General features: G+C 45.4%; 6 protein-coding genes across 13 annotated transcripts; 2 read left to right on the top strand and 4 right to left on the bottom strand.

Moving 5' to 3' along the window:
• Positions 1-2,410: 2,410 nt before the first annotated feature.
• Positions 2,411-10,774, bottom strand: LOC142852444 (pyrethroid hydrolase Ces2e-like). Its single transcript, XM_075977256.1, has 12 exons — positions 10,625-10,774; positions 9,838-10,042; positions 8,416-8,557; positions 7,628-7,761; positions 7,290-7,548; positions 6,375-6,473; positions 5,825-5,965; positions 5,623-5,703; positions 5,020-5,164; positions 4,011-4,148; positions 3,327-3,399; positions 2,411-2,811 (listed from the first exon to the last, which is right to left on the bottom strand). Exons 1-12 carry the CDS (start codon positions 10,698-10,700, stop codon positions 2,625-2,627), a joined length of 1,680 nt encoding a protein of 559 aa, XP_075833371.1. The 5' UTR covers positions 10,701-10,774; the 3' UTR covers positions 2,411-2,624.
• Positions 10,775-21,864: 11,090 nt separating this feature from the next.
• On the bottom strand, positions 21,865-29,254 carry LOC142852443 (acylcarnitine hydrolase-like). The gene is made up of 13 exons (XM_075977254.1): positions 29,079-29,254; positions 28,269-28,479; positions 27,784-27,925; positions 27,003-27,136; positions 26,664-26,922; positions 25,788-25,886; positions 25,434-25,574; positions 25,225-25,305; positions 24,098-24,242; positions 23,600-23,737; positions 23,153-23,225; positions 22,505-22,709; positions 21,865-22,264 (listed from the first exon to the last, which is right to left on the bottom strand). Exons 1-12 carry the CDS (start codon positions 29,152-29,154, stop codon positions 22,523-22,525), a joined length of 1,686 nt encoding a protein of 561 aa, XP_075833369.1. The 5' UTR covers positions 29,155-29,254; the 3' UTR covers positions 21,865-22,264; positions 22,505-22,522.
• A 7,583-nt stretch (positions 29,255-36,837) lies between these two features.
• LOC142852441 (acylcarnitine hydrolase-like) lies at positions 36,838-44,770 on the bottom strand. The gene is made up of 12 exons (XM_075977252.1): positions 44,639-44,770; positions 43,817-44,027; positions 42,563-42,704; positions 41,782-41,915; positions 41,443-41,701; positions 40,630-40,728; positions 40,277-40,417; positions 40,076-40,156; positions 39,694-39,838; positions 39,204-39,341; positions 38,775-38,847; positions 36,838-38,345 (listed from the first exon to the last, which is right to left on the bottom strand). The coding sequence occupies exons 1-12, from the start codon at positions 44,712-44,714 to the stop codon at positions 38,159-38,161; spliced, it is 1,686 nt and encodes a 561-aa protein (XP_075833367.1). The 5' UTR covers positions 44,715-44,770; the 3' UTR covers positions 36,838-38,158.
• A 13,307-nt stretch (positions 44,771-58,077) lies between these two features.
• Terf2ip (TERF2 interacting protein) lies at positions 58,078-64,110 on the bottom strand. The gene is made up of 3 exons (XM_075977263.1): positions 63,450-64,110; positions 61,789-61,895; positions 58,078-59,363 (listed from the first exon to the last, which is right to left on the bottom strand). Exons 1-3 carry the CDS (start codon positions 64,108-64,110, stop codon positions 58,968-58,970), a joined length of 1,164 nt encoding a protein of 387 aa, XP_075833378.1. The 3' UTR covers positions 58,078-58,967.
• A 110-nt stretch (positions 64,111-64,220) lies between these two features.
• Positions 64,221-85,536, top strand: Kars1 (lysyl-tRNA synthetase 1). 3 transcript variants are annotated; one of them, XM_075977260.1, is made up of 15 exons: positions 64,236-64,370; positions 67,450-67,629; positions 69,669-69,825; positions 71,381-71,546; positions 74,772-74,865; positions 75,179-75,365; positions 75,448-75,573; positions 78,152-78,271; positions 80,088-80,250; positions 80,352-80,525; positions 80,640-80,725; positions 81,149-81,234; positions 82,084-82,210; positions 83,801-83,944; positions 85,043-85,536. In XM_075977260.1, exons 2-15 carry the CDS (start codon positions 67,484-67,486, stop codon positions 85,136-85,138), a joined length of 1,872 nt encoding a protein of 623 aa, XP_075833375.1. In that variant the 5' UTR covers positions 64,236-64,370; positions 67,450-67,483; the 3' UTR covers positions 85,139-85,536. The 3 variants fall into 3 exon arrangements, with proteins under 3 accessions (XP_075833376.1, XP_075833375.1, XP_075833377.1); XM_075977261.1 differs by lacking the exon at positions 67,450-67,629 and having other exon boundaries at positions 64,221-64,370; XM_075977262.1 differs by lacking the exon at positions 67,450-67,629 and having other exon boundaries at positions 64,269-64,478.
• A 1,192-nt stretch (positions 85,537-86,728) lies between these two features.
• Positions 86,729-119,489, top strand: Adat1 (adenosine deaminase tRNA specific 1). Of its 6 annotated transcripts, none has more exons than XM_075977265.1 (10): positions 86,729-86,930; positions 89,204-89,404; positions 89,662-89,730; positions 91,356-91,410; positions 92,176-92,306; positions 96,454-97,057; positions 100,623-100,768; positions 102,248-102,347; positions 110,502-110,588; positions 113,115-113,627. In XM_075977265.1, exons 2-10 carry the CDS (start codon positions 89,236-89,238, stop codon positions 113,248-113,250), a joined length of 1,497 nt encoding a protein of 498 aa, XP_075833380.1. In that variant the 5' UTR covers positions 86,729-86,930; positions 89,204-89,235; the 3' UTR covers positions 113,251-113,627. The 6 variants fall into 6 exon arrangements, with proteins under 6 accessions (XP_075833380.1, XP_075833381.1, XP_075833384.1 ...); XM_075977266.1 differs by lacking the exon at positions 113,115-113,627 and adding an exon at positions 119,273-119,489 and having other exon boundaries at positions 86,747-86,930; XM_075977269.1 differs by lacking the exons at positions 102,248-102,347; positions 113,115-113,627 and adding an exon at positions 119,273-119,485 and having other exon boundaries at positions 86,747-86,930.
• The last annotated feature ends 8,946 nt before the right edge of the window (positions 119,490-128,435 follow it).

Raw genomic sequence — 128,435 nt, forward strand, 5'->3', positions numbered from 1 at the left:
TATCTCCCTATTCTAAAAAAACAAACAAACAAAAAAAAAAGAAACCAAATACTGACAAGTTCAACAGAGCCACTATATACGGGCTGCCCATGCATGCTTCAGCTTTGCCAGGGCATAAATTTCGTTTTTTCCCCAGAGGCTTGGAGGTGCATATGTCCTGATGTAAGAAGTTCCCACCAGTGTCTGCTCTGTATGTGGTAGTGCCATCTGGACTGTTTGTCCTTTCTTTTCAACATAGACTTATGTAGACAAAATAAGAAAATGTTACCTGCCTGTCAGTCATGGGGAGATGAGCAGTGACCAGCATCTACAAGCGACTCCTGTCTGAGTGGGCTCTGGCATTGTAGAGGAGGCTCCATGTGATGAAGAACCAGCCCATGTATGTTGATGAGGTCAGCACAGATAATGGAAGGTCTGAAGGGGATTTCCTTGATCAGGGAGGGGTATCCACTCATACATGTAATGTCATGCAAAGTTGGTCTAGTATACTCTTGTCCTGCCTAGCAGCTCCTCCTCAGTGAGGTCACCTGCAGACAGAAGGAGGACAAAGGTCTGGTCCTTCCCACATCATGCAGCTGCCAGCTCATGCTCCACACTTAGCATCCCTGTTTAGCCTGACCCTGGGACCTGGATGTGTTCACCCCCACCTACCAGGATCCCTTCCCCATCCTGCCCTTACTAGGCCCAGCCTCATGGAAGGTTTCCTGAGCTCATTCTTGCCAGTGTGCTTTCCTTCCTTCTGTCATAGAGCAATTGTCTAAGAAAATTATTCCTTTCAAATATCTTATTTGGAATAGTGACATACCCTGTTACTTCAGGCCTCAAGACAGAAGGACTGCCTTGGGTTTTAGGCTGTCCTAGGCTGTGTGTGAACTATAGAACCTCTGGCTGCAAGAGGCTCTCTAAGAGCCTCAGCTTCCATAACTGGGCAGTGAGCCCAGTAACCCCTCACATGCTCATGAAAAGAAGACTCATATCTGCTGCCTAGAAGAAGACTCCAAACCAAAGGTGATATCCCCTCAAGGCTGGTCTTCACACGATGTGGTCTAATGCCTCTGATGAGCTTGGCATGGAAGTAGACAGGGGCGTGGACCTGGTACTGAGGACACAAGATACCTTGGCCTGAAGTTGTCAGGAATCACAGTGGTTGGAGTATTAAGGGTCTTGGGGAGAGCACAGACTTCAAGGCTGGTGCAAGAGCTTGGGTTCAATCTTGACTCTGGCTTTTGCACCTGAGTAGTTTGAGTGGTCACAGAGTATCACTACCTCACTTTCCTCATTTTTAACTAGAAAAGATGTCACTCTTTTGCACTAGACATAGGATTAACTTAGATGAGAGAGTCCTCAGGGTCCTGATAAAACATTAGACAGGGTACCCAGGACTCACCAGGGTTAGTTCTACTCAGGCAGCTGCCACCATACTGTTGTTTCCCACCTCATCTTCTCTAGGGTCCATGGGGGAGGGAATCTGGAGTGCCTGGAATTAGCTATGAGATGTGAGGATAGGAGTTTCTTTATTGTCCCGATGTCCAGGAACATAGCTCATGCTCCTTTTGAGTGGTGGCTGTGCAAGCGTGTGACCAACAAGGAGACATCCTCAGAGCCACATGGCAGCATGGATGTATTACTTTCGTGATCATCCAGAGTTCTGTAGCAGCTACACACACACACACAGGAAAGAAATGTCCCCTTGGTTCTTTCCCCTAATCTGCAGGTCCAGTGCTGCTCAGACCTCCTTACACTGGATGGCTTTTTGGTAAGAACATCTCTAGTCCTCTGTGCACTGCACAATTCATTGTGTGGGCTTTGGTGGGGGCACTGGGAGACACACAGTTCCTGCATTCTTGTCTACCAGCTTTTTAAACTCCTCCCTCCATGGTACCTTCCCACAAGGTCAGCCTCTAGTCTGAGAAACTGGGCCCACCTAGTCTGTTGGCCAAGCACCTCTCTCCTGCATAAACCTTAGGTGTATATGAACGTATCAAGTCCAGCTTCTCACAAAAGTGGACAATAGAGAGATTTCCTCTACTGGGATAATCTGTCCAGAGTTTTCCGTACCTGCTGTGCTCAGTAACTGATGTCAGAGAGGTCTAGGAGCTGAGCTCTGGCAGCCCGTGTGGCTCAGATTCCTTTGTAGACCCTGTATTTCTCAGTCCACAGAACTTTACATATATTTCTGTATGTATATTACCAAGTTGACAATTGTTTCTGTTTTTGAGATACGGGTTTTACTATGTTGTCCAAGTCAGTGTGGAACTCCCAGACTGATTGAATAGTCCTGTCTCAGTTTCTGAGTAGCTGGAGCCACAGATACGTATCACAACACCTGCTGACGGTTAGTGATCTATTTGGAACAGCATCCGGAATTTGTGAAGACTGTGGGACTTCGGGGGTCACATCCATATTCCACATTGTTACAAGAACTTTTATTGAGTGAATCTACCAGAAGAACAGCAGTGTCTTGTCAAGGAGTGACGTGCAGAGGTCTTGTCATACGGATTGGTAAAAGGGGTGGCTGTTTATGTTAGGAATGATTATGTGAGTGCTAGGGTCAAAAGGCTGTCCAAACCTTAGAGAGAGCCCACATGTCTATGAAGCCCACACGCCTTTCTTCACACAGAGTACTACAACTCTTTGTGCCTCTCCTGAGCCCCCTTTAGCTCCTGGATCTTCTGGGGCAGAGTCTGGGTCCAGAATTGCAGCCTTCTGGCCTTCAGGGCTCGGCCCACAGCAGGCCGGATGTCCAGCTGCAGATACTGCTCATCATCATCCATCATGGGCCAGTAGGGGAGACCCTCGCTGTTGGGGTTCCTGTGGATATGCCAGCCAGGGGGAAGGGTGAGGGTGACCCAAAGTCTGGTTCCCTGATTTGGGTCAGGGCAGTGGAACAATTAGGTCAGTGGTGAAGGGGCTGGTGGGACAGGGACTGATGGGACACACACAGATGTACACACACACATTGGTGCACACAGAGGTACACACACACAAGCACACACACAGATACACACAGGTAGGTACACACACACACACTTGTAGGGATACAAGTGCCACACTCTGGTTTCTGCTTCAGATGGGAGACAAGTACTTGACCAGTTTTATGTCTTCGAGAGGTAAGATCAAAAGAACAGTCCCATAGCACTATGGTTCATGAGCCAGGTCACTGTGAGATGACCAGTAACTGACACCCACAAAGTGTCTGTGTAAGTGGGTAGAGAAGACTCTATCATGTGATGAAATATCTATGCATAATAAGAAGGCCTTCATCCAAAGAGGAGCCCTAGAAAGGGTCCCACACCCGGAAGGTTGAGAGAGAGGTGTGTTCTCACCCATGTCTTGCAAAGTTGGCCCAGTACTTCATCATCCTCCTGTTCAGTAGCTCTTCCTCCTCAGTGAGGTCAACTGGAGTCATGAGGAAGACAAAGGTCCAAGTTAGGCCACCCCATAGAACTGCCAACTCATGCTTCAGACTCACGATTCCAACTGTTGTCTGACCCCAAACTATTGGTTTTGCTACCTCCCTTCTTCACTATTTACAGTATCCACCATCCATGGAAGCCTCTAATTGAATTCTTTTTTTTTTAAAGATTTATTTATTATGTATACAATTTTCTTCCTCCACACGCCAGAGGAGGGCGCCAGATCTCTTTACAGATGGTTTGGAGCCACCATGTGGTTGCTGGGAATTGAACTCAGGATCTCTGGAAGAGCAGACAGTGCTCTTAACCACTGAGCCATCTCTCCAGCCCCTCTAATTGAATTCTTGACTCGATGTGCTGTCTTCCCCATTATAGGCTAGACTGGGATGGGTCCAGATTCTAAACCCTATCTATCTACCTATCTATCTGTCTGTCTGTCTGTCATCTATCTATCTATCTATACATCTATATCTATATATCTATATCTAAATCTATATCTGTATACAGGTTTCTTCAAATGGACTGAGAGTTCAGGAGTCCCCCAGAGAGCCATCTGAGACCTCATTCAACTCATGGAAAATAAGGAAGACTCACTTTTCACACCCCAGAAGAAGGACCCAAAGACAAAAAGAACCTCATCACCATGGTCAGCCTTTACATGGGGTGGTTTGATATCCTTGAAGAAGCTGGGCCGATGTTGGAACTCATAGAAGTAGACAGGAGCGTGGGAACCTGCGTGAGAGGACCTGGGGTGATGTTCATGGCAGCACTTTGCCTAGAACTGTTCTCACACACATTTGGTGACAAGACAGCTTGGTTTTAAGTTATCTGGAGTTACAACAGTTGAGTGGGGAGCTCCAGCATTGAGCATTGGTTGTGGCTGTGGAAATCCCCCTGTTAAATAATGACTCTGCCCTCCACAGCTGAGTAGGTTGGTCAAGTCACAGAGTATCACTCAGTCACTTCCTCCTCTGTACCTGGATAAGATGTCATTCTCTCACACTCAACATAAGGATTTACTCAATAAAGACTCTCAGTTTTGAACCAACCAACAGGGAGCCTCATGGGTCTAAGCTAGGTCCTTTGCATATATGTCATAGTGGCATAGTTTAGTGTTTTTGTGGAACTCCTAACAGAGGGATTGGGGACTGTCTGTGACTCTGCTGCCTGCTTTTGGGACCCTTTTCCTCCTACTGGGTTGCCTCATGCAGCCTTAATATGAGGGGATGTACCGATTCTTTTTTTTTTTTTTTTTTTGGATTTTTCGAGACAGGGTTTCTCCGTAGCTTTTTGAGGTACCTATTCTTATTGCAACTTGAAATGTTATGTTTGGCTGATATCCTTGGGAGGCCAGACCTTTTCTGAAGGGAAACAGAAGAGGAGTGGATGGGGAGGCAGGAGGGACAGAGAGACTGGGAGGAGAAGAGCGAGTGGAAACTGTGGTTGGGATGTAATATATGAGAGAATAAATTAATAAAAAGGACTCTTGGTTGTCTGGAACCAGAGCTCTTATTCAGACACAGGCCAAGCCTGGACCCCAGAGAGCTAACCTGGGAACCACTGTCTGAGCTTCTTCCCTTGATCTTGTCATAGATGTACTCACGCTGAAAATGTGCTACTTGGAGTGCAGGGACCACAAATGTGACGTCTCCCATCATCTCTGCATACTGTATTTGGAGGGTCTGTGGGTCCTCCGTGTCCCCCATGTACTCTTCCATTATCAGTTCACTACACTCGGGAGGCAGCATCTGTACCACAGGAATCAAGAAGAATGCGGGGACACAGGCACTAAGATGTGTAGGCAGTAGGCTCAGTGGGGAAATGCAAAAGAGGTGTGGTATGGGGAAAGCTTGGAGTGACCTCAGATAGACAGGTACACACACAGGTACACACAGACATGCACACACATGTACACACACAGATGCACACACACACAGAGTTACACAAACAGGAACACATAAAAACATGCACACACAGGTACACACAAATACACAGGTACACACAGACATGCATACACACAGGTACACACAGACAGGTACACACACGTACACACACAGATGGACACACATAGGCATACACAGAGGAACACACACAGGTAGGTCACGCGTGCATGTGCACACACACATACACACTTATTTCTGGAGATGCTCCTTATGAAAGTTAGTCAGGGGTCCTTGCAATGGTGGCAGTGGCCCGAGAGTCTCACCATCTGTGGTGTTGTGCTCTTCAGAACAGCAGGCAGGGTTTGTCTGGTTATTCCCTTCATCTTCTGAGCAGAGCCCATGAACTGGGGTATGGAGAATGGTTTTAAGTATGCCATGACATGGATATGGATCAACGAATCTCTGAGTTCCCACTGCCCACCATATGAGTCCCCAAGCATCCAGGAGGTTAGAACTGAGCCTCACCATAGGGAGAAGCCAACCATACTCATCATTGTTGACACCAATGATGCTGGGGACAGGGTGAAAATCAGCAGAGGCCAAGAGCTCCTCAGGGTGCTTGGGGAAGAACTCTCCATCCACCACTGCGGGGATGACCTTGAAGACCTGAGGGGCATTAAAATCAATGCTGAAGGTCAATGAAATACATATGCTGATGACCACTGAGTAACCTCCACGCCTTCTCCACTTGCTGATTTGTCTCGGGATGGTTATTCTCCACCCCTCTCCACTTGCTGATTTGTCTCGGATGGTTATTCTCCACCCCACTCCACTTGCTGATTTGTCTCGGGATGGTTATTCTCCACCCCTCTCCACTTGCTGATTTGTCTCGGGATGGTTATTCTCCACCTCTCCATCTCACCCCTGAGGAGACCTTGCACTTGGAACAGCCGATGCTGGTATTGATTTTGCCCAGGACTCAAAGGATACTAAGCCATGGAGCTTAGGTAATTTGCTCATACTAATGAGGACTACCTGTAACACACCTTGCAACCTGCCATCTTCCCAGCCGCACCTTGTTAATAGCCAGAATCTCTGCTTCACTCTTGCCCCGTAGGCAGCGCACTAGCGTCTCTGTGTCCACAGCTGCGCAATCAGATAGATTGGCCACAATCTGGAAAGGGAGGAGGATGAGGCTGCCTGGATGCCTTGTCTTCCAGGCAGAGGAGTTTTCCCAGGCCCGGGAGGGTGCCATTGGCTCTAAATATTATACCATGCGGTGTAATGTGTGTGGACTGGAATCAGAACAAAATTGTTCCCATTTTCCTCTTGGTCAGCAGTGGCAGTTCTCCCTCCCTCCCTTTTCCCTTCCTCTCTCCCTCCCTCCCTTCCTCCTCCCTCCCTCTCTCCCTCCCTTCCTCCTCCCTCTCTCCCTCCCTCTCTCCCTCCCTCCCTTCCTCCTCCCTCCCTCCCTCCCTCCCCTCTCCTTCCCTTCTTCCTCTTCCCACCTTTCATCTAGTTTGAGAAATACTCTCTAGTTCTGCTGCAGCCTACACCGGTCTAGCTAGTCTGTAACCTTCCAGGGATTAACCTGTCCCTGTTTCCCATCTCACTATAGGAACACCTGGATTAGAGACAAGAAAAACCACGCCCAGATATATGTGTGTTCTGGGGGTTGACTTGAAATCCTCATACTTGCATAGAAAGCTCTCCTACCTCTTGTACCATCCTCCAAGCCCACACATACTTGCTTTTGCCAATAATGGAAGCTTCTAGGTACAGCTTTGGTGAACATACAACATACACACCTTGTATAAAGAACTATGGGGGTGGGGTAGGGGTGAGGGATCTAAACATTGAGCCTTTCAGAAGGTACTGAAGGGAAGTTACTTCCCGTGGTCCTCATTTTTCCTGCTGATGGCAGCAGCAGAGTCCTAGAGAGTGAGCGCTAAGACAGCAGGCCAGGGCTGGAGGAATAGAGTGCACTCACTCCATAAACCACCTCAGAGGAGCTGGAGATGAGGCCAGGCAACACGGCTACTCCACTCTCCATGATGGCTCTGTGGAAGAGTCCTTTGGACATGGGGGACACAACAAGTGAAGACACACTTGCACCACCTGCTGACTCGCCAAAGATGGTGACAAGGTCAGGGTTGCCTCCAAAGTGGGCAATGTTCTGCTGGACCCAGCGCAGGGCAGCCACTTGGTCCAGGTAGCCCCAGTTGCCTCTGGCGTGCTGGTCTCCAGTGCTGAGAAGTGGAAGGACATGGATCAAAGGTCTGTCCAGGTTCTTCTCAGCTACCATTGCCCAGCCCAGCCCATGCTTACCTGAAGAAGCCCAGGACACCCAGGCGGTACTGGATAGTGACCACCACCACATCTTCTGTGGCTGCCAGTATGGACCCATCATACATGGAGGCCATTCCTACAACCAGAGCACCACCATGGATCCACACCATCACCTGGAGAAGTCAAGAGAGATGTCGGGAGGCTTCTTTCAGGCACAAGTTCAAGAGGGACTGCCTGCCAGATTATTGTCTTCTTTCTATCTGTGCAGCTAAACACACACAGGACTCCTCAGCATCTAAGACCCAGGCCACAGGTGAGGAACACAGTCTCATCAGCGTATTTCCAAGCCCCACTGTTACACCAAGAATCTCAGTTTGGATTAATGGATTTAAGTCCAGAGTGATGTCACTATCACTCCCAGACTCCTCAAAAATGTGGAGAAGGGTGTCTCTGTAACAGTTTTCCTGATTATGAATCAAAAGCATCACCAAATCTCATTGGCACAACCAATATCCCAAAGTTGGAATTTGGCTTATCTCAATGCTCATCCTTGGATTCCTGCCTGGGCTCTAAGGCTCAAGTTTGTTGAGAATGTCCTGAGTGAGTCCATGGAGCACAACCCCTGACCTCTCAGAGTTCCAGTGCTCAGTGTCCTATATCCAGGGGTTAGCTGCCCACCATGACTGAGAAGGCTCTCGTGGACACATTAGGAAAAGACTTCTCATTAGGGTTTACACTGCAGTGGAACTCAGTTGATTTTATGCCTTCTAATCCTCCTGAGAGAGAAATCTCCACCTCCACCCAGTTGACCGCGGCCAAACTCTCACAGGCAGGTTAGAGCCCTCACGGGCATGCGCTGGTGTATAGACGTTGAGATATAGGCAGTCCTCGGACATAGAGATGGGAGGCATGAGGTGTTTTCTCATCTTCAGACCCTCTGAATTCATCATATCCTCATTTTGTGGACACCTGGTGACAGTGACAGACAGTTATTACAAGACATGTCTGGTAGTCAAAACCTGGTTTTTGTATGGATTTTCTTTCAGACAAATTTGGCCACTTTCCTTCAAGATGTTTCCCTAAAGCATGAATATGCTCTAAAGTCCTTTCCTATCAAGGTAAAGGCTACAGGCTCAGTGAAAGCTAGGACAGAACCAGGTTTCAAGAGACGCCTGCACTTGGGTGAGGACGTATATGTTATTCTTTCTGAGCCTAGGATCTAGAGAACTCCAGGGGGCTCAATGAGAATAGCTTCCTGCACACAGTGAGTCACCACTTCTCTTTGTACTCCGTAATTCCTGTTGAGGTGGTTAGTTTTGATTCCTCACTCGAAGAAACAGAGCATCACCCGTGGGATTTAGACTCAATGAAGGATTGTCTAGATCAGGAAAGCCTATGGGGATTTTCTTGGTTCTGTGAGTAGAGGTAAGACTGTTCCCAACCCTGAGTGGTGCCATTCCCTAGGAAGGATCAGAGAAGGCAACCGACCACTAACAGGTATGGATGCGTTCTTTGATCTCTGGTGTTAAAGAGGTGATGTTCCAGTCCTTTAAGTTCCCCTTGCAATGGATGGTCATGTGGAACTGTGACCCATAAGAAACTGTTTCTGCCTACAGTTGACTTTACCAGGTATGTTACCCCAGCAACAAGAAACAGAGTGAAGATACCCGGATAATGTGGTGCTCTGCCTACACAGCTCCTATGGAGTCAGTGGACAGCAATGTCCCAAAGAGTAGTGGGGTGGTTTGCATTTCCATGTAGTTTCCAGAGGAAGCTTTTAGACATTTCTTTGAACAATGTCACTTGGCTCTATGGATTGTCTCAGTGCTGAAGATGAAGTGGCTAAGGACACATCCCTGATGCCCTCCTGAGAGACTTACTTACAGTACTTGGCACTAGACCCTGGGCTTTGGCTGGTTAATGTGCTTATATTGGCCCTTGTCCCTAGATCTCTTCCATGGTGGCAGAGATCACTTGGCACAATCTGAATCTGGGAACCTTTTTTTTTTTAATCTCTCACTGCAAAACTGAGAGACAACTCCCTACAGGAACCGGACTATGACCCAGAAGATTGGCAAAGTTGCTTTGTTAGAAGCGTTAGTCTTGTATCTGAAAATGCATGACAGAGTACATATCCCAGACAGAAAACTTCTGTGGGGTTGGGATGAAGGAAACCCCTCATTCTGGCCCAGAGCTCAGAGCACATCCTCACCCCAGAGGCTGAAAGTCATCTGAACCCCAGAACTTACATGGCTGGATAGGAGGTCCCATCTCTCACACCACTCCACGGTTCAGGAGCTTCAGGGGGTGCAAAACGCAGTGGTCCTACAGGTGGCTTGGCAAAGGGGATTCCCAGGAAGCTGTGGACACCAACTTCGGTGTTTTTCGCCTTGACGAGGCTTCCCCTAACCTGGCCAGTGTGTGTGTTCCTGATGGGGCTGGCTGAGTCCTGGCCTGGGAGAGATGCCATCAGGGTTAGTGCTACTCAGGCAGCTGCCACCATACTGTTGTTTCCCCCTTCATCTTCTCTAGGGTCCATGGGGGAGGGAATCTGGGGTGCCTGGGATTATCTGTGAGATGTGGGGATAGGAGTTTCTTTATCATCCCGATGTCCAGGAAATTAGCTCATGCTCCTTTTGAGTGGTGGCTGTGCAAGCGTGTGACCAACAAGGAGACATCCTCAGAGCCACACAGCAGCATGGATGTATTACTTTCATGATCATCCAGAGTTCTGTAGCAGCTACACACACGCACAGAGGAAGGAAATGTCCCCTTGGTTCTTTCCCCTAATCTGCAGGTCCAGTGCCGCTCAGACCTCCTTATCCTGGATAGCTTTTGTGGTAAGGACATCTCTAGCCTCTGGGTGCTGCAGGGCTCATTGTGTGGGTTTTGGTGGGGGCACAGGGAGGTCCATAATTCCCACCCTTTTATCTGCCATCCCTTGTTGGTTCCTTCCTTCCTGTAAGACAAGCTGCCCACTCTGCAGATCTGGGCGTCCCTGACCCTGGTCCTCAGTACTCACTGAAGGAGTCTCACCTTGTACATGCAGGAAGAGAAGCAGGAGCCCACAGGTCACAGCCTTCAACCAGCCAGGAAATCTTTCCAGTTTCATGGTCGGCTCCTAGTCTGAGTCCGTGTTGCTGTGTGTCACGGACAGAAAAGAGAATATGTAGGACTTGCGCAGGCAGGACGTTGGACCTAAAATGAAGTAGGCAGAAACTCAGCAGGGTGGGGCAAAGTCCTTATTGTCAAAGAGGTGAAGGCCGGCGGCAGGCCAAGCAATCTTTGTTCTTGCTCCTTGGCCTCCTAGAAAGAGATATCATGGCATCTAAAGCAATTCTGTGATACCAGGAGTCCTGTATGCAAACTTAAATGAACTCAAACCGTGACGGCTGTCCTTGTTCTCAGGGCTCAGATGTCAGGGGACAAAAAAAGGAGAAGCCGGGGGCGGGGGGGGGCTCATCTGAGTAGGTAAATCCTGAAGATACCCCAGATGGAGAGGAATCAGAATGTGACCATCCCAGTGATCCTAGGATCCACGGACCCTCTGCACAGGTTGTGGCTGCTTCACCGAGGCACTGCAACTCTGGCACTGGTCAGTCAGATCCCCATTCACTCCGCCTCCGTAATCTGTTTCCTCTTTAAGCAAACTCCTGCTGAAATCGACTTCCTAGTTCTTTACCTACGTGAGAAACACTTTCAATTTTTTCCTGTTTCTTTATTGTGTATGTGTTTACGTGTGTGTGTGTGTGTGTGTGTGTGTGTGTGAGAGAGAGAGAGAGAGAGAGAGAGAGAGAGAGAGAGAGAGAGAGAGAGAATGCAATGACATACCTGTGAAAAACTTCTGCCAGTGAGATCTTTCCTCTCACTATGTAGGTATGGGGATCCAGCTCATGTCCTCTGGCCTTCTAGAAGGTTCCTCTATCCATTAAGTCCCCAGTTCCTGGCCTGTACTTAACAAACACTTAATGGGTCCCTGCTCATCCCAACACTAGGGACAACCTGGGCTCTCCGAGTGTACAATCAAGCTGAAGATACAAGTCTGTATCAGGAGTTTAATAATCACGAAGAATCCCAGCAGGACACATGGAAGAGTACAGGATTAGGATCCCACAAAGCCCAGCTGATGTCTTGGAGGAAGTGATAAAGGATCAATGTCAGCCTGCAGGGCCATCTGAGAATTTACCTTCTGTCTGTCTTTCCAGACATGATAATCTATGGATCCAGGGCTTAACTCTGCTGAACTTCCTCCTTGGTGCTTGTCTGTTTCTCTGAGCAGGACTGCCATGCCTTTCCCTATCCAAGCTTGCTACACTGTTTTAATGTAGCAACTCCAATGCAACTCTGTCCAGTCTGTGGTCGCAGCCTTTACTGGCTGCTGCTCTCCCTGCCCTCAGTTGCTTGACTAAACATGATTGGTTGTTTGGCTGAGAGGCCTTCAGGGTCAAGGAATCAGCTTCTTCACCTGCCCTGGGCTTTCTGCTGTTTCTTCTTGATATAAGATTTTCCAAGCTTAGCTGGTGTGCTGGTTTGAATGAGAATGGCCCCTAGAGACTCATATGTTTGAATGTTTGGTTTCCAGTTGGAAGACTGTTTAGAAAAGGGAGGTGTGTCCCTGGAGGTGGGGTTTGAGGTTTCAGAAGCCCACACTAGGTCCAGGCTAACTGTCTGCCTCCTGCTGGTGGATCAGGGTACAAACTTTCAGCCACTACTCCAACGCTGTGCCTGCGGCCTGCTGCCTGCTGCCTGCTATCCACCAGGAAGGTGGCCCTGGACTCATCCTCTGAAACTGTAAGGAAGCCCCCAGTGAAATGCTTTCTGTTACAGTTGTCATGGTCATGGTGTCTCTCCACAGCAATAGAGCAGTGACTGACAGCTGGGGTAGGGTGGAGCCCGCGTGCTTTGTTACTCTCTGCACCTTCATCCAGACCCCGTGTTGGTAATTGCCAAGGCCACAGCAGGTGTGTGGAATGAAGATACTCAGGTGCACTTCATGGAAGAAGCGGGGAGTGAGCCCAGGAGCAAGTGGGAGGGGAAGGATGGGGCTCAAACTCCATTAAAGCTCCTGCAATGAGACACCCACCCCTTCACACCATTCTGTAACATAAGGCTGAGGAGCCATAAGGACAAGTGGTCACAAAGATATGGGGTCACTGACGCCCTCCTACATGTCTGGAGGAGATGCAAAATAATAGTCATAGAAGACAGGCTGGCACTTTAATTGAAAGTAAAACACACAGGGCGGTGTTGGTTACACGCCTTTAATCCCAGCACTCAAGGGGCAGAGGCAGGCAGATCTCTGTGAGTTTGAGGCCAGCCTGGTCTACAAGAACTAGTTCCAGGACAGGTTCCAAAGCTACAGAGAAACCCTGCCTGAGAAAACCATCACCACCAACAACAACAACAAACAAACAAACAAAAAAACCAAACAAAAAACCAAAACAATAAAAGCAAAAACAAAACAAAAAAGTCAAACACACCTGTGTTATATGACTCAGCATTTCTGCTCTTAGATCCTCAGCCAAATGGGAACAAAATATTGATATCAAAAGCCTATGTTTGATATATTTATAAGAGCTTGTCTAAAAGTAATCAAAATTGGGCCATTCAGGTGCGCCTGAACTGGGTAGTGGGTAAGATGTGTTGCCTGCATATGTGGAATGACACTGTTAACCAAGGGACAACACCCTTGACTTGTACCTCCCAGAAGAATCAATCACAAATGATTTCTTTTTCATGATAGGATGGCCAGGGACCTAGAGCGTTAAAATTCTATGGAGTTTTCAAACTGTTCGGCCACAAAGAAGCCAAGGGGTTTCAGGGAGCAGAGACCAGGCAAGGATTAACATAAAGGATCATGAGACAAATTTTTCCAGTGAAAGAATTATTTTCATCCTTCAAGTGTGGATTGTTGCTTACCTCTTATGCAAACTGGTAAAAGGTAAATTTGTTTGTATAAAAATCATTTGATGATAAAGCTTTCCAATGGTAAGAGGGTTACATAGGGTCTAAAACCTGGTAAGAGGGTTACATAGTGTCTAAAAACGCCTTGGCAAAGTGTTTTGTGCTTCAGCAGAAGTGCACACTTCACAGAGATGTGTATACAGCAGGAACTCGGTAATGCCCTCAGGTGTCTGGAAGACCAGGCACAGCTCCTCTGCCCAACTGTAGAGGCCAGGCAAATAGTATTCTCATGGCTCTCCTGCCTCCTGGTGGTCAGAGAGGACATTGTACGAATCATCACTTGGATGATGATGTTTGATTGGTTTAAAACAACAAATGAAGGAAGAACTGGTATCAGTTTTTCCAGGTCAGGGAGTAGTTGCATACCACTGTAATGTCAAGACCTTAGACAAAAGGACTGTGTTTTGGACATGCTGGGTTATGAGGGAATTTTAGGACAATCAGTCCAACATACTGAAACCCTTTTTCAAAATAAAAATATTTTCAAAATACACAACATAAGGCATTTCCATCTGCCCCTATGGTTGTTACTGTGCTCATTTGGGAGTCCATCTGCCCACATCCAGACATGTTGGACAGCAACAGTACAAGAATTATGCAGGGAACATTCCTTTAATCCCAGTGACACAACCTTTAATTCCTGACCTAGAGAGGAATATAAAACAGGAGGAGACAGCCTTCAGTCTCAGTCTCATTCTGATAGTCTTGGAGGCAGGATGGACATTTTGGACTGAGGTAGAGGTAAGAGCCAGTGGCTGGCTGTTTTGCTTTTCTGATCCTCAGGTTGAACCCCACTTTCTGTCTCTGAGTTTTTATTAATCTTGCTTCGCCCTTCATGATAAAAGTCCTGAGGAACACACCCCAAAATAATAAAGGCAGTTTACATCAAGTCGATAGCCAAGGTCAACTTAAATGAAGTGAAAAATCAAAGCTGTTCCTCTAACATCAGGAACAAGGCAAGGTTGTCTCCTTGCGTATTTAATATAGTACTTGAATTCTAAGCTAGAGCAATAAGACAACTTAAGGAAATCAAGGAGATATAAATTGGAAAGGAAGGAGCCTAAGAACTTATCGATGTTGATGATATGATAGTATACATAAGTGACCTGAAAAATCCCGCCAGGAAACTCCTACAGCTGATAAACACTTTCAGCAAAGTAACAAAATATAAAATTAACTCACAAAAATCAGTCGCTCTCCTATATACAAAGGACAAATGGACTGAGAAAGAAATCAAGGAAATATCTTTCTCAATAGTCTCAAATAATATAAAATATTTTGAGGCAACTCTAATCAAGCAAGTGAAAGACTTGTATGATTAAAAACCTCAAGTCACTGGAGAAAGAAACTGAAGAATATATCAGAAGATAGAAAGACCATGGTTTAATAGGATTAACTTAATAAACATAATCATTCTGTGAAAAGAAGTCTGTAGATTCAGTGCAACTTCCACCACAACTCCAAGGCAATTCTTCACAGAACTGAAAAGGGCAATTTCCAACCAGATATAGAAACACACAAACACACACACAAAATCCTCAAGCTAGCCATGGGGCTGACCTGGACCCTCTGCATGTGTGTGGCTATGTGGCTTGGTCTTCTAGTGGAACTCCTGGCAGAGGGAGTAGGGGCTGCCTTTGACTCTGTTGCCTGCTCTTAGGACCCTTGCCACCTGCTGGGTTGTCTCATCCAGCCTTAATTAGGAGAGGAGGTGCCTACTCTTGCTGCAACTTGATATCCCATGGCTAACTGATATACGAGAAAGGTCTGCACTTTTCTGAAGGGAAGGGAGAGAGAGTGGATGGGGAAGGGGGAGAAGTTAGGAGGAGGGACTGGGAGGAAAAAGAGAGGGAAGGATCTTGTGATCATGCTGGGAAAAAATAATTAATTGGCTGATTAATTAAAAAACTGAAGATAGCTAAAGCAATCCTGAACAATAAAAGAGAAGCTGGAGGTATCACCATTGCTGATTTCAAGTAGCACTGCAGAGCCATAGTAATAAATAAGCATGGTATTGGCACAAAATAGACATGTTGATCAATAGAATTGAATTGAAGACCTAGACATAAACTCATATACCTATGGACACCTGATTTCTGACAAAGGGGGCAGAAGTGCACACTGGAAAAACACAGAATCTTCAACAAACAGTGCTGGTCAAACTGGCTGGCTGTATGTAGAGGAATGCGAATAGGTCCATGATTATCATTCTGAATAAAATATAATTCCCAGTGAATCAAAGAACTCAACCTAAAATCAGATGCATTGAAGCTGATAGAAGAAAAAGTGGCAAATAGCTTTGAACTCATTAGCACAGGGAAAAAAAAACTTTTTTTTTTGAGAGAACCCCATCAGCACAAGCACTAAGATCAACAATTAATAAATAGGACCTCCTGAAACTGAAAGGCTTCTGTAAGGCAAGGGACACCATCAATCATACAAAGTGGCAGCCTAGAGAATGGGACAAAATTTTGACCAACTTCACATCTGATGGGGGGCTAATATTCGAAATATTTAAATAACTCAAGAAACTAGATATCAAGAAAACAAATAACCCAATTAAAAATGGGGTACAGATCTAAACAGATAATTCTCAATAGAACTCAGATGGCTGAGAAGCACTTAATGAAAGTTAACATCCTTAGGCATCAGGGAAATGCAAATCAAAACTGCTTTGACATTTCATCTTACCCCTGTGAGAATGACCGAGATCAACAAAACAAGCCACAGCTCATGCTGGCGAGGATGTGAAGTAAGAGGAACACTCATCCATTGCTGGTGGGAGTGCAAACTTGTACAACCACTATGACAATCAGTGTAGCAGATCCTCGGGAAGACGGCAATAGATCTATCTCAAGATCCAGCTAGGCCGGGCGGTGGTGGCGCACGCCTTTAATCCCAGCACTCGGGAGGCAGAGGCAGGCGGATCTCTGTGAGTTCGAGACCAGCCTGGTCTACAGAGCTAGTTCCAGGACAGGCTCCAAAGCCGCAGAGAAACCCTGTCTCGAAAAACCAAAAAAAAAAAAAAAAAAAAAAAAAAAGATCTAGCTATACCACTCCTGGGCATTTGCCCAAAGGATGCTTCATCCTACCACAGACACACTTGCTCAACCATCTTCATCGCTGCTCTCCAGTCATAATAGTCAGAAATTGGAAACAACCCAGACGTCCCTCAACAGATAAATGGATAAAGAAACTGTGGTACAGTTACATAATAGAGTATTACTCAATTGTTCAAAGATATGACACCCTGAAATTTGCAGACAAATGAATGAAACTAGAAAAAAATTATCCCGAGTGTGGTATCCTAGATCCAGGAAGGCAAATATTGTATGTATTTGCTTATATGTGAACATTAGCTGTTAGGTCAATGATAACCAAGCTACAATCTGTGGATCCACAGAGGGTAGGTATAGAGCAAGGGACTAGAGAGAGCAGAGTGATCTCATTAGAAAAGGGAAATGTAGTAGATAATTATGGAAGGATGCAGGGCTGGAATGGAAGGTTCAAGTGGTGGGAATGATTGGAGGGGGGTTGAGGGAGGGAATATGGGGAGAGACAGCTAAAACTAAGGGGAATTTGAGGGAGAGTATGGCAATCTAATACATTAGATACTCCCTAATATGTACTTCATATATATATTTATACACACAATCTCAAATATATTTCATATGTATATGAACATGATCTAAACAAAATTGTCAAAATATGGGGGAGAAAAAGCCCAGGCTGGCCTTTTTTTTCCCATTAAATGAAGCTTCCAATACCAGAACTGGGTTACATCTAATTGAATTATTTGGCCAAAAAAGTCCGTAGGAATCCCCAAAGAATCCAGGTCATTGCCAATACTATAGGGTACTCTCCCCAACCAAGCAAGGCCCACTGCTGAAGACAACACCTACACAGCTCATTGAGCTTGGAGAAGTCCAGCTGGTGCTTCCATAGAGCCTTCACAACTACACTCTAGTGTCTTTGGTACAAGAAGGTACTCTGCATGCATCCAAAAAGGAAATGTAGGCATCAAGCCAGCCACAAACCCTTTGATCAACAATGAGGTGGGGCAACGAGAACAGGAGAATTCTGGGAAGAGGGAAGCCAAGTCTGCAGTTGTGATCCAGATGCAGAGGGAGCAAGATGTGACTGCCTCGCCAAAAAAAGTACCAAGCCATGTTGCTAACATAGACAAGAATAATGGGCTAATATAAGATGTAAGAATTAGTTAATAAGAAAAGCCTGAGCTACAGGGCCAACAAGTTTCTAATAATGTAGAACTCTGTGTGTTTATTTAGGACTAAATGGCTGTAGGACCAGGTGGGACAGAAACCTCTGTCAATACTCTACTATTGAACTACATTTCTAGAACCTTGGGGTGGTATTTACTCTTTGTTAACTTCATGTATGAACACAATGTATTCAGATCTTGAACTCCATTAGTTGTGCCATCTGCCCAGTTGAAGACACAAGGTTCTGTCTTTCTCATAGAGTTAGCCCTCACCACATGGGACATAGGCTGGCATGTTCACTTTGAGCTTCATGGTCTCCAAAACAATGAATGCACTTCTATTGCTTATAAACCATGCATGCTATGGTACATACATGTTCACATATGTATATAACATATATACTATTGAGTTGTTATGTGTGTGTGTGTATATATATCCTTAGCTCCGGAGATGACCAAACCCTCTTACTTTAGTCTTCCAAGGAACTGAGCCACAGACATCTATCCCAGGAATGAATTAGTTAGCAGCTTGAACTGATGAAGACAGCAGGGCTGAGGCTCATCAGAAGTCTTCTAAGTCATTTGTAGATATAGGAAAGTTGGTGGTTGATAAGAGATGGACATGGAAATTTGACATCCAACCAGTCAATGTAGACCATGTAGACATTTACCCCAAAGCTTCTAAAGAGGGGACAGAGGATTGGATCCAGGGTCTTACATGTGTCAGACAAGTGCTCTGCCTCTGAGCTGTGGTCCCAAACCTTGGGATTTTTAAAGTTTTTGGCAATTTCATACATGAATACAATGTGTCAAATCATCCTTGCCTCCATCACTCCTAAGATGCCCCTGATCCCGCAACCACATTTTCCTTTCAGTATTTCTTCTTATTCTTCCTCTTCCTCCTCCTCCTCCTTCTTCTTTTCACTAAATCAAATCAGATTTTTAAAATCTTTTTTTGTACTAGGCAGAGCTTCTCTGTGTAGACCTGGCTGTCCTGGAACTCATGCTATAGACCAGGCTGACCTCAACTCAGAGATCCACTTACGCCTGCTTCTCCAGTACTGAGACTAAAGGTGTGTGCCATTTTTGTAGTTGTTATGTGGAGACAGACTACAGTTAAACTTTCCAGCCTAGCCTGGAGTTTTTTTCTATAGTTCAGGAAGGTCTTAACTTGTGTACCCTGGCATCAGTCTTTTGAGTAGCTAGGATTGAAAGCCTATATCATCTGATCTGACTTCATTTTATTTTTTATAGTGCTGAGCATCACACCCATGGCCTTGTACATAGGGAAAGCCTTCTACCCCTGCTGCATCTCTAGTCTTAGAACTTCTTTAATTGTTTAACACATGTGTCTCATGACTTAGCAATTCTGCTCTAGGTTGTAAATCCAAAAACTGAATACATGTGATCACAGGAAATCACATGTGAGAATCAGCGTTATTAAAACCCAAATAAAGTAAGGGAGGCCCATGTCTATAGTTCAGCCATTCAGGAAGCCAACCAGTGTAATCATGAGTTCAGGGCCCACCTGGGCTACAAAGAGACCTTGTCTCAAAAAAGAAGAGCAAATTAGCAAGTGAAACGGTTGTGCATAGATTGGGTGAGTGGATAGAGTGTCGTGTGCACGCTTGGATGATATTCCACAATGAAAGGAAATGAAAGCATTATTCGAAGGGACATAGCCAGTTACAAATATTTATACTGGATTGGAGACAAGCCCCAACATAGCAACATAAAATAGTGCCATGTTTACTTTGAAACAGGGTCAAAGGTGGTGAACGAGAGCAGAGGGGCCTGAGGAAAGTCCTTTGGGAAGTAGCGGGGCGTGCTCTAGATCTGACGTGGTGGCAGTTGTACTTGAGAATTTTCTCAGACTTTCTAAACCATAGAAAGAGGCTCCAAATCAACCCAAGCAGACACAGGAAGTTACCACAAGGCAAGATTTAATGCAGGGCAACAAAAAGAAGAGGGGGAAGAAGGGAGGAGGCTGATAGATCAGGGCCGCAGGACAGACTCAGGGGCTGAACTGCTATCCTGAATGGCAGATGAAGCAAGTATTTAGGCACAAAACTCACAAACATTTGTTGCTAACTTACAGTTACAGTTTTCACCAATCAGGACTTAGGGATTAGGGGCTTCCTCGAATGTTCCATCATTGTCAACTGACATACAATGTAAGCCTTTTGGTTCAACCAATCAGATTCATTTGTTCCTTCTGTTGTTAGAAACAGCCGTAATGCTTCTAGAGAACTGAAAATGCATAACAACTATTTCTATGGTTTAAGGAAGAGCTAGGTCAGCTATTGGAAGATTCCCAGTTCCCCCAGGGCTTGGGAACCTGAACTTTGTTTGCTAGGCGCTCAGGAAACACTGCTTGGTAGCTCCTTATTGGCTAGGCACAGACAGGACCTTTGACATCTCCAGGCAAACTCCAGGTTGGCTCTTTTTGGCCTGGAAGACCTTAACTTCCTACATATCCACCCTTATTATTCATTACATAGGGCGCTCAGTGGGAGCCAGAGTTCTTTGCTCAGTCCTGTTGGCCCTGCCTCAGGAGGGTTAACAAGACCAACCCACCAATTAATGCATATGTGAGCATCCAGCAGGGAAACAATAGCCTTTTTTATATTAGGCCAAACTTTTTCAAAAAATGAAGAGTCAAAGGCCATAACCTCTGCCCTTAATAAATCAGTTTGTTGGGGGGCAATGAGAGCAAGAAAGGGGAGTATATATGTTACCCATCCTGGGTTATTCCCTCCTTGATGGAAGCAGGATGATCCATGGTTGGGCACACATCTCTTACCAGGACCCATATTGGCATTGTGGTAGACTGAGGAAAAACACAAGCACACTCCCTCCCACAGGCTAGAGGAGAGTGGCTGCCATTGGAGGGAGATAGAATCTCTCATTCTCACCAGGGGAAGGGATATGCTCCTTAGCAGAGATGCCCAGTGCTTGTAAGCTGGGCTGAACCCCTTGTCATCATAACTGAGAGAGTTCATACGGAAAAGGGTCTCTGTTAAGGCCAGATGAGGATCTCGCCTAGCCGCTGTTGAGATGGTCCTGGCCAACAACTCCTTAACAGCTCTGATTGCAGACTATGCCAGTGGTATAGGAAATCTTCCAAGAGCCCAGAAAGTCATTGAATTGTTGACAAGAATAGGCAGGAGTATATTTGCAGACATATAGATATATTAAAAATGTAGTAATAGTCTACGGAATATATGTCTAATCTACCTATCATCTATCTACCTACCTAGCCATCTATCTTCTATGGATTGATCATCTGCCTATCAATATTTATCTAACTATCTATTATCTATTTTACCTATCAGCCTATCAATATATACTTAAGTTGCTTAGCCAAAGAAAGGTACTAAGGAGTCAAAAATAAGTCAGGGAAAAAACAGAATTGTGGGGAGATAGCAGGGTTTTAACAACAATAGTTGAGTTTTGACAACAATAGTCCCTAGACTTTTGGTTTTCTTCTGTCCCACACCAGGTGGCTCTTCTGATACTAGACAGAAACTCTGAATTTTTCTTCTAACAACATGCTTGGATTTTGAGAAGGAGAGAGCCGCATTCCAACTCCAACGCTAGCCTTGATTTTTAATTGAGTCAGAACTACAACTTCCCAAGAATTAAAGAGATGCAGAGGTTTAGGTAGTGAGATCTAATATGTGACAGGTACCAGCGCTAAGTTCCCTGAGTTTCTATTGGAATCTGAAAAGGTCAGCATGCCCTGAGGGACGGGAGTGGAGGCAGGGACTGTGGGGCTGTATCTTTATTGGAAGTGTGGGGAGCCCTGCTAAGATCTTGTTTTTTAGCAAGCAATTGTTTTTGTTTTTTTTTTTTTTTTAGCAAGCAATTGTTAATTAGTTTGATATTGTATCCAAAATAATAGTATCTGATAAACCATTCAGCCCAGGGATGTCCAGGAGATGAGTCAGTCTGTCCAGCTAATCCCTAACAGTGGTTTCCTAAGGAAGAAGATGGACAATGCTCCAACTAAAGGCATGCCTCCAATGTAGGACTCCAGGATCACACACATTGTCCCATGAACTTGAACACAGACACAGGGAGTCAGGTAGAAGGCTCACCGCAGACTCATTTATTTAACAACAGGGAACAATGTAACACCTTCCCAGCACTCAGGCATTCTGATCCACTGACAGTTGACATCTCATACTCATCTCTCATTGGCTAGGCACGGTCAGGACATCTGACAGCGCCTGTTGCTAGGCACTCAGGAAACACCACTTAATAGCTCCTTATGGGCTAGGCACAGACAGGACCTTAGGCAACTCCAGGCCCACTCCAGATTGGCTCCTTTTGGCCTGGTAGGCCTTAACTTCCTTAACACATATAATATGGGTTCTCCTAAGAATCCATATCAACATTTCCCAACGTTTCTGCTTCACTTAAAGACTGGTTTGGTCTTAGAGAAGAGGACAGTGAGGATGAGAGGAAGATCAGAAGGGGCCTCGTCCCTGTGGAGTGTGAAAAAAAATGGTTGCTTTGGGGCTCACACATCCACATTGTTATGGAGCATTCATTGAGTGGGCCCAACCAAAGATGACCCAACTGGATAGAGTCGCATGCAAAAGATTCATGATAAATGTAGAAGAACAGACAAGTGCAGAGGTTATGTGAGTGTTAGACTCAACCCAGGTTACTCAAGACATTTTGGGAACCTCAAGGTGACCCCATCAGCAGGCAACCCCACATACCATTCTTCACACAGGGCGCTAGAGCTCTGTATGCTTGTCCCGGGCCCCCTGTAGCTCCTGGATCTTCTGGGGCAGAGTCTGGGTCCAGAACTGCAGCCTTCTGGCCTTCAGGGCTCGTCCCACAGCAGGCTGGATGTCCAGCTGCAGGTACTGCTCATCATCGTCCATCATGGGCCAGTAGGGGAGACCCTCACTATTGGGGTTCCTGTGGATATGGCAACCAGCATGGAAGAGTGAGGTTACTCTGATTCAAAGACTGATCCCCTGATTTGGGTCAGGGCAGTGGAACAATCAGGCCAATGGTTAAGGGGTCTGATGTGGCATGTTCCCTGATAAAGGGATAGAACCCTTTATCAGGAAACAAACGAATTTCTGCTCCACATGAGGAAAGAGAACCTGACTATTTTATGTTTCTCTATAAGAGACAAGATCTAAAGAACAATTCCATAGCACCATGGCCTACCTGCCAGGGCAGTGTGAGATGACCAGTGTTGGATAGCTACAAAGAATTCATATAAACATGCTACTGGGTAAAGAAAACTCTATCATGTGATGACAGAGCCATGCCTACGGAAAAGATCACCACATAAAAGGGAGCCCTAGAGAGGGTCCCACACCCGGAAGGTTGAGAGAAAGGCGTGTTCTCACCCATGTCTTGCAAAGTTGGCCCAGTACTTCATCATCCTCCTGTTCAGTAGCTCTTCCTCCTCAGTGAGGTATCCTGGAGTCATGAGGAAAAATGTTGAAGTCCGTGTCACTTCACACAACTGCCAGCTCATGCTTCACACTCCCAATTCCAGCTGCTGTCTGACCACAAACTATTGGCTTTGCTACCTCCCATTCACCATACAGTATCCCCATCCATGCGTATCTCTAATGGAATTCCTGCCCCAATGTGCTATCCTCTCCATCACAGGCAGGACTGGGACAGGTCAAGATTCTAATCCTGGTTAATTCTTTAGGCTATGATATGGTACACACATGATTTTTTTTCTCTCCCAGAGCCTAGGTTTCCTCAAAAGGACTGAGAGCTCAGTAAACCCCAGGGAGTCATCTGTGACCTCATTTGCTTCAAGGAAAATAAAGAAGACTCACGTTTCATGCCATAGGAGAAGGCCCCAAAGACAAAAAGAACCTCATCACCATGGTCAGCTTTCACGTGAGGTGGCCTGACATCCTTTACAAAGCTGGGTTGATGTTGGAACTCATAGAAGTAGACGGGGGCATGGGAACCTAGAGGTGGGTACAAAAGGTGACTTAGTAGCCCCTTACCTGGAGCTCTTCTAATACATATTTTCTGATAATGTACCTTAATATAAAGTTGCCTGGAATCATAAATGTTAAAGGGGAGAGAAAGTTCTAGGCTGGAGCTCTAGCTGTGGGGAAAAAAATTATGGCAAAACAGTGCTCACGCCCTTCCCAGCTGGATGGTTATGTCAAGTCAATAGATTATCAGCAACTCATTTTCTCCTCTGTACCCAGAGGTCACTTTCTTTAACTAGACGTGAGACCTGAATATTACATATCCACAGTGGTCACCCATGATTCACATCTCTGACCTGTTTCCCCAATCCTTGTTACAGATGTACTCACGTTGAAAATGTGCTACTTGGAGTGCAGGGATCACAAACATGAAGTCTGCCATTATCTCTGTAAACTGTAATTGGAGGGTTTGGGGATCCTCAGTGTCCCCCATGTACTCTTCCATTATCAGGTCGCTACACTCAGGAGGCAGCATCTACACCAAGCAGAGCCGGGAAAATGAGGTTAGTTAGCCATGTTGTAAGTTAGGTAGGCAGCAGCCTTTGTATGGGGAGAATAGGGTCTGGGATGAAGTAGGCTATAAAGTAAAAAGCTTCATGCTCTGAGGTCACCCCACTACAGTATACACACTGTAGTGGTTTGAGAGCCATTAGCCCCACAGGTAGTGGCACTATTAGGAGGCGTGGCTTTGTTGGAGCAGGTATGGCCTTTTTAGAGGAAGTGTGTCACTGTGGGAGTAGGCTTTGAGGTCTCATATATGATTCAGTCTCTGATGGAGGAAGGTCATGGTTAATTAATAAAGAAACTGCTTGGCCCTGATAGGTTAGAACATAGGTGGGTGGAGTAAACAGAACAGAATTCTGGGAGAAAGAGGAAGTGAGGTAAGACGCCTCAGACAGATGCCAGGCCGCTGCTTTCCAGGGCAGATGCGATGAAGCAAGACGCCAGGTCAGACATGCTGAATCTTTCCTGGTAAGACTGGTGCTACACAGATTACTAAAAATGGGTTAGGCAAAATATGAGAATTAGCCCATAAGAGGCTAGAGCTAGTGGGCCAAGCAGTGTTTAAATGAATACAGTTTGTGTGTTGTTATTTCTGGTTAAAGCTAGCCGGTGGCCAGGAGCAGGGCGTAGCTCCTACTACAAGTCTCACCCAGTGGTTCAGATCACTTCCTGTTGCCTGGGATTCAAGATGTAGGAATCTCTATTCCTTCTTCAGCATCATGTCTGCTTGCACACTGCTATGTCACACATGAAGATAGTGGACTAAACTTCAAAAACTGTGACCTCCCCCCAAAATAAAATGTTTTCCTTTATAAGAGTTTGTATGGGCATGGTGTCTCTTCACAATAGGAACCCTAACTATAACCCTAACACCCATACTGACCTTTGTTAATAGGAATCTTTCTGAGAAGGGATATGAGGGACCTCTCTATTTGGACAGGAGCAAATCTCACCATTTGTACTGCTGTATTCTTCAGAACAGCTTGCAGGTTCTCTCTAGTTATTTCCTTTATTGTCTTAGCAGAGCCCATGACCTGGGAGGCAGAAGACACTGATAGTGTGAGATCTAATGGGCTTGGATTAAAGGATTAAAGATGTATTGAGTTTCCACTGCTTAGCATATGAGTCTCCAGGCTCCCAAAGGATTGGAACTGAGACTCACCATGGGGACGATCAAACCATACTCATCATTGTTGACACCAATGATGCTGGGGACAGGGTGAAAACCCACAGAAGCCAACAACTCTCGTGGATGCCTGGGTAGGAATACCCCATCTACCACGGCAGGGATGATCTTGAAGACCTGAAAGGCATTAAAATCAGTGCTAAATGTCAATGAAATACATATGCTGATTCGCTGAGTTACCTCCACTGTTTTCTCATTTCTCACTAGTTTCAGGGTACTCTGTTCACTCTGGAAGAGAATCTACATTTAGAACATATATCTTGGTGTCCATATTGTACACAGAAGTAAAAAAAACACAAAGAGTCCTTCCAGACACACAATTATACAAACCTTATTAATGACCAGAATCTCTGCTTCACTCTTGCCTCTCAGACAGCGCACCAGACCCTCTGAGTCCATGGTTTCACATCCAGACAGATTTGTCACCGTCTGTAATAAGCAGGGAAAGAGCTTTCTCAATTCCAACTAGATGTGATTGCACCTAATTCTCACGCTTACTGTGTGTTGTGTGTTGATTGAAATAAGTGTAAATTTATTCCCTTTCTTGTTCCTCAAAGATGGCAGGTACTAAGCAGTCCCCTTCCAGCCTGCATACTTGTTCTTTTTGTTTAGAGTAGTTTTATTTTTCCACCCATCTGTCTGTGTTCTGTGTAGAAGAGAAGAATGAATGTGTCAACATTCGTATGCGAACGTTAGAGGACAAAGTTCCCTTTCTTCAAGGACACCCCCACCCCTTATTTCAGAGAGAGTATGTTCTTCTGTTCCTCCTACACTAGCTGAGCTGCTATGTGAACATCCATGGATTCCCTTGTCTCTGGTTCCCACCCAACCACAGGAATATTGGAATTATAAACACACATTACTAGGCCCAGCCTTTTGTGAGGTATGGGAATTTGAACTGAAGTACTCGGTCTTGCTCTCCCAGCACTTAAAAAAAAAACCCTCTAAACCATCTCCCAAGCGCATGTTTATTTTGCCCATGAAGGAAGCTGCTAGGAGCAGGTTGCTGGTCGGATAACACATGCACCCTGTATGAAGTAGATGTGAGTAGATGCTAACCCCTGAGTTTCTGAGCAATTACTGGAAAGAAACTGTTTTCCAGGTCCTTATCCCCTCCCCCCACTGAACAGGATAATAGAGTTCCAGAAAATGAAGGCTGACGGGGCAGATTCTGTCTTGGTAAGGGCACTGGTTGAGGGCACTCACAGTATAGACCCTATCGTGGGTATCAGAGATCAGGTCAGGGAGCAGGGCCACTCCACTCTGCATGATGGCTCTGTGGAAGAGTCCTTTGGACATGGGGGACACAACAAGTGAAGACACACTTGTGCCACCTGCTGACTCGCCAAAGATGGTGACAAGGTCAGGGTTGCCTCCAAAGTGGGCAATGTTCTGCTGGACCCAGCGCAGGGCAGCCACTTGGTCCAGGTAGCCCCAGTTGCCTCTGGCGTGCTGGTCTCCAGTGCTGAGAAGTGGAAGGACATGGATCAAAGGCTTGTCCAGATTCTTCTCAGATGCCATTGTCCCAACCAGCCCTAGTCTCACCTGAAGAAGCCCAGGACACCCAGGCGGTACTGGATAGTGACCACCACCACATCCTCAGTGGCTGCCAGTATGGATCCATCATACGTGGAGGCCATGCCTAAAACCAGAGCACCACCATGGATCCACACCATCACCTGGAGAAGTCAAAAGAAATGCCAGGAAGCTGCTAGGCAGTCCAAGCTCTGCAGGATTACTTACTGGAATATCAACTGTTGGGCCTCTGTACAGCTACGCAAATACATGCAAATCCTCAGGACTTCAGGGCCTCAGTCATAGACAGGGTCCTCCAGAAGCCCCGTTAGGACACTTCTACTCCCCATTTCCACCATGTATTTCACTTTAAATGAATGGCTCTATGCATATAGTAATGTAATCATTATTCAGACTCCTAATAGTGGAGCAAAGAGGGGCGACTCCATGGATATCTCTCCAGATTTAAACAGGAAATGATCATCAACTCTCATTGGCAGACCAGATAATACAAAAGTAGAAATGGGTGACCTCAATATAGAGGTCAGTGGTTCTACAGGGCTCAGAGTGTAGAATGAATCCTCTAGCTCTTTTATAAAAGAGATAGAGCCTTTGTTCAGTGCTCTAGTGCCCTGTGTCCCATATCTAGGTTCCAGCTTCTTAGTGTGGCTGAGAAGGTCTTCTTTGGCCCAAATAGGACAGGGCTTTTCATAAGAGTTCACTCTGCAATGGAGTTCAGATTGTTTTTATCCCTTTAATCATCTTGGAAAGCGTGCCCTCTCCCAAGCTGACCATGTCTGCACACACTCACAGGCAGGTTAGAGCCCTCATGGGCATGTGCTGGTGTGTAGATGTTGAGATACAGGCAGTCCTCAGACATAGAGATGTGAGGCAGGGTCAATTTCATATCCGTGAGGCCCTCTGAATTCAATATTTCAAGATTTTGGAGACACCTGATGGAAATAGCAGTCAGATATTCCAAGAGAGATAGGGTGGTCGAAAGCAAATGTGATTCTGAATCTTTTCTCAGCTGCTATCCCCCAAGATGCCCCGTTAACACATATTATCTCTCTAAAGAATGTCACCCCATAAAGTCATTCCATAAAGACACCTAGAAGTTTCTATATCCCAGACTCAGAAAGAAGAACATCTAGGCTCTACCCAACCGGAGTACTCCCTTGCAATCTCACTCCATCCCCTCTTTCAAGGAGTCTGTGACCATTGCCTTGGTGGGAAGAGACATGGCTCAGAGCTCAGAGCAACTGTTCACCCCAGGGCCAGATGTCTAGAACTTACATGGCTGGATGTGAGGTCCCATCTCTCACACCACTCCACGGTTCAGGGGCTTCAGGAGGTGCAAAACGCAGTGGTCCTACAGGTGGCTTGGCAAAGGGAATTCCCAGGAAACTGTTGACACCGAGTTTGGCATCAGTGACTTGGATGAGGCTGCCTCGGACTTGGCCTGTGTGTGTGCTTCTGATGGGGCTGACTTCTGATGTGTCCTGACCTGGGTGGAGAGATAGTATCTGGGTTAGTTTTATGTGGTCAGCCGCCAGCAGATTGTGAGAGATCCCATCTCACTGTTACCAGGGCACACAGGATGTGAACTGTGTAGTGAGTGTGGGCACGGGAGCTTCCCGAGCCCTCAGGGCCTGGAATCTTTCCTATTACCCCTTTGAAGGTTGTCAGAACATTTTCCTGGCCGAAGGGGTCACACAATCACAGGCATTTGGGCTAATGTATTTGTGATGATTGTCATTCTTATCCAAAGGTCCTTAGTAGCTGCCGCCATAGCCATGTACTAAGGAGAAAATGCCTTGTGCTCCCTTTTCCTTGAATTGTCTAGATCTCTCCAGAGCTACTTACTGAACTGTCTCCTCACTATGGAGTGATCTTAATCACCTCTGACGCTCTGTGTGCTAGTGGGCCCACAAAAATCTGTGGACTTTGACCAGAAGATTGGGAGGCCCAAGTTTCCCACACTTTTATATAGCATTTCCATCACCCGTCCTTCCCCACGTTTTCTCTCAGAAGCTCAGCCTCTGACATGCAGACTTGTCAGCTCTGACTCTAATCGTTTCCCATTGCCGCCTTAGTGAGCCTCACCCTGCACGTGGAGGAGGAGAAGCAGGAGCCCAAAGATCACAGCATTCAGCCAGCTATGGAGCTGGTTCAGTGACATGATCAGCTCTCAGGCCTGAGTCGCTGCTGCTATGTAGGACGGCCACATTTGACGAACAGGAAGCAGAATCTGTGGGTCTTCTCCAGGCAGAAATTTAAACCCAAAGGATGTAGGAGGGACAATGGTGTGGTGGGGCAAAGTCCTTATTGTTGGAGAACTGATTAGTCAGAAGCAACAGGAGTCAATGTCCAGGAGGCAGGGCAAAGTCGCCTCTGCTGTTTCCGTTTTCTCTCTGATCTCCTAGAAAGACACAACGTGGATTCTGAAGCTCTTCTGGGACACTTGGAAACCTGTTCTCTCACAGGGACATGATAGAACGCTGTAACAGAAGAAGCCATAAGTTTCTGTGAGTAGGAAAACACTCAAGTTGTCACAAGAGATAGGGGGCTTCTGTGAGTAGGGACACACTCAGGATGTCACAGGAGAGACAGAGGGCTCTGTGAGTAGGGACACACTCAAGATGTCACAGGAGAGACAGAGGGCTCTGGGAGTAGGGACACACTCAAGATGTCACAGGAGAGACAGAGGGCTCTGGGAGTAGGGACACACTCAAGATGTCACAGGAGAGACAGAGGGCTCTGGGAGTAGGCGTACACTCAGGATGTCACAGGAGAGACAGGCAGATGCAGGAGCTCTGAGTGTGAATGACAGAAGGAAGGTTTCCCCTGGCAAAAGTGGTGAACAAAGGGGATAATTTGGTCAGAGGCAAAGGGCTGTACAGGCTCCAGGGGTCTAGGTAACACAGAACACACCCTCTGAAATAACAGACATAATGCTTTGGGGAAACAAAAGGCATAGAAGACAATTTGGCATCATCAAGAAAGACAAATACAAGACACTTTAAATTAGTGGGTGTGAAAGGGTTAAGTACACACTAACAAAGAGAGGTCTACGAGTTGAAATTAAATGAAAACCAACCACAGGGAACATAGAGAAGAGACGCTATTGTTCAGGAGAGTTTGTGGAAAACAGGAAGACACCCCCACACAGGGAGAAGCCATCAGTCAGGGTGCCAGGGACAGGGATGCATTCTGCTAGACAAGCCTGTGCATTCGTACCTCCCCCACCTCACACCCTTGACAGACAGCAGAAGATCTTCACTCTCCCTACAGGCACTGATCTCTGACCCAGGAGACTGGCAAAGTTGTTCTGTTAGAAGCCTTAGTCATGTATATGAAAATGCACAACAGACTGCACATCCCAGCCAGAAAACTTCTATTAGGTTGAGATGAAGGAAACCCCTCATTCTGGCTCAGAGCTCCTTACACTGGATGGCTTTTTTAGTATGGAGTGTCACAAATTGAGAGAGTTCAGAATGTGGCCATTACAGGGATCTTAAGACGTTCTTGGACCCCTAAGGTCACATCCCCTATCCACTCCACCTCCGTAATTTGCTTTTGCTTTGGTTTTCCAGACCCCAATAATCCATGGAGCAGCTTCCTCCTTGCTGCTTTACTGTTTTTCCTAGCATGACACAGCCATGTCTTTCTCTATGAAAGATTCCTGTTGTTGCACGGTGGGGGCTCTAAGGCACTCTTGTCCAGTCTGTGGTTCCAGTTGTAACTGGCAGCTGATTTCCCTACATTCAGCACTTTGACCAAAGGCGCTGATTGGCTTTGGGGCTAAGAAGTCTTTAGTGCCTCCTTTCTCGGGAGGAAGAAATTGGCTTCTTCAGGTGTCCCAGGCTTCCTGTTACCTCTTCTTGATACAAGATTTTCCAAGCTTAGCTGGTGTGCTGGTTTGAATGAGAATGTCCCCCTTGAGACTCATATGTTTGAATGTTTGATTTCCAATTGGAAGACTGTTCAGGAAAGATTAGGAGGTGTGGCCTTGTTGGGGGAGGTGTGTCCCTGGAGGTGGGGTTTGAGGTTTCAGAAGCCCACACTAGGTCCAGGCTAACTGTCTGCCTCCTGCTGGTGGATCAGGGTACAAACTCTCAGCCACTGCTCCAGCTCTGTGCCTGCTGCCATGCCGCCCACCAGGAAGGTGGCTCTGGACTCATCCTCTGAAACTGTAAGGAAGCCCCCAATGAAATGTTTTCTGTTACAGTTGTCATGGTCATGGTGTCTCTCCACAGCAATAGAGCAGTGACTGACAGCTGGGGTAGGGTGGAGCCCGCGTGCTTTGTTACTCTCTGCACCTTCATCCAGACCCCGTGTTGGTAATTGCCAAGACCACAGCAGGTGTGTGGAATGAAGATACTCAGGTGCATTTCATGGAAGAAACAGGGAGTGAGCCCAGGAGCAAGTGGGAGGGGGAGGATGATATTCAAACTCCATTAAAGCTCCTGCAATGAAACACCGACCCCTTCACGCCATTCTATAACATCAGGCTGAGGAGCCATAAGGACAAGTGGTCACAAAGATATGGGGTCACTGATGCCCTCATAAGTGTCTGGAGGAAATGCAAAATGATAAGTCATAGATGTCGGTTTGACACTTTCTTTTAAAATTAAACATGCATGTGTTATATGATTCAGCAATTCTGATCTCAGATGTTTAGTCTGATAGGAAGAAAACATTGATTAAAAAACCCCTATGTTTGAGATGTTCATAAGAGCTTGATTAAAAGAAGTCAAAATCTTGTCACTCAGGCGTGCACCAGCTGGAGTGTGGGTGGGTAAATGTGTCCAGGGAAGCCCTTCTTGTTCTTCTGGAGTTGTCATCCCCCCAAGCGCCCACCTCCATGGTACCTCACCTCATAGGGCATCATGTTTTGACACTGTAGAATTTGGCAGACATAAGCTTCAAATCAGCCTTGTGTTTCTGAGATTGAAAGACCCTCAGAGAGGACCTTTCCTCTCTGATGAAGACCCCAGAACCAGGACACTCCGAGACCAGGCCACAGGATGCAATTAGCAAGAGGTTTATTGAGTAAACACAGGTACCTGCGGGCAGCAAGTCTTTCGGAGGACTTGCGTGCCTGCAGACTGGGGGGAGGTCTTTTTATAGGGAAGAGCAAAAAGCAAGTTTACAGAAGCAAAAGCGTGGTTATCGGTTGACCGGAATGAGGCGGGGGCATGAATGGTTTCCTCTCTCAGCATGGATGTTTGGCAATAGTCATCCTGTTCCTATCTTATAGCTAACCTGCTTTGTTGATATCCTATCTTATTGACATCTTGCCTTGCAGTCTTCCTATCTCTATCTCCTGCTCTCTCAGGCACATGGGATGTTCTTACGGGAGCAGGCTGGCTGCTGATCCGGGGAGTTTTTTTAAAGCAAACAGGACGTTCCCCCAGGAGCATGCTAGCTGCGGGTTTTGAGGAGGGGGTCTGTAGGGTCTTTCAAGATGTCTTCCCTACCTGATCCACACAGATGAACATCTCTTGTGTCAACTGATGTGGATGAGGCCAGAGCAGCAGCACATACAGACATCAGAGGCTTTTGCATCCATCTTCCCAGAGTCAAAAGCTCACCTCTTGTCATCTGTGACTTGATGCCTACATGGGATGCCTGGCTGCTAGGCTTCTCTGTGCATGACGCACACCGGGTCCACCACACAGCTGGCACTGTAACAGGGGCAGACAAAACTTGATCAAGGAGCTGCTTCGACCCTTGCAGAGCCATGATGTTTCATCCCTCCAAGAGCAGCTTTCCATGAATGGCATTTAGTGGGATGGTGTCTTTCATTCTGAGGGTAGAAAAGCCCAGAGCAAGAAGGGATCAGATTGTGACCAATATGTGAAAACCAAACACACGTGCACACATTAATCCTCTTTTTACATTTGTTTACTTTTATGAAGCAGAGCTGGTTTTCTCTTTTATTTCTCGGGTATTCAATGAGTTAATCAGGGTGTGTGTCTGAGGGAGAGGTTTCTCACGGGAGCATGGCTAACTCAAAGACCACCCAGTCTGAGCGATGACTCAGGAGAACTGCATCCATAGAGAACTATTGTGGTTTTCACACAGCTCAACAGATCAAAGCGTCTCCTCTCCTTAGGGGTCCACTTCATTCAGAGCTGTCATTTGAAAGGACAAATGTTTGCATGTTTGCAGCACAGGGCTAAAGAGAGGCCTCCCAGGAGAGGACAAGACACCCTTGAGCATGGGTGTTGACTGCTCAAGAGTGAGACATACAATGCATTTTGGAGGCTTCTGGAGTTACATGCTAAGAAACTCTTCTCTTTTGTTGAATAGGATCATGTGTAGTTGCTGATGTGCACTGGATAGCAGCCAACCAGGGATGTGGAACTGCAAACAAGGTTCACTGTCTTTCTTTTGAGGTTCCCAGAGCCTTAGAGTATTACACCTGGCAGAGGAGTAAAAGCTGAGCGTGCTTAGGCCTGCAGCACAGTGAAAGCTCTTATAATACTCTACTCTGAAAACATCACTCTACAAAGGAATGTTGTCTTGATGTAGACAATCTTCACAGGCAAACTTATTGTGTTGGAGTTCTTTTTCTCTAGGTTTTCTCTTAATATATACTGATGATATAAAATAATGGGTTTTATTATGACATTTTCCTACATGTGAATGAGGCATTTGTTCCTTTCTATTCCCATATTACTCTTTCTTGTCCGATTATCCTTTCTGCTGAAAACTCGTCTATCTTCTACTTTACTGGTTTTTTAAAAATCATTATTGATCATCCAAAAATTTAAATTAGAGTAAGCAAGTGGATGAGAGTTTATTTACAGGAGTATGGGTGGTTTGGGTAGCAATTCCACTGGAAAAAAAATGTTTCTTCCCTCCCCAGTGTCCATTACTCACGTAGAGATGCTAAGGAAGGGATGGGCCCTCCTTACCCTACGTGTCTTCGTAGCACTTCATTGTGTCCAATATCTCATTGTTTTGATGTATGAACAGATTCTTACCAGATTTCTGGATTTCATTTGGAGAGCCTCCAATTTCCTTAGCCTCCACAAGAGTGCTGGTTCCTCAGGCATGTGCCACCACATCCTGCTCACACCTATCTTTTTAAGTAATCCTGGGGATTATGTAGAAGACACTCTCACCTTGATGTCCCTGTGGATGAGGCAGCTCTGGGTGCCATAGAGGTGAATGTGCTACAACTCTGTGCCTTCTTATAAAGTTGTCTGAGGTTCCGAATCCAGGTACCCGAAGCAAGGCCATTCAGAAGAGCAGTCACGTATAAGCAGGTGAGACCTTCTTGCCTATAATGCTCAGTGCGCATTAACTAGAACCCAGGAAACCGCAGAAAGGGTCTCAGGCTGAGGGAAGTATGGCATCCTTAGAGTGGCTGTGGCTGGGGGAGTGGCACGATTGTCTCAGAGTTCACAGGAGAATGTCTGGAGATAAGAGGCATCAAGGTTTGCACACACACCCTGCCCTGGTACTCTCTGGCTCAGCTTCTGTGAGGACCTGAAGACCATGTGGCAGGCCTAGACCACATGCTCCTTGCCCTTGAATCCTCCTTGTACCTTTGTCCAAGGTCAGACACGTTGATGGATCCTGTCCATCATTTCAGCATGGTGGTGTGAGGCTGGAGGGTTCTAGTTCTGTTTTGGTCCAGCATACTCTCCATAATCTTTCTGGGGCACCTGGGTAATTTTCTGACCTAAGTGGTGAGTCATATGATCCCAATGACGCCATGACAGTGTTAATAGTTTCATTGCTATCCTAGGGTCCTCAGCAGCCACAGTCTAGACACAGACACACACAGAGAAGGGAAATGTCCCATCTGTCCCTCTGCTCCTGACCGTCTGCCTGGTCCTCTGACCTCCAGGCCCAGCCCTCATCAGAACCCCTCATACTGTTGTTCCTCGGTGCTGAGTGTCCTCGGGTGTCATTGACCCGTGTGTGCTATAGGGCTACTGTGTTTGCTTTAGCGGAGGCATTGTCCCTCACTGCTGTCTGTCATTCTCCATAAGCTCCTCCCTCCCTGATCCCTTGCCTCCTCCTGCCTTTCAGTCTCTGACTGTGCAGAGGTTGACAGTTCTGACCCTGTTCCCATCTTCCTCTTTCAGAGTCTCACCCTGAACACACGGGAGGAAAAGCAGAAACCCACAGGCTATGGCCTTCAGGAAGCCAGGAAGTTTATCCAGCAGCGTGGTCAGGTTTGTCAGTGGTTCACACTCTTCCTAATGCTGTGATCTCTTAAGACCGTTCCTTATGTGTGGTGATCCCCAACCATAAAAATTTTGTGTTGCTATTTCATAACTGTAATTTCATTACAATTATGAACAATAATATAAGTATCTGATACATGGAACATGGGATATGTGACCCGTCAGAAAGGGTCACTTGACCCCACACACAAAGTGATCTCTACTGACAGGTTGAGGACCACTCAGCTAGGTCCTGGGCCTGAGTTTGTTCTGCAATGGATGCACTGTGTTTCCCAACAGGAAGCAGTTTTGGGCCTCACCCAGGTAGGAATTTGAACTCAACAAGGTATAGGTGAGAACTCTTTGGGGCAGTGCAAGGCAATGTCCCAGGAGACTGGCACTGAACCCGCAGAGGTGAAGAGAGTCTGTGCTTATCAGTCTATCAGGCTGGCAAGACACCTATCTGTTTTGTCTTTTTATTGCACCCCCTTCAGAAGGCACAGCATGGACTCTGAAGTCATTCTGAATATCAGTAACCCTTATCCCTAACCCCACCCCAAATCAGGGTGACTTCCTTGTCACAGACCCAGCCCGGGGCAAGGATAAGAAGCAGGAAGCAGAAGGCTGCACTGGAGAGTCCTGATCTCTTAAGCCGGTGTGTGCAGGGTCCCACAGATGGGGAAACCACAGAGGGAGAAGGGCTGGTTTTAACGTGTGATTCCTGTCCTCAGACCTCTGAATAGAAAGGATTGTAAGCCTATGTAATATGATCCTCATTTATTTAATTTTCTAGGTTGCAGGGCATCACACCCAGGACCCTCTACATTCAGGACAAGCTCTCTACCACTGAGCTACATCCCTAACCTTACAACTTCTATAAATGTTTAACACATGTGTGTCATGACCAGTCAGCAAGACATGATGTCAATTCAGTGTTTCCATTCAACTTGTCTGTGCTCCCAGCCCTGCCCCGGGAAGATGTTCTCTCTTCCCTCATGACTGAAGAAACAGCTGGTCTATGGAAGATGGACTGTCCCAGCTCTTCTAAGATCAAAGACGTGCACTACATCCTTTGTGTTACCTGAATGGCCTGATGTCTTAATTTTTGGCAGCAGGAATTAAATAATGAACTCAGACCTCAGCGGAAGAAACTGGCACCAGCCCTCCGGGAGGGTATCCTTCTCTGCCCATGGTGTCCAGAATGGATAATCAATAATCTTCACTGTGACCACAAAGGTCATGCTATCCTGGGGTTGGCTTTCCTTGCACTGGATTTTTAAAGGGGGAGTTTGCCAAGCGGGAAGTTTGGCTTGTAGGGAGAGCTGTGCAGAGTTGTAATATGACATGCCAGGATCTCTAACACAAAGGATCTGGCCTCTTAGTAAAAAGCCAAAAATACTTTTTGTTTTTGTTTTTATTTTTGTTTGTTTGTTTGGTTGGTTGGTTGATTTTGGTTTTTCGAGACAGGGTGTTTCTTCGTAGCTTTGGAGCCTGTCCTGGAACTCGCTCTCGTAGACCAGGCTGGTCTTGATCTCACAAAGATCCTCCTGCCTCTGCATCCCTAGTGCTGGGATTAAAGGCATGAGCCACCACCGCCCAGTGAAAAAATGTTTTGAGAAAATTTAGCACCTTGAGAACAGTTTGACCCCTTTGTATACTGACATAAAGTAAAAGAATTATTTTATTTTTATTATTAACTTTTATTAGAATAGCCAAAAATATTTAGTAACAGGAAAGAAGTGAGAATGAGAATCATGGATTATGGATAACAAGAACAAAGGTTTATCAAAATGACTAGGAGGATGCAGGGGAACTGTGGAGGTCCAGAGGACACCCCAAAACATATGCTCAGTGAGACAGGGGACAGCAATCTCTTTCATTCATGTATGGACTTTCTGGTCCCTCTACCCAGCTGCACCCCAGCGTCAAACATCTTCACAGACAGGTTTGATGATGTGAATGTTGGCATTACCATGGCTACAGACCCCTTGGGTATCAAGACAAACCTCAGCAGACACAAAATAACAAATCTGCTTTTCTAGACACACACACACATGCACACAAACAAACAACCCACAAATATACATATACAGACACATACATGCATGCTCACATACACACATATGTACACAAAATACTACACACACAAATGCACAAATACATATGCATTCATACAAGCACAGAATAGACGAATGAGGTTGGATATTAAGAAAAAAACAAATCAATACTGATCAATGTACAGATTACGTTAAAAGAGACTGTAAGTGACATTTAATCTACAAACACCATGGGATGCTTTCAAATCTGGTCAATGACTTGGGAACCTCTATGTGACATGTTTTGAAAGTATCTATGATTCATATTTCTATATTGAAACTTAGGCTCCAAGGAAATGTTATGAAAAGTGGGGCCTAGTGGAGGTCTGGGACATGAGAAACATTAAATATCCCAATACTCAGTGAAAAACCAAGGTTTTATCTTTGGATGAGAGAGCTAGTCATCATGATATAGCAAACAGCTTCGTATCTTAAACTTCGACTTCATGGTCTCCAAAAGCACGAACCTAATAATATAGAGCTCGTGATTTTATCACCTCACTCATATGATATGGGGTTTTTTTTGAAGAACCCATATCAATATTTTTTAAACTTCTGCTCTATTTTAAAGAGATGTTTTTGTCTTAGGGAAAAAGACAGTGAAAATGAGAAATTAAGGGAGGAAGGATGGAAGGACCTAGTACCAGTGGAGTGTGAAAGGAGATGAGCCTGCCTTGGGAGGTTAACAATTCCTGTTGTTATGGAGCATTCATTGAGTGGGTCTAACAAAGATGACCCAGCAGGACAGAGTCACATGCAGAGGATCCGTGATAAATGCAGAATAGACTAGTGCAGAGTTTACGTGAACGTTAGGATCAACCCAGGTCACCCAATAAGTTTTGGGAACCTCAAGGTGACCCCTTCGGCAGCCAGTGCTACACACCATTCCTCACACAGGGCACTATAGCTCTTTGTGAATACTCTGAGATTTCCTTAGCTCTTGGATCTTCTGGGGCAGAGTCTGGGTCCAGAACTGCAGCCTTCTGGCCTTCAGGGCTCGGCCCACAGCAGGCTGGATGTCCAGCTGCAGGTACTGCTCATCATGGTCCATCATGGGCCAGTAGGGTAGACCCTCGCTGTTAGGGTTCCTGTGGATATACCAGCCAGGGGGGAAGGGTGAGATCACTCTGATCCAAAGTCTGACCCCCTGATTTGGGTCAAGGCAGTAGAACGTTAGGCCAGTGGTTAATGGGGCTGATGGGACAGGTGTCCTGATAAAGGGGCACAGTGTCACCCACTAGTTTCTGTTCCATGTGGGGGAAGACTCCTTGACATGTTTTATATCTAATCTAAGAGGCAAGAAATAAAGAACAGTACCAGAGCACTATGTCTCAGGAACCAGGTCACTGTGAGATGACCAGTAACTGACACCTACACAGTATCTATATAAATGTGCTATCCAGGAGAGGAATCTATCGTGTGATGGAAGATTCAGGAAAACTAAAGAGACCATCACCCAAAAGGGAGACCTATACAGGGACCCATAAGGGAAGGTTGAGAGGAAGGTGCGTTCTCACCCATGTCTAGCAAAGTTGGCCCAGTACGTCATCATTCTTTCATTCAGTAGCTTCTCCTCCTCAGTAAGGACAACTGAAGTCGTGAGAAAAATGTTGAAGTCCATGAACCAAACATGTTTCCCACAGAATCCCAGCTGCTGTCAGACCTAAACTATCAGCTTTCTTAGCTCCCTTCTTCACTATACAAAGTCAACATCCATGCAATCCTCTAATGGAATCCCTGCCCAGTGTGCTGTCATCTCCGTCACAGGCTAGACTGGCACGGGTTCAGATTCTAATCCTGGTATAATTTTTTAGTCTATGGTATGATACACATTTGAATTTATTCTCTCCCAGAATCTAGTTTTTCTTAAATGGACAGAGAGCTCAGCAGTCCCTGGGATGTCATCTGTGACCTCAATCAGCTGAAGGAGAATAAGGAAGACTCACGTTTTAAACCAAAGATGAAGGACCCAAAGACAAAAGGAACCTCATCAGAATGGTCAGCCTTCACATAGGGTGGCTTGAAACTCTTGAGGTAGCTGGGTTGATGTTGGAATTCATAGAAGTAGACAGGAGCATGGGAACCTGGAGGTAAGGACAAACAGTCACTTGGCCCATCAACTGGATTATTTTGCTGATTCATATTTATTGACAAGGTACCTTGATATAAAGTTACCTGGAATCATAAATGTGAAAGGGGAGAGCAAGTTCCAGGCTGGAACTCTAGCTATGGAAAAGCGTATGGCAAAACAGTGCTCGTGGCCTTCCCAGGTAAATGGCTGTGCCAAGTTACTAGATTTCCAGAAACTCATTTTTTCCTCTGCATCTAGATGTCACTCTACTAAACTAGACCTGGATACCCACACTGCTCCACAGTGCTTACCCATGGTCTACATCACTGAGCAGCTCTCCTAATCCTTGTTACAGATGTACTCACGTTGAAAATGTGCTACTTGGAGTGCAGGGATCACAAACATGAAGTCTGCCATCATCTCCGTGTACTGTATTTGGAGGGCTTGTGGGTCCTCAGTGTCCCCCATGTACTCTTCCATTATCAGGTCGCCACACTCAGGAGGCAGCATCTACACCAAGAGATCAGGATGAATGCGGTTAGGCATGTTCTCAGTTAGTTTGGCAGCAGCATTTGGTATGGGGAGAATGCGGCCTGGTCAGAGAGAGAGAGCATAGGTAAAGAGGTTCATGCTCTGAGGTCACCCCACACAGAATCACACACATATGCTGACCTTCGTTAATAGGGATGCTATCTGAGAAGGGCTATGAGGGACATCTCCATTTGGATAGGACCAGCAGTATCTCACCATTTGTGATACTGTAATCTTCAAAACAGCCTGCAGGTTCTCCCTTGTTATTTCCTTTATTGTCTGAGCAGAGCCGAACATCTGGGTTGTAGAAGACCCTGTTAAGTGTGCGTTCTGATGGACTTCTTTAAAGATGCATTGTGTCCCCACTGTTTAGCATATGAATCTCCAATCTTCCAAATGATTAGAACTGAGACTCACCGTGGGGATGACCCAACCATACTCATCATTGTTGACACCAATGATGCTGGGGACAGGACGAAAATTCACAGACGCTAACAGCTCTTTGGGATGCTTGGGTAGGAAAACCCCATCTACCACAGCAGGGATGATCTTGAAGACCTGAGGGGCATTAAAAGTCAATGCTGAAGTCAATGAAATATGTATGTTGATGCTCACTGAGTTATCTTCATATTTCTTACTAGTTGTAGGGTTCTCAGCTCACACTGGGAGAGAATCTACACTTAGATTAGCCTATTTGGGGTTCATATTATACACAGAACTAAAGAACACAAAGTCTGACAAGATATTCCAAGGCACACAATTCTACTTACCTTGTTAATGACCAGAATCTCTGCTTCACTCTTGCCTCTCAGACAGTGCACCAGGGCCTCCGAGTCCACGGTCTCACATCCAGACAGGCTGGACACTGTCTGTGAATATTTAAAATTTCAATTCAATGCTATTGCCCTAGATACCATACTATAGTGTGTGTTGGGTGTGGATTGTTACAAATATAAATCATTCCCTTTGTCCTATTCTTCAAAGGTGACAGGCATCAGACGGTATCCTCTCTACCTCCTCATGTTTTCCCTTAGGGTAGTTTTGCTAACCCCAGCCATCCTTCTGTATAACATATGTGAGAGAAGGAGTAAGTGTGCCAGTGTTTGTAGGCAAACATTAGAGGACCAGGTCCCTTTTCTTCACAGATGCCCCTTATTTGAGACAGGGTGTCGTCTTGTTTTCTGCTCCTAGTTTGAGCCACCCTCTGAATGTCCAGGGAATCTCTTGTCTCTGTGTCCCCCACGTGAGCACAGGAACCTTGGAATTACAGACATCCTACTCTCTCCAGCCTTTTGAGGGTTCTGGGTGTTTGAACTTAGGTCCTCAGGCTTGTACTCCAAGCACTTTAAAAATCCACTGAGCTATCTTCCTGAGCACATGCATATTTATTTTTGTCGGTGTTGGAAGCTACTTGGAGCAGTTTGCTGGTCAGATAGCATGATCACCCAGTATGAAGTAGAGGTGAGTAGAAGTTTCTCAATAATTACTGGAATCTATTTTCCATGGCCATTATTTTCCCCATGAGTACCAGAATCTGAAGGCTGATGGGGCAGACTCAGTCAATGGTGGTTGAGGGCACTCACAGTGTAGACCCTCTCGTGGGTGTCAGAGATAAGGTCAGGCAGCAGGGCCACTCCACTCTCCATGATGGCTCTGTGGAAGAGTCCTTTGGACATGGGGGACACAACATGTGAAGACACACTTGTGCCACCTGCTGACTCTCCAAAGATGGTGACAAGGTCAGAGTTGCCTCCAAAATGGGCGATGTTCTGCTGGACCCAGCGCAGGGCGGCCACTTGGTCCAGGTAGCCCCAGTTGCCTCTGGCGTGCTGGTCTCCAGTGCTGAGAAGTGGAAGGACATGGATCAAAGGCTTGTCTAGGTTCTTTCCAGCTGCCATTGTCCACCTAATTCCTAGTCTTACCTGAAGAAGCCCAGGACACCCAGGCGGTATTGGATAGTGACGACCACCACATCCTCAGTGGCTGCCAGTATGGATCCATCAATCATAGAAGCCATGCCTGTAACCAGAGCACCACCATGGATCCACACCATCACCTGGAGAAGTCAAGAGAGATGCCAAAAAGCCCATAACTATTCCAATTCTGCAAGACTGCTTACTAGAGCATCAACTGCTGGGCCTCTGTGCAGCTATACAAATACATGCAAATCCTCAGGACTTCAGGACCTTAGTTACAGGCTGGTCCCCTAGTAGCCCCATCAGTGCATTTCTAGTGCCCATCCCACCATGTGCCTCAGTTTGAATTAATGGGTCTTTGTGTAGAGCAATGTCATCATTACTCAGACTCTGCATAGTGGAACAAAGAGGGGAGCCTCCACGGTTGTCTCTCCAGACTAAAAAAGGAAAGGATTATCAACTCTCACCAACACAACACATAATCCAAAAGTAGACATAGATAAGCGCAATATTGAGGCTTGAGCACCTAAGTGGTTCTACAGAACTCAGGTTGTGGAATGAGTCTGCTTTCATCAAAGAGCTGGAGCCTTTAACCACTCAGTGCTCCTGTTCTGTGTTCCATACCCAGGTTCAGCTGCTTAGTGTGGCTGAGAAGGCCTTCTTTGACCTGATAGGTAGAGGCTTTTCAGCAGAGTCCCCACTACAGTGGAGCTCAGGATGATTTTATCCCTTCTAATCATCTTGAAAACCATGCCCTCCCCCAAGCTGAGCATTTCTGGACACTCACAGGCAGGTTAGAGCCCTCATGGGCATGAGCTGGGGTGTAGATGTTGAGATACAGGCAGTCCTCAGACATAGAGAATGCGGGCAGGGGCAGTTTCATATCCATCAGGCCCTCTGAATTCATCATTTCAAGGTTTTGCAGACAGCTGATGGAAATAGCAGAGAGATATTCCAAGAGACATATGGTGGTCAGAAGCAAATGTGAACCTGGATCTTTTTTCCCCACCTCCAGCTGCTGCTCTTTATGATGTCCTAATAACACATGTTCCCCCTCTGAGGTCCCTTCCACCAAGGTGATGGCCACATGCTCCAGGAAAGCTGGGGTAGGGTCCTCCAGTTTGGTTGGGTCTGTATATTTTTTTCTGAGTCTGGTATATAGGAACATCTCAGTGTCTGTATGGAAATGATTGACTGTATGCAGTGACATTCACTGAAGTTATAAGAATAGAAAAGTGACCTAGACCTTAGCAATGCAAGGCATGCAAGCGTTTCCTCCTCTCTGTTCCTGGTTGTGGATGTGATGTGACCAGATCATGTAATTCAGTGTAACTTCCCCAAAATGGTGGATTATACTCTAGAGCCTTTAATAGTAGCTTTCTCCCCATAGTAGCTTTCTCCAATAAGTTGCTTTGTTGTCACTTTATTGCAGCAACAGAAAACAAACTTAGATGCAATATTGGAGTGTTGCGCTCCACAGGTATTAGAGCGTCGAGTTCATTGTTCCTAAAGGGCAGTGAGAATTCCTTCACCCATGTACAGACTCTCAGGGAACTTCATTTCCATATGCTGTCTTCAGAGGGAATTAGTTACATATATAGTTCCTTGGTCAACCTATAGGTTGTCACGGTGTCTGTGAGGACAGGGTTAGCAAGTATCCATCACACTGTACTGCTCAGAACCTGAAGTGTATTAGTGGATTCAGGGGTTCTCTCTGCTTAATAGGTCACCCAACTCATGCCTCAAGATTCCTCCCATTGTGGCAGAGAACACTGGGCTTAATTTGAAGTTGTAAACAATTTTACTTTTGTTCCTTTCTAAAGTACCTGCATCTAACTCTCAATGGTGCCTAGCTCTGACCCAGGAGCTGGTACAGTTGTTCTACACAACCTTAGCACATGTGTTAGAAAAATGCATGGCGGACACCCCACACTGGAAGGAAACTGCTGTGGACTGAGATGGAGGAAAGACTTCAGCATGGCTCAGGGCTCAGAGCAACTGTTCACCCCAGGGCCAGATGTTCTCTTGGTCCAGAACTTACATTGCTGAATGTGAGGTCCCATCTCTCACACCACTCCACGGTTCAGGGGATTCAGGAGGTGCAAAACGCAGTGGTCCTACAGGTGGCTTGGCAAAGGGGATTCCCAGGAAGGTGTGGACACCAACTTTGGCATCATTGACTTCAACAAGACTGCCTCGGACCTGGCCTGTGTGTGTGTTTCTGATGGGGCTAGTCTCTGATGAGTCCTGGCCTGTTTAGAGAAATGCCATCTGGGTTAGTTGTGTGCAATCAGCTGCCAGAAGATTGTGGGAGTTCCCATCTCACTGCTACCAGAGCACAGAAGAAGGGAACCCAGGACCTCCTAGTTCAGGGTGTGAGTGTGGGAACTTCCCTATCCCTCAGAATCAGGAACCTTTCCTACTGCCCTTTTCAGGGGGTCAGAGCATTTCTCTGGCCAAAGAGTTCGCACACTCTGAGCTATTTGGCCATATGAAATTATGATTATTGTCATTCTTATCCAAAAGTCAGCAGCAGCTACAGTAAGAGCCATACTTTGAGGATGAAAAAAATTCCTTCCGCTTACCCTTCCTTGAATTGTCTAGCATTCTCCAGAGCTCCTTACACTGAACTGTCTCCTCACTATGGAGAGATTTTAGACATCTCTGATCCTCAATATCAGTGTGCTTTGGCTAGGAGATTGGGAGGCACATGCTTCCCAAATTTTAGTCTCTTCTTTCCATCACCCTCCCCCCCCCACACCCCTGCTCCTTGACCTTCCCTCCCACGAGCTCAGCCTCTGATTCTGCAGAATTCGGCAGCTCTGATTCTAGTCATTCCCATTGCCAGCTTAGTGAGCCTCACCCTGCACATGGAAGAGGAGAAGCAGGAGCCCAAAGACCACAGCATTCAACCAGCTTTGCGGTTGGTTCAGGGGCATGATCAGCTCTCAGGCCTGAGTCTCTGCTGTTACAGAGGACGACTAAGTTTCACAAACAGGAAGCAGAATGTGTGGGTCTTCCCTAGCTTTGAATTTAAATCAAAAGGATGTGGGCGGGGACCTTGGTGTGGTGGGGCAAAGTTCTCATCGTTGGGGAACTGATTAGTCAGAGTGACAGGAGCCAATGTCCAGGAGGCAGGGCAAAGTCACCCTCCTCTTTCTGTTCCCTCCTTGGCCCTGGAAAGGCACAGTATGGATTCTGAAGCTCTTCTGGGACACCAGGAGCCCAGTCCTCACATATTAACAGAAAGATGTAATAGGAGAGACAGAGGACTTCTGTGAGTAGGTGCCCACTCGAGATGTCACAGACAGACAGAGGGCTTCAGTGAGTAGGTACACACTCGAGATGTCACAGGAGAGACAGAGGGCTTCTGTGAGTAGGGACACACTTGAAATGTCACAGGAGAGACAGGCAGATGCAGGAGCTCTGAGTGTGACCTTCATCCTCAAGACTCTTCTGTGCTTGGAAGTCTCGGTTTACTGAGCCTGGATCCAGGGTCCCTGATCTCTACAATATTCTTAGTGTCTACATGGACACCTCTCTGTTAGGTCACAGTTGTTTGATCAAAACAGAGTACAAAACTGTACTCTATCCTACCCCACCCCCAAGATCCCAATTTTCTCCCCGGCAATTTTGTCTACTTCCCTTATCCAAGAGGATAACTATATGTTTTTCCTTGGGTTCACCTTCTTACTTAGCTTCTTTAGGTTCACCTATTGTAGACTCCGTGACCCCTATTTATGGCTAGGACCTAGGACTTACCACAGGGCAAGGAACCCTGACTGCTCTTTGGACTGGAGAGGGAGGGGGAGAGGAGTGGGGGGAAGGGGAGAGGGGTGGAAGGAGGGGGAGAAGAGTGGGAGGAGGGGGAGAAGAGTGGGAGGAGGGAGAGGGAAATGGGAGGCTGGGAGGAGGTGGAAATTTGTTTTTTTTTTTTATTCTCCTTTTACCAATAAAAAAAAAAGGAAAAAAAAAAGAAAGAAAGGAAAAAAAAAAACAAAAAAAAAACTGTACTCTATTCACTCCACCCTTGGGATGTGTCTCCTCTAGTGGCCTGCTCCTGCCAAGATCAACCTCACAGTCATTTTAAAGTCCCCAGACCCTATTCACTCCACCCTTGGGATGTGTCTCATCTAGTGGCCTGCTCCTGCCAAGATCAACCTCACAGTCATTTTTCCATTTAACAAATATTTTAAATGTGTGCATTTATTTATTTGTTGTGGTCATGTACGTGTGTGTGTGTGTGTGTGTGTGTGTGTGTGTGTGTAGATTATCCCAGGCCCTGGCTCACATGTGGAGATGAAGGGACATTTGCATAAGCCATACTCTAATTCCACCATATGAAGTTCAAAGTGGAGCTTGGGTTATCAGGATTGGAGTGAAGTTCTCTTACCACCTCCTGACCAATATCATATGTAACCATGTGATAAGCATTTGATTAGGCCTTGCATGTTTCAACACAGGGGTTCAATCTGAGGTCTCATGAACTATGATGAACCTGAGATAAAAATGTATAAGTAGAAGTCTTAGACTCACAATAAAACACTGGCATGATATATCAAAGGATGCAGGATCAGGAGCCCATAGTCCAGACTGGCTTCCTAGACGAAATGCATGAGGGTCAGTGTCAGACAACCTTTAGTGCCGCCTGAGAATTGGCTTTGGCTCCAAATTATCTTCATTATTATCTCTATAATAGTCTACAGTCCCACAGCATGGCACTGTGTGACTTCTTCCTTGGTGTCTCTGTCTGTTTTCCTGTCACATCACAGCTCAGCCGCTGCCTCCTCTAATCAACAGGGCTCCTTTGATTCACTGTTGCCCCTCCAATGCACCCCTGTCCTGACTGTGCTCCTAGCATTTCTTGGCAGGTGTTCTCTCCACTCCAAGTTCACAACCTAAGGAAGAGCTGGACCATGAGGGCTGAGAAGTCTCCAGTTCCTCCAGTCTCTGGATGAAAGAACTCGATTACCAATGGATCCCAGGCATCCCTGGGCTTTGTGGTTCCAGATATTTTTGTAGCTCAGCTGGGGAAATTCCCCGTGTGCTCTGCCGCTCACTGCACCACCATTCAGAGGCCTGTGCTGATGATGGCCATGGCCACAGGAAAAATGTCAGATGAAGAAGATACTCAGTTCTATGGAGGGAGGCAGAGAGTGAGTAGGAAGAGCATGAGAGATAAAAAAGAAATAAAATAGATAGATAATAGATAGACAAATAGATAGAGAAGAACTTTAAGTCTCTGAAGAAAGAAATTGAAGAAAATGGAAAGATCTCTCATGATCTTGAGATAAAAGCCACAAGTAGCATAAAACTCAAGTCCAAGTGGATCAAAGACCTCAACATAAAGCCAGTCACACTGAACCTTATAGAAGAGAAAGTGGGAAGTACACTTGAATGCATTGGCACAGGACACCACTAAATATAACCTCAGCAGCACAAACACTGAGAGAAACAATTAATAAATGGGACCTCTGAAACTAAAAATCTTCTGTAAAGCAAAGAGCACAATCAACAAGACAAAACGACAGCCTACAGAGTGGGAAAGATCTTCACCAACCCCACATTAAACAGAGGTATGATCTCAAAAAATATACAAAGAACTCAAGAAATTGGTCATCAAAAAAACAAATAATCCAATTAAAAAAAATGAAGTACAGACCTAAACAGAGAACTCCCAACAGAGGAATCTAAAATGGCTGAAAGACACTTAGGGAAATGCTCAGCATCCTTAGTCATCAGAGAAATGCAAATCAAAACAACTCTGAGATTTCATCTCATTTCAGAATGACCAAGATCAAAAACACTGATGACAACTTATACTGGAGAGGTTGTGGGGTAAAGGGAACACTTCTGCACTGCTGGTGGGAATGCAAGCTGGTACAACCCTTTTAGATGTCAGTGTGGCAATTTCTCAGAAAATTAAAAAACAACCTTCCTCAAGACCCAGAAACACCACTTTTGGATAAATATCCAAAGGGTGCTCAGTCGTGCCACAAGGACATGTGCTCAACTCTGTTCATAGCAGCTTTGTTTGTCATAGCCAGACCTGAAAACAATCTAAATGCCCCTCAACTGAAGAATGGATAAGGAAAATGTGGTACATTTACACAATGGAGTACTACACAGCAGAAAAAATAACAACATCTTGAAATTTTCAGGCCAATGGATGGAGCTAGAAAACATCATTTTGAGCAAGGTAACCCAGACCCAGAAAGACAATTATCACATGTACTCACTCGAAGTGGCTTTTAAACATAAAGCAAAGAAAGCCAGCCTATAAATCACAATCCCAGAGAACCTAGACAACAATGAGGACCCTAAGAGAGACATACATGGATCTAATATACATGGAAAGTAGAAAAGGCAAGATCTCCTGAGTAAATTGGGAGCATGGGGACCTTGGGAGAGGGTTGAGGGGAGGGGAGAGTCAGGGAGGGAAGCAGAGTAAAATGTTAAACTCAATACAAATCAATAAAAAAAATGACACAGCCACTGAAATTCTAAAGGCCATTTGGTGAGGTGTCCTGTGTACGTCAGCAGAAATGGAGACTCCACAGATGCACATGTGCAGCAGGAGCTCACAAACGCCTCCAGTCCCCAGTGAGAGCACCAGGCAGAGGTCTTCTTGCACTCAGAGGAAGGGATCTTCTCTGCCCAGCTACTGAGCCAAGGCTGAGACAGTCTTGTCTCTCTTCTGCCCCCTGGTGTTTGCAATGCGGAACATAAAAATCATCCCATCCATAAATGCTATAGATTTAGTGTCTCCTGTACACACTCTCTGTGCTTTCAGGCCCTGTCTAGGCTGATGTTCTCTCTCTCTCTCTCCCTTTCTGGAGAACATCTGGGCTGTGGGAGCTGAAGGGTCCACCCACCCTCCTCCACTTCTTCCAAGCTCAAAGACATGAAACATGGAAGTAACTTCTTTGTGTTACCTGGACAATCTGGTGAGTCCACTTAACCCTGGTTGGTTTTGTAGCATAACGTGGGGGAAGGTTCCCATGTACTCTGTCACCCAGTGCAGCATCATTCAAAGGCCCTTCATGGATGATGGTGGAGACCGAGATAAACATGTAGAATGAGGAAGACTCTCAAATTCTGTGTGTGTGCTGGAAGGGGTGGATCTGGAACCTTTCATTTACAGACAAGAAGGGGGAGAGGGACTAAAGTCTACAGAATCCTCTTCATGGAGACACTACTGTATATGAACATACATACTCAGTGTTGGAAAATCATGGAGCCACTGGTATGCTCACACACACATGGCTGGAGGGGATACAAAGTGGTGTAGTCATATTGAAAGACAGGTTGACCTTTTCTGCAAAAGTTTAAAACACCTGTGCTGTGACTCAGCAAATCTACTACTGTTGCTAAAGCCTGCTTGAATTACCAGGTGTCCCTTCAAGCCTTTTCCTGTCTCTATCTGACCTTGTCCTTTGTCACCTCAAACCTACACTCTACAGTGAGAATATTGAGAGTTGGGCCACTAGGCGCTCAGGTCACGGGCATCATTATTTGTCCTATCAGCCCAGTGTGACCAAAAAGAGCAATCTTTGGTGAGAAAGCTAGTCGTCAATATATAGCACACCTGATTTTGGAATTCATGGTCTCCAAACTTGGGAGCAAATTCCTATTGGTTATAAGTCACATAGGTTATGATATATACAAATTCATGTATGTATGTTACATGTATCAGTCTATGCATACATGCAATTGAGATGAAGTGTGTGTATCTGTTACCAGCTGACCTGAAACTCTTGAGCTCATAAAATCCACCTGCCTTGGCCTTCTAAGTACCCAGGCTACTTGTGTCTTCCATAGACTTCAGCTAGCTGCTTATGATGATTTTTGTTATGGACAAAAAACATTTTTTTCATCCAAATATCCATCAGGTATATCTATAAGACACAGTGGGGGGGGGGGGCAGAATGGATTTGCTTCTAATCTAAGTTCAGCATCAGGCTTTGTTCTTTGAGACAGGGTCTCACTCTTCTACCCCACACTAGCCTTGAATATTGTGATCCCCCTGCCTTAGCTTTGTAAGAGTTGAGACTGCAGATCTGTGCGCCTAGGCTAAGCTTACCATTAGATATTAACAATAAAACCATCCTGTGAGCAGAAATTGCAATCACTTCATCCTATTAGAAAGCCTGCTACTGAGCTTTACTGTCATTTTGCAGTAATTTTCCTGTTTACTATACACAAACATGAAATCTGCCTCAACTGTCTAGTACTTTGCTATACTAAAGTGCCACAACACACACATGCAATTCAGTTTATCAAATAAGACAGAATGTAGTAATAAGGGCGGCGGGGCTGCGTTCCCAGCACCCCGGCTGCCTGCTCGGCTAGCTTATGCCCCGAAATAATTACACAGACACTGTATTCTTTTAATCACTGCTTGGCCCATTTCTATCTAGCCTCTTCTAGGCTAATTCTCACACCTGGACTAGCCCATTTATAATATTCTATGTAGCACAGCTAGGTGCGCTTACCAGGAAGATTCTAGCCTAAGTCCATCCTGGGTCAGAGCTTCATTGCATGCATCTTCCCTGGAGCGGGGAGCATGGTGTCTCTCTGAGGCGTCTGCTCCCGAGAGGAGAGCTGTGGAGTCTGAGCTCACTTCCTCTTCCTCCCAGCGTTCTGTTCTGTTTACTCCTCCCACCGATCTTCTAACCAATGAGGGCCAAGCAGTTTCTTTTTATTTAACCAATGACCTTCCTCCATCAACAGAAATAGACAGGCTCCTGGGAGCTTAAAACACAGCTTATGAATTGAATCACATTTTAAATATATTAGCGAATGTTGATATTTTAAGCATTTCTAGAAGGCCAACACCCTCAACAGTCCGAGAGAATAGAAGAGGGTTTTAGAGGTTAAAGTCTGCAACCACATTTAATTATGACCTTATACCATGCAAACGGCAGCCTTGGTTATTTTTAAAGAATTACCTCAGAATCACCACCATCTGCTTTTGAATCATCTAAAATTTTTTTAAAGAATTTTCTTTATTAAGTGTACAGTGTTCTGCCTGCGTGTACACCTGCAGGCCAGAAGAGGGCACCAGAGCTCATTACATATGGTTGTGAGCCACCATGTGGTTGCTGGGAATTAAACTTAGGACCTCTGGAAGAGCAGCCAATGCTCTTAACCTCTGAGCCATCTCTCCGGCACTCATCTAAATTTTTTAATGTTATCTATAATTCTATAACTTCTTTTTATAACGTGCATGTGTGCATGTGTGTGTGTGCTTATGTGTACTTTTGACCTTAACATGTCCACAGGGACACACGTGTGCACAAATTAAATAAATGTAAAACAACACATTTAAAACAAAACTGACCCATTAATGCTTTACCCACAGTTTAACGCTGTTCCGTGAAAAGTAAAAACTCTGAATTTTATTTTATTGTTTTATATATTGTATGTTGTTGCACATGGCAGGGATCAATCATGCCCTACCTGGGTGGGGAAAATTCAAGTATAAATCATTTAGTGAAAATCTGAAGAGGATCTTTTACTCCAGGGAAGTGTGAACCCAGTGTGTGATCTCACTTCGTTCCATAGCTTTATTCTGTTTCATTGCTTCAACATTTTTGTTTTGCTTTTTCTTGTTCTTGTAAATTTTTAAGTATACTGTCACGCTAACTGGCTTAAATCTCATGAAATGAGAGATAAAAGCAAAGGTTTGGCAGTTTACTCATGTAAAGCCAGGCTTTAATTTGTTTAAAATTTTTTTTGAATTTCTGTAATAAATTTGAAATATGGAAAGAAATGCATCTGCTTTGGTTACAACTCTGGACTACTTAGAGAGTTCACAGTTTTAGTAGGTGACAATTGGTTTACTGGAGAGATTTTCATGTGCGTATGCAGAAGTGATGGATACTTTTGGAAATAACTGTTGCAGCTGAATTAAAAAGGGCATTTGTGTACGTATGAGTTTATACTTTCTGTCGTGTTTCCTTAAATCTGTGTGGGTCCTGGGTGACTAGACTTATGATCCCTGTTCCTTCTTGATGTCACCTACCACTCCTTGGCAGAGCCGAGATGTTGAGCATGTCAGGTTCTCTGTGCCAGTTAATGTCTGTTGTTGCTTGAGCTCAGCTCTGTTTCCGTCCCCTTTCTGTTGTCCTTGTCAACAGCTGCTGCCCAGGACCTAACTGGAGCAGACAGACTAGCAGGTGATCGCCCCAGGTCGCCCTGGCATCTGCACAAAGAAACTGCTCTGAGTGCCCACAGTATGTGAGCACTAGTACCTGCTGTGGGCTCAGCCTCGTGGAAGGGTCTATGATAGACATAGATATGATATGATAGAAAACCTTGCCCCTGCTCTGAGAAGAGCTATACCAGGCAGGGCCACTCAGGGTCTTCGACATTGCCCAGAGCATTGAACCCAGTGTGTAGGTTAGCCTTATTTTCAGATTATTTGGTCCTTGGGCCCCAAGATGTCCTTCAGGAGCTGTTCTGTATGAGACACCCACTGCAGCCTCAGGATGGAGTGGGTCTTGTGTCTGGAATAGGGAGCAGGTCCAGGTTGGCTGGAGGTAGTCATAGCTGGAATATTTGAATATAGCTCAGTAAATGCCATCCTATGAAATGATAGGGAGGCCACAGGGCAAGAACCGAGCCCTTCATGGCATCAGCCCTTTGCCACCTGGCCATGGAGTGGGGGCTCCATTGCCATAGGTCTAGTACCCCAACACAGTGCTTACTCCCGCTGAGGCAGGAAGAGAGAGAGTGCCTGGCCAGGCTGAACTCCATAGTGAGACTGACTGTAGACCACAGCTGGAGAAACAGAAAAGCTCCGAGGAACAGCTCCTTGTCGGGAACTCTGCTGCCTGTCCTGGGCTGTGGGCCCACGGGGTGAATGGGGCACAAGGCTGAGTGTAAGAAGATAAAACCCACCATCAGCAGTGAGGCGGGAAGGGCACACCCAAGCACGCAGACCTCAGCTCGGTCATGGCTCCACAGCCACTGCCACCATCTTTTGGGGATGTCCAGTATCACTGTGGCTACAGTGACCAGGGCAGAGTTAGGGTGTGTCCAGCCTGGTTGCTGGAGCAGGGTCCCCTGAGTGCATGGCACAGCAGTCTGTGGCCCCAGGTGGGGTTTGGGGGTTTGGGAATGGTATCCCCAGAAGCAGCTGAGCAAGCCACCCAATTCATGTCATAAGCTGAGGCTGGGGATCACTTAAAGGCCCTGTATCTTTTGAGGTTGGTAGAGTTGAATCATAACAAGGGAACCACCAAGCCGGCTGGAAACCTTTCTTTATTTTTTTATTTATTTTTGTTTTGTTTTAAATGCAGGTTCTCACTGTGTAGCTCTGGCTGTTCTGGAACTCACCAGTTAGATCAGGCTGGACTCAGAGGTCCACCTGACTCTGCTTCCCTAGTGCTGGGATGAAAGGCGTGTGTCACTACACTCGGCTGGAAACCCTTATTCTAAGTATGATTTTTTTAAAATGGTTTGATAGTGATGTTTATTCTGACTTTTCAGAGTGAATTGCTATAGGTACCAAGTCAGTATCCAGATGATGAAACAGAAATACAAAAATGTCAAGGCTAGAAGAAGCCATCCTGCCAGAGCAGCCAGTTCTGGTCAGAAGTTACAGTCTTGCAGGTAGAACCCCTTTCTGGTATGCTGTAGGAAAGAGACATGGGTTTCCAGGGAAGGACAGCTGGTCCTTTATATGAAGGAATGTTAGGTCGGTGTGCCATCTGTCACTCAGATCTGTGTGCCAATGAACTGAGTGCTGCTGTTGTCATGGGTCGGTTGGCACTGTAGAGCAAAGCGCTCCCCAAGGGACTGTCCCGTTTCTCCAGAGCACTCAGCATTTGGTCACGGGGTCTGACCCAGTGTTCTGATCCAGTCGTGTGCTGTGGAAACCCAGGTAGCTGTCAGCACAGCGGTAGCCACAGTGGAGGGGTGGAGACAGCTGGAGCGTCTTTGAGCTTGACTATTGGTCTCAGGTGCCAGAGGCAGGACTCAAAGCACTGGGGCCTGTCCAGGATGAGGGAGATGGGGTGTCCCGCGCTGATGGAGGAGGCTCAGGCTGTAGGAGGGCTCAGCCCTGTCTTTACCCTCTTTCTGGCCCCAAAGGTGGAGTGCGTCATGAACGATTCCAGCACCCTGTGCTCCCACCTGGTGCTGGAACGAGGAGTTAACAGTATAGAACTTTCAGGCAGGGTGTTCTGTCGGGGATCCTGTTCCAGACTGGGAGGGGCTGCACCTGTGGCAGGGGGGTCTTCGGGAATGGTTTGTAATGAAATGAGACGAGCTTCCTGTGGTTTCAAATGAGTTTAGAAGCAGAGACTTGTGAATACTACAAGCGACCTATTGGGACAGAAAGCCCTACCCTGGTCTTGTGGAGGAGAACATGACTCCACCGACTTTAGCCTCCAGAATCTCACACAGGACAGATTCTTGCTGCTGTGACTGCCGGGTCTGTGGCACTTTGTCACAGTGGCCATGAGGCGTTTTTAGCAGGATGAAGAGGTTCCCAGAAAAGTCAGTGTGGCTGGAGCTGTGGGGCATGGGAAGACCACAGGACCAGGAAACTATGTCAGATGTCACAGCAAGGTCTAGTATCAACCTCACAAAGAACCAGCGCAACGGTAGGAGGCTCGAACACAGCCCCTTTCTCGGGCATGTGAACCGCCTGAGCAAGCGGGGGCGCTGTGAGCTCCTTGCAAAAGGTACAGGTGGGTCTAAGGAAGGCAGAGGAACAAAGAACAAAGACAGCCCGCTGTGACGACAGCCTGTCACTGAAAGATACAGAGACCCTGTACGTGCGTCCGCCCCTGGGAACAAGGGCCACAGGAGCTGAGGCTAGGATAATAAATGCCTGGATACCCCAGGCTGAGTCCACTGGGGTCAGCTTGACTTCGGGATGGTCATGCGGACACACTAGCGACATGGTATATGTACGGCACGTGGTACAGGACTCCACTTGCCATCCTACAGAGTTTAGACACCTGCCGAGGTCGCAGACAGCAGAGCCACTTAGCACTTCTGCAAGACAGATGGGGAAAGGGCATTTAGTGGGAAGGTCAGACTGGATTCAGGAGACACCATGATGTCGCCAAATCCCAGGACGGGCCACTAAGATCCCATAGTGGCCCATCCCAGGGATCTTCTAAACAGCAACAGGCTCATTTTGGGAAAGGAGAGTGCTATATGGGCTTGAGTCCCACAGATTCTTCACCTGCTCGGGACTGCAGGACTCAGGCCCAGTGAGCTGTGGACACAGCTCCTTCATCTGTTCAGGACTTCAGGATTCAGGCCCAGTGAGCTGTGGACACAGCTCCTTCCACCTGCTCAGGACTGAAGGACTCGGGCCCAATGAGCTGCATCTATCTCAACATCTGTCACGCAGGTTGATTTCAGGAATCTTGGGGGGGGGGAGCTGGTTAAAATGTACCTTATTCCCCACCCCCAACAATAACTATAATGTGGAACACCGAGTGACCCCGAATTGTATTTTGTTTTGAGAAAGGTTCTTTTTTCTTTTTTTTTTTTTTTTTTTTTTTTAAATAGTTATTTATTTATTATGTATACAATATTCTGTTTGTGTGTATGTCTCCAGGCCAGAAGAGGGCACCAGACCTCATTACAGATGGTTGTGAGCCACCATGTGGTTGCTGGGAATTGAACTCAGGACCTTTGGAAGAGCAGGCGATGCTCTTAACCACTGAGCCATCTCTCCAGCCCGAGAAAGGTTCTTTTTTGTGGTTTTTCGAGACAGGGTTTCTTTGTAGCTTTGGAGCCTGTCCTGGAACTAGTTCTTGAAGACCAGGCTAGCCTCGACCTCACAGAGATCCAACTGCCTCTACCTTCCAAGTGCTAGGATTAAAGACGTGCTCCGCTAATGCGCAGCTAGAGAGAGGTTCTTATAGTCACAGCTGGCCTTGAATTAAAAGAGATTTCTCTTGCCTCAGCCTCCTAATTGCTGAGATTACAGGTGTTGTACCACCATGCCTATCTTGAGTGGATGTTGTTAAAGTGTAGACATATTCTTCAATATTATTTAGTGATGTGCACCACACAATGCCTGTCTGTGCTCTATGTGCTACCATACAGTTCGCGAGCTTCGGGCAAGGGGCTCAAGATTGAAACACACAAAGACACACAGAGACACGGATCTTTAGACACTGGTAAGAAGCCCCTTATTCAATAGCTCCATGGAGGCTTATATACCCAACAGTCAGGTGGGCCAACAGGTGAAAACCTCATCCTCTGATCCTCAAGGCCAAAGCAACACGTGCTCATGAAGCAGAGCTGGTAAACAATTTTGACACAGTCTTTAGTAACTCAAATCAGAAGGAAAATAAAGATCTCTAGCAGGGAAGAGCAGCTGGATGCCAGGACTCCTAATGGTCCCAACAGTGAGGCCTTTCTTTCATTCAAGGCTTAGAATGATGCTATTCTTGAGAAATAAAATTCAATTCGTTGAATTTATGATCCTCATATTTCTACCACCCAAGTGCTGGGATTACAAGCACGCAGCACCAGGAAAGATTTGTATGGTGCTGGTGATGGATCCCAGGGAAAGGAATCTACCAACTGATTTACAGAACAGCATCTGCAGTTTTTTCCAATACAAGTCCTCACCATGTAGCTGGCCTGGAACTATTTACACCAACCAGCCTGGCCAAAACTCACCATGATCCACCTGCCTCTGCCTCCTGAGTGTCGGGATTAAAGGTGCACTACCAAATTCCACCCCACCCCCACTTAAGAATTTTAAATATTTTACGTGTATGGTTACTTGCCAGTGCAGTGTCCGCAGAAGCCAGAAGAGTCAGGGATCCCCTTGAACTGGAGTTACAGACAGCTGTTACCTGTCATACAGATGCTGGGATTCTCTGGAAGAGCAGCCAGTGCTCTTAAATGCTGAGCCATTCTCAGCTTCTCTAAAATATCCTAGAAGATTATATTAGAATTTGATTCAATAATATTCCCTTTCTGGGGCAAAGGGGTTTCAAGACAGGGTTTCTCGGCGTAGAACTGGCTGTCCTGGAACTCATTGTGTAGAACAGGCTGGCCTTGAACCCACAGAGATGCACCAGCCTCTGCCTTCTGAGTGCAGCTATAACATTTCTTTCTCTTTCATTTCATTTAACTTATCCCTTTTTACTGTAAAGGAACTGAGCATCCGGTAGCCATAATAATACTGTAGCAGTAACAAAACATAATAGATGGAAGGGCTTTGAAAACTTACCCACACAATCACTGTGAATGAACAGTATGAGAATACAGGATGTTCTCCTATAGCTACCCCCGTGACAAAGTATCACGTACTGCAGATGCATCCAGAAGGGTGGAATAATATACTCTTATCACTGTGCCCTGTCCTGTAACACTTGCACATTTTTGCTCTTCAAAGATGCACATATTCTCACTTACGTGACTATCTTAGCATCAACAATATTTGGGATGAATCCTCATCACAGCTAGCACAGTAAACAATGTAGGTTCTTGGGCCATATTGCCTGCATTTCTCTGACCTTTCCTTCTTGGGCAGAACCCAAAGCCTCAAAAAAATGTTATTCTAGCTCTGTAAAACCAGTAGATGACAACTTTACTAAGGTATTGACATCCTAAATGACATATCAAAAGCAGTAATTTTTAACCACTTCAGAGTTCTATCAATAGAGTACACATTTAAAACAAATGCTATCATATAACCCTCTCAATTCCCATGTAAAAGTCACTACTGTGGTGAGAATTACATTCACGTCAGCATGCCATCCTCAGCAGGGGGTTAAGGCTGAGTCTACTATGTCCTCTGTTTGCCAGCTGCCAAAACATGTGATTGCCCCCAAGAACATTAGCTCTACAGTGCTTCAAGTAGAAAGGGGCATGCAGATTCAGACTCCTGTTGGGGGACGGCGCTGGAAGCATGAGCGTCCAGAGAGCGGTAGATAGGGCTCTCAACACCTGCTGCACACACATCTGGTTCTCTTCCCTTGACTCTCAGTATTTCAACCAACTCCGCCACTCTCCACAGTCCTAATGCACATCTTCCCTTTGCTCCATCCAGAAGGACCACCTTTTCCTGGTTTATTAAATTTAAGATGAAAACTTACCTAAGCCATTTCCTGTATAAAATCTAAGGAAACACTTGTTGATAAGACTGAAATACAAACCAGGCGTTCGTGGCACACGCCTTTAATAATAATCCCAGCACTCAGGAGGTAGATGGATCTCTGTGAGTTTGAAGCCAGCCTGGTTTACAAAGTGAATTCCAGAACTGCCAGGGCTACACAGAGAAATCCTGTCTCAAAAAAAACGAAACAAAACTCAAACACAAAATTATATTTATTTTGAATAATAAAAGCAACACAAAGCGGAACAATCCATTAAATTTTAAGTATACACAATTTTCAGTGGAAAACTTATGTTTGATAAAATTTAAAAACACATCACAGTTAACAGTATCCCACCAGCAGCTCCCACATAGCTGAGAATAGCTACAAAAGGAGAACACAGAATTGTAAACTTAAGAGCATACAAATTTTTTGAGGGGTGTGTGTGTGTATGTAACTTGATTTTTTTCCTTGATTCTTGACTATGAAGTTTGTGTATGACACCTGTTATAAATGTTAAAAGACCGGACACTCCCACAAGTCGGAGTTTATTGTACACAAAACTGAGTGGTAAGTAAGCATATACTACTAGCGACTTGACTGAGACCACAAAGCAACAGCCAGAAGAGGGATGGGGTTTTCAAACACCATTAGGAAGCTGAATATGGGATTTTTCAATGAAGTAGAAATCAGAGCTCCCTGGGAGATGGGCTGGTTTGGAACAGTCCATGTTATAAGCTTTGCCGTTAAATCTTATTTCTAGACTCTTCATCTGAAACAACTTCTGCCAAAAGACGAGCTTACTTACTCACCAGGCCTGAAAAGACCTTTGATTTCTGTCACTAGGCTCCTGTCACCAACACAACAGGGGTTGCCTTCCAACAAAGGCTAATCTACTAATATACAGACCAACTTCCTGGTTTAGATTTCCCTATCATAAACACAGAGATACTTGCCATGGACCACTCTAGATCCAGTTTCTTTTACTTTATCCTGCTACATAACACTGCTTGGCTACAAAATCTGGGGCTCGCAGAGCAGCAGTACTGGTCAGTTTCAATGGACACAAGATATTTATATCATCATCCGCCATTATCTTGTCTGTTATTTCTTTCGGAATTCAATCCTCCGAGCAACATTCTGAGCTCCAAATTTTTTGATCAATGCATTTCTAGTGTCCTCATCATCCTTCTGCAAATCTAAGTCATCTTGCCGGGACCAGATTGGATAACCGTCAGATCTCTGACCAGACTCTAAAAAGGAGGAAGTGGCCTCCAGCTCACCACTGTTTTTCAGGAAGGCCTGTGTAACTGTTGATAGATCCAACTTAAACTTTTCCATTAGTTGCCGGATAATTTTGATGGCAGCTCCCACTTCCTGTGTAGAAACTTTTGGCTCCTCTTCCTCCTCATCTGGCTGTGTTTCGGAATCTTCCTCAGGTGTGGGAGGATCATCATCACACATTGTTATATGTATTTCAAAGTCAGGGCTCTCCCCCACCTATGAAAATGAGGAAGAAGACCAGGTATTTACGTAGCCTTGAACTCCTGCAATAGGTGTCTTCCCAACCATTCCCTGGCTCCTCACATCACACAAGCCCCTCCCTTCACTTCCTCCCATATCCTTTTAATCATGCTGACATGCGCACATACATAGACATGGACAATTTATGGAAAGAGGCATGTTGTGTACAACTACACATACATATTTAACTGATTAAAATATGAAATGTATGCATGTATATGAGAAAGCATGTATAACCTGTATGACGTGAAATCATTTTTTAAATGCCAGACTTTGCTTCCAGATGGGTGTGGTGATATATCCCTATAATAAGGATTCCTGGCAGAAGGGAAACCCATAAATTCAGGACAGCTTTGGCTATACAATAAGACAGTGTTCCATGTAGTCCAGGGGGCCCTGAATTTACTATGACCTTTAGCTTTTTCCCCACTCTACTTTTTGAATTAATTGTTAATTTTTTTAGGTTATTTTATGTGTATGAGTATTTTGTCTCCATGTATGTATGTGTAGCACGTGCATGCTGGTGCCCACAGAAGTCAGAAAAAGGCAATAGATATCTGGGATTGGAGTTAGATGGTAATGAGCTGCAGTATGGGTGCTGGGAACCAAACCTGGGTCCTCTACACGAGCAACAAGTGCTCTTAACCTCTCAGCCAACTCTCCACTCCACCTTTAACTTCTGTCTCCCTCCTTTGGCTCCCAAGTGTTGTAATTATAGGCATGTCCCAGCAAGTTCATTGAGATAGGGTGTCTTTTTTTTTTTTCAATTTGAGACAAGGTAGCCCAGGGTAGCTTCAGAGATAACATAGCCAAGGTGAATAATAACTACTTTCTTTTTTTGTTTGCTTGGTTGCTTTGCTTTTTTCCAAGACAGGGTCTCACTATGTAGGTTGTCCTGGCACTCACTATATAGACCAGACTAGCCTGGAACTCAGAGATTCATGCGCCACTATGCCTGGTTCCATAACCACTTTCTTTTGTGTTAATAAGCTAGATCAATTCAGGCCCAGTAAGATACTGGGCTAAAGGTTAAAGCACCTGCCACTAAGCCTGACACCTGAGTTGTCTCTGAAAGCTAAATGGTAGAAGAGGGCAGGCTTTTTATCTAACAAATAAAATTGTAGATGGTGGTGGCGCACGCCTTTAATCCCAGCACTCGGGAGGCAGAGGCAGGCGGATCTCTGTGAGTTCGAGGCCAGCCTGGTCTACAGAGCTAGTTTCAAGACAGCTAGGGCTGTTATACAGAGAAACCCTGTCTCAAAAATAAATAAATAGGGCTGGAGAGATGGCTCAGTGGTTAAGAGCATTGCCTGCTCTTCCAAAGGTCCTGAGTTCAATTCCCGGCAACCACATGGTGGTTCACAACCATCTGTAATGAGGTCTGGTGCCCTCTTCTGGTCTGCAGACACACACACAGATAGAATATTGTATACATAATAAATAAATAAATATTTAAAAATAAATAAATAAATAAATAAATAAAATTGCAATACATTTTTAAGTGTTTTTAAAAAGTTAACTCAAAAAAAAAAATAAAAAAATAAAATAAAAAGTTAACTCACAATATCTTTATTCTTAGAGATAAATTATATTTATCCAAATATAATTTGGATAAAAAAATTAGTCGCCATAATTATTTTACAGCACCTGCCTTTCTCAAAAGCTATTATTGTGGGACTCCAATAGTGTATTCCAAGACAGACTGAGTATATAAAAGAACAGAAAATATCTCCAAAGAGTCAGGCAGTGTTAGCGCACACCTTTAATCCCAGGACTCGGGAGACAGAGGCAGGTGGCTCTCTGAATTTGAGACCAGACTGGACTACAAAGTGAATTTCAGGACAGGGCTACACAGAGAAACCCTGTCTCGAAAAACAAAACAAAATTTTAAAAAAAATTTCCAAACCACACAGAAACCTAAATGGTTAAACAAAATTACCAGTTTTTTTGAAAGTTAGATTTATGCTCCTGAGAAGCATAAGAACATTCTAAAGCAGCCAAATAAACTGTCGTTAACTTTGAAAAGCACACAGTGAAATCAAAGTGTTTAAAGCAGGTAGTTTACACTGCTAAGATACAACCATTCCTGGGCGGACATCTTTAATCTCAGAAGAGGCAAGCAGATCTCTGTCAGTTCAAGGTCAGCCTGGTCTACTTGGATTCCAAGCCTTCCACAGCTATGGAGTGAGACCCCGTCTCAAAGCCAAACAAAAGAAAAAAATAATCATCCCTATTCTGTGCAATTTTTCCTCTGTCACTTACATTATCCTGCCAAACACTAAAAGCTTTGTGAAGCCTAAAGCCAGATCACATCTAGTTTCTCTCCTCTTTTATCTTGAACTTCTTTCTCTTACTTAGCCTCAGGTGAAGGGGAAGAAATGAGTAAACTGAGCTGACGTACCACAGCTTCTTCAAACTCCTGACTGGCGTCCTCATCATCATTCTCCTTGGTCTCTCCCTTCACACACTCCTCTTCAGGCAAGTCTGGCGTTCTCTTGTTCTGTGGCTCTAGGAAGGAATAGCAGGTCAGCAGGGCTCGTCTGCACAGACCACCTCTACCGGTTCTGTGCATGCAGGTCGGCAGGGCTCGTCTGCACAGACCACCTCTACCGGTTCTGTGCATGCAGGTCGGCAGGGCTCGTCTGCACAGACCACCTCTACCGGTTCTGTGCATGCAGGTCGGCAGGGCTCGTCTGCACAGACCACCTCTACCGGTTCTGTGCATGCAGGTCGGCAGGGCTCGTCTGCACAGACCACCTCTACCGGTTCTGTGCATGCAGGTCGGCAGGGCTCGTCTGCACAGACCACCTCTACCGGTTCTGTGCATGCAGGTCGGCAGGGCTCGTCTGCACAGACCACCTCTACCGGTTCTGTGCATGCAGGTCGGCAGGGCTCGTCTGCACAGACCACCTCTACCGGTTCTGTGCATGCAGGTCGGCAGGGCTCGTCTGCACAGACCACCTATACCGGTTCTGTGCATGCAGGTCGGCAGGGCTCGTCTGCACAGACCACCTCTACCAGTTCTGTGCATGCAGGTCGGCAGGGCTTGTCTGCACAGACCACCTCTACTGGTTCTGTGCATGCAGGTCGGCAGGGCTCATCTGCACAGACCATCTCGACCAGTTTTGTGCATGCAGAGCGTTTTCCTTTAGAAAACACCTGTTTCTTATTTGGCACAAAGAGCATAAGATACGCATTTCCAATAATTCTCACACTTATTTCCAAAATAAACCCACAATCCCAACACTCAGAAGACTGATGCAGGAAGATTTGGGCTACCACTTGCACTATAAAAAGTGAGTTCTAAGCCAAATAAAATAATGAACGCTCTGTCTCCTTCTCCTCTCACGGCCTGGTTCAGTCTGGTCTCTTCCAGATGCCTCTGGACGTACTCTCCCTCATATCTACAGTAAACCCTCTCCTTCATACCTGCAGTCATCATGTCCAGCAAAGAGAGAACCTAGGAGCCCAGAGGCCAAGAGGCTGGCATAGCTAAACCGGCTGGATTACACAGGACTCAGAGAAGCTGGGGGAAGGGTAGCCCAGTGGGCTGGAGAGGCTGAGGGCAGGAGGCAGGGGCTAGGGAGGTTTTTAAATTGTCTGACAGTTGTCTCATAATCCAGTAAATTGGGAAGAAGAGTGTAAGTGGCAACAGTGACCACGAACTATAAACACACAACACAGTGAAACTGGATGACGAGCACGTGCAGTGTAGCTCATCAGACTACTCCACATGGATGAATGTGTGTATTTCTCTATAGCAAACAGGGTTGGCAGCACCTGTGTTTAACATGCACAAGGTCCTGACTGACGACAAGAAGAGAAAGACGGGAAACCCATTATGTTGCACTGACATACCGGAATAAAAGGCAACATCCAATCAATGGAAAGAAAAAGTGAGTGAGACGAAGAATTAAAATCAGAGAGCAGGGCATAAGAGAAAATAGTCCACTTTCACCCGGACCTCAACAAAGGAGGGGTTGAGCTATGCCAGTGGCGCCAAAAACGGCCACTGATGGACAGGCTGCCCAGCCCCCAGATCCCCGGAGGTGAAAGCCTCACCACCGCTATCCGCGGCCTCGGGGTCCTGCTCCGCCTTCCGCTTGAGCTTCTGGGAGGATGGGCTGACGGGGGCGTCCCCCAGTAGGTACTTGTGCTCCTGGCCCCGCAGGTGCTTGAGGTAGCGGTCCTTGAGCGACTGCCAGGAGTGCTGCGTGAGCGCACTCTTTTCCATCGCTTTCCACAAGGCGTTGCCTGTGACCGAGTTGGGCGAGCGGGCATTTTCTTTCACGTAGGTCAGGATGGCCACGTCGTCCGCATGCGTGTAGGCGATGCGCCCGGTCAGAGGCTGAGGCTCCAGCTCCGCCGAGCCCTCGGTGGAAGCCCCGGGCTTTGTGTCTGGAGCCTGCTCGCTCAGTCCCAGCCTGTATGCCTCCAGCTCCAGCCTCTCGTTGCGCTCCACACAGTCTAGGATGTACTGCGTGGAGATGAAGTCGCCCGAGGCCTCGGCCAGCGCCTCCCCGGGCTGGGCCAGCAGCACGGCCCCGGGCTCCTGCACCCGGCACACGGTGCCGCCACCGTGCAGGATGAGCGTCGACAGCCGGCGCTTGGCCGGGCTGGGCCGCACGTAAAACGACATAGCGCTCCCGTCTCCCCTCACGAACAGAGTGGAGGAGTGAGTGGGACCATTGGGGTCTTTACCCAGATCCATCGCCTCCGCCATACTTGTCTTCCCGCTGTAAGAGAGCTAGGAGAGTGACACTCCCGCGGCGGAGTCCACCATTGCGCCTGCGCCGCGACAGGCCAGCCGAGGGCCGTCCCTCTTCCCCGGAAGAGGCGGGGCTTCAGGTCTTGACCTGGAAGTTGCAGCTCTACGCTAGTCATTTCTTTTTTTTTTTTTTCTTTAGGTCGGGCTGGTGGGAAGATGGCCACGCTGCAGGATAGTGAAGTAAAAGTGGATGGCGAGCCGAAACTAAGCAAGAAGTAAGTGTCGCTGAAAGTCGTTAGTGTCTCTGTCGCTGTGGTCCGATGGGAAGTACCTGGAGGCTTCCTCCCAAGGCGACTGAGCCAGGGGCCTCTCTGCCCTCTCCGGTAGGTGAGCACATGTTAGGATGGAGGTGCGGCGCCCTGGAAACTACAGCCCCCGGAACGCCCTGGGGTCCGCTGTCCTGGCTGGTGGGTTCCCTGGTCCTGACTGTAGGGACGAGCGTGCGGAGGGGAAGCCAGCGCAGATACTGGGAGGTGACAAGAAAGAAAAGTGAAACTTATTTCCCCTGTCTTTTAAGAAATGCTTTTTTAAATTGAACCACTCCCCCAGTGAATAGATTGGAAAATGGCTAAATGTCTTAACTTTTCAGAGAAGAACCTGTTGGATCGGGTGTTCGGTTCACGCGGGTCCGTGGAGGAAGCGGGGTCAATCTAGGATGGTTTTTTATTTTTAGCCTTTGCGGCCCCAGAGAAGTCAGCTTCTAGTGGACTGACTGACTGTAACTTCTCAAAAAGGCTTTTTTATTGTTATACAATTACATGATAGCAACTCAGTTTCCGCATACCGAACGCTCTTATCTAAAGTTTCCCAGAGAGACAAACTCCAAAGCAATTCCCATTCCCGGGACATATGTTTTCCGTGCCCTCCCACAACCACGGTTTGCATATTTGAACCTTTTAGGAAGCACTCAGGTGAGCTAACGTTCCGGAATCAAGCCAGCTGCTAAGCTCTGTGGGCTCTTCTGTTAACAAGAACCTTAAACTTTTTTCTTGGCTTATCCAAGGTCCTTCTGCATCTTATATGTGAAAGGGGGTTCGTTCTCAAATTGTTGCGCACCTACCCATGTGTGCCACTCAAAGGATCTGAGACTAGTGAGCAAGTGGTCTTGTTCAGCGGCATGCACCAGGCTCCCCTTTGCGCTGCTGTTTGTGTCCTTGTAAACCACGCCAGATCTGAGTGTAGGTGGATATGAAGTTAGATTAACCTCCCTTTAACTGGCTGTTATAGGGTCTAAAGACTATACTTGCTCTAATCCAGGGTTCCTTATATGAACCACAGAACATGAGCAACAACTTGACTCTTCATAGGGCCTGGAAGAGCTACACAGTGCCCTCCAGAAATGTAGGAAATAGTAGTTTACATAGCTTTAGTTTGTGCACCAGCAATCAATCCTCTTGTTGAGCCCTAGGGAAATACTAGAGATATTCTACATAAGAACTGATTTTTCCTTTTGTGTCTAGGCTTCTGCTTTGTGTATATTAGAAGGATTTTAAGAGTAATATTTAGCCGGGTGGTGGATGGTGGTGGTGGCGGCAGCGGAGCACGCCTTTAATCAATCCCAGCACTCCCCGCCTTTAATCCCAGCCCCTCGGGTGGCGAGGTCTCAGTGAGTTCAAGGCCAGCCTGGTCTACAAGAGCTAGTTCCAGGACAGGCACCAAAAACTACAGAGAAATTCTGTCTCAAAAAAAAATCAAAAAAAAAAAAGAAATGTTTAAATTTATGGGTTGCTAACTCCCTAATAGGTTGTCAAGAGTGAGTTGATGGATTCCTTAAAGGAAGCTGGGTGGAGTTTATTAAATCATAGTTGACATTTTGAGTAATCAATGAAAGTAGCTCAATTTTTGAGCAAATTAAGAAAGTCTCACACTTTTTTTTTTTTTAAACTTATAGACCAGGCTGGCCTCAAACTCACAAAGGTCCGCCTGCCTCTACCTCCTGAGTGTTGGGATTAAAGGCGTGCGCCACCACTGACAGCCTCACAGATCCTTTCAAATGACTTTCTTCGCTCTTTTGAGCACTTTGACCTGTTAAACACCATACTGGCACTATACAAACTGTCTAATCTCAGTATTAATGTTCCTAGAGAAATATTAATGTCCACTTTTCAGATTTACAAACTGTGGTCCTAGGTGATTGTTTTTATGTAAAAATGTGTGCTCCTAGGGGCTGGGAGGGTGACTTAATGGTAAGATGCTGGTTTCCATGCAGGCTCTAATAATAAAAGTATATGTTCCTCGTGTGCCTTCAAGCACTGGTCTGAAGTGACACCTATGTCAAGTCTGTGATCCTCAATTGTCTAGAATAAACCAGGTGGTTTTTGTTTGTTTTGGGGGGGTTGTCTGTTTTGTTTTTTGAGACAGGTTTTTTTTTTTTTCTGTGTAGCCCTGGGTATCCTAGAACTCGCTGTGTAGAACAGGTTGGCCTCAAACACAGACATCTGCCTGCCTCTGACACTACCACCTGGCAAAATAAACCAGTTTTGATGTATGTTCTTAGATTATCATGGGCTAAAATAAATTTTTTAGTGATTAACATCCCCTTCTTTTTCCTTAATTGTTCTTGAAATTTCTTGGTCTGAAATCTTTACTGAGGACCATTTTATGCCTGATACTGTCCTCAAAGTTTAAAACTAATGGGCTATCTCACATCACTCATTCTCAAATGAAATATTTCTCTCCAAATGATTTAAACAAGTAGCGTGTGGTCCAGGTAGATCTCATGCCATCTAGTATTAATGATACGTAAATGTGGTGTTGTCTGAGGACCTAGCCTTTCTTTCCTCCTTGTTCCTAAAACTCTACACTGGTCTTTTCTATGACTTGGAAATGCTTTTGTGCAGCTGGTGCTTTTGTGGTTGTTTTATTTTCTGGGATGGGCTTTCATCATATTAGCCAGGCTGTTCTCAACCTTAGGCTCAAATGATCCTTCTTGTCAACCTGCTGGGACTGTCTAAAATTTGATGTTTTCATCATCATCCAGTAGCCAGTTTTCCACCCTGAGAGGAGAAACCACACTTCAGATCCCCACCTTTGCTTTCTATACTTTTAGGATGTTGTGAGCATTTTTGTATGTAAGCTATTGATTGGCTTGCATTTGAGTTCTTAATCCAAGATAGAAGCTTTTTGGTTTCCATAGTCAGGACTGAGAACACTGCAGATGGTAGTCAGGAGGGACTGAAGTTCAGAGGGACACCTGGACGTTACTAGAAATCATGGCTCCCCTCCTCAGGAGTGCGGGTCGAGTGGCTGTGTACTGTTTGTCCCCTCTGACTACACATCTCTGTTTCCTGCTAGGTGGTGGTAATCATTAGTTCCAGGGTGCGCTACCATGTTGATGCAAGCTGCTGTCAGGCTTGTTAGGGGGTCCCTGCGCCAAACCTCGTGGGCAGAATGGGGTCGGAGGGACCTTCGACTGGGTCAACTTGCTCCTTTCACAACGCTCCGCAAGGACAAGCCACTTTCTGATAAAAGAAGGTTGGTGCTGTTACCTTCTTTATTGCTCTGGGAGCAGAGCCTTTCCTTCAGTGTCTGTTAGCTGTCTTAAGTCTTAGACAGGTTAAGAAAGCAGATCTCTATTACCCAAGTCAAGAATCCCTCCTAACTTTATAAGTTCAGAGTCCTCTCCTTGCAGTCCTTTCTCTTTTCTTTTTCATTAAACTACTTTGACTATTTTTTGTTTATTGGGCCATGGTTTTATTATACAGACCAGGCTGTCCTTAAACTCACTATAATGAAAGTTGGCCTTAAACTAAAGGTCTTCTTTCATTCCCTACTACAGGATTATAGGCATAGCTACTTTACCACCTGGCTCCAAGGTGGGTTTTTTTTTTTTGTTTTTTTTCCCCTGAGACAGGGATTCTCTGTAGCTTTGGGGACTGACGTGGAACTACCCAGCAAGCTTTTTTGTTTGTTTGTTTTGTTTTGAATTCACTAAATTCATATTGAAAAATGATACCGCAGCAAAAAACAATGGTGCATATCTATAATCCCAGGACTCAGGAGGCCAAGGGAGGAGAGTTGCAGGTTCAAGGCCAGCCTAAACAATTTAGCAGTCCCATTTCAAAATAAAAAAGGAGCTTGGGGGTGTTCAGTATTAGACCTTTTGCCTAGCACACTTGGAGCACTGGGTTAAACCTCCAGTACTACAAAACAAACACAAGAAAGTGAAGGGTATATTTTAAAGCCAGAGGCTGGGCGGTGTTCTACACACCTTTAATCCCAGCACTTAGGAGGCAGAGGCAGGTGGATCTCTGAGTTCAAAACCAGCTGGTCTACAGAGTTCTAGGACAGCCAAAGCTGATACACAGAGAAACTGTGTCTAAAAAACAAAATAAAAGCCAGATAGTATGTTAGCATGATTGACATGAATGATTGATGAATTCTCTTTGACTAATGAAGATATTCTTGAGTATCCAAATAAGTTTATTTTTCCTGGATTTAGATAGCAAGTTCAGATCATAAGGGTTACAGAGTTTCCCCCATTGTTTTGGTTTTTGAGTTTCACATAACATGTATGAAGTTTGGATAATGAGAGACTCAATCAGAAAGACATCCAAATCTGTCTAGTTTCAGCCCTGGAGGCAGAATGTTGTGTGGTAAAAGATACCCCAAATTCACTTTTGAGTGCTAACTAAACTCTGGGATTCGGTCGTTTCTTTTTAATATCTCAGTCCATACAACTGGTGGTCTTATTTCCATTTTCTACATGATGAGTCATTTGCTCAAGGCCACTCAAGTGGTTTAGTGTTTTAGAATTTAGCGCGAGGCAGTTTGACTACAAACATGGTACAGCATTCACTGTATTATGCTGTGTGGTGTTCTACTCTGATGTTAAAGTCGGAGCAGTTTTATTGTTTTGTTTTGAGCTGGGTCTCGGTCTGGCCTCAGATTCACTAGCTGCAGATGACTTGTGATCTCCTGCCTCCACCTTCCAATACTGGGGTTCCAGGTGTGCGGCATCACATCTGCCGTGCTAGGGATCAACCCAAGGCTTTGTGCAGGCTGCACAAACACTTCTCCAACTGAGCCATATCCCAGCCTCAGACCAGTCTGACAGCTGTTCTGAGGGAGACATCTGAGGACCAGCTCTCTCCACAGCCTAACTCCTCTGGGAGAGCCTGGCCTGACTGGGTTGTCACAGCCTTGTCTAGTGCTGTAGGTACTTCATCTTCTTCCTGGGAAACCTCTGTTCCAGTACTAAACATAAGCTGGTACATGTGTCCTCTTCGCCCTTGTGCATCTTGGGTCTGCTGGGTTTCTGATGCCAACCGGAGGCTAGAAATGACCTGTTGCATCTTTGTTCAAAGCTTAAGTTTTCTTTTTTGTCTTGTTCACATTTGAGTTTAGTGACTAACAGGTTACTGTTGGGGAGTGGGATTATTTAGGGGTGTGGAACCCAACAGGACCGTTTTCCACAGGCTCTTCAACTTTTGAAGAGTGGCAATGAGCTTCTTCTGGGGGAGGGGTTTTCAGGCAGGCAGCTTTCACATTGGGTGTCGTCATCTTCCCAACAGTGAACTAAAGAGACGCCTGAAAGCTGAGAAGAAAGTGGCAGAGAAAGAGGCCAAGCAGAAAGAACTCAGTGAGAAGCAGCTGAGCCAGGCTGCTGCTGCCACCAACCATACTGTTGACAATGGCGTGGGTGCTGAGGAGGAGACTCTGGATCCAAACGTGAGTTCCCCTGGGTCACTACTATGAATGGACACAGGAAAGCTTCTGAGAGGCTATGACAGACAGTATGAGAGGCCAAATACTAACAAGACAAATAAGAACTAGAACCACTGCCAATGGATTGGGGAGGGCAGTGTCCACCTTTTTTAGTTAGAGGCATGGGCCCTGAATTTTTAAAATTAAGTCCAAATAATTTGGAGAGACCAGTACTCCTGAGTAGCTACTTAATCTTCCTTGGAAGTAGCTGAGCCTGTAGCAACATCAGAGGAGGTATCTTCCCTCAAGATAGACTAGAGCTTATGTCCTGTAGCAACATCAGAGGGGAGGTATCTTCCCTCAAGATAGACTAGAGCTTATGTTGGCAAACACATTCCACCTGCCACATCTACGCTCCGCTCTCCCACTTCATGCGCCCTTCCTGGTTTTGTGCATAACCACAGCCGTGCCCATTTGTAACACTCTAAGGCTAATTTTTTACTATTAACAGTAGAGTTAGGGGACTAGAGGGGTGGCTCAGTTGTTAAGAGCTTTGGCTACTCTTCCAGAGGACCTGAATTCAATTCCCAGCACTCACATGGAATTCACATCTGTCTGTAACTCCAGTAGATGAGCAGCTGGAGAGATGATGGCTCCTTGGTTTTGAGTGTACACTGCTGTCCCAGAGGACACAGTCGGGATGCTCACCACCATCTATTGTTCCATTCAACTACAGAGGATCCCACTTCCTCCTTGGCCTCCATGGGCAGCTGCATGCATATGCACATACCCCGACATAGACACACATACATTAACATGATTAAAAATAAATCTTGTAGGAGGCTGGAGAGATGGCTCAGCTGTTAAGAAAACTGGCATCTTCTTAAAAAAAAAAAAAAAGATTGCCAACCCCTGTGGTAGAATACCCCATATCTGTACCATGCGATTCCCTGAGCCTGTCTGAGGGAAGAGTCTAACGTGTGGCCAGAAGAGTTAGTTAAGAGGCCACTCCACCATGCAAATGCAGTCCCTTTTATTAGTTTAGACAAACTCCACTTTTTTTCATTCTGTTGAATCTTGTATTTTGAATTCCTTGTGTGGTTCTACATATTTTTCATACAAATATTGTTCTATAGGCAGTCCTGTTTCAAGTATACAAAGGGCTCTGTTAGTGTTATGACTGTACCCCGTGCAGGCTCCTGTGTCCTCTTAGTCCTCAGATGGTGCTGCTCATTTAGGAGATGGAGCCTACTGGAGGAGGTGGTCACTGGTGGTGGGTCTTAGTGGGTTATGGCTCAGCCCCATTCATCCCGGCCTGCTTGTCTGTCTTGCCTGATCTATCGAGATGAAGCTGTCTATAAGTCTTTGATGGTCTGAACAAGCTTCTCCAGCTGCCATGCCGTCTCTGCCTAACAGTATCCTCTTAAACTAGAATAGCTCTTCCTTCCTCCTCCAAGTTGTCCGGTAAGGTATTCTGCACAGGGACAAGAAAAGTCACAATACAGCGCTCTGCAAGAGACACCACAATCTGACGCATTCCGTTTCTGAGGACTGGCTCTATTTTTTTTTTTTTTAACAGCAATACTACAAGATCCGTAGTCAAGCCGTCCAGCAGCTGAAGGTCAGTGGGGAGGACCCGTACCCACACAAGTTCCATGTGGACATCTCCCTGACTCAGTTCATCCAAGAGTACAGTCACCTGCAGCCCGGGGACCACCTGACTGACACCACCTTAAAAGTGGCAGGTAGGAAGGCCCCCCGAAGTTCCCTTGCCATTCTCATCCCACGGCAGGCAGACTTCTTTGCCGACACAAAGGAGGGCCTGAGTTGGTCTTGGTTTTGTTTTGTTTTTTGGGTTTGTTGTTGTTGTTGTTATTTTTTATTTATTTATTTATTTTGATTTTTCGAGATAGGGTTTCTCCGGAGCTTTTGGTTCCTGTCCTGGAACTAGCTCTTGTAGACCAGGCTGGCCTCAAACTCACAGAGATCCACCTGCCTCTGCCTCCCGAGTGCTGGGATTAAAGGCGTGCGCCACCACTGCCCGGCTTGTTGTTGTTTTTATTGTCTTATTATGTATGCAGTATTCTGTCTGCATGTATGCCTGCAGACCAGAAGAGGGTACATGTAGTTGTTGGGAATTGAACTCAGGACCTCTGGAAGAGCAGGCAGTGCTCTTAACCTCTGAGCCATCTCTCCAGCCCCCTCCTTTTGTTTTTTTGATTCAGGATCTTGCTGTGTCTACCTTAGACTGTCATCAAACTTGAGATCCCCTGCTGCCCTATCCCCAGTTGGTGTTGAAGCTGCTTTGCTAGAGACAGTAGCTTTATTATCTCCTCACAGAAAGTAGAGCAGCCCTGACACATGGGTCACAGTCTAGCTTAAGGCACAACTCCTGTGAAAGGGATGTTCTCTGGAATCCACTAGAAGGATTTTCTTCCTCCCCCAAACCATGGACCCAGTCATTTAATTTCATTTTTTTTTTGTCTCTACTCTCAGACATTTATTTCTAGAACATTATTTATGGATTGTGAGGTTTTTAAATGTCTTTTTCTTGCCTTCCCCCCAAAATAGTAAAACTACTAATTGGAGAAAATGTGTGACATTCACAGAAAATAAAGAGGAAAAAAGTTACCCATAATCTTATTGTGTAAGAATGTTTGCAATACCTAAATGTCAAAAGCCTGTTAATTTTCCGTGTGTGTGTATGTCCATCCATGTATTCAATTCATGTGTGCACATACATGTAGAGGTCAAAGGACAATTTTCAGTGTCATTCCTTAGGCTCAGGTGCCATCTGCATTTTTATTGAGATGAGGCCTCGCATGGGCTTAAAGCTTGAGTAGGCTAAGCTGACTGGCTGGCTATCCAGCAAGCTCCAGGGATGCCCCTGAATCTGCCTCCTCAGCACTGGGATTACAAATCAGTGCCACACCTAGTATTTTTTAAGTTAGTTTTTAGAGTTATCTTAAAATGTGTGTGTGCGTGCCCAGAAGGTGTCAGATCCCCTGCAGCTAGGATGCAGGCAGCTGTGAGCCAACACTATGGGTGCTGAGAACTGAACTCAGGTCCTCTGAGAGAGCATGAGTCTTGTTAACTGTTGGGCCTTCTCTCTGGTGTGCCCTTCCTTCCTCTGCTGTGATCTCTAGCATTGAATTCAGGTCCTCATGCTTGTCATCTAAGTTTTCTGTCTCTTTAGCTTCTGATATTAAGTTTTGGTTTTTGAAACGGGGTCTCATGTAGCTCAGGCTAGTTTTGAACTCCTGACAAGTGTGGGGATTACAGGTGTCACCACCATATCCACCAAAGCTTTTTTTGATGTTATATGAATGTGCTTTTAGACAAGATTTTCAAATTGTTTAGTTTTTAGATTTATTTTATTGTTATGAATGTTTTGCCTGCATGTGTGTGTGTGCACCGTGGTTAATTTACCTCGTTGTGTGGTAACAATTATGTAAATAGGAGAACAGTTGAAGGATTTGATCAAGAGAATAGTGAGATTGTAACTGTTAGTTCTCCAATTAGGTTAGTTGTTGGTGGGAGGGCAAGGTTGGCTATGCTTGCTATAATCCATCAGGCAGCTGTTAGTGGAGATACTGTTTGTGCATACCTGGTGCCTGCAGATCATATCACCATCTTTGTCTAATAAAATTCATATCACTGCCTTAGCATGCTGAGGTATCTCCCCAGCCCACCTAATGTTTCTTTGTTGCTTAATTTTTTTTTAATTTCTTTATTATGTATACAATGTTCTGTCTGCATGTATGCCTGCACACCAGAAGAGGGCACCAGATCTCATTATAGATGGTTGTGAGCCACCATGTGGTTGCTGGGAATTGAACTCAGGACCTCTGGAAGAGCAGCCAGTGCTCTTAACCTCTGAGCCATTTCCCCAGCCCCTGTTGCTTAATTTTCATGTGAAATTCATCCTAGATTTGTTTGTTTCTTTTTGAGACAAGGTCTCACGTTGGTGTTGAACTTACTTAGTAATCTGAGATGACCTTGAACTCCTGACCCTGTTGTCACTGCCTAGGGTTACACAGGCAGAAGTCACCACACCTGGTTTATGTGGTGCTGGGGGCTGAATTAAGCTTTGTGGTTGGAAGGCAAACACTCTACCCTCGGAACTATATACCCAGTCCTCATTTTCTGGTATGTTTAAAGGAAGATTGGTTTCGTTCCCAACTTCACTGTACTCTCTGGTTTCTGTGAAGTGTTCGTAAACATAGTAGCTGGTTACAATTCTGGGATTTCCTAGTTTTTTTTCCTCTTCCTTGCTTTATAGTGCCCTGTCTGGTCTCGTCCTGCAAAGAGAACCTGCCGTCCTCTACCTAATCCAAAGTGTTCACATTCTTCAGTGGACACTGGCCTTTCGGTCGTTCTTCAGCTCTCAGATCATCAGATGCCCATTCCTTGCCCACTGATTTTTTTTTCCCCTATATGAAAGTCTTGCCGTTGCTTATATTATAAGGTTTTAGGAATATCTTTTTCTATAACTTTATATAACTTGGGATTTTGGGTTTTGTTTTGTTTTGTTTGGGGGGGGGGGTCTCACGCAGTCCTGCCTCTATCTCCCAAGTGCTAGGACTAAATGAGTGTGCTGCTGTGCCTGGCCTTTCCCCACATAAACTTTTATTAATAGGTTTGACTTAGCCTATCCAATCATACATTTATTTGTTTGTTGTTTATGGTTTACCAAGACAGAATTTCTCTGTGTAACAGCTCTAGCTGTTTATGTAAGGATTGAGAAAAATCCCAACCCTGTGTTGTCACTACCACTGCCATCATCCAGGAATCCACTGACCCTCTTGTTAAAGTTCTTCCTGTGCAGCCTTGACTGTTTAATGAAAATCACTGACTTGACAAAGAGAGGCCATGGACCTCGGGCCACGCTCAGATTGTTGTGGTTTGTGTTGCCCAGAGAGCTTAAAGGGTTTCTCATTCTGTCAGTGTCTTTTCTATTTTTTTTCTAGGTCGGATCCATGCCAAGAGAGCCTCTGGGGGAAAGCTCATCTTCTATGACCTTCGAGGAGAGGGGGTCAAGTTACAAGTCATGGCCAACTCCAGGTACGTAGAAATATCGGTTAGAGATCCAGAGTAACAGAGGGCTGGTTGAAGACACAGCTAGTGTGGTCCTCCTTTCCCATTGCTATTAGAGTTAGGGTAGCACTGAGTGGAACATGGTTGGGTACAGTTGCGTTGACAGTGTCTGATCTTACTTACCGGACAGCAAGCATAATAAGGATCCAGCAGTTGTCCCTGAAGCAGGGGCTCCCTCTTGCTGGGCTCATGGAAGCTGTTGGTGAAGGTTTCCTGAGTAAGCCAGGAGTCTGCATTAATTTAAAGAACTGTACATTCAGTTACTTTTCCTTCCACTCAGGAATTATAAATCAGAGGAAGAATTTGTTCGTATCAATAACAAACTGCGCCGGGGAGATATAATTGGAGTTCGGGGAAATCCTGGGAAAACCAAGAAGGGTGAGCTGAGCATCATCCCCTCTGAAATCACACTCCTGTCCCCCTGCTTACACATGCTGCCTCATCTTCACTTTGGCCTCAAAGACAAGGTAAGTTGTGGAGCTGTCCGAGCTGGCCCCTAGGATTCATGCCATCACATAGACTGTCTTCTGACTGCTGCCTCTGCTCTAGGAGACAAGGTATCGCCAGAGATACTTGGACTTGATACTGAACGACTTTGTGAGGCAGAAATTTATCGTCCGTTCTAAGATCATCACATATATAAGAAGTTTCTTGGATGAGCTGGGATTCCTCGAGGTGACCAAGGGCAGAGGGTTTTACCTGGAATGATGCTTTCCTTGCTATGCTTGTCTCTCACTGTCCACAGCATATCCTCCATGTCCTGCATGCCTAAGGAAACACCCCCTTGTCCATCTTGTTTAGTGCTCATTAGGAAAGCAGTGTGCCACCCGTGTGTAGTGATGCCATTTTCTATAACAATGGTCTTTAGAGGCCAGCTATGATGACACACATCCTTAATCCAAGCACTTAGGAGGCATAAGCAGGCAGATTTCTGTGAGTTCAGGGCCATCCAGGGATACATAGATTTGTCTCAGCCCAATCCCTGACCTGCTAAAATTCTTTAGAGGCTAGGCATGGTAGTGTCCACCTTTAATTCTAGCATGGGAGCCAGAGGCAGGCTCATTTCTGTGAGTTCAAGTCCAGCCTGGTATACATCGTGACTTCCAGGCCAGCCAGGGCTATATAGTATGAAAAATGCAAGTGCATGTAATATACAGATTCAGGTAAGAAATAAATAAATAGGGCTGGAGAGATGGCTCATTGGTTAAGGGCATTGCCTGCTCTTCCAAAGGTCCTGAGTTCAATTCCCAGCAACCACATGGTGGCTCACAACCATCTGTAATGAGATCTGGTGCCCTCTTCTGGCCTTCAGGCACATACACAGAATATTGTATACATAATAAATAAATAAATATTTTTAAAAAAAGGAAATAATACAAACAAAACTGAAATCACTCTGCTTTTTCACCTGACTTACTTTCCTAAATTAGAATTTGATATATGCCCTCCCGCACTGTTTACTGTGTGTGTGTTCACATATATGCACACACATATATACTATATGCATATGTAGCACGAATAATAAAAACCCAGAGACAGATATTGGGGTTCAGGCTGAAGATCAGAAAAGCAAAACAGGCCTGGTCTATCTGTTTCTGCGTTGATCTTGTGTAGCCTGGGGTGGCCTTGAACTCAGAGAGATCCACCAGCCTCTGTCTCCCAAATCCTGATACTATTGCATGACCTGTGCTGCCCTTTTTTTTTTTTTAACATTCTGGGGTCACATGGATATTTTGTTTTTGTCATTCTGATGTGTGTATGTTTGTGTGTCTGTGTATTGTGTATGCACTATGCACGTGTGCATGTATCCAAGTGCAAAGTATAAGAGGAGGATGCCGGTGTCCTCTATAATCCTTGGCCTATTTTTTTGTTTTTGTTTTTTAATTGTATTGTGTGTGTGTGAGTGCCAGGGCCTTTTAGTACCTTTGGCGGCCAGAGGATTGGGATCCCCATAGAGTGCAGTTACAGCTGGTTGTGAGCTACCTGATTTGGGTCCTCAGCAAGAGCTGCCTGCTGCCAGAAGAGGGCACCAGATCTCATTACAGATGGTTGTGAGCCACCATGTGGGTGCTGGGAATTGAACTCAGGACCTCTGGAAGAGCGCCTCCAGTGCTCTTAACCTCTGAGCTATCTTTCCAGTCTCCCCACTGTTTCTTAAAGAACATATTTGTTTCCTGTATTAATAATTTGGATTATTTCTGGTTCTCTTTTGTAATATTTTAGTGAATATCATACATGTGGGCTAATACTTTTTAACTTGGATTTTTTCTTAATTTATTTATTTGCTGGCCTTGAACTCAATGAGATCTGACTGCTTCTGCCTTCTAAGTACTGGGATTAAAGGCAAGTGCCACCATCCCTGGCTTATGTTTGAATTTCTAAACATAGAATAAAAGTTAAAAGATTTAAGTAGTAAATACTGTAACTGTCTTAGGTAACGTTCTGTTGCTGTGAGGAGACACTATGGCCAAGGCAACTTAGAAACTATTTACTTGGTGGCTTGCTTACGGTTTCAGGGAGGTGGTCCAATATCATGGCAGGAAGCTGGCAGCAGACAGGCAGACTGACTGGGCTGAGAATTTATACCCTGGTCTACAATTGCAGGTAGACACAGAAAGAAGACACTGGGCCTGGTGTAGACTTCTGAAACCACAAAACCCACCCTCAGTGACACATTTTCTCCAACAGGGCCACACCTACTCCAACAGGGCTACAACTCAATCCTTCCCAAACAGTCCCACCTACCGGGACCAAGCATTTAAATATATGAGGCTGTGGAGCCATTCTCATTCAAACGGCCACAGTAAATTAAACCTGAAAGTTGCAGCATCCACTTAGACGTCTGTTTCAACTTGTCAGCATTTACAGTCCTGCTGTGTTTTTCTTGTTGTTTTCATTTGTTTTGTTATTTGTTGTGTTTTTTCAAGACCGGGTTTCTCTGTGGAGCCCTGGCTGTCCTCTGGAACTAGCTCTGTAGACCAGGCTGACCTCCAAGCACAGAGATCCACCTGCTCCCAACTCCTGGGTACTGCAATTAAAGGCACACTCCACAACTGCCCAGCATAAGTGCTGTGTTATTAATATAGATAGAGATGCAGTTCTAAAATGTCTAACGATGTATTCTTCATCAAGCACTTATATAACAAAGTTTTACTTTTGGTATATGACAGGCCTAGACTATGTTACATGCAAAGAATGAACTGTCCTCAAAGCCTTCTGTTATCTGAGAACTGTTTCTTTCTGTCTGTTTTAGATTGAAACTCCCATGATGAACGTCATTCCAGGGGGAGCTGTGGCCAAGCCTTTCATCACGTATCACAATGAGCTGGACATGAACTTGTATATGAGAATTGCTCCGGAACTCTACCATAAGGTAGTCAATAATCACACACCCATTTCCTTCAAATTGCAGGAGGCCAGGAGACTCACTGACTAGCCTAGTACAATCAGAAATAAGGAACATCAAAGATAGAACATCCAGGATAGTGTTCTAGTTCTTCAGGTTTGTTGGTAGTGATTCTTGTAGAGTTTCCTTGTAAACAGCCGAGGATTGAAGGCATTAATACAAGTGTATACATGTTCTCCTTCAGTTGTAAAAGCTTTAACTTCAGCCTCCCTTGGATTAGATCTAATTTTAGTCTTGTTTGTTTTGTTTTGGTTTTCTTCTTCAGAAACTTTACTACTGGCAAGGCATGGTAGCAAACAGCTTTAATGCCAGCACTTGGGAGGCAGAGGCAGGCAGATGTGAGTTTGAAGCCAGTCTGGTCTACATAGTGAATTCTAGGCCAGCCAAGACTAATCAGTGAGACCGTATGTCAGAAAGAAAAATATATATCTATATACACGCACACACCCTGCTGGACCAGGTTCTCTTCCTCCTCCCTCCCACTGGTCCCCGCAGTCACTAATAAATAATCACTCAGGGGCTCAATATTAATCATAGTTGATTAACCGATTACTCAAGCTTCTACTGGCTAACTCTACATATAAGTTAAGCCATTTCTAATAACCTGTATATTGCCTCGTGCCCCATGTCATACTAGTAATGCTCTGGCATCTTACTCTTCCGGAAACTGCTGGTATTCCCCCTGACTCCACCTTTTTTCTCCCAGTATCTGTGCTTGGGTTTATCTCCAGCTCTATTCTGCCCTGCCGTAGGCCAAATCAACTTCTTTATTAACCAGTGACAGTAAAATTTAACAGCACACAGATGGGTTATCCCACAGCACCAGTCCTTCTAAGTTTAGTCTTTCATAAAAGAACTTTGTTTATTTTAACTTCTTTTTAGAAATTAAAAATAATTTGGAACTGGAGAGAGAGCTCAGCAGTTAAGAGCACTGGCTGCTCTTCCAGAGGTCCTGAATTCAATTTCCAACAACCACATGGTACCTCACAACCATCTATAATGAGATCTGGTGCCCTCTTCTGGCCTGTAGGCATAACACTGTATAGATAATAAATAAATAAATCTTTAAACCATAAATAAATAGCTGGACAATAGTGGCACACACCTTTAATCCCAGCACTCAGGGAGGCAGAGACAGGTGGATTTCTATGAGTTGAGAGCAGCTTGGTCTACAGAGTGAGTTCCAAGACAGCCAGAATACATAGAGAAACCCTGCCCCCCCCCCAAAAAAAACTAAATAAATAAATAAATACAGTATAAATACAAACATTGTCATCCAAGATTCTTAGTTGTAGACATTTAAAGCAAGACCAAACTTACCTGTGTTAGGAAGCCACAGTTACCTTAACAGTCAGCCATGGGCTTTTGTCAGAGGGAACACTGCCTCCTACTGGGCACAAGTGACTGAACTAGGATCTCTGCAGCCTATTTGAAAGATGGCCACCTGTGGTCCCCTTCACCAGAGTGAATTCTGTGTACTACCTACACCTTCCTTTAGAAGCTTCTATCACATATCATTAGTGTGTCTGGTAGGTGGAGCAGGGTCACAACCCAGAAGAGGCTTTGGAGCAACTCAGATCATCAAATTGGAAATAACAAAGACGTGGGAAGAGACTCGGAAGTCCTGCATCACCAAGTAAAACCAAAATGATGTCTGCTACAGGAGTCTAAAGACAGCAGAGTGCTGTTTGGAGTGAGAGCATACCTACACTGTGAAAACCAGTTAGGGCACAGGAGCTTACCGCGCTGTTAGCACATGACTATGGCCCTGTGTTTTTGGTAGATGCTGGTGGTTGGTGGCATTGACCGGGTTTATGAAATTGGGCGCCAATTCCGGAATGAAGGGATTGATTTGACTCACAATCCTGAGTTCACCACCTGTGAGTTCTACATGGCCTATGCAGACTATCACGACCTCATGGAGATCACGGAGAAGATGCTGTCAGGTGAGTCCTACTGTCCACAGCTCAGGTCTGAGAGACTGACTTGCTGCTTTCAGAAGAGAGTGTCCCGTTCTCATTCCTGAGATGCTTGCTTTTTCTCCCAGGGATGGTGAAAAGCATTACAGGCAGTTACAAGATCACCTACCATCCAGACGGGCCAGAAGGCCAAGCCTATGAGATTGACTTCACCCCACCCTTCCGAAGAATCAGCATGGTAGAAGAGCTTGAGAGAGCCCTGGGAGTAAAGCTGCCAGAAACCAGCCTCTTTGAAACTGAAGGTAAACTACTATACTCCTTCCTGTCAGAGCTAAAATGTCTCATTTTGTATTTATAGAAACTTTACCAAGACCACAGTGATGTTCCCTGTCCTAACTTGTACATTTCTATCACAGAAACTCGAAAAATTCTTGATGATATTTGTGTTGCAAAAGCTGTTGAATGCCCCCCACCTCGGACCACAGCCAGACTCCTGGATAAGGTGAGACACCACTTTTGTGCTCATCCAGTGCTGACCAGCATCTTGAGCCCTAGGAAGTGGGTCCCACTGAGGAAAATGCTTTCCTTCAGCTTCACAGGAAAACCTTACAGAGGAACAGGCAGATTAACAAACTTTGAACTGGGTTGGGAAATGGACCTCAGTGGTGAAGAACTCACCTAGCAAGTCAAGGCCTGGAAAGGGGTGGTTCAATCCCAAGCCCCATAAAATATAAGCAAAAAGAAACTTTCAACTATAATATGCTCTGTGCCGAATAGTTCGTGTATATTTTCTTAGTTAATACTGTGTCCTCTGAAAAGGCTGTAAGATGAGCCCCTGTGCATGGGAGCTACGGCTTCCTCCTGGGGTGGGACCGTCAGTGGTATTCAGAAGCCATGTCTAGTTCTGCTTTGTTTTCTCACCAAGCTTGTTGGAGAGTTCCTTGAAGTGACGTGCATCAATCCAACATTCATCTGCGATCACCCACAGATTATGAGCCCTCTGGCCAAATGGTAAGACGCAGTTTGTTGCTACATTAAAAACCCTCGAGTAAGGCTGTCCCTGTGCAGAGGAGCATTTAGTTAGCACACATTAGGACTCTGACATTCCGTCCTCAGTACTGCTTTTCACCAAAGCAGGTTAATGGTGTGAAGTGACAGTTCTGATGTTCTGCATTGACTTAGTGGTTTTTCTGTGCCATGTGTTGATGCAGAAACTTGGTTGGGAATTCTGCTAGGGCCTCTTCAGTGTGATTTCTCTGTCAATGGTTCTGCTTTTGTCTGCATGGTGGTAGGGTTCCTGTAAAAAATCCCGGGCTGTACTGTACGCGAGCTGGGAACTTAGCTGGAGACTTAAAAACAAACAGACAGAGAGAGAGAGTGGACACAGGTCATCCTTGATATAAGAATACCAATGCCCCCTTTATTGTGCGTAGGGGCAGCTTATATAGGGATCCTTAGCCACGCCCAGCTCGGGATCTTTCAGCTGCAGGCGAGGTCTCAGGTTCAGTTCACTCCAGCAGTCAAGGGATCTGAGAAAGTCAAGAGGCCAGGGATTTATAGCTCCCAACAGGTTCCCAAGGCAGGCATTCCAAAAGAACAAGCCTCAACAAGCAGACATGCTAGACTTTTGCTGATACCTCCTTGACCAAAGCAGGTGGACAGCCTAGAGTATGAGAGCAAAGAGAAGGGCATGAAGTCAGTCAACTCCGTGCTTGTGAATATAACTGAATCTTCTGGTCTCTCACTGCTCTGGTTCCAGTGACTGGTGCTGAGCATCAATGAGGCTTCAGGTCTCAATTTTTGAGCCAGGTACATTCTGAGAATCCTGAATAGTCATCCTCTGTGGTCTCATGTTCCCAGGCACCGCTCCAAAGAGGGTCTAACTGAGCGCTTTGAGCTGTTTGTCATGAAGAAGGAAATCTGCAATGCCTACACTGAGCTGAATGATCCCATGCGACAGCGGCAGCTGTTTGAGGAACAGGCCAAAGTAAGGAAGGAGAGCAATGATATTATTTCACCGCTGAGTTCACTCACCAGGAAGAACTGGCCTTAATCCTGTCTATGGACACTTTCTTGGCATTTTAACCAAAGCTAAAAAGGCTTTTTAATTTTTTTATTTTGTTTTATGTATATGGGTATTTTTCGAGCATGTGTATTAGTATACCATGTGCTTACAAAGATCAGGGAGGGCAGAAAAAGGGAATTGGATCCCCCGGAACTGGAATTACCAGTGGTTGTGAGCCACCATATGGGTGTTGGGGATTGAACCTGGGTCCTCTGGAAGAGCATCTCTTAACCACCGAGCTGTTTCTCCAGCTCATAAAGAGGCTTTTGTAGGAGGAAGTCGCATTTAAAGTAGAGCTCTTCGTTTTTGAGACACTATCTGAACGCTAAGGCCACCCTTGAATTCCTTGATCCTCTTGTCTCTACCTCTAAGGGCTGGGATTAGAGTGACTCTACCACACCCAGCTGAGACTCAGGGCTTTGATCTTACAGTGCATAAAATGAATTTAAGATCACCTCTATTTATTTAGCAAAAATGCACTTTTTCTTAGACTATACCTTTTTTTTTGCAATGGTGTGGTGATTTGGGTTTTTTGGTTTTTTTTGAAACAGTTTCTCTATGAAGTTCTGGCTGTCCTGGAACTCTGTCTATAGACCAAGCTGGTTTTGAAACTCAGAGCAGTCCTCCTGCCTCTGCCTCCCAAGTGCTGGGACTAAAGGTGTGCGCCATCTGACATAAATTGCGCCTTTATTGAGGTGGTTTGAGGATGAGCAGCACATAAAGATCTAAGGACGGCAGTGCCAAAGCTGCCTTTACTTTACTGCCTCTGGTTCTTTAGTGTCATCTGTAGTAGCTGAGAACTCATCTGTTTGGAGTCCCAAATCCCCAAGCAGAAGAACATTTTTGTTCAGAGAAATTTGCCTACATTCTGAGACCAAAAAAGGAAAATTTAATTGTTGTATTCTATTTGATAAAATAATGAGGGATACCTGCTCTCCCCACATCCCACCTCTGCCACCATTGGGTTTTTGGGACACGATCTCAGTGTTTAGCCCTGACTGGCCTGGAATTAGTTTTGTAAACCAGACCAGCCTCCAGCTCTTGTCAGTCCTCCTGCCTCAGCCTTCCAAGTGCTGGAACTACAGCTATGTATAATCACATTCAACTTAAAATAGGGCTTTTATCTCTGAGCTAGGTTTCATCAGGCCTAACCTCCAGGTCTCTGGGAGAAATAGCTAAATCCTAGAGTTACTGGGAAGCCATTTTCTAGCAAGTCTTGAATGTCAAGAACATCTTTGGTACTTTCGAAAGTTTTAATGTGTGGGTGGGTGCTAAGATGACCTAGAATGACAGCTCTCAACCTGTGGGTCGCAACCTCTTTGGGGGTTACATATCAGATATTTACATTGTAATTCATAACAGCAGCAAAATTACAGTTATGAAGTAGCAATGAAAATAATCTTATGGTTGGAGGTCACCACAACACAAGGAACTATATTAAAGGGCCTCAGCATCGGGAAGGTTGAGAGCCACTGAACTAGAAGATTATTACATCTGACTCCGTTTGTCTAGGCCAAGGCTGCTGGTGATGATGAAGCCATGTTCATAGATGAGAACTTCTGTACTGCCCTGGAATATGGGCTGCCCCCAACAGCCGGCTGGGGCATGGGCATCGATCGGGTCACCATGTTTCTCACAGATTCCAACAATATCAAGGTACGCACAAACTTCTCAGTACATGCTTCCCTGAACGCCACTGCACTGGAGACATCAGGGAGGGTCTGGAAATAAAGGACTGCTGAAGTTCATGCCCCTGCACAGTGGAAGACTAAAGGGCATCTGACCTTCCAGGATTGTGGTTTTTCCTGCTTGAGACAGGAAGGATACTAAGTTTGCTTCTTCTTTAATAGCCAGGGAAATGCTAAGTCCTCTCAATTATATTGCCTCATGTTAGTCAATTCTGTAAGGTGTGTAAACTTTTTATTTTTTATTGTATTTTATAGAGAAGGAAATCCATGTTACTCGTTTTTTGTTCCTGTTTTTGAGACAGGGTCTCAGGTAGCTAGGCTCATCTACGTTCATCACGTGGCTCGATGCCTCATCTCTCAATACTGCCCATCCTGCTTCCTCTCTGCCTGGAAGCCCCGCCTATACCTCCTGCCTTGCTGTTAGCTTTTTATTACACCAACCACAGCAATACGCTTTGAAGTTTGCAGTGTCCTTGAACTCCTGATATGCCCGCCTCTAACACCAGAATTGATTATATTGATGTATGCCTAGAAGAAAGTTCACTTTTTAAAAATAAATTTTAAAAATTTATACATATGACTGTTTTGCACCTCAAACATACTTTGTGCCAGCAGAGGCCAATTGTCAAATCCCCTAAAACAAGTTACACATGACTGTGAGCTACCATGTAGCTGCTCAGAACCAAATCTGGGTCCTCTCTAAGACCAGCAAGTGCTCTTAACTGCTGGGCCATCTCTCTAGCTGAAACTCAATTTTACTAGAAAACCTGTGTTGATTCATGAAGGTTTTGTGCACGTGTTTTGGCTAAGGTGTGCAGATCTATAGATGTGGCTGGTTATATAGTGACAACAGAGACAAAAGCAAAGATAGGATAACTGTAGAAACATTCATGCGGCCTTTTCTTTTGTCTTTTTGAGACAGGGTTCTGGAACTCAGTCTGTAGACCAGGCTGCCCTCAAACTCAGACATCCGCCTGCCTCGGCCTGTGCTGTGGTTAAACACTTGTGCCACTAAACCAAGTTCATGGTGCTTCTTAATTCCAAAGTATGTTTTCCTCTTCTATAGGAAGTGCTTCTGTTTCCTGCCATGAAGCCTGAAGACAAGAAGGAGACTGCAGCAGCCGCTGAGACCCTAGAAAACACAGCTGGGCCCTCTGTCTAGAGGATAAATGGGACTCTGGCTTCTCTGCACTTGAGCAGAAGGTCTGCTCTCAGAGTTCATGTGTGTTGCCGTCCAACCACCGAAGTCCAACCACCAGGAGAGAGAAGAATTAAAGAATTTCTTTTTATTGCTTGTTACCAAATAAACCGTTTCTCTCTTTACCTATGTAATGTTACATTTTTCCCCCCCAGACTGCTGGTCTAATGAATGTTTAGAATTCTGTCATTGTAAATTTGTTTTTTTTTTTTTGTTTAGTTTTGGTTTTTCGGGACAGCATTTCTCTGTGTGAGAACTCTGGCTGTTGTGGAACTCGCTTTGTAGACCAGGTTGACTACAAACTCATAAAGATCCACCTGTCTCTGCCTCCTAAGTGCTGGGATTAAAGGCATTCACCACCAGCTGGCTTGTATTTTTTTTAAGACTTATTTTTATTTTTAGTTGTGTGTGTGTGTACTGTAGTACAGGTGCCCTCTGAGGCCAAGTGATGGATCAAAATGTGATCTTTACTCCTGAGCCAACTTTCCAATTTATATTAATGTCAGTTCAATACTAGGCATTGTTCTGAACTATTGGAAACACAGCAATGAACAAAAATCAATAATTACTAACATGGAAATTACTCTTTTTTTTCAATACTTAATTTATTATGTATACAGTGTTCTACCTGTATGCAGGCCAGAAGAGGGCACCAGATCTCGTTACAGATGGTTGTGAGCCACCGTGTGGTTGCTGGGAATTGAACTCAGGACCTCTGGAAGGGCAAAGCAGTCAGTGCTCTTAACTGCTAAGCCATCTCTCCAGCCCCAGAAATTACTTTTTAGGGCTTAAGTGGAAAATTGAGAGAGAATCAGACAAGGTAAAGTCCATGTCCTTTTTTGGTGGAGGCACACACTAAGAAAAACATCAAGCAGGGTAAGAGGACTGCGGGGCTATTTTACATAGAATAGACAAGGAGTGGGAGACACGGCCCGGTGGTTGCAAGTGACTTCCGTTCTTGAAGAGACCCTGGACCCACGTTAGGCAGCAATCTGTAATCCAGTTCCCCATGCCCTTTTCTAGCCAACTTGGGTATTTGCATGCCCGTGTGGGCCTAAACTGACACACGAGCACATAAGTCTTAAAATACATGCGTGTATGTACAGGGATCTGTTACCCGTGCAGAGAAATGCATGAGGAGCCATGTCATCCAAGTCCATAATAGTCATGCAGGATTTGTTATGAGCGACGTAGGAAACTGCCAGTGGGTCTGATCATAGTCCTGTTCAAAATTCAGTGAGGTAAGTCGGTTTTGAAACCTTACCCCTAGCCGGACGGTGGTGGCACACACCTTTAATCTCAGCACTTGGACGGCAGAGGCAGGCGGATCTCTGAGTTTCAGGGCAGCCTGGTCTATAAGAGCTAGTTCCAGGCCTGGATCCAAAGCTACAAAGAAACTCTGTCTCAAGAAACCAAAAAAGCAACAACAACAAAAACTGCACAGGCAGGGCTTGGCTATAGAACTGAGCCTACTTGGCTCCTTTCCCACTCAAGGACTACAAAGACCATCATGCTTCGCGAGCGGAGCTTGAACGAAGCCGCCTTTAACACGTCACTTCCGCTGCGCAACCAGGTTCTGCGGCGGTAAACCGGTTCGTGTGGAGGGCGTGAAGTGTGGATAACAGTGTCTTAAGATCACCAGCTTGGCGTCCAGTTCTCGGGGCCAGGTCTACACAGTCGGCTTTGTGTGGGAGAACACGTGTCCTCTGCTCCCACGGAGTGGTCTCACGGTCCTGCTAGGCGCTCCCACCCCGGGGTAGGAAGGGTGGGGGGAAAAAGTGGGTTTTTCAGCTTTGCGACTGTTACTTGTGGTCAAAGAAATGCCTATTTGAGTTCCTTCGTACGAAGGAATTATTCGAAGTCTTTAAATAGGGATTGTAGACAAGAATTACAGCGGACCCAAAATATCGAAACATCCCACAACCGCGTGGTCGGCTGCCTGAATTGACGTGATGTAGTTTGTGCTATGTATCTCTAATTTAATTGCAAGTTGATGGCAGGTGTCTAACCTTCATAAAATAAACTATTCTCTGCTGCCTTCTTGGAACGAACAGGATTCTAGAATCTTTCATGCTTATGTTCCTACAAACATAAGCATGGCAGGTGGATTTCTGTGAGTTCTAGGCCAGCCTGGTCTACAGAAAAAGTTCCAGGACAGCAAAGGTTACACAGAGGAAATTCTGTCTCAAACTCTTCCCCCGCACCCTCCAAAAAAGCAAGATTTCTCTGCGTTAGACTTTAACTATCTCTGTCAATCTCTGCCTGAATAATCATTACCGTTTACTGCAAAAATGGGCAAGCAACTTGGAAGTTGTAGAGATACTTTGCAGAAACATTACATCTGAGCTCAGAAAAAACTATTCTGTTGTTTATAATACAGATGCTCTGCGGTGTCTAGCCATCGTATGAGCTCATCTGAGAAGCTTTTCATATGATCAGATGAAGTCAAGATATGACCAGTGAGCACTAACAGCCAAGAGTGGGGGACTTTCTGCATACTGTCTCGGGGCTCTTTCAGATATGATCTGCTCATATTTGTTAGTTTGTGTATAAATGGCTTTATGTGCCCATTAGAATTCTTCTCTCCCCCCCACCAACTCAAATGTCCCAGATCACCAAATGTTGTATTTTGTAATGTTAATTACAGTCAGCATTTGTTAAAGACATTTATTTTCTAAGTATTTATAAAATATGTTAGATACTAGCCAGGTCGTGGTGGCACACACCTTCAATCCCATCACTCCGGGGGCAGAGGTAGGCGGATCTCTGTGAGTTTGAGATCACCCTGGTCTACAGAGTTAGTTCCAGGACAGCTAGGGCTGTTACACAGAGAAACCCCTATCTTGAAAAACCAAAAAGAAAAAAATGTTCGGTACTATTATTCATGCTTTTTTCGAGGTTTTGTTTTTGTTTTTCAAGACAAGGCTTCTCTTTATAGCATTAGTTGCCCTGGAAGACCAGGCTGGCCTAGAGACATCCTCCTGCCTCTGCCTCCTGAGTGGCTTAAAGGCATGCACCGCCACAGGCCAAATACTATCCATGTTTTAACAGATGTGAAAACTAAAATGATCTACCCAGTAATGACACAGTTGCTCTGTCGTGCAGCTGGAATTGAAACCTAGAAAGTACAACTCCATGCCCATACCCTAAATACAGCTGCTGTGAAGACATGCTGTGAGAGACTGAAAATTTGCTAGCGCGAGGTAGATTGGGGGAAAGAACATCTGTCCAGAAAAAACAAAAAACTTTGCTTTGGTTTTGTTGTTGTTGTTTGGTTTTTTTCAAGGCAGAGTTTCTCTGTAGCTTTGGAACCTGTCACTCTGTAGACCAGGCTGGCCTTGAACTCACAGGGATCCACCTGCCTCTGCCTCCCGAGTGTTGGGATTAAAGGCTTGTGCCAGGGCTGGAGAAATGGCTCAGTGGTTAAGAGCACTGCCTGCTCTTCCAAAGGTCCTGAGTTCAATTCCCGGCAACCACATGGTGGCCCACAACCATCTGTAATGAGATCTGATGCCCTCTTCTGGCCTGCAGGCATACATGCAGACAGACTATTGTATACAAATAAATAAATTTAAAAAAAAAAAAAAAGATAAAGGCTTGTGCCATCACTGCCCGGTCCAGAAAGTAAGTTTGTAGGGTGACGATCTGCCCAAAGCAGGCTGAAATTTGAAAGGACAGTGTAAAACATAGCAAATCCAGATTCATAACTTGCTTTAATCTTTTTTTTTTTTTTTTTTTTCGAGACAGGGTTTCTCTGTGGTTTTGGAGCCTGTTCTGGAACTAGCTCTTGTACACCAGGCTGGTCTCGAACTCACAGAGATCCACCTGCCTCTGCCTCCCAAGTGCTGGGATTAAAGGCATGCACCACCACCGCCCGGCTCCAACTTGCTTTAATCTTGTGGGAGTTGTAGCTCTCTCTTGTTTATTGAAGATGGGAAGGAAGGGAGATGAGTAGAAAAAGCGAGCCTTAGCTGAAGTACCGGAGTGAGGCGCTCTGGCTTACAATGGTTTTTCTTTCTATTCTGATAGACTGGGCTTCTATCAGGGCCTCAGCTCCAGCTATGTGGACAGCAGATGAGATTGCTCAGCTGTGCTACGCACACTATAATGTCAGATTGCCCAAGCAGGGGAAACCTGAGCCAAACCGTGAATGGACTTTGTTGGCAGCGGTCGTGAAGATACAGTCTCCAGCTGGCCAAACTTGTGACACCACTGATAAGGAGGTGCAAGGTGAGACCTTTTCTCTCTGTCAGCCACCATAGACAGCTCGGACAGTGCCAGGCTGGATGTGAACTATAGTGTTAGGTGTTTCCCCACGGCTTCCACCAGGTGGCGCAGTACTCCTGGTGGTGGCGGGGAAACTGCAGTCCTGATGGAGTCCGCTGGGAATCCTCTGGCGAAAGGAGAAATGTGGACTTACTAACCCGAACACTAGGAAGCATTCAGCCCCCGAGAGTTCACTTGATGATTTTTTTTTCTCCTTTCAGTGACAAAGGAAGTTGTCTCAATGGGAACAGGGACGAAATGTATAGGCCAGACCAAGATGAGGAAGAACGGTAAGCAACGAGGAGCTCTAAACAGTGATGCTGTACTGCAGGTGTCCGTGCTGACCTTTAGTCCCCTTGTCAAGGACACGGGAACACACTGGTTCCAGGACAGCCAAGGCTACCAAAAGAAACCCTGTCTCAACAAAAAAGTGTCAGAGTTGGTAGTACATGTCTTTAAGTCCAGCATTTGGGAGACAGAGACTGGTGGATTTCTCTGGAGTTGTAGTGAGCCCCAGGCCAGCCAGAGCTACATGGTGAGACTCTGTGTGTTACCAATGCACAAACTAAGTTTGAGTCTCAGGACCCACATGGGAGAGGGAGAAAACTGACTGCTTTGAATTGTCCTCCGACCTCTGTCTAAGAGCATACTGTGCCTCATGTGCACACGTCATGGTACATATATACAAAATGAATAAATGAAGATGTATTAAGATATCTGTAGAAAAATTGAAGGAATCTGGGGGAGGAATCTCAGGAGCAGTGCCCTTGCCTAGCTGCAGAAGCACTAGATTCAATCCCCAAGCACTTAAAAAATTTGTTTCTATAAATCTCAACTAGAGGTTGTTATGGAATATTACTTAAAGATGTGTTGCATATTTATGCTATGGGATATTTGTTTAGTGATGCAAAGATGTGTTGCATTCTTTTATATTGCATTTGTTTAACTCTGTGAAGCTATGTTATTTTGCCTGTCTGAAACACCTGATTGAGCTAAAAAAAAAAAAAAGAAGAAGAAGAAGAACTGAACAGCCAATAGCTAAGCAGAAGAAAGAATAGATGGGGCTGTCAGGAGGAGAAAAAAGGAGGAGAAAAAGAGAAGGTTGAGGAGCGAGGAAAGAAGGAAAAGAAAAGGACACCAGACTAGAGGCCAGCAACTCAGCTACACAGCAAGCCAAGGAGTAAGAAGTAAAGAAAGGTATATAGAATAGAGAAAGATAAAAGCCCAGAGGTGAAAAGTAGATGACTAGAAACAAACCAAACTAAGGCCAGGCATTCATAAGTAAGAATACGTCTCCCTGTGTCATTATTTGGGAGCTGGGTGACAGGACCCCCAAAGAGTCAAAAGAGTACAAAGCAACAACTTTGTACAGTGTTTCTTTGTTTTGCTTGGTTTATTTGTTTGTTTTATTTGTCTGGTATCTTGAGATAGAATCTCAATATGTAGCCCAGGCTTATCCAGAACTTGCTGTTGTTCAGACTGGCCTCAAACTCATGGTTATCCTGCCTAAACCAGGTATTACAAGCACCACCGTGGACCTAGCAACCGATGGCAAGTTTGTACCCAGTGCACCCTTGGCATTGTCTAGAAGTATTTTTGGTCATCACCACATAGGGTAGGGTATTCTTGGCACCCTATAGGTAAAGACTCCTGTACAGCCTATATATTTTTGTTTGTTTGAGACAGGGTCTTCTCTATATGGCCCTGGTGTGTGTATGTATGAGAGACAGGGTCTCTCTATGTAGCTCTGGCTGACCTAGAACTCACTGTGTAGACCGTGTTGGCCTTGAATTCACAGAGATCCACCAACCTGTGCCTCCCAAGTGCTGGGATAAGGGTACTGCTGTATTCTGCCAGGCTCGCTCTCCAGATCCCAGTCTTCATTTCCTCCATATCTCCTGTCTTTGCCACACAGGAGACATCCTCAATGACAGCCATGCTGAGATCATAGCCAGAAGGAGTTTCCAGAGGTAAAGCCATATTCCCCAAAAAGTCTTGGTTGAACATGTCTGGGGGTGGGGTTTGCGTGTCTAATAAGCTTGAAGCTAATGTAGATTGTGTCACTCTGAACTGCCAGAGTTCAGATTAGTGCTTCTCAGACTTGAGTGTGCCTCAGTACCACCTGGTAAAACCTAAATTTCTTGCCAGGCATGGTGGTGCACGCCTTTAATCCCAGCACTAGGGAGGTAGATTCAAGAGGATCTCTGTGAGTTCAAGGCCAACCTGGTCTATAAAGCTAGCTCCAGGCCAACCAGGGCTTTTACACAGAGAAACCTTGTCTTGAAAACAAAACAAACAAAACCCCCAGGTTTCTGGGGCCACGGTATAAACTTAGTAATGAAGCTCTTCTAGTAAGTACATCAGGCCTTTGAGTTCAAACCCAGCACAGGGATGGGAGTGGACAAGGTGGCTGGACCTACCTCCTGAGATCTGATTTCAGTGGATCCAGGGCGAAGCCTGAGGTCTTCCTGCCCTTTACAAAGGACTCATTATCATTCTCATAATGCCAGATCACTGCCAGCCTCATTGTTCGGCTGTAATGTTTCCTGTGATCACCAGCCAGAGAGCTCTCTTTACTACAGACATTTGTTTATTCCTTTCCCTCCATTTAACTAATTTTATAGTGCTGGGAGTCAAGCCGAGGACGTTACATATGCTAGGCCCTCAGTGTGCATGTAAAGTATCCTGAGCTACATCACCAGCCTAACCGTTCACTCTGATCTTGCAACCCTCAGATACCTTCTCCATCAGCTCCATTTGGCAGCCGTCCTGAAAGAGGATAGTATCTTTGTGCCAGGAACTCAAAGAGGACTGTGGAAGCTCAGACCTGACCTGTCTTTTGTGTTTTTCTCTAGCCACACACCCTGTAAGTATAGTTGAGCCTTATCTCCAAAATACTTCTGGCTGGCCAGGAGGTTGTGGCACACCCCTTTAATCCCAGCACTCGGAAGGCAGAGGTAGAACTCTGAGTTCGAGGCCAGCCTGGTCTACAGGGTAGTTCCAAAACACTGAGAACCCTGTCTCAACAAAACAAAGCACAAAAAACTTCTGGCTAAATATAGCTGCAAGTAATGGTAGTGATTATTTATATACATAATCACATCTACTGGGGGAAGCAGAAGGGAAACACAGGGAGGTGTGGCGTCTCACCCTGTTAGTTCTCAGAGTTGAGATTGGGCAGCTTCAGCTTAACCCCTACAGAGTACAGCATAATTACTGGGACCCAAGAGCCCCGAGTTGTATGGCAGTAACTCATTGGAAAGCCCACTTCATTCATTCATCTAGGACTGTGTGCACATGCCACTGTGGATCTGGCGGTCAGAGGTCAGAGTAGTTAGTCTCAGCTTCCACTAGGTGGGGTCCAAAGGTAGAACTCATCAGACTTGGCAGCAGCGCCTTTGCCTACAGCCAGCTCACTGGCCTGTGAGACAGGTGTTTGCTAAATTCTCCTGGCTGGGCTTGAACTTAATATGTAGGCCCCTGTTGGCCTTGCACTTTAGCAAACTTCCTGCCTCAATCTCCCAAGTGCTGGCAATGCAGGCACGCTCCACACACACAAGGTTTTTTGTCTTTTTAAGATAGTATTGCTGTTAGTCCATCTTGTCTTGAACTCCCCAGGTTACAGGAATGTGCCACCACGGCTGTCGTGAGCAGGTGTTCTCTATTCCTCACGCTGTAGGGCATAGCAAGTCTACAGCAGTGAGGAGGGGCTGGGGAGAGCTCACTGGTACTGTGTCTGCTTAGTATATCCGGGGTATATCCAGGGTGTCGGCCTGCTAACAAACTCCACACACCAGCGGGCCGGGGGTGCCGACCTCTTAGTGTGAGTAAAGACCGGGAGGGTCGCGCTCATGAGTGAGAGGCAGACAATTGAGAGAGTTGGGAGGACAGTTGCTTAGACTCCATGATTGTGAAGGAGGAGGAGGCAACGGTGGCTTCTGGGTTTCTCCTCAGAGCCCTGGAGGAAGGATGACAACTGTGTGAGGAGAAGTGGGAGAAAGAATAGCTGTGGCGTGGGTGGGGGCTCTGTGACTTGTGGTAATTGGTTTTTGTTTTTAAAGATCTTAAATGAGAAGTGGCAGCCTCTGTTAATCGTAAAAGCTCTGGAAATTGTTTTTCTGGGAAAAGAAATCTTCAGTCCCCTTCGCTCGTGAGTAATCTCTTACCATGTGGTGCCGTCCACCCCACCCGTGGTTATCTGTAGGAAGGACGCGCACTGCCTAGACATGTGACTCTAGCTCCCCTGACATTTACTTCTCGTTGCTAATTAGGAGTTTGGTGTCTCGGTTAGCTACTTTAGACTCTCACTTTTGTATTTTGTTAGAGTGAGTCAGCCCCTTGTATCCAGGCGTTCTGTCGCGATCACATCTCTGAGCTTACAGAGTAGGAGGCGGACCCAGTGAATTCTCCAACGTTGCTGTCACCTTGTAAGGTCTCTGGAAGTCAGCCAGACAGCCTCTCCTGTGGCATTTCTCCTTTCCCACTCTCTGGTTATAAAGAATACAAGTATATTCTTCCCACACTGAAAAAGCAACACACATTGGGTTGGTATTTGAAGAAATAGCTCCCTTCTCAAGGGAGCGCTGTGCTTTCCCCTGACCTCAGGTTTTCTTTGGTTCCCCGGCAACACAGAATAGATTAGACATCTGTAAACCAGCAAAGGAAAAACATTAGAGGTTTTGGAAACACTGGTGTTTACTGACCTTTGCAGTTTATTGTGGGTTTCTACTGTGGGATATACATCATAAAAATCCCTAAGATGAGGATATTTTGAATAATGTTTGTCAAATTTACTCAGCCATGAAATAAGCCACTATTGTTTTCTTAGGCATCTTACAGGATACCAGTCCACAAAATGCCCTCAGGAAACTTTTCTCATCTTAGGAGAGGTGGCTCAATGTTTAAGGACACTTACTGTTCTTCTAGAGTATATGAGTTCAATTCCCAGCACCCATGCTGGGCAACTCAAAACTGCCTGTTAGTCCCATTTCATGGGATCCAAGACCCTCTTCTGGCCCTTGTAGGGACTTGCACGCATGTGACTCTGAGACAAATACACATACTTTTTTAAAGTCTTTTTTTTTTTAAGACTTCCCTTAAAACTGTAGTTCTTAGATGAGAATACTTTCACTTTCACTCCAGCTCCCATGCTTTGGGTTACGTGTATGTACAACCTGACTGGGTCTAGAAACACCTTTGATTGTCAGACTCGGGGACTATTAGCATCTAATGTATAGAGGCTGACATAGCGGCTGTCATACAGGACACATGTAATGTATAGAGGCTGTCATAGCGGCTGTCCTACAGGACACATGTAATGTATAGCGGCTGTCAGACAGGATCACCTCCATGGCACATAACTACCTGCCTCACAGTTTCATTAGACCCAGGCATGTGACACACTTGTGATCCCAGAACTCAGAAGGCAGAAACAGGAGGTCAGGAATTTGAGGCCCTTCTCAGATAGTAGGGGGTTTGAAGCTAGTCTGAGTTACAGGTGGTCTTTTCTCAAAAGAGAAAACAAAAATTTCTCGAATGTGGAGACTAAGAAGCCCTGGTCTAAACTGGTGTTCCTAAAACTTTTTGTGATAGAAATTACTTAGACCTTTGTTGAAATATTCAGTTTTCCATAATTCTCTCATCAAGAAGTTTTCTAGGGGAGAGATTTCATCAAGACCTCAGCAGGGCTTTTTTTGTTTTTGTTTTGTTTTTTCTGAGACAGGGGTTCTCTGTGTAGTGTTGGCTGTCCTGGAACTCACTCTGTAGACCAGGCTGGCCTCAAACTCATAGAGATCCACCTGCCTCTGCCTCCTGAGTGTTGGGATTAAAGGTGTGTGCCACCACATCCTGGCTGACCTCAGTGATTTTTATTAGAACTTTAGCACATGCACTGGGTTTTGTTTGTTTGTAAATGTGTATCTAGCTAATTTTTTTTTTTTTTTGGTTTTTCGAGACAGGGTTTCTCTGTGGCTTTGGAGCCTGTCCTAGAACTAGCTCTGTAGACCAAGCTGGTCTCAAACTCACAGAGATCCGCCTGCCTCTGCCTCCCGAGTGCTGGGATTAAAGGCATGCGCCACCATCACCCGGCTTATCTAGCTAATTTTTTATGTGAGTTTCTGTGCCAGCAGAGACCAGGAGTGTCAGATCCCCTAGAACTGGAATTGTAGGACATTACAGACCCCCTGATGCGGGTGCTGGGAACTGAACGTAAACCCATGGAAGAACGGCTGTGCTCTTAATCGCTAGTTTAGCACTGAAGAAAGAAGCGTGTCTGTAGCAGTCTCGTGTATAAAGTGCTTTCCATACAAGCATTCAGCCTGAGTTTGAATTCTTAGAACCCACGCAAAGCCAGACACACTAGCACATATCTGTAATCTTAGCAGTCTATGACAAAATGGATTGCTGGCTTATGCATCAGGGAACAAGATCCCATGTCCCACAAAGAGGAAGGTGAGTACCAACATCTGCGGCTGTCCTTTGTTCCCTTCCCATGTGCCACGGCGTGTGCATGCCTGCGTGTGGTATGCAGCTTTTGGTTTTGTATTTATTTGTTTCTTTTTCAGTGGTGGTCGCAGTCGAGCCTGGGCTTTACACTCAGACCTATGCTTTGCCCCTGAGCGCATCACCTGTCTGCCTCGTTGTTCATCTCAGTTCAGCAGGGAAAACAAATTGACCTCGGTTGGAGGTCATAAATCTCTAACTTGAGCTTGCATCAAATGACCTACTCAGCTTATTAAAACAGACTTCTGGGCCCCACCCTCAGAGTGTCTGATTCACCATGTCCATTAGATCCCAATAATTTGCTGCACACACACACACATGCACACACACGCACTCACACACACAGTGTTGAGGACTGTACTCAGGATCTCCTACAATCACTAGGCAATCAATACCACTGAGTTATCTCTCCAGCCTTACAATTTGCGTGTCTAATTCCTAAGGTACATTAATGCCACTGGTTGGGGAGGCTCATTCTGAGAATTACTGGTTAAAGGTTTCCTCTCCTGTAGGTGGGGACGCCTCCATCATCCCAATGCTTGAGTCTGAAGAACAACCTTGCTGTCCTGTCATCAGAAATTGGGCCAACAACTCATCTGTAGAAAGGAGTGAGAATCTAGAGGATTCCAAAAATAAAAGGAATTGTGAGGACCCTGACAGTCCTGTAGCCAAGAAGGTGAAGCTTGGAACTCCTGCCAGGGCGCTCTCCGGCTGCGTGGCTCACCATGGGATGCCGGGAAGTGGCAAAATCAAACCAGATGTCAGCAGCTCTAATCTCACCACGGAGGAACTCGCTGCTGCCGATGGAATAGCTCCAGGTAGTTTCAGAGTGGTGGATGTGTATAGAACAGGAGCCAAGTGTGTTCCTGGAGAGACTGGAGACTTGAGAGAGCCAGGCGCTGCCTACCACCAGGTGGGGCTGCTTCGAGTGAAACCAGGCAGGGGCGACAGAACATGCTCCATGTCCTGCAGTGACAAGATGGCAAGGTGGAGCGTCCTCGGATGCCAAGGCGCACTGCTAATGCACTTCCTGGAAAAGCCCATCTACCTGTCTGCTGTGGTCATTGGGAAGTGCCCGTACAGCCAGGAGGCCATGAGGAGGGCCTTGACTGGCAGGTGAGGCTGTGGGACGGACAGTAGGAGTACAGAGAACCAGGAGAGTCTCCCCTGTGGAGTCAGCTGGTGCACATCTTGGCGTTTTTTTCTTTTTATTTTTTTGATTTTTCGAGACAGGGTTTCTCTGTAGCTTTTGGTTCCTGTCCTGGAACTAGCTCTTGTAGACCAGGCTGGCCTCAAACTCACAGAGATCCACCTGCCTCTGCCTCCTGAGTGCTGGGATTAAAGGCGTGTGCCGCCACCACCCGGCTTTGGCGTTTTTTCTTAAATAATTAAGAAAGTATAAATCTTAGGTTTGTATATACAGTAACTTGAAAAGGAAACCAAAAATGCTCCGCAGTTGAAAATTAAGTGATTTCTTTTGTTAAAAATAGTATTGATGAATATTTAATGGAGAAAGATGTTTATGATGTTTCAAGAGCAGTTTAGAAGATGGAGTGAGCCCTGTCTTGGTCTTAAAATATGTATGCGTACAGAAAGCTGTAGGAGGCTTTATAGCAATAGTTATCTCTGAGTCATGGTGTTGTGGGCTGTTTTTCCTCTTTGATAATGCTGTACATTATCATTTTTCTACTGTGTCTTCTACAGTAAGCAGAATAATTGCCAGGACTGGGGAATGTATCTCAGTTGGAAGAGTTCTTACCTAATGTGAATGAAACCCTAGGTTGAATCTCAGCACTACGTAAGACTGGCCTTGAAGGCATAGACTTCTAATCTTAGCATTTGGGAGAATGAACCAGGAAGATCAGAAGTTCAAGGTTACCCTTAGCTACTTGGGGAGTTTGAAGCCAGCTTTGGCTGAATGAATCAGTCTCAAAAAACAAAGGAAGAACGGGGCTGGAGAGATGGCTCAGAGGTCAAGAGCATTGCCTGCTCTTCCAAAGGTCCTGAGTTCAATTCCCAGCAGCCACATGGTGGCTCACAACCATCTGTAATGAGGTCTGGTGCCCTCTTCTGGCCTGCAGACACACAGACAGAATATTGTATACATAATAAATAAATATTTGCCGGGCAATGGTGGCGCACGCCTTTAATCCCAGCATTCAGGAGGCAGAGGCAGGCGGATCTCTGTGAGTTCGAGACCAACCTGGTCTACAGAGCTAGTTCCAGCCAGGACAGGCTCCAAAGCCACAGAGAAATCCTGTCTCGAAAAACCAAAAAAAAAAAAAAAATCCATGTGAATTTGAGACCAACCTGATCTGCGTAATGAGTTCCAGGACAGCCAGGGTTACATGAAGAAACCCTATCTCTAAAAAGCAAAACAAAATAAAAAAACAAACAAATATTAGTTTTAACCTGGCCTTGGTGGCACACACCTTTAAGCCCAGTATTTGAGAGATTGAGGAGGGCAGATCCCTGTGAGTTCAAGGCCAGCCTGGTCTACAGAGCAAGTCAAGACAAGCTCCAAAGCTACACAGAGAAACCCTGTCTGAAAAAAACAAAAAATAAAACAAACAAAAATATTAGTTTTAATCCTGGTACTCAGAATCCCAGCACTCGGAAGGCAGAGGCAGGCGGATCTCTGTGAGTTCGAGACCAGCCTGGTCTACAAGAGCTAGTTCCAGGACAGGCTCCAAAACCACAGAGAAACCCTGTCTCAAAAAAAAAAAAAAAAGCAAAAAATATCCTGGTACTCAGAAAGCTAAAAAGGGGAATCTGAGTTCAAGGCCAATCTAGGCTTCATAGCAGGATTCTAAATCTTGTCAAAATAAACAAAGACCCTGATCCAAAAAAAAAAGATAAACAAGGATGGCTACACACACACAACCACACTGGTGTGCACTCTAGTGAGTGAGGTCAGGGAGGCATCATGGGAACACAGGCCTGGGAAGCAGATTCCAAAAATGGCAACCAAGCGCCGGGCGGTGGTGGCGCACGCCTTTAATCCCAGCACTTGGGAGGCAGAGGCAGGCGGATCTCTGTGAGTTCGAGACCAGCCTGGTCTACAAGAGCTAGTTCCAGGACAGGCTCCAAAACCACAGAGAAACCCTGTCTCGAAAAACCAAAAAAAAAAAAAAAAAATGGCAACCAGACAGAAGCTCGTGTTGGCACTCCTCAACGTGCACCCAAGAGAAGTGAAAATGCCCATTCCCACTAAGACATCCACACAGATGCTTATGGCGGCATGCTAGGAATAGTCCCCAAAGAAGCAGCCCAAATGCTTACCAGTGGGTACGTGAGTAAGAAAGAGTGGATCTCTGGGCATGGCGGCACAGGTCCTTATCCTCAACACTCGAGACTCAGAGCTTCGAGGCCAGCCTGGTATACTAAGTGCATTCCAAGACAGCCAGGACTGTTACACAGAGAAACCTTGTATTGAAAAGCAAAAACAAGAAAAAAATAAGAGATCCAGTCTCAAAAAAAAAAAAAAAGACTAGCATGGAGTGAACCATTAAAATACCACACTAAGTGAAATAAGCCATGCATGTTTGATTCTGTTGATGTGAAATAGCCACAAAAGGCAAGTGCTTAGACATCCATGGTAGGTTGGTGGAGATCCCTGGTAGGTTGGTGGAGATCCGTGGTAGGCTGGTGGAGATCCCTGGTAGGCTGGTGGAGATCCGTGGTAGGCTGGTGGAGAGCCTTGGTAGGCTGGTGGAGATCCGTGGTAGGCTGGTGGAGAGCCTTGGTAGGCTGGTAGAGATCCGTGGTAGGCTGGTGGAGATCCCTGGTAGGCTGATGGAGATCCCTGGTAGGCTGGTGGAGATCCCTGGTAGGCTGGTGGAGATCCCTGGTAGGCTGATGGAGATCCCTGGTAGGCTGGTGGAGAGCCTTGGTAGGCTGGTGGAGATCCGTGGTAGGCTGGTGGAGATCCGTGGTAGGCTGGTGGAGATCCGTGGTAGGCTGGTGGTTACCAGGGGCTGGAGAAGGGCATGGAGAGTCATGGAGGCTGCTAATGGTTATAAAGTTTCTGAGATTTGAAATTCCTACCTGTGCACTGGATTTGCATCATATGAGCTTGTTCAGAAGAGGCTGGGAAACCAACTTCTAGTATTGGATGATTTTAGTTTGGGGTATGCTTGAAGGATTTCTTAGGAAGTCTGTGTAAACAAAGCAAAGACTAAGTTCTCAAGTGAACAATGAAGGTTGAGATCTCTGACACCGCAGACGAGTATTGACTCAGATTTTAGCTATGCCTTCAGATATTTTCCAAGCCGTAGAGTTCCTGGCTGGGGTTGGGAGTATAGCTCAGTTGATAAACTGTTTGCTTGCGGGCATAAGGCTGTCTGTTTGATCCCCAGCACCCCACAAAGCAGGATGGGTTATAGGGTATACCTGTAGCCCCAACATTCAGGAGGTAGAGGCAGGGGGATTAGAATTTCAAGGTCATACTCCGCTGCATTTTGGGTTCCTGCTAACTGTGATCCTGTCTCAGAGAAATAAGTAATAGAATCCAAAGGTTCCTCCTGTGTGGTGTCTGGTATTTTTCACTCCCCACTTCAGTAAGTAAACATGTAGATTCACTCAGCTCCAAGGGCCTCTGTGTCTCCTACGGCTTTGGGGATGATGAGCAAATCTGAGTCTTCTGGTACCTCTGAGCTGAATGTGTTTCCCTCATTTTTAGGTGTCAGGACATCGTGGCTTTACCCAGAGGCTTTGGAGTTCCTGAACTGAGAATAGAGCAGTCAAGTTTACTGTTTGAACAGAGCCGCTGTGCAGTACAAGCTCAGAGAGCTGACAGACCAGGCCGGCTCGTTCCTTGTGGGGCAGGTAAGGGATCCAGGTTGGCTGACCCTGGAGTAAGTTCTCGGGCAGATTGGCCTAGGAGGACAGTGGTAACTCCAGTCTGTTCCTTGTAAGACACCCACATACGGTTAGGTGTACACCCTGTGAGATCCTGGCCAAGTTAGTTACCCTGTCTTGACCTCTTGACCTTCATTATTTTCAGATTAGAAGAATTGCTTGTCATGGCTATTATGAGAATTAAGAAATTGTATTTAAGCTGTGTGGCGGTGGTGCACACCTTTAATCCCAGCATTCAGGAAGCAGAAACAGGTGGATCTCTGTAAATTCGAGGCCAGCCTGATCTACAGAGAGAGTTCCAGGATAGGCTTCAAAGTTAAAGAGAAACCCTGTCTCAAAAACCACCCCCCAAGATTATATTTATACATTTATTTTGTGTCTAGCATATAATAAATTTTCAATGAAATTGTAAACTAGGAGCTTAGCAGGTAAAGGCAAACTTGCCAACAAACCTGGTAACTCGAGTTTGATGCCTGGAATCCACATAGTGGAAGTAAAGAACCCAGCTCCCCTTCTGTTGTCCTCTGACTTCACATACGCACCGGGACATACTTAGGCCTCTCCCAATAAATAAGTATAATAAAACATTAGATTGTAAGCTATAATAATGATCATGAACCACTGGGCATTGGTGGTACATGTCTTTAGCTCCAACACTCGGGAGGCAGAGGCAGGTGATTCTTTGAGTTCGAGGCCAGTCGATCTACAGAGTCTACAGAGTCAATTCCAGGTTAGTCAGGGCTACATAGAGAAATGCTGTCTCGGAGAAAAAAAAATCATGAACCATTTGATGTCATTGAACCCTGAGGTACCAAGCATCTGACCTAACTTGTTTTTAATGTCATATCCAGCTTTCATGGTGCTGTAGAGTCAGAGAAATATTTTTGTGAATATTGTAACATTCATGGGAAAGAAACAGGTTTTTATGTTTTGACCCCAGCTCTCCCCAGATACTCCCAACGTGTCACCCTCACTCTTTCGTGTATGCTTATGTGTTTGTTCTCTCTCTCTCTTTCTCTCGCGCTCTCTCTCTTTGGTTTGGGGTTTTGTTGGTGGTGGTGGTGGTGGTATCTTTTTGTAGCCTACTGAGCATAATCAGTGCCGTCTTTTGAAATGTTGACTCATCTTAATGGATCTTTTGCGGGTAACCATAGCTACAGTTGGCTCCTGAGTGCAGCAACCATCAGATGCCCAGGACATTTCACAGTGCTCCTCCCATTCGTCCTCCCTCTTCTGTGATGTTCCCTGAGCCTTGGGGTGGGGATCGATAGAGCTGTCCCGTTGAGGAATGAGCGCTCAGTAGATACTGACTCTCAACACTGTGGCCAGTTAAGAGTCTGCATTAAATGCTGCCCATTGCAGAGAGGAAATTCTCTGGCCAAGACTGAGGGCAGCACTGAGCTATGAGTAGAAACTGATTTAATCCCAGGATTCCTCCCTTCACAGCTATCAGCTGGAGTGCTGTTCCTGAGCATCCTTTAGATGTGACTGCCAACGGTTTTCCACAGGGAACAACCAAGAAAGAAATTGGAAGCCCTCGGGCCAGGTACAGCATACTGGGGCTAGGGAGAGGGTATCTATGAACTCCCTCCCTTCTTATCTAGTTCCTTTCCCCTAGCCCTTGGAAACTCCTCATTGGCTTCATTTTCTTCCTCTTCTGGATACTCGGTGTAAATGAAACCATTTACTGTGTGGTCCTCTGTGTCTACTCCATGCACATAGCAGGCTCCACCGTTCTCTTGTGTAGTGGGGATTGCTATTTCCTTCATGGGTGGCTAAGTAGTATCTGCTGTGTAGCTGTGCCTTATTTGCTTATCCTCTCATCAGAGATGTTTTACTCTGGGCTGCTGTGACTAGTGCTGGTGTGAACAACTGGGTGCCTATTTTTGTGTAATTTTTCTTAGGAATGTTCATAGGAATGGAATTCTGGGTCATGAGGAACCACAGGATAGCTTTTTATGGAAAGTGGTATGAGTGAACTATTCTCTTTTCTTTCTTTCAAGACAGGGTTTCTGTGTGTGACTTTGTAGCCTGTCCCTGTCCTGGAACTCACTCTGTAGACCAGCTGGCCTTCGCCTGCCTCTGCCTCCTGAGTGATAGAATTAAAGGCATGCGCCACCACCGCCTGCCATATAAACTACTTTGTTAGCAGCTCTGCCATGAACGGGTCCCAGGAGCAATAGCTGCCTTGCACCCTCTCTGACACTTGTAATTGTCAGGTGTGAAGTGCATTCTCCTTGTTTCACCCTGTATTTCCCCAATGTTCTGTGCTTACTGGCCAGTTATGTGTCTTCTTTGGAGAAGTATTTGTTCTCATTCCATGCCCATTTTATAATTGGTTTGTCTTTATTTTTAATTTTTAAATCACTTTTATGTATTAGGTCAAAAGATATTTTGTAGGACTGGAGAGATGGCTCAGAGGTTAAGAGCATTGCCTGCTCTTCCAAAGGTCCTGAGTTCAATTCCCGGCAACCACATGGTGGCTCACAACCATCTGTAATGAGGTCTGGTGCCCTCTTCTGGCCTGCAGACACACAGACAGAATATTGTATACATAATAAATAAATATTTGCCGGGCAATGGTGGCGCACGCCTTTAATCCCAGCATTCAGGAGGCAGAGGTGCCCTCTTCTGGCCTGCAGGCATACACACAGACAGAATATTGTATACATAATAAATAAATAAATAAATATTTTTTAGAAAAAAAAGACATTTTGTAGGATTCAGTTCTCTGCTTCTACCATGTGGGTCCCCAGGACCAAACTCAGGCCTGTATGGACCAGGCTTTGCCTTGAACTCACAGAAATCCAATTCACCTAGGTGTGTGTCACCATACCCAGCTCTTTTCACTCTTCTTTTAATGATTTTATTCATTCTATTTATGTGTATAGGTGTTTCTCCTGAATGTATGTCTGTGCACCATGTGTGTACAGGGTCCACAGAAACCAGAAAAGGGTGTCAGAGTCTATGGAACTAGAGTTACAGACAGTTGTGAATTATCATATGCAGGCTGGGAATTGAACCTGAATCCTTTGGAAGATCGGCCAGTGTTTGTTGTGAGAAGCCGCGGGCTGCATTCCCACCCGGCTTCTGCACGGCTAGCTTTATACCCGAAATAACAACACACAAATTGTATTCTTTTAAACACTGCCTGGCCCATTAGTTTCAGCCTCTTATTGGCTAATTCTCATATCTTGCTTTAACCCATATTTAGTAATCTGTGTAGCACCATGAGGTGGTGGCTTACCGGGAAAGATCTTAACCTGCATCCATCTCGGAGAGGAGAGCTATGGCGTCTGCCTGACTCGGCTTTCTTTCTCCCACAATTCTGTTCTGTCTTCCCCACCTACCTATGGTCTGACCTATCAGGCCAAGCAGTTTTCTTTATTAATTAACCAATGAAAGCAGTAGATAGATAGAAACCCTCCTACATCAGGTGTTCTTAACTACTAAGCCGTTTCTCCAGCTCCCTTTTTTTACTTTTGATGAAGCCCTTTAAAGCTCAAAAGTTTTTCATTTTAATGAAGTCAAATTTATGTACTTTTTTCTTGCTTGGTTGTACTTTTGATATCTAAGGAATCTTATGTTACTCAGAGTTACAAAAAATATATCGTTTTTGTTTTGTTTTGTTTTCAGCCATCTTTTGTACGTTAGGAGACCCGCAGTCTGCCTGAGAGCAGGATGTGTGAGCAGAGCAGGCCATGAGAGATCGGACCTGCGGGTCTCCTGCTGCAGTCTGGCTCTGGCTCCTCACCAGCCCCGCTCAGCTGCTTGTGGCTTCCATTTGCTGCTTTGCTCAGTGGGGGAAGTGGTTTTCTTTGCTTAGAGTCTTTAAAAGCCTGGATCAATTCCTAATACTTCTCAATCAAACGGATCATTTCTCTGTAGATTCCTGTGGTGCTGTTCTGCAGCCTGACACAGCATGACAGTATTCCCTGTGTGACCTGGAGTACCTCACATTCTAACCCTAGCTATGTCTCCAATTGTCCATGTGACTTGGGGGCAAGACCAGCTACTCTCTGGGCTGGAATGCAGTATACTTTTGCTTGTACAATGAGGGTTCATGGATAGACGGTGTCTTAGTCAACTGTTCTACTTCTGTGACAAAGCACCGTGACCAAGACAATTTATAGAAAGAAACATTTAATGTGGCTTACAGTTTCAGAGGGTGAGTCCCTGACCATCATAGTGGGGAGTGTGACAGCAGGCAGGCTGAGAGCTTACATCCTTACATGTAAGTAGGAGGCAGAGAGAGACTGTGAATACGAATTAGAAGGCAGACTCTGCAGGGCAGCAGAGGCTTGGGGATTGGAGGGGCCCATAGTTAGTCCTGGCACTGTTTCTCCCAGGTACACCTGAGCAAATCACTCAACTTCTCCGAGCCTATTTGCCAACTGTAAAGCAAGGTTAACCAATTGAGAACTGAGTAAGGCAGATACAGTTTGAAATGGCATCCTGCTAAAATTGATTTCCCTTTTAACCATCTAAAGATCTTTGTAACATTATTGTATGCAGGAATTAGAGCTCACTTTATACTAGACCGTCAGCTGCTGAGAGAAGCAGGCTTCTCACTACTCATCCCTTAGTGGCTGCATTGTAAGACCACCACTGGGAAACTCTGGGGATCTCATATGGCGATATAGGAGATGCAAGAAGGGTGTGTTTACAAAGAATGGGATAATAACAGGAAGGGTGCGTTTACAAACAATGGAATAATAACAGGAAGGGTGTGTTTACAAACAATGAGATAATAACAGGAAAGATGTGTTCACAAACAATGGGAGAACAACAGGAAAGATTGTTTACAAATAATGGGATAATAACAGGAAAAATTGTTTACAAACAATGGGGTAACAATAGGAAGGATTGTTTACAAACAATGGGATAATAACAGGAATCAAAAGATGCTCATTTTAGCCAGGCGATGGTGGCGCACGCCTTTAATCCCAGCACTCGGGAGGCAGAGGCAGGCGGATCTCTGTGAGTTCGAGACCAGCCTGGTCTACAGAGCTAGTTCCAGGACAGGCTCCGAAGCCACAGAGAAACCCTGTCTTAAAAAACCAAAAAGAAAAAAGAAGCTTGATTTTTCACTCTGCCTCATAGAGGACCTCTACAAGACCAGTCTCAGCAACAGCACCTTTCCCACTGAGCCATCTCACCAACCTAAGGGAGAGATTTTTTTTTATTGGAGGGAGACAATGTCAGGTGAGGAGTGTTTCTGTGTTTGGGTTTGGAGACAGGGTTTCTCTGCGTAGCCCTGCCTAACATGCTACAGAACTCACTCTGGAGACCAGGCTGGCCCTGAATTCAGAAGTCTGCCTGCCTCTGCCTCCCAGAGTGCTGGGCTTAAAAACATGTACCACGATATCCAACTATGTATTTTTTTAAAATATTTATTTATTTATTAAGTATACAATATTCTGTCTGCATATATGCCTGCAGGCCAGAAGAGGGCACCAGATCTCATTACAGATGGTTGTGAGCTACCATGTGGTTGCTGGGAATTGAACTCAGGACCTTTGGAAGAGCAGACAATGCTCTTAACCGCTGAGCCATCTTGCCAGCCCCCAACTAGGTATTTTTAAAATAGTGTTTTTATTAATTCTTTGAGACTCTCATACGATATATTTTTATCAGATTAAAATCTGATCCAGATTTTCCCAGATGAAAAATTTTTAAAAAGAAATCTAAAATAAAAGAAAATATAATCTAGGACTGGAGAGATGGCTCAGAGGTTAAGAGCATTGACTGCTCTTCCAAATGTCCTGAGTTCAATTCCCAGCAATGACATGGTAACTCACAACAATCCATAATGAGATCTGGTGCTCCCTTCTGGCCTGCAGGCATACATGCAGGCAGAACAGTGTATATACATGGTAAATAAATAAATCTTAAAAAGAAAAAAGAAATATAATCTAAAAGTTCCTATACTTTCTTTTGTAGTAATCAGCAATGTTAGCCAGCTCACAAGGAGGAGCTTAATATCTTAGCATGTGGTCCTCTCTACTAAAAGGACCCCAAGATCTCTTGGAAAGCAGCAGCTAGCAGCAGCCACCTAGAAGATTCTTACGATCCTCAGATAATTCAGTAATTTTAACTGGGTATGGCTCTCCCTGATAGCGACATTACTCATGTGGTTACTGTGTTCTGCTGTGGAATGAGACTTAAGAAAAGGCTTTCTTTGCTGGGCTATGGTGGCTCAAGCCTTTAATCTCAACACTCAGGAGACAGAGACAGGTGGATCTCTGAGTTCAAGGCCAGGCTGATCTACAGAGTGAGTTTCAGGACAGCCAGGGCTACATAGTGAAACTGTGTCTCAAAAAAAAAAAAAAAAAAAAAAGAAAGAAAGAAAAGAAAAAAGAAGAAAAAGAAAAAAATCTTCACTGGAACAAGTTCCCAAACAGAGAAGAGGTTTATCGACATCTACCCTATCCAAACCATGTACATGGTAGCTGTCACTCAACTGCTGAGCTAGACTCCCGGACTCTGATTTGCTTTATAGGCATAACTCTTTTTTTGGAGTGGGGAGGGAGCTAGAGCTCAGGCAGGTTTTGGCCTGGATCCTGCCCCATCCCCTGAGTGCCGAAATATTTACTATTACTGATGAGATGACTTAAGTGGAAAACATTCAGAGTTCCTCTCTGTCCTCCATGGAGCAGACTATTGAGAACCTTTACAGATGTGTTCCCACGAGGCCATTAGACTCTCCCTCTGTACCAGCCTTGTCATTGTGCTACCATGCTGGATCCCAGGAGGCCTCCTTCCAGTGAATGGGACGACATGGTGAGCCTTGTGTGGATCTGTTCTGCAGGCATGAGCATGACATGGCAGAGGTCTCTTGTTCTTGTCAAAAAGTGTTCCAGTATACTTCATTAATACTCAGTAAAACAAGCTTAGTAGTACATGCTCTTAGTCCCAACACTCAGGAGGCAGAAACAGACAAATACTTTTCAGACTGAAGGCTTGACTAATTATTTTATTAGTAAATGCACAGAGCCAAATAATAAAGTCATATTTACAATAAAATTACTAGATATATGAAAACTCAACATTTTTGGTGCCTCTGGTGCCAGCCTTTGGGTATGTTCTCTCTAATGTCTAACAGGTGACTTTGTTCTTGAATATTAATTTTCTGAGTGGTGATGAATTAACGTGGACTTGACTAACACCGTTACATGAACATGTACCAGTAGTTAGTTATATAACTTGTTTCGGTCCCAGGAGACTGTCTCAGCTCAGGGTGTCAGTGGAAGTTTCAGCTGTTGGTGTAGATTCTGCCAAGCCGCTTTATTCTGGTGGGAGAAATAAACTTTTTGAGCTCCAACAGGTTTGGGATACATCTTTCTGGTGCATCTGCAGTTGCCCAGCACTCAGTTATGTAGAAAAGCCTCCTGTTTCCAGTACCAACTTCCTGCCAGACAAACTCACTTTGTATTCTTTGTGGCAGTGTTACGGATTTATGGAAATCCACATGCTTCAAGTGGGATTGTTTGGAGTGGGGGTCAAATAGGTTTTCTCTGTGTAGTTCTGGCTGTCCTAGAACTCACTCTACAGACCAGGCTGACCTCTGCCTCCCAAGTTCTGGAAGTAAAGGTGTGGGCCACCACTGACCAGCCAAGTGAGATGTGTGTGTCAAATCCAGGAACCACATATACAGTTACATACACACAGGCAGACACACATACACACACACACACACTCCCCTATTCTCTTCTCTTTGGTTGTTTTGTTTATCCTTGTAACAGAACCATACTCTTTACGCTTTTTTAGACAGAGTGTCTCCCTCTCCCACCTCTCCTCTCCCCCTGCCCTAGATTGTCCTTGAATGCAGGGTCCTGCTCAGCCTACCAAGTTCTGAAACTGTGTACTCGGCCACTCAGCTCTAGCTTTAAATAAGATGGTATCTGTCCTAGAGAGTCCCCATGGCATGTCCTTCAAGAGTGCCTTGTGTTGGCCATTCTTGGATTTTAAATCTGAAGACCATTTTGAGAAAAATAAATATCTTTCAGCATTGTCTTTCAGACCAGAAACATGGAAGGCAACTGCTAAATAACACTCCCGCTAACCATGAGGGTGCGTAGGAATACGTACTGGGTATAGCACTGTCAGCTCAGCAGTTTGTCACCCCAGATTTGATGCAGGTTTGAGTACCCAGTTATTTAGGCCTTTTTTGTTTTTTGTTTCGTTTTTTGTTTTTCAAGACAGGGTTTCTCTGTGTAGCCCTAGCTGTCCTGGAACTTGCTCTGTAGACCACGCTGGCCTCAAACTCAAGAGATCCCCCTACCTCTGCATCCTAAGCACTGGGATTCAAGGCACATACTCCCATCACCTGGCTATTTAGGACTTCTTAAAGTTTTTTATTACATTTGTTTATTCTTGTGCCAGTGAACGTGTGTACTGATTAACCACTCGGGCCACGGCATGTGTTAAGGTCAGAGGTCAGCTTTTAAAGCTGGTTCTCTCCTACCACGTGGAGCAAACTCATGTTGTTGTACCTTCATCCACTGAGCCATCACACCAATCCAAAACTTAGTTCTCTTTTATTTTCTGTGTGCTTTGAGTGTTTTTCCTGAATGTGTGTGTACCACATAAGTGCAGTGCCCACAGATGCCCCTGACACTGGAGTTACAGACAGCTGGGTGGTTACAGACCTGTGGGCGCTGGGAACTGAACCCATGTCCTCAGGAAGAGTAGCACATACTCCTAACCACTGAGCCATCTTTCCAGTCCAAGGCTTATTTTTTATTTTAATTATTTATAGTGTGTGTTTCTATTCGTGAGTATGTCCACGAGTGCAGGTGCCTGCAGAGGCCAGAAGAGGATGGCCGGTCCCCTGGAGCTGGAGTAACAAGTGCTCCTAACCACCGAGCCATCTACCTAGCCACAATTTTTTCTGTTTTCCTTTTTTTTCCCTAACAGTACTGAAAATTGAACCTCGAACCTCATACAGAAACAATGTAAATCCTCTAACCCTGAGCGATAGCCCCAGTCCTCAATAAAGTTTTATAATTTCATTTCATTATTTTTAGTTTTTGTAATTTGCTTATATATATCTTTGACATCCCCGTTAGATTTATTCTATGAAAGTACATTAGTTATCTGTTGATGTTTAACAAATCATTACAGCTTTAAATAACTATATACTTATACTTTTAGTATACTTTTAAATTACTATATACTTATACTTTTAGTATACTTTTAAATAACCTTATACTTCAGAGTTTCTGCTGGTTTGAAATAAAAAATGAATTTAATATCCAGTTGTGCCTTGGGATTTGAGAGGTCAATAGTTACATCATCTGGGGTCACAGTCCCCTGAAAACTTGATTGGGGTGAGAGGATTTAATTATAAAAACGCTCAGTTGTGTGGCTAACAGGTCAGTGTTGCTTGCCAGTGCTCACATCACAGCTCTCTAGAGAGGCAGGGTGTGGTGACCTATGCCTAGAATCTTAACACTTGGGAAACTGAGGCAGGAGGCTTGTGATTCAAGATCACCCTGGGAAATATAGCAAGATGTTCTGTTGGGGAGGGAGAGGAAGACAGAGGGCGACTGAGGGTTCCGTTCACGTCTGTCTGTCTGTCTACATTTCTGCTTGGTGGCTACGGAGGGGTGGGATCTGGCACCTTCACACCTGTGATGAGCCTAGTGTGTGGTACCTAGTTATTAGTCAGTGATGTTCATTTTCTTTTTCTGAACAGATCCCGAATCAGCAAGGTGGAACTCTTTAGATCATTCCAGAAGCTGCTGAGTAGCATTGCAGAAGACAAGCGCCCAGACTCTGTCAGGTGACACTGTCTACCCTCTGTCCTGTCTATAAAGCCTTCTGCTCTGGTTCTGGCTTGCAGGCGTTGTCTGGAGGTGACCTCCACTCAGCAAGCCAGTGGGTGCTTACTGTTTACCAGAGAGAACGGGAGGGAGCGTGTAGCTTTGTGTCAGCGCCCTGCCTGAGGTCTAGGGAAGAGCCTGTTCTGGAGGGAACACAGCAGGGTAAGAGGAAGGTTTCGGTTCAGTTCTGCTTCCTTACACATTTATTTACCTATTTTGTGCTAGGAGCTCACTGCCCAGGTTGGCCTGAAACAAACTTACTATGCAGGGCAGCTGAAGCTCACGCTCACAGCAGCTCTCCTGCCTCAGCCTCCAAATGCTAGGCTTACAGGCCTGGTGCTTTGTTGTAGGGATAAGTCCCGCCCCTTAGGGGGCGTGTTCGCCTCGGGCTAAAGTTTACCTATAAATCTGGCGAGCTTACTCACCTCGTTCACTTCTGCTTTCCTGGTCTCCACAGGAATGGTGGTTCTGTAAGTCTATTTCTCCATTAAAGCTATATATATATATATGTATTTACAATCTGTCTGCATTCGTTTATGCCGATACATTTTATCATTTGACTGATTGGCTGGCTTTATGATGCTGGAAATGAGACCCAGGCCTGTTAGGAAGCTACACCTGTGTTCTTTTTTTTTTTTTTAATATTTTTATGGTTTATTTAACTTTATTTTATGTGCATTTATGTGTCAGATCCCCTGGAACTAAATCTTCAGACAGTTGTGAGCTGCCATGTAGGTGCTGGGAATTGAACCTGGGTCCTCTGGAAGAGTAGTCAGTGCTCTTAACGACTGAGCCATCTCTCCAGCCCCCTTCTTTTCCTTTTTTTTTTTTTATAAGATTCATTTATTTATTTTGTATACAGTGTTGGCATCAGCTCTCATATAGATGGTTGTGAACCACCATGTGGTTGATGGGAATTGCACTCAGGACCTCTGGAAGAGCAGTCAGTGCTCTTAACCTCTGAGCCATCTCTCCAGCCCTACACCTGTTTTCTAGGGGTACAGACAGGATTCAAATACAGCTTGAAATGATCAAGTTCATGGATCCCGCCTCTTCACTATCAAAAAACTTGATCAAAATAAAACTTAAGTCAGTATTTATTGTAAGAAACACTGTCTCTATACAGATTTAGGAGCTAGGCTAGAGGAATTCTTAGTGGCCCTGCTTCACAGGCTTCATGCTGAAGGCAGGCAGGATGGTGAGATAGAAGGTAGGGTCTTGTATAACCCAGACTAGCCTCAACCTTGCTATATAGCCAAAACTGACCTTAAACTTTCTGATGCCTCCCAAGTGCTGGGATCACAAGTATGCCACCACGCGTGGTTGGCTCAGTTCTGAGGATCAAACCAGGGGTTCCTGTACACTAAGCCAACTCCCAAGCCCACAGTGAAGAGCTGGATTCAGAACTGAAGGTGATCGAAGGCAAGGGCAGGGGCTGCTGTAACTGGCTCAGGAGAACTCTGGTTGGCACTAAACTTAGAGACCCAGGGCAGAAATCAAGGCCTCGTCAAGAGGAGGGACTCGGGTCTCTGACCGACATTTTAGTCCTAGTCTTTATCCAAAGAAACCCTTGTAAGAATTATTGTAGGTTTTTTTTTTTTTACTCTTTTGGCTCTTTGGGGGCCCACCACCCACCTCCCAAAAAAGTACAGAGAGGCTTATTCTTTCTTATGAATGCATGAATGCCTGGCCTTAGCTTGGCTTATTTCTAGCCAGCTTTTCTTAACTTATCCTGTCTCCCTTTTACCTCTGGGCTTTTTATATGTATCTATTCGATATACCTTTCCTTACTTCTTATTCTGTGGCTGGCTATATAGCTGGTTGGCTGGCCCCTGATTTCTTCCCTCCTTCTTTTCTATTTTTCTCCTCCTATTTATTCTCTCTGCCTGGCAGCCCTGCCTATCCTTCTCCTGCCTAGCTATTGGCTGTTCAGCTCTTTATTGGACCAATCAGGTGTTTTAGACAGGCAAAACTTTACAGGGTTAAACACATGCAACATAAAAGAGTGCAACACATTTTGGCGTCATTAAACAAATGTTCCACAACATCAACAAATGTAGCACATCTTAAAACAATATTCCACAACCCACTGCAGCTATTGAGAGTGCTGGCCAGGTTTCAGCAGTCAGAGAGGCTAAAGGTCGCAGCTTGTTGTAGGAAGGTGTGGATGTTTACATGATGCTTTATCAGAGAAACAGTCAAGAAGGTTCTTAAGTCAGGGCTGGAGTAGACGGCTCAGTGATAGGAGGAGGCTGTCTAGCATACATGAAAACTTGTATGATGCTCAACACCACAAAGAAAACTTATCTGATTGTACAAGAGTCACACAAAACTAGTGTTCTGTGATTCTAACCTGCTTTACCATGAATTCCCCACCGAGGGAACAGAGTGCTCCCTCTGCTCCTGCTCTGCTGTTTGAGTGTGTCCAGTTGTTCTAAGGGCAAGCGCTCCAGTGAGAACCCTGCTTGATGACATGTGTGCATTAGGATGCAGAAGCTGGACAGCTATCAGGAGTACAAGGAGGCTGCGGCTGCCTACCAGGAAGCCTGGAGTGCGCTCCGGAGGAAACAGCCCTTTGCATCCTGGATCAGAAACCCACCTGAATACCACCAATTTAAATGAGCTCCTGCTGCCATCAGGACCCTTCCTTTTGACCTTCATGCTGCGCAAACCTCTGCTTTTCTGGTGCTTAAGTCAGAGAAGAAAGAAACGCCTTCTCCCAGAGTGCTGCACCTCAGTGTCGTAAAGATGGAACCTATACCTCATCAATCTGTACTTGCTTGGAGTAGCTCCTTGCTAAAATAGCCTCTTGCTGGGTGGTGATGGTTCAACCTTTAATCCCAGCACTTGGGAGGCAGAGGCAGGCAGAGCGGATCCCAGTGAGTTTGAGTCCATTCTGGTCTACAGAGCAAGTTCCAGGACTGGCTCCAAAGCTACAGAAAAACCCTGTCTCAAAAAAACCAATCAAGCAATAAATAAATAGATAAGCAAACCTCTCAGTAATGACCTTGATTGCTTTTAACTGGTTCTCTAAAACACAACGTCAGTTTGGGACGTGGCGCTTTCTACGGTAACCTGCAGCAGCTGTGGTTTACGCCATCTTACACTGACTCAGCAACTGTACACTAGGCTGAAACTATTAAGATGTCCAGGAACTTTGCAGCTTCTCTTGGAGTAGGGACCATGTAGTTCATATTTCCAGCTTCCTCAGCAATCAGATGTGGCTGAAGTTAATTCTTCTATCAGGCTTAACACAGGACTAGCCTTGGAAAGGTCTATTCTCAGACCTGCTGAGAAAGGTTTTTTGTTTGTTTAGGTGTTTGTTGCTTTTGAGACGGAGTCTCACTCTGTAGCCTACACCATCCTTGACTTTCAGTCCTGCACCAGCCTTCCAAGTGCCAGGATGATAGGCAGAAGCCACTATCGTAAGTAGCCCAAAATATTCTCATTCTCTCCTTCCCTTTCTCTCTCCCTCTCCTTCCTGCCTTCTCTTCTTGAGACAGGACCCCCTCCGTAGCCCTTGCTGACCTTAAACTCACGCGCAGCCAAGGATGACCTTGAACTCTGATCTTCCTGCCTCTGCCTCCCACTGGAACACCAACTTTGCTTCCAGGGTTCTCCTCTGATCCGTGTTGTGTTGTGAGGGTCCCTAGAATCTCTTAACTGAGTAGTCGCCGTCATTTCCTGCCACAGAGAGACAGCCAGCTGAGAGTGAAGGCAGCTGGCGGGGACTGCGTGGTGACCATTGCTGCTTGGCCAAGTCCCAGCTTTTCGTCTTTGCAGACCACACGTCTCTAGCACCGTTTTACTTTCATTTTCAGTGAGTCTCACTCTTAATGCCTTTCCCTTTGGGGAAATTTGCACAGGCTTTGGTAAAGGATAAAATGAATACAATGGTGACCTCTCTAAACAAAATAATTCTTTAGAAAAAATCCCCACCACAGTAGAACCAGGAATTCCATTGTGCTCTCCGGATTACATCGAATACAACAAAGTTAGACAGTTTAGAGCCTGAGGTCATTAAGGGCAAGAATGACAATAAATAAATACAGAGAAATCAGAATGGGACAGAGTAAGACATCAGAACCTTCCCTTTTGGGAGCCTTCTGAGGGAAACTGGCCCATGTGGTAAGATTAAGAAACTGTAAAACGTATGTGCTTGTAGAAGTCTTTTTCCCAAGGTCAGGTATTTGGATAAGGGTCCCCATTCCCTGGGGGCATGTGGAAAGTTCCTGCTTGATAAAGCATTCTTATCTCTAACAAGAGGGCAGGGCTTGGTGGGCCCTTCCTTAGGGTGCCAGCAAGCCTATCGTCAAAGTCAATGCTGGATTCCTCAAGCCACAACCCTTCTCACAGGCCCCTCATCTCCCTTCAATTCACTGTGCAGCTGTAAGGTATAAAAGGTGTATTTTTTTTTCAATTAGATTCACCTCAGACCTTAATCAGGTCTCACACCATCATGTCCCTTCCCCCTCCATGCCCCTTTCTCTCCCCCCCCCCAACACATCCAAATTAAGCTCTGGAGGGAAGATTTCACTCTCACTGTTGATGCTTTTTCTCCAGCCTTCCTAAGTTACCTAATGTTATAACTGTGTGTGTGTAAGTGTTCCTTTCTTCAGAACTGTTAGAACGTATTATGATTCAGACACACAGTGTACATGTTCACATAGTTTGTAATGATCTGTTCTGGCCACGCTCACTCCCTCCCCTGTCCTCTGAGGCAGGCTGATCTTCAGCTTCCAACCTGAGTCCCTTTTCTGCCTCTCCCTACTTCTCCTCTTCCCCTTCTGTCTCTCCCTCCCTCCCTCTCTGCTCTTCTCCCCTTCTCCCTTCCCTTCCAAAAACCCACTTAATAAATATCCAACTGCACTCTGCATGGCATGCCTATCCATGTCTCTCTTGCCCGCTGCCCTCTGTCTCCCTGACCTGAACCAGGCACTGCTCGGGGACCTGCAGCTGTCCCTGCCTAAGACTGGCTGCTCTTGGGACCCCCTGCCCACTGCCTGTGGCTGCCCAGGATCCTGCAGCATTTTTATTAATCCATTACATAGTTCTGCTCAAAGATGGGGTTAAATGCCATCTTTTATTGAGTGGATCACGGCCAGGATGGGGTTAAATGCCCTGTTTATTGAGTGCACCATCGCCAAGCATGAGCTCACTGTCTGAGGAAATGAAGCTGCTGTGGAGAAAACGACCTGCTCTGGCCTCCAGTGCCTGGCTGGAGAAGTGCAGGCCCTGTTTGATTTGCTTGTGTCTGCGCCACTTGAAAGTTGTCCCCACCCAGACCTTGACATTTTTGGCCTTAAGGCAAAGTTCTAAAGCCAGAGTTCCCAGTTTCTAAACAGCAGCTCTCTTCTGGCTAGTTTTCAGCCACCACTTGCCTCACGTATTGGTGAGAAAGCCAGAGCTGCTGGGAGCCTCACAGGAGCACAAAGGTCAGTGAAGTAGGAACTGGCTCCAAATAGAAACAAGGGGCATGTGTGCATTTGTGCGTGCGCATGTGTTCCTCTTTATGGGCTCAAGTAAAACTTCCCATAGGGCCTAAGCCAGTTAGCCAGGAGTGGCTAGATTAGAAAGAACCTGGGAGACCTCATCTTGGCCACACCACCCTGAATGTCCCTGATCTCAGAGCCAGGGAGGCAGTTACCTTGAAGAAAGTACCCTTGTTTTCTGAATGAAGAGTTTATTGTATTCCTCATTTTGAGGAATCGTAATTGGCCTTGACTTCCTGTACCCGTGAATCCCTTTAAAACTAACTATAAAACAAAAAACTGGGCAGTGGGTGGCATCTGCCTTTAATCCCAGCAGATTAAAATTGGAGGTCAGACCTCTGAGTTGAAGGCCAGCCCTGTTTAGCAAGCTAGTTCCAGAACATTAAAGACTACACAGAGAAACCCTGTCTCAATAAACGAAATCAAAAAACTGGAACTAAAACTAATTGTGTCTGTGATCATAATCAGGCCAGGCTGTTTCCCTCTGTCGCTGTCCAAGTAGATCTGAAACCATCTTTTCAGTGGTTCTGTAGCCCAAAGGAGAGGGGGTGTTAGTCAGAGGTATTTCAGCTGTAAGTAAACCTTTGAATTCAGTGTCAGAGGGTAGGGGACACTGTTAACATGTGCAAGTCACTGGCACTGTAAAACAAAACAAAAACAAAACTATAGCCTCAAAAGAAATGGAAAGGAATGTAAATCAGAGTGGTCATGCCCAGTGTAAGGATTTGAAGGAAAGAGACTCAGCAGACCTCTAGAGGGTAGAAGTCGTCTGTGTTGTCCAGTTGGTTGGTTGGTAGCTTTCTGAGCGAGATCCAGGCTTGCCTTGAACTCCTGATGTTCCCAGCCCAGTTTGCAAAATGCTCTTACAGATGTGTGCTACCATGCCTGACTGTTGGTCTGGGTTTAAACTGCGGTGTTAAATACAGGAATACAGGTCTTGTGGAAGCTTACTGAGGTCTGTGCGCTTTATAAAATGTAAATATACCTTGATTAGAATGTGAAAGAAACAAGTCCTAATGAGTTACTTGAGATAGCAGAATAAAATTGAGTATGGCCGTTGGAGCAACTATGTCGCGGTGCCACCTCTGCCCCAGCTTCCAGTCGTACGCAGGGAAGGTGTTTATTGGGCTTTTTCAAGTGTAAGGTAGGATTTCTCATTTTAAAAAATTGTGTGAGTATATACGTGGTGCTAGGAGTCAGACTCAGCATCTTGCACATGGCTAAGTAAGTGTTCTCTCTACTCTGAGCTATCCCCCCAGCCCCATAAAAACAAAAACATCTCTTAATTAGGTGGAGTGTGGTAGCATGTACCTTTGATCCGGGCATGAAAAGCAGAGGTAGACAGGTATCTGTGAGTTCGAGGCCAGTCTGGTCTACATAGTGAGACCCTGTCTCAAAACTAAACAAAAAGTAAATTAGACCTCTTAATTGGATATATAAAATGTAATAATCTGTCCTGTCCCTTTAAGAGACAAGCACCGCCCACTCCCTCCCCCATCGCTGAGGCAGGCAGATCTTCCTTCCTGCTTGCAGCCTGAATCCCTTCCTTTTCCTTCTCCCTCTCAAAGAGGCAGTTTCTGTCTCTCTCTTCTCTTTCTCTCTCTTTGCTCTTCTCCTTACATTCCATAAGCCACTAAATAAATACCCAGCCTCACTCTGCATGGTGTGCCTATCCATGTCTGTCTTTCACCCACCTTGTGTCTCCCTGCCCGGGACCAGCCACCTTCGGAGACCTGCGGTGTCTGTCTTTCCTTATGGCCTGCTGCAGCCACTCGGGGAACTGTGCCATCCCTGCCTGGGACTGGATTCTGCAGCATTTTTATTTAATCCATCTCATAAAGCATGGGACATTTTTTCAGTCTATTGATGCTGTGGCATGCATATGGCCTCAGTTATATTAGTGACAGGGGACAGGTACCTGAGGGGTGGGGGGAACTTTTGCATTAATCTAGCAACTGTGGGCTCAGAGTTTGGATTTGGTGTTTTGCCCCTATCCAGATGAACCAGCAAGGGTTAAGAATCAACATTTCAAACCAAATCTGTTTGGCACTGCTTTTAGGTGACCGAGTATGGCAGTGTCTCTGCAGGAGAAAAGGCAGAGGCAGAAAATCACTGCAAGCAGGAACCCAAATTGCCAAACATTGGTCTCAAGTGCATGTTCCCTGAAATTGGCCCCATTCCAAAGGGAAGAGCTCACAATGGAAACAGTAACAGCCCTTTGCTCAGGCAGCCAAGAGAATGAAAAGCACATTGAAACCCAGCCTCTCCAGGGAGAGGCAGTGGGCCCCTCAGCAGCAACACCAACCTGACAATGGAGCAAGACCATAGAGCCCATTCCCAGCAGTTTTCAGTTCAACAACAGCTTCTCTGTGAAGCCCTCTGGGAACACTGTGAGCAACTCCACTTCAAACAGTAGGTGCACGCTGGGTCTGAGCCGTTTGTGCTGATTAGGTTCGTTAAGAAAGAAAATGTGCTCCTGGTGCCTTAGGACACTGCTCCTTCCAATATTTACCCTTCCTCCTATACAGCGTTTCAACAACTTTCTTATTTTGGTTTTGCCTCTTATGGGCTATTTTGGCCTCTGGGGAATGATTTTCCCAGAGGTATTTTCCTGTAGTAATAATGTTGTTCAACCAACCCAGTTCCACCAGGAATGTTCCTCTGTATTAGCATATAGCATAGTAACTGCCGCACTGAGAGACTGGCAGCCGAGGGCAAAGGGAGTGTGAGAGAATGACGGGACAGACTGGCCTGGCTCCAAAAGAGATCTGCGAGGAACATTTATATTACCTTCAAATCTACTTGAAAGTCCAGCTCTGCTTTGCTCTGTGTGTCTGTCTCCTTTCCAGTTCTTATGCTGAAATCCTGATTCCCAAACCTGGTGGTGGTGGCACATGCCTTTAATCCCAGCACTCAGAAGGCAGAGGCAGGCAGATCTCTGTGAGTTCAAGGCCAGCCTGGTCTACAAGAGCAAGTTCCAGGAAGGGAGGACAGGCTCCAAAGCTAAGACAAAGAAACCCTGGGGGGGGGGGATCAAAACTCATATTAAAAAAAAGTGGAATGTACTCCATGTCCAAAGCAGAGCCATTTTGTTCCAACTAACTATATGCTGAATCCTAAGACACGTGCATTTCTGTGTGCATACAACACAGGCTCAGCTCTCCAGCTCAGAAGCAGCTGTATCCAATCTGCTGTCTAGACTGGTCCAGCATTCACCGACAAACCTAATGCTCCCCCTCGGTGGAAGCCTACAGGATAAATCTGGTCGCGGAGGCAGGTACACGCGTGCTGGCAGACTGCTTGGCCCACGGCTGCTTCCCTCCAGGACCTGCTGATGATGACAGGAACTTGACTCTGTGGCTCTGCCTCCATGCCACCCACAGGGATTGTTGTTGTTTTGTCTTGTCAGCTGGCTTCTTACTCCCTGAGAAATAAAGATGCAAAGGGGAATTCGCTGCACTTTTTTAAATCTTTCTACAGTGCAGTCCTATGTAGTCCTTTGAGACGAGAGCATTCCCATTGACTTCTCCCAGATGCTGCTGGGAAGAAATCCTCAGAAGGAAGCGGGGGAGAGGGAGAGAAAGGCAGGCATGTGAGGAGAGCTCTGCGGCTGAGGTACAAGAGTCTCCTCATGATACTCCTTAACTCGAGGGAAGAGGGAGGTGACTGTGAGGGAAGCTGGTACCCAGCCTGAGAGAAGGACACAGGAACCTTGGAGTTCAGCGAAGGACTGGGGTTAGCAAGTGGCACATACAGGAAGGAGTATTTTTGAGAGGAGGCATTTGAGGTAGAGGACACCATATGTAAGGGTAGAGATGAGGACAGAGCATGGCCAGACTGGCAGAGCGAGGAGAGTTTGGGAGGTCGCTGACCATGCATTTGGTTGGGGCACAGTGAGGAGGATGTCATGTCCTACAGGGAGAATGGTTTTAACCTGACAACTCAGCACTTTGTAGACTTAGGGAAAGGTCACGGGGTAGAAATTACATCTAGAGAGCTCACTGTCCTCTGTAATAAAGATATGGACTTGAGAACAGGGATGATAGCCAGGAGGCCATGCTTTCTTTGGGGGGTGGGGTACAGCAGTAGTTGGAAGACAACTAGTGAGGCACAGACAGTGGTGTCTTGGGGGAAAGGACAAGTTTACTGAGAAAGACTCCAGGTAAACACAGCAGAGGTGCTTGTGAAAGACCTGGACAAATCCAGACCCCCCCGCAGGAAAAAATAGAGCCAAAAATCTAAGCAGGGAGAGAAGAATCAGAAATCTAGCATTAGCTGGTTTAGTTTCAGGAATTAGCTGAAGATAAAGTTAGATTGTAATCTTGAGAATAATCTTTTTAAAAAAATATTTATTTATTATGTATACAATATTCTTTCTGCGTGTATGCCTAAAGGCCCGAAGAGGGCACCAGACCTCATTACAGATGGTTGTGAGCCACCACATGGTTGCTGGGAATTGAACTCAGGACCTTTGGAAGAGCAGCAATGCTCTTAAACGCTGAGCCATCTCTCCAGCCCTCTTGAGAATAATCTTGAGAAACAGGGAGTTGCCCCCTTGGGATCATCATTGGTATTGGTATTTTGGGAATTTTCTGTGATGCCCTCCCTACCCCTTTCGGATTACTAGGCTGTGGTTTCTTCCTTTAAAAACCCCTTCTCCCAGTTATTCGGGGTCGAACTCCTTCCCTGCATGGGTTATTAGTCTCGGCCCCAGTGCACTGGTTCTTGACGGTGTCTCATCAGTTACTGGGGTGGAGGGTATCCCGAGACTTGAGTGAGAATCTCCCTGCACCGGGGTCTTTCATTTGCACATAAGTATTAATTACAGTAGCACTCACAGTAGCAGAGTTATGAAAACAACCTGTGTCCATTTTTTTCAGCCATGCAATATGTTCTCTGTATTAGCTCCTTCAAAGTCAAAAAATTTAAAGAAAACACAATAATATACATAATCCAAATTCTCTGCGTATTCTATCTTTACATGGCTTGTTTTTACTATATTACTTTATCTACAAGTTTAATATTATCTTTACTCCCTTAACCTATGGCTGTCTGTACTCTTTTATATTACATTTACTGTCTCTTTACTTTTTCTTCTGTCTCCCAAGCCTGTGTACATTTTTTAGACTCACTGTGACTTGTTTAGAGCTCTCTTATGTCTGAATCTCCTATTGTGCATCTGAAATCATTTTCTGCCCAGGAGCACTTCTTAAAACGCTATGCTGAGGAGTGACTAGGGCCAAGGCTACCTTAGGAAACTGCTGTTTTGAAACCATGCAGATTTTTTTTTTTTTTGCTACCGCTGATTCAGGAAGACCTCTCTTAAAGGAACTGCAGCATGCTGCCAGCAAGCAGAGCCTATCCAAAAGAAGAAAATGTGGGTAAACTTTGTTTTTTAGTATCTAGAATTCCTTTTCAAGCCCTCTCGGGTTTTATGTGGATTTAGCTAGCACACATTGGAGTGCCAATTTGTTGTATTGGCCCAACACAGTTTCTTTATTCATTAACCAATAAAAGCAACACATACACAGAAAGACTTCCTACAGCACATAATAAATAATTTTCTCTAGAAGATCACATGCATATGTGCAGATGACAAAGTAGAAACAAAACTGTCTGGGAAAACAGAGAGTAACAGGGGAGGGTGGCAGAGAATGGGGGAAGACAGGCTCCAAATACTTTCTATGCTTGCAGAATAAAATGGCCTTATTTAACCCAATGAAATAAAAAATTAAAGTATCAGAGTTTATGGCCCCAGCCCATAAAGTGCTTGTCACACAGCGTGAAGACCTGAGTTCAACCCCAGAATCCATGTAAAAAAAGCCAGGCAGGCACAGCAACCTAGGTATGATTGTATGCACCAGTAAGTGCACAGTGAGGTGGCATACACAGGGAGGCCCCTGAGGCCCACTGGCCAATCAGCAGAGTCTAACCCAGGTAGACAGCCCCTAAGAAAGAGCACCCAAAGTTGACTCCTGGCTTCTATAAGCACATGCACACAAACCCACACATGTGCCCCTGCATGCACACACCTCAAACCAAAGCACGCCAAGGCATGGCACCAAAGGTGTTGCAGGTGAGCAGATCTTCAGGCACGTACCCCAACACCCAGCTTCCGTGCTGTCCATTGTAAATATGGTCAGTTCTCTTGGGTTCTACTCTGTATCACACTGCACCACTGGCTTTTGTTCTGTTTCGTTCTCAAGAGCCCAGACTGGCCTCATATTCAAACTGCTGTCTCAGCCTCTGAGTTACTTGATTACAGTGTTCCTAATAAATATTACTAATGATGCTGTCATGTGTCTACTGAAACTGGTCTCAACTGCTTTTTCTTACATTCCTTGTTACCCTTGGCCTTTGATGGGATTTTCACTGCAATGGTATTAATGATTCATGGTCTGGAGGTGGCGTGCATCTTCGCATACTCAGATGTGCACTGCTGTATCCTGTAGGTCTGCTCTCACTCACTTCCTGCAATAGTACTCTTCGCTCTTTCTCTCCCTGAAGGTCTTGGGAGTCTATGTTAAACTTATTCCCACCTCTCTTCTCCTGTCCTCTAACTGGCTATAACTGGTGCATGAAAACATCAGAATTTGTAACTGTGGGCTGGCTCTATCATAGAGTGAGTGCCTAGGAAGCAAATGTGAGGTCCTGGGTTTGCTGCCAAAACCACTCAGAACTGAGCTTCTGCTTAGCAATCATGCTACACTTTGTTCCAATTTTCATAGCTTCTTTTGATATTTAAGATATTAAAAAGTAGGCCGGGCAGTAGTGGTGCACACCTTTAATCCCAGCACTCAGGAGGCAGAAACAAGTGGATCTCAGTGAGTTTGAAGCCAGCCTGGACTACAGAGTGAGTTCCAGGACAGCCAGGACAGTTACAAAGAGAAACCTGTCTCAAAAAACAAACAAACAAACAAAAAATGATAACAATTATAAAGTTAAAAAAAAAAAGCCAGTCGGGCCCGGCGGTGGTGGCGCATGCTTTTAATCCCAGCACTTGGGAGGCAGAGGTAGGCGGATCTCTGTGAGTTCGAGACCAGCCTGGTCTACAAGAGCTAGTTCCAGGACAGGCTCCAAAGCCACAGAGAAACCCTGTCTCGAAAAAAACAAAGTTTTTTAAAAAAAGACATAGAAAAGTAGCTAGGTGGTGGCAGTGCATGCCTTTAAACCTAGCACTTGGGAGCAGAGGCAGGAGGATCTCAGTGAGTTCGAGGCCAGCCTGGTCTACAAAGTGGGTTCCAGGACAGCCAGGACTGTTACACAGAGAAACCTTGTCTTGAAAAACAAAAGATATAAAAAAGCAGTTGTGGTCTGAATACAACTAAGGTTTACTCTTTAGTAACATTTTATTTTTGTTTTACTGGATAAAATGAATGTTTCCCAGACTTCTTTGCATTGGTGTGGTGAGGAGGGCTTTTCTAGCTTTTTTGTATGGGCTGCTGAGGCAAGTTCTGCGCTGGATCTGAAGCCTTTTTTTCCTGTCCTAGTCTCCTAAGTAGCTGGAATTATTATAGGCCCAAGTCATTAGACAGGGCCCAGATTTTTTCTAATTATTATTTTGTGTGTGGGAGTGTTTTGCCTGTCTGCGCACTATGTGTCTCCGTGCAGTGGCCAGGAGAGTTGGAGCCTCTGGAACAGGAGTTAGATAATTGTGAGCGACCATGTGGGTGCTGGAAACCAAGCCCAGGTCCTCTTAACTGCTGAGCCATCTCTCCTCCCCCTAGATCTTACTTTTATATTTTATATGTACTGGGGGGAGGGTGTGTGCACATGTGACTACAAGTGCCCTCGCAGGCCAGAAGAGGGCGCTGGCTCCCCTAAGGGTAGTTACAAGCAGTTGTGAGCTGCCCTATGTGGGTACTAGGAGCCAAACCTGGGTCCTCTGCCACTGAAATACCTCTCCAACTCAAATGGTGGGTTTTGAAGCTGATATTCTCTCTGCTGTTTCAACACTTTCTTTAAAGATTCATTTTTACTTTTAGTTATGTGTACATGTGTGTGCATATAAGTGCAGGTGGCTGGAGGGTTCAGAGGTGTGAGAAGCAGGAGTTAGACAGTTGAGAGCCATGCCATGTGAGCTAGGAACCAAACTTGGGTCCTCTGCAAAATTAGTACACTCTACAGCTGAGCCATCTTTCCAGACCACTCCAACGAAGTCAACCATCACACTGACAACCTTGCTTCTTGTAAGCTCAGACAGGATGAGATGATCCTCTATTCATATTGTGCCCAAGTGTCCAAGCACATTATAATCTTGTACTGTCCGCATGGTCAAGCCAAGTTCACTACTGCATAGGGTGGCTGTTAGGGATAGCCATGGCTAGGGATGCAGTTGAACTGAAGAGGGCTTACCTAATGTGCAAGTCCTCGGCTCCATCCCCAGTAAGTTACAAAACCAGGTGTGATGGGGTGTATTTATAATCCCAGCACTCAGGAGGGACAAAAAGATCAGAATTCAAGGTCATCCTTGGCTAATTAGAAAGTTGGAGACCAACCTGGGATATATGAGGCTTCCTTTAAAAACTGACAGTCACCTTCAGTGACTTGCCTTGAGACTTTTCTCACTATTCTTCTTAGGTGCATTTGTGGGTTTGTGGTTACAGACAGAAATAGATCAAAACGCCTGTGGAAAGCTAACTTCTGTTTGTCCTGTTCTGTTCCAAACAGGACAGGGACTCACCATTCCTGTCTACCTGTCCCTTGCAGGGCTGTTTGTGGCCCAAGGTCAGAGTCCATCAAGAGACTTTCGTTTTGAGAAATGGTCTGTTGCTCCCATTGGCCTCAGTGCTTCTTCTGCCTCAGCCTCCCAAGAATCTGGGTTGACAAGCAGTGCCTTGCCTAGCTCCTCCAAGGACCATTTTTGTCCCATTAGGTCCCTCTGTGTAGCTCTGCCTGTCTCTGTCTCCAGGATTAACATGTGTGCCCCCCACACCCAGTCACAGGACTTTTGTTTGTACTAGAAGTGTTTGCAAGGCAGTAGGGGCACACACCTTTAATCCCAGCACTTCTATTCCAGGGAGGCAGAGGCAGGCAGAACACTGAGTTCCAAAGTCAGTTTGGTCTACAGAGCAAGTTCCAGGACAGCCAGGGCTGCACAGAAAAACTGTCTCAAAATCAAACAAGTGTTCTTCCCTCACTAGAGACGCTAAGCTGATGGAAGCATCTTTGCCATCCATCACATGCAAACAATCTGCCTGAGAATGAAATCAACACACAGGAAAACAAAGCCACAGCCAGTGAACCATCCTAAACTAGCTCAAACCATGCCTTTCTATGGCTTAGGCCAGTCTCAGTGCACTTGACCACAAACAAGACTCCTCTGTAACAACTAGCTTGCTATCTTCCTGTCATCAAAGGCCAGTTTTTACTTGCTTCTAGTTTGAAACTACCAGCAAAGACAAACGCACATTTTATTTGGCCAGGAAAGTAAGTCGGAGGCTGTGGGAGTTGCAGCAGGTGACAACTAGTGTTCAGATGTCAACCCACCAGAGGAGCGCTTCTCTGGTGAAGAATTTTATTCGGGCAAGGCTTACAGGACCACTGACTCCGAAAACTGTTATCCTGTCTGTAATTTCTGTTTTTTGGTTTTTTCGAGATAGGGTTTCGCTGCAACTTTGGAAACTGTCCTGGACTCACTGTTGTAGACCGGGCTGGACTCAAACTCACAGGCTGGCCTCTGCCTCCCAAGTGCTGGGATTAAAGGTGTGCATCACCCGCTTCCTGTCTGTAGTTTCACATGTGCAAAAACAGCTATGGTGTCTCCCCAATACCTGCATTGTAGTGTGTAACCTCATGTGATGTGTATGTGTTATCTCATGATTGCGTCTCAATGTTATGGGCACATATATCTGTGGGTAGTCAGAAAGATGACTTCTCACTAAGCTGTATAATTTTGATGTATAGAAAATATACTAGAATATGCTTTATAACTATATATATTTTCTAGTCCTATAAGGACTAGAAAACACTTAAAAGCCTGCTGTTTCTTTTACTCAGACTAACACAAGAAAACAATTTCTCCCCATCTAAGACAAGCTACACATAATTAGCTCATTTTTTACCTTGGAGCATGTTCAAACTAGACTGAATGCTTCTGTAAAAGGATCGTAAAAGTTAAAAACTTTACACAAGGTCAGAGTTGCAGACGTCTAACCAAGGTTATTAACACAAATCAACCTAAAAAGTCATGCCCCCAGCCATTGGTCAGTCTTACTCCAGAAACATTAAAACCTTGCTTCACCATGGTAAATGCCACTGTCCTTATTGTTTACCCATGGAATTTGCTTTGACCAATGAGATGTAATTCTTGTAGCTTTTTTCTTACTGCCTCAAGTCACCTGTAAAAAAATGTATTTAAGGGGCTGGAGAGATGGCTCAGAGGTTAAGAGCACCGACTGCTCTTCCAGAGGTCCTGAGTTCAATTCCCAGCAACCACATGGTGGCTCACAACCATCTGTAATGAGATCTGGTGCCCTCTTCTGGCATGCAGGCATACATGGAGGCCGAACACTGTGTACATAATAAATAAATAAATCTTTAAAAAAAAAATTTAAAAAAATGTATTTAAGGGGCTGGAGAGATGGCTCAGCGGTTAAGAATACTGACTGTTCTTCCAGAGGTCCTGAGTTCAATTCCCAGCAACCACATGGTGGCTCACAACCATCTGTAATGAGATCTGGTGCCCTCTTCTGGGGTGCAGGTATGCACACAGGCAGAACACTGTATACATAATAAATAAATAAATCTTTAAAAAAATGTATTTAAGCTAGGTGAACAAAGAACCAAGGAAGAAGTGGAATGAAACAGATAATTAGAAATGATTTAGGATAGAGAGAATTGGAACTAAAGAGAATCAGTCAATTAGACAAGAGAATAATAGCTGCAGAATAATAAAGAGAATAAAGAGAACTTCACACCCTCAGATTGTGTGTGAAGTTATTACAGAAATCTTTCAATCCTCGCTCCTAAGAAGTCTCTGAGTCACCCTGGGTAGTAGCTTAGGAACTGGACTTTCAGGCCACTAAAGAAAATCTACAAGTTAGTTGTGACAGAAATGTTTTTTATAATTCCAATTGAGAAACTCATCAATGGAGAGCTGTGTCAACCTGCTTATATATTCTGATTAAGAGAAAACAAAAAATCATGATAGGTGTGGTAGTACATATCTTTAGTACCAACACTCAGAGGACCAGCCAGGGCTGCAAACTGAGACAACACACAACAAAAAGGAGAAGCTGGAGAGCCGGCTCAGCAGCTGCAAGCACTGCCTCCAAAGGACCTGCACTTAGTTCCCAGTACCCACCCGGCAGCTCACCACCAGTCATGACTCCATTTCTTACTCCACATCTCATACCCTCTGGCCACCACAGGTACCAGACACACACATAGTACACTGACATGCATCAAATAAAATAAAAATTTAAAGTTTATGATTATTATTTTAACTACATGTCCTTACATCACTGAGTGATACTTTGTTTCCTTTTCTGTTTTTGTTTTCAAAACATAAAGTCTCACTATGTAGCTCTGGCTATCCTGGAACTATGTATACCAAGCTGGCTTTGAACTCTGAAATTCATCTGCCTCTGCCTCCCAGGTGCTGGAACTAAGGTGAGCACCATTACTCCTAGCTGGTGTCCTTATTTTGATGATTAATATAAGGTTACAGCCACCAACATAGTCCATTTGCGGAAGATTTAGATATGAAGCCATGTTCTCTAAAGATGCATTTGTGACAAGCATACACACCTGCGCTAATTTGGGAGAAAACTATGAAACTCAGTCAGGAGAAATCTAATCTTAATTTAAGAGCCTAGAAAGAAGTACCTTAAAGAACACAGGTACAAGCCATGCTTGGTGGTGCATGCCTTTGATCCCAGCACTCAGGAGACAGAGGCAGGTGGATCTGGCCCCATAATGAGCTCCAAGAGGTTTGACCTATCTCAAACAAAAGAGCACAAGTACATATAAAATTGTATACATGTCAGGTTGATAACTATAAAGTCAAACCCTGTCTCAAACGAAACAAAAAATGCAATGTATAAATATATGTTTTATTTTATGTAAACAAAAAATGTATATACATGGTGATTAAGAGAATTCACTGGCTGCTTTTCAAAAGGACCCAGGTTCAATTCCTAGCACCCACATGGCAGCTCACAAATGTCTGTAACTCCAGTTCCAGTGGATCTGACACACCCTCACACAGACATACATGCAGGCAAAACACAATAATAAATCTTTTTAAAAATGTATATGCATATATTCATACTTAATTATACTACTAAAATGAATACTGGGGGAAAAGCCCAT

This window comes from Microtus pennsylvanicus, chromosome 6 (genome assembly GCF_037038515.1).
Source record: "Microtus pennsylvanicus isolate mMicPen1 chromosome 6, mMicPen1.hap1, whole genome shotgun sequence".
NCBI lineage: Eukaryota > Metazoa > Chordata > Mammalia > Rodentia > Cricetidae > Microtus > Microtus pennsylvanicus.

What these genes read in the sequence shown, in the direction of transcription:
- Terf2ip (XM_075977263.1), bottom strand. Translation starts at nt 64,110, where the DNA reads ATGGCGGAGGCGATGGATCTGGGTAAAGACCCCAATGGTCCCACTCAC. An exon ending in CGAGGCCGCGGATAGCGGTG is followed by an intron (nt 61,896 to 63,449) that starts GTGAGGCTTTCA and finishes ATTCCTTCCTAG; the next exon opens with AGCCACAGAACAAGAGAACG. An exon ending in AGGAGTTTGAAGAAGCTGTG is followed by an intron (nt 59,364 to 61,788) that starts GTACGTCAGCTC and finishes TCATTTTCATAG; the next exon opens with GTGGGGGAGAGCCCTGACTT.
- LOC142852443 (XM_075977254.1), bottom strand. Translation starts at nt 29,154, where the DNA reads ATGTCACTGAACCAGCTCCATAGCTGGCTGAATGCTGTGATCTTTGGG. An exon ending in TCTCCTCCTCCACGTGCAGG is followed by an intron (nt 28,480 to 29,078) that starts GTGAGGCTCACT and finishes CTCTCCACCCAG; the next exon opens with GTCAGGACACATCAGAAGTC. An exon ending in GCCAACTTTGCAAGACATGG is followed by an intron (nt 22,710 to 23,152) that starts GTGAGAACACGC and finishes CCATATCCACAG; the next exon opens with GAACCCCAATAGTGAGGGTC.
- Kars1 (XM_075977260.1), top strand. Translation starts at nt 67,484, where the DNA reads ATGTTGATGCAAGCTGCTGTCAGGCTTGTTAGGGGGTCCCTGCGCCAA. An exon ending in CAAGTCATGGCCAACTCCAG is followed by an intron (nt 74,866 to 75,178) that starts GTACGTAGAAAT and finishes CCTTCCACTCAG; the next exon opens with GAATTATAAATCAGAGGAAG. An exon ending in CAGATTCCAACAATATCAAG is followed by an intron (nt 83,945 to 85,042) that starts GTACGCACAAAC and finishes CCTCTTCTATAG; the next exon opens with GAAGTGCTTCTGTTTCCTGC.
- LOC142852444 (XM_075977256.1), bottom strand. Translation starts at nt 10,700, where the DNA reads ATGAAACTGGAAAGATTTCCTGGCTGGTTGAAGGCTGTGACCTGTGGG. An exon ending in TCTCTTCCTGCATGTACAAG is followed by an intron (nt 10,043 to 10,624) that starts GTGAGACTCCTT and finishes CATCTCTCCCAG; the next exon opens with GCCAGGACTCAGCCAGCCCC. An exon ending in ATGGTTGGCTTCTCCCTATG is followed by an intron (nt 5,704 to 5,824) that starts GTGAGGCTCAGT and finishes TCCATACCCCAG; the next exon opens with TTCATGGGCTCTGCTCAGAA.
- Adat1 (XM_075977265.1), top strand. Translation starts at nt 89,236, where the DNA reads ATGTGGACAGCAGATGAGATTGCTCAGCTGTGCTACGCACACTATAAT. An exon ending in GACCAAGATGAGGAAGAACG is followed by an intron (nt 89,731 to 91,355) that starts GTAAGCAACGAG and finishes TTTGCCACACAG; the next exon opens with GAGACATCCTCAATGACAGC. An exon ending in GCTCGTTCCTTGTGGGGCAG is followed by an intron (nt 100,769 to 102,247) that starts GTAAGGGATCCA and finishes CTCCCTTCACAG; the next exon opens with CTATCAGCTGGAGTGCTGTT.
- LOC142852441 (XM_075977252.1), bottom strand. Translation starts at nt 44,714, where the DNA reads ATGCCCCTGAACCAACCGCAAAGCTGGTTGAATGCTGTGGTCTTTGGG. An exon ending in TCTCCTCTTCCATGTGCAGG is followed by an intron (nt 44,028 to 44,638) that starts GTGAGGCTCACT and finishes TTCTCTAAACAG; the next exon opens with GCCAGGACTCATCAGAGACT. An exon ending in GGTGTCCTGGGCTTCTTCAG is followed by an intron (nt 41,702 to 41,781) that starts GTAAGACTAGGA and finishes TCCACTTCTCAG; the next exon opens with CACTGGAGACCAGCACGCCA.